The sequence below is a fragment of the Conger conger genome, chromosome 2 (genome assembly GCF_963514075.1).
Source record: "Conger conger chromosome 2, fConCon1.1, whole genome shotgun sequence".
Classification (NCBI taxonomy): Eukaryota; Metazoa; Chordata; class Actinopteri; order Anguilliformes; family Congridae; genus Conger; species Conger conger.
Window position 1 is genome coordinate 51,055,347 of NC_083761.1, and position 144,179 is coordinate 51,199,525.

Here is a 144,179-nt window from a genome sequence, read left to right on the forward strand (position 1 = left end):
TTCTGTTCTGTCATCATCTCTGCCGTAAAGCACTTCCAGTATACTTGTAGATGTTGGTAACCAGATAAGCTTGGTAGCTGTAACTCAGGAATTTGGCACTGTTTTTTAGAAAAAACATTTCATTCTTAGTACCCACATGTAGGGTTTTCCCATGAATGTAGATTTTTTTATTATGTTCATCGGCATTCTTAAGTCTTCTTTCACGCCATCCTTTTCTTCTACTCATTCCCTCTTCTTCTCATGCCATGCAATTCTGTACAGACGTCACACAAAGAAACACTGAACAGGGTAAAAGGGGAGAAAGAGAGCAGTGTGTCCTTCCACACTGTTTAGCCACTGCTTTCTATCCCTTGCAAAAACAGCATTGCGGAGGAGTACTCACAACCTGAATTTATTTGATATGACTTAAAGTGTCCTCATAAAGTGTCTATTTCTCCAGAGCCACCCTCAGTGCTTTTAGTGTGAGATAGTGGGCTTTGTCTCTTGGGCCCAATCTCTGTCTTTCTCTGTCAAGGTCAATACACTTCTTCTCAGTCAGATAGCAGAGCGGATCTTTCAGTTGGTGACCAGTATTTGTATACCAATGTAAGTCTGTCTAACTGTAAGTAGACATATTACAACAAGGTTGGTATATACTATGTTCCACCTAAATGCTGTAACTTTGTGAAAGAAATGTCTGTCCATTATTTATTCACCCTAAGTTCCTTCAGTTAATCGTGTGCTGATGGTACAAGCACATAGTTTGAGATTATGGGCAGTAAATGTGTTTTTTATATTTTGATCAATGCAAAAATTCTATTTAGCAGCAGGATAATTAGCTCCTGGATTATCCACTTTTATCACAGAAGAGGTGGAGGAATTTATCTTGGTTGATAATTGATTCTGTGGATTGATGCTTTTTTGGACTTGGATTGATTGGTTTAATGAGTTCAGATAAATTGTGAGCAAATATAACACAAGGGAAGATTGACTAAAAAGTACTTTTGATAATGATTGTGGACAAGTGAGATACATTGTCCTACTGGCTCAATTTACTGGCTTCAAAAGGAAACCACCAAAGAAGCTGGGGTTCTTTGATAGGTTTTTGTTTTGGTGAAGAGGAGGATTTCACTGGGTACTTTTAATGGCGTAGCTAGATGATTGGCCAAATCTGATTATCACATGATTCAAAGTACAAAGTTCAGTGCTACCTGCATGGACAGAGCATTGCTGGGTTATGTCAAAAAGTGAAGGTGGATGTGCTAATTTACTTTGTTCCATAGATGATATATGCTGGCTCCATGGGGAGTCTCTTGGTCCATTTTGTTTAGTTGGTTATGAGGTAAGGCTTTGGGATCAGGAAGTGTGACACTCTAGTGATCTTGTACAGGACCATATCTGATCCATTTATGGATATGTTGGCTCAGGTGAGTGTGTTGTTTCTTTTTCCATATTAGCTCTCAAAACCAATGTGGTTTGAATTAGGATACAGTTACATGCTGGGTGTTTTATTCCATTCCCAACACACTAGGCAGTATACTAGACTGAGTAAGTGTCTCTTAATGAACTTATTTTAAAACTCAGCATGAATTCACAGTGTAGGGGCTATATCAGACTAGGCTAGTATGTGTGTGTGTGTGTGTATATATCATATTGGATATATCTTCATTGTTTTTATAAAAATAATGGAATAGTAACCAATGGAAGACTGGTAATGGTATGGGAAATGTTACTATGATAATCTAATGTTTAAGAATGTACAATTGTTTATTTGGGGTAGAAAAATAAGTTTAAAAAAGACACAGCGCTCCACTCCCCATCAGCTTAGCCAAGGCCGTGCTCTGTCTTTTTAGAACTATTGTTACAGCTTTGGTACAACTGGGATATCCTTTAGTCATCGGGCTTTGCCTGAAGTCCCCCAATTACGTCATGGAATCTACCAAACCATTGCTTATAATAGATGCCAGTGTATTGCATTTTCATTGTTTTTTTTCTTGTTTCACTATCAACCATGCTCTGTCTGAATGGGATTGACCTTTTATACTGTAGCTGTGGCTGTCTAAAAGGTAAAATAGATATATGGCCATTTATAAGTACAAAACAGTGAATGAAGATTTTTCATTTATAGTCCTGATTATCTGAGGGGAAAAGTGTAAAGTGTATAAGGAGGGAAGAGATAAGAGTGAAAAGTAGGAGTAATGGAGAGAGTTATACTGTAGAAAGAAGAGCAATGCAGAGAGAGGAGCAATGCAGAGAGAGGTGTAATGGAGAGATAGGTGTAATGCAGAGATAGGTGTAATGGAGAGATAGGTGTAATGGAGAGAGTTGTACAGCAGAAAGAACAATAGAGATAGAGGAGTAATGGCGAGAGGAGTAATTCAGAGATAACTTATGCAGAGTATAGTAAGAAGTGAGTCTGGGTGCTATGATTGTGTATCTATGATGGGTACTGGCTTGCATAGAATCCAGTGGAAAAAGTGAAGTCAGTGTTGATGTAGATTCATTTTCCAATGGTTAAGAATACTTTTACCACTTTTTTCACTTTGATTCCTTTTATAAAACAATGCTGATGTTGCATCCCTGTCTTGGTACTCTGTCTAAAAGTGCTCTGTTGTATGAGAATCCATCAGGAGAGGTTCTTTGAAGAGTCCCAGGGGGTTCTTCAGCTTAGTGCTCAAATGAAGTGAGGTTTGGTTGATGCAATGCGATGAGTGAACATCTAGAGTGGGAGGGTCAAATCCCAACAGATTCATAACAGAATAAATGAGTGTTAGAGGAAAATCACCATTCTGTGTCCATTTTACATATCACCTTCTAACACGGCTTTATGTACCTTTTTCTTTGCATAATGCCCCAATCCATATTGCCTATTTTCAGAGTGTGTGGGGGGTGGGAGGGGTGCTGGTCTCTCTTTCAGCTGTTATGGCAAGGGCTGATTCTAAAGTCTCTTGTGCAAATAAGTTTTATGGGTAGGACGGAACAGAGATAAGACACGCATGCATCAGTGAGTTGTTTCATGTCAGTCTATTCATCCTGTCAATTAAAAGGGTGTCCGTCAGTCTGTTCTCGGCCAACAAATGCTACAGTGTGCTAGCAGAGATGCTACATGTTTGGTCAAGGGGCTCAAGTCATTTGAGTATCGTTACTTGCTGAGGAATCAATACAGCAGTCCGTTGGTGTGGTAGTGAGCATCAGCTTTCGCAGTGTTGTGCATTTGGATGCTTTTGAGCGTGTTCGTGGATCTCTCAGTTTGTTCGCAAGTTGCTCAGTAAGTCAACAAAAGCTGGAGTTGCATGTCCCATGAGGTTGCTTTGGTTACAGTTCTGCCTCTTTTCTTCAAGTCCCCTTCTCTGTCCATCCTATCATCGCTCTCCCTCCATCTGTGTCTCACATCTTGGAAATGAGGCTCCATCAGTGAACTCACGATCAACTGATCAATGTTATACTTTCTTCTTCAGAGAAAAGGAGGATTTTAGAAACTCAACACTGTGAAACAGAATAAATAAGAAAGAATTAGTGATTGGGTTCGAAAATAATGACGGATTCATTAAAACAAACAAAAACAATAAAAAATGGTATTAATGAAAGAAGTCATTCAAGATATAATAGTTTCAGACCTCAATCTTTATGTCCGATGACTTGTCTGAATATTACCATTGAGAGACAAAACATTTAAAAAACATATTTTATCAAACTCTCTCATTGCTCATGTGTTGAAGTACCCAGCTCCCTTAAACCAAGTTTATGGAATGTTATCTGGTTGTTCTCTATCCTGCTCCCCCTGTGATGACAGTTGTATTACTTTATGGCTTGGGAGGAAGACACACCATCTTGTATCTATACGCCCCCCCCCCCCCCCCCCCCCCAACTCCACTGCTCAACTTTCCATATGCTGAAAGGAACAAATACCTTTGTGGTTTTACGTGAAGACATCCAAAATCATGGACAAAAAAGTTGATACAGATGATACAGATAATGGTTGAGCACACTGGATGAGCACTTTATTTGGTATTTATTAGACGCATTCAGACTTATTGGTCTTCTGTTGTTGTACCCTATCCATTTAGAGGTTTGACACGGTTGTGTGTTCAGAGATGCTCTTCTGCATACCACTGTTGTAATGCGTGGTTATTTGCATTACTGTCACCTTCCAGTCAGCTTTGACCAGTCTGGCCATTCTCCTCTGATGTCTTTCATTAACAAGTCATTTTCTGCTGCTCACTGTTTTTTTTTTGTTTTTTTTGGGAGGGGGGGGGGGTGGTTGCACCATTTTTTGTAAACTCTAGAGACTAGTTGGTGTGAAAATCCCATGAGATCAGCAGTTTCTGAGATACTGAAACCACCCTGTCTGCCACCAACAATCATTCCACAGTCAGAAAGAAGGTCACTCACATTTTCCCCCATTCTGATGGTTGATGTGAACATTAACTGAAGCTCCTGACCTGTATCTACATGATTGTATGCATTGCACTACTGCCACACAATTGGTTGATTAGACAATCACGTTAATAAGTAGGTGTAATAAAGTAAAAATGTTCCTAATAAAGTGCTCGGTGAGTGTATGAATCAAATATATATTTTCAATATATATTATATTAGCAAATTCTGCTGGGATGTTTAGTGTATATAAATAAAAATAATAATACATTGGCAATGATAACACACAAAAAACATTTTAACCTAGTTCTATTTTTTTATTAGCTTCACTTTAAGCTCATATGGGAACTGGGTTTGATCCAATCTGGAGACTGAAAAACGATCTAGGCAACGCCATCTTGATGGCCAATCAGGGCAAAGATGCGCTTTAGCGACCAAATTTGCATACTGTGGCTACATAAACGGCATCGCAGGCCGTCAATCTTTCTTCTCAAAAGGTTAGCAACCTAGCTGGAGACTGCCGTTTCTACCATGGTGAAGTTCTTCGTCTACAAGCAGAAGCGCGCCGCGAAAGCCCTCGCTTGAAGACGACAAACTTAAAAGTTTTTCACCATGAAGCAGTGCCAAGAGTGCGATGCAGCCGTGGATGGTACAGATCCTCACACGACTTGCGTTATGTGCCTCAGTGAGAATCGTGCTCTCACAGCCTTAACCCTCTAAGGTCTGAGGGAAAAATTATGAAAACTGGTGACTGTGCCATGCTCTGACATTTGTGTCATTTTAATCAACTTTATAGACAGTGATTCCAAAGTGTTTCAGGTCTTTGTTTTCAGCACAAACTCATCTACAATAATATGGCAACAGTAAGTAGGTTAGAATCATATGCTGGCTGTAAATTGCTCTAGAATCACACAAATAGTAAATAGTAGTTTTGAAAATTTACATGAATGCTGTAAAAACACATACTAATCAATTGTAATTAAATTTTTGGATCACTGAAATTTGTTCATCTATGTCTTGGGAATCAAATGATGACAAAATATTGTAGCAAATCCAATTAGAAATATAAGATAAATTACAAAAATGTAGTGTTGTCGCTACTATTTTTTTAGCAGCAGTTGACAATGAGAGGACTAATGGCCTTTCTTCAATGAATATGTATGTGATATGCAGTCCTGCCAGGTAAGTAGGACTTTCACACCTGGCCTGACCTCTCCCTACCTCAAAGCAATACTCATTGAGCCATTTAGAAGACAGAAACAAATAAATTTTTTTGATTCAGGAATTTAAGCTTCACAGTCTTTTTCACTGAAAATTTGTCTCGAAGAAAGTTTGACGGCCTGTGATGTCACTTATATAGCCACCGTATGCAAATTCGGTCACAAAAGCACATCTTAGCACTGCTTGGCCATCAAGATGGCGTAGCGTAAATCGTTTTTCAGTCTTGAGATTTGATAAAATCCAATTCTCATATTAACTTAAAGCTCGCTAATAACTCATAGGACAATGGGTACCACTATACCCTGGGGTTTTATACAATTAATGTCAGTGAAAAATGTCAGTAACATCTGAATTAAGTTTTCTGTACATCTTTGCATCCATTATAGATAAAAGTCTTCTTTGAGTGCTTTTCAATTTTAATTGCTTTTTATATCTATAGGGAACTTGGCTACTCAACTGATATCCTTGGGTGTCTTGCTAACAACCAAGCCAAACTACTGCCAATGGCTGCCTTCTTCTCTAAATCATTTGTAGAAGCTATATTTAGCTTGACCAATTTACAAATATCCACAATGAAATATAGGCAATACGAACATAGTAGCGATTGCACAAGCGTTATGCTTCAGGTGGATATTTGTAAATTCGGGAAGCTAATTTGCTTGTTGTTACTGGTAGCGAACAGATGTTGTTTTCTAACTAGATAAGCAATAGTATACAGAGTTTCACTGATTGCTTGTCTGGAGTGCAATTTGGGCAGCTACACGTTCCTTTTATCACTTTTCGTGTTCAATCATCCGTGTTTAGCTAAATCTTTATTTCTCTCAAACTGTAAGTTACAATTGCATCGTTTGTGGTAGACTATCATATCTTAGTTATATAGCCAGCTAATTAATAACCAAATAACTTGCTTGCTCACAAAATAGTTGGTTAGCTAAACTGAAAACTTCAAAGAGACAAAAACTATAAATAGTGTTGTGTAACACACCAAAGTCAATATTTAATAAAGTCACCTGTTTGCCAAACATTTTCTTACTAGAACACTACGAAAAGACAGCAGGCTCTGTTGCGTTTGTCACTGTCAACTTTCCGAAACAGTGCACGAGAACACTGAACTGTATAATAACGCTTTATATTAAGCGTTATATTCATTGACTGCGGGTTGTGGTTTGAGGTTGTTTGTTGACCTCTCTCTTCCTCTCTTGACCGAGGAGTCTGAAATTATTACTATTGTACCTTTAAGTTAAATATTGCACATTACATGTGAGCAGAGCAACCAACTATGGACTGCATGACACTGCAAAGTGTGTTGGCAGTGAACACCAGTATACGTCATTACCTCATAAAAGAGCGTACAGTGATAAAGTACAGTACATGGATGCACATTACTCTAGACTACATTAAACATCACTTGCTCCATAAATAAAGACCTTTCTTTCATCCAATAGCAGAGGTGCCTTAGTGGAAAGATAATGAAATATTAATGATGCATTTCTGTGAGGGTACTCTGCAGCCACACTACACAAGTGTTTAAAGCACAACCAGGTGACTTGGACAGTCAGAAAGGCTATTTCTGTGTTTTTCGCTCTCTTTTTGGGTTATAATTGGCTCATAAATCCTTAAATAAATTATTTGAACCTTATGAACTTATAAATATTTGAACCTTATTAAAAAGAACAAATAAAATTATATTCACAATTCCTTTCCATCAGTTCCTAAAAATCTTATCACAATTGCAGAAAATGGTAAGCAGGTCCAACTTTTCTCGCTGCTGGTAGCTGATCTGTTGGTAGATAGGTTGGAGCTACGGATATTTTGTTCTAAAGAGGCTGTGGTAAGCTCTTTCTGAGGATTGTCGAGCAGCATTTATTTTGCTTTTTTGACAATAGCCCACAGCTCAGTATTGTAGCTTAGTATGAGGTGTCGATTTGAACAAAAGTCTGTTGATAACTGTGCAGGGCCTGTCAAGTGTTAACCCGTACTCTGTCAGAACTTTAAGAAGAAAAATCAAATTTTAGGGCCAACTTATAGTAATTCACTGTTGACCAAATACATGTGATGTTATATATTAACATAAAGCTTATGTAAAAAAGTAATGTATGCCTAATTTGCATAAATATGAATATATTATGCTACTTATAATACACCATATTAGGAAAAATCTAACAAAATATGGTTTCTAACCGGAATCAAAATCCTGAATTTATATCTACAAACTGATTTCAGGATATCTAGTAACTGTTCTTAGTTGTAAAATAAATTAGATTTTCCCTGTGATACACCATTTGACATAGAGCCTTTTCATGCAGGTCTTGCATCCAAACCCTGTTTCCTTTCTCTTTGCATTTTCAACACCAATGCAACAGTAATGCCAGGCATTACTGATCATGAAGGAACTGGACCAGACTGACACCGGCAAGTAAAATCATCAATCAACTCATGAATGACACTTGCCATAAATGCATGATGTGTCATTGCTTTGGGAGGTTTTCTGTAAAGCAAGCCAGCAAGGACTATTTTTTACGTTTTTATTAATGTTTGATTAGGACAGTATTATGAGTGCGTTATTGGCCGGCGCCGTCCCCATATGTCTCAGAGGGTTAAAACCCAGCTTTTGAGTGAAACTTTCAGAACCTTTATGCTGTGTAGTCAGTTATGAAAGTTACCAAACAAAGAATTGAATGAGTCTCTTGGAACGAGTGTGTCTTTGGGATTGAGTCTGTCTTTCAGAAGGAGATGTCATTTGGAGATTAAATTGTTGGCTTGGCGAAAAATGTAGTATCAGGCACTCCGATCAGGGGATCCAGATGCGAGACTAAGACGGGAATTTCTTTGAAATCAAAATTCTTTATTTTCTGGTAGCTGGTTAAACAAGCGACGGTCAAAAGCCAGCAAAGAGATGCAACAAGGATCAGGCAGTTTGTAATCGAAAGTTCAGGCAAAAGGTCGGAATTCCAGCAAACGGATGTATCGGGTAATCCAAAGAGTAGTCGAGGTCACAGGCGGAGGGTCAAAAACGAAGGGGCTAATCAGTCACAAACAAAATCCAGAAACAAAAGTCGAGGTACAGAAACGAGGTCTGTGTGCCTCACTATTTGGGTGGTTTCGGTAGTTTCAGGGGTTTTCAACATTCTTCCAGCCTCGCATTCCTTACTTCCGGCTTCTCTCGCTAGTTCATGTTGGAAAGCACTTGTAATACACTTACTGTCTGTCTAACTAACAAACAGACAGTCACTTAAATTGGGTAGTTTAGATTTAATCACGTAACTAACTCACTAACGTTATCTCCTAGTTTCCATGCTGATCTATAACTCCGCCTTCCTATGCTATCCCTGATTACTTGCTAGTTTGCCTTGCCCCTTTTGATTTGTTTGCACCTCTGTTTATTTGGTTTTGACTTTTGATTATGCCTTTTCAACTTTGATTTTTGCCTACTCCTCATGTACCTTCGCCTTCTGATTTTCAAGATTTTTGACCCCTGCTTGTTCTTTCGACTTTCCTTTTGCATCTCGTTTTCGCTTGGTTGTCTTGTGATCTCTTGGCTTTGAACTTGGACTGTAATAAACGTTTTGGAATATCCCTTGGTCTGTGTCTGGGTTCTCAGGGTCGTACATAACAAACTTAAGCCCAATAAGCTTCCAATGAGATAGCACTGGGCTGCGCTTTAAAAAAACTGCTAATCTGAAAAGATAACATTGGTCATATTACTGGTCTAATTGCCTAATTGATGAGAACATGCTATCTGATGCTATTAAGTAGCCTATTATGTGAATGTCCCTAAAATATTTTGGAGGGTCAAGTGTTTTGCTAGTTAGCTAACAAGTTAGCTAGCTAGCTAGTTTAACTTATAGAACATGCCATCTTCTTGGAAGCTTATTAAGAACAGAATAATTTGCATATTGAAAATAAGTAATTGTCGACGCTCGACAGGCCTTATGCGACTCAAGGTGCTCACACACCAAATCCAGGACGCAACGCTTTACATTTATTTTCTATGGAGAGCCTTGCGAGAGCTGTTTGCAGTCCAGCGAGAGCTGTGTACATTTGATAGTTCTGTATTTGCATATCTTGATCTGCCCATGCAAATGCAACTGCGTCCAGTGCAGCTCGCATTGGCTCACAAAACCTCTTAAACTTTATTGTTTATTTCTCACCTCAAATTAAAACATATTTTAATGGACTGAGGAATATATTATTATATTATTCTGTTTTGCCAAAACAAACAAACACAGTGCTATCCAGTCAGGTGCCGACAGCATTCTGCAGTAGATTACGTCCGTCATTGTATTGATCCCACCGAGCCAGATGCGAGACAGTACCCACCTTCAGTACCGCCCACAAAACAGACAATTTGGGGGAACAATGCGTCAACATGTGTGGTCGCTGGATTTGGTGTGGTAATGAGCAGTACTCTAGGTGGGTTCTGTCTGGTAGATGGCTCCATGGAATCAATAAGAAGAGGGATATAATCTACCTCAGAAGAACCGTTGAACGTACAGGGCACTCTCCATAGCAATGAATGGAATGCGTTGTATGCCGGATTTGGCGTGTGAGCGTCTTCATTCCTCAAAAGGCTGCGCAAGTTAACACTCAACCCTGCGCAGTTCTCGACAGACTTTTGGCCGAATCGGCACCTCATAGCCTAGAGCAGTGTGCACGCGACTCCAAACAAAGCCATTGCCATTGCTTCTAAAAGCGGCTGATCTAAGCAAGAAGACCATGGTCTTAAAAGTCCACATGAGTGTGATTCCAGCTTTATCAGGTGATGATTCACATTGATTCATTGTCAATTGAGTGGCCATACATTTCTAAATATTTTCACAGAAAATATGTGTCAAGAAATGTAAGATGTATTGTTATATCTATCTGTTCAGGAGATATTTGTGAGTGCAAAAATGTAGTATGTATGATTATTTATTAAATGTTTTATGAGATAATAATTACCCTATACTTTTTCAGTGCAGACATCTAGTGCTTAGTTGTCCCTGTCTCTGCTTTAATTAGCCACATACCTGTCACTTCCTCTTATTTTGCCTTTCCTATATCACTTGAGTTTGAATCAGCTGAGGAACATTTCTATTTCACAATAGAAAGCTGTCACTGTGGTAACATTCAGAGGGAACTTGGGACAGAATGAATAAGGATGGTCCATTTGTTTGACAAGCTAACATAACCATTTAAAGAGAAAGTATGAAAGACAGAGAAGGGCAGCCACATACAAAGGCATAAGTACAGATTTTGAAAAGAACAAAGGAGAAAAATGGCAATTAAATGATGGGACAGTCAGTTATTAGGCCTCAGTCACACCTGGAAGCTTGTCTCTTTCATAACAACTTTACACATTGTATAAATAGCTTAATTTAGGTGTAATACGAACCACCCAGGCACACAGCTATGTGCAGAGAAAATGCTGGGCAGTACACCAAGCAAATCTGTGTTCATGTCCATCAAATGTCAGTGCTTCAGTTTTCAATTATAAATCACATGCTCTGTGAGCTTATAGCTTAGAAAGGAATCAATATTACACGATACCCATTTCTTAGTACGGAGAGTTGGTGCATGCTTTACCTTATGCAATCTTTAGTATATGAGTCAGCAAAAATATTCTGTAAAAGGCATAGGACTTTCAATGCATGTGACAATCATGAGCGGCAAATGGATCAATGTTTTGAAAACACCCTTACTGTCCTGTCTATACTGCATGTAATGGAAGAATTCCGAGCAGCTTGTAAAATCTAAAATCATATCCTTTTTCCCAGTCAGTGGAAATCCACCTTTCCTTTGCAGTATGCAAAAGAGAGAAAGAGAGCCAAATAATAACAAAGTAAAGCATTAATAAAAATTCACAATCCATAAACAAAAAATGTAACTGAATAAAAATCAAATCATCAAATCATGTCATACCATCCAAACAAAACTCAATATCTCAGAATTCTTTATGGACGCTTTCCAATATAACATCTTAGCACAAATTCAATTCTGTAATCTAACAGAAAGATGTATTGTACTTTGAAGTTGTTTGTGATAAACAATACCTTTTTTACCTCTGAGACCCATAAGTTCTGCCTATGATGTTTGGTAGCCATTTATAAATTCTTGAAATGCCTTGAAAAGATAACTTCTCATGAACGGGCAAACAAAAATAAAAATAAGCAATCTAACAATGAATGCAATATTTAGGAAATAATTGTTCAAATGTTCATAAATTTCAACCTACTGTCAATGGAAGTCTGAAATGTATGATACAGTCCCAGCCAAAAGTTTTGTTGCATGAGTGGACAAAAGTGACAATTGCTCATAACCCAACTCTTAATTAGCTAATAAAGTTAGGAAACAACACAAATTAATCATAAGTGTCTAAAGTTTATTAGAAGCTAGCAAAATGACATTTCAAAATTGTTACCAAATGTTACAGCTTGATAATGATCAACAGGCCAGTTTTGGCCGGACAAAAGTCTTAACGCAATGGCCAATTCCAATTTCTAGGCCACAGTGAATAAGGAAGAAACAAACAAGGGGCTTGATTAGTCAGCTGTAGGTAACTTTGAGCTATAAGCAAGTTCATGCTCAACATTGCTTCTGTCAACATGCCAAAGATCAAACCAGAAACCAAAGTGCTGATCATCAAGAATCTCAAGTCCAAGTCTCCTGCTGAAGTTGCAGACATCTTCAATGTGTCTAAACGGCAGGTGGAGAGGATTCGCAAGCGCTACCAAGAGACTGGCGACGTCCATGAAAGACCCAGGTCGGGCAGACCGCGCAAGACAACTGCTCGAGATGACAGCTTGCTGGTCCGACTGTCAAAAGCCAGCCCCATGTCAACCGCCTCACAGCTCCAGGAGGAGTGGACGCCAGCAACACCTGTTTTGTCAAGAACTGTACATCGGATTCTTGCTCGCAATGGTCTCCACGGTCGTATTGCTGCCCACAAACCAGCGCTAAACAAGAGACAGTGTTGCGTACGCCAAGGCCCACAGCCTGACGGAAGGTTGGACAGCAGAAAAGTGGCGAAAAATGGATTTTTCAGATGAATCGTCAGTTGAGCTCCATCCCAAGCGCCGCCAATATTGTCAACGACCCTCTGGGCCCGTCTTCACCCAGAAGACAGTCAAATTTGGAGGTGGAAAGATTATGGTTTGGGGTTACATCCAATACAGAGGTGCCAGGGAGATCTGTAAGGTGGATGGTAACATTGACAGTGCCAAATATCAGATTATATCAGATCAGAAATAACAGATTCTTGCCTTCCAGTACATTCCCAACTACAAGAGGGGTCAGATTTTTCAACAGGATGGAGCTCCTTGCCATACCTCAGGTTCCAATATGAAGTTTCTCAGGGGGAAGAAGATCAAGGTCCTTCAGGGATGGCCAGCACAGTCTCCAGATATGAATATTATTGAGCATATCTGGGGAAGAATGAAGGAGGAAGCTTGGAGGACCAAGCCGAAGAACTTGGAGGAGCTTTGGGATGCCTGCAAGGTGGCCTTCCATGCCATCCCCGACAACTTCATCAACAAGCTCTACGACTCTCTGCCAAACCAGATGGGAACTGTTCTGCAGGCCAAAGGAACCCATACAAGATATTAATTTCTTAACTTATAGTCCATGATGAAATACTAGACTGATTTTTCATTTGGTATTTTATTTACTTTTTGAGAAAGATAAAATTTATTGATTATAATTTGATAATCAAGACTTTTGTCCAGGTAGAAACTGGCTTGTTCATCATTATCAATAAACCTGATAAGCATCTATGAAATTTTTGTTTTGCTAGTATCTAAATAAACTTTAGGCACTTATGATTAATTTGTGTTGTTTCCTAACTGTATTAGCTAATTAAGAGTTGGGTAATTAGCAATTGTCACTTTTGTCCACTCATGTGACAAAACTTTTGGCCGGGACTGTATGCCATCTGAAGGAAAAGCCTCCTACCTGCTGTACAAGAAACACTATAGGGAGGCCCTCCTAATTCTTACACATGTACTGTACAATGTACTGTAAATAATAATCCTTAAACACACCATATCGCTACTCATAGCTTGTACAGATTGTATACTCTAGTATTGTGTGTTTGGCTCAAATACTGGATGTGAAGATTTATATCTTAATTCTATATAGCATATAGGCTATGATAATAAAAGATCTGGCCAGATTAAGGCATAAACTGACAACCTGTACATTTAGATTTCCTCAGCAATGAAACAGAAAAACAAAACAGATTTTCTAAATTTCTATTTCATTCATTTTAGTTCTATTTAATTAATTCAGTTATCAAACACTCATATAATCCCTGTGAAAAAGTAATTGCCCCCACGTAAATATTAGTAACTAGTTGTACCACCTTTAGCAGCAATAACTGTGACCAAACACTTCCTGCAATTTGATAACACATAAGATCTTTCACATCCCTCTGGAGGAATTTTAGGCAACTTTTATTTGCAGAATTGCAAATTGCAAAATAGCACTTGGATGATCATTTGAATTTTGCAATAATGGACAGATGAGTCAAATGTGGAACTTTTTATATGATATTCCCATTATGTCTGGCATACAATAAATACAGCAGGGACAGTAGCAGCTGATGGTGATAATGGATGGGGCCAAAAACTAAAAGTCTCATACCAATCAATAGCTCACGCTCCAGCATTGTATTTGAAAATATGCCAATCGAATATATGCCATTTGATGAACACTTTTATTCCAAACACCTTACAGTACCATGAGCTATTACATCTTTCAGGATGGCTGGCACCAGTGGGAACTGAGTCCATAACCTTGGGAGTGTTAATGCCATGCCCTACCAGTTGAGCTATAGGACTACAATATAGGCCCCTACTCTGTTAGAGCAATAAAACTATGAAACCAGGCCTTGCTATAGTTGGTGCATTAAAGATAAATCTCCATAACTGAACCGTCAGTAATGTAGCCTACCGAAGCACAATTACACACTGGCTAACGCATGCCACAACTGTCATCTCAGTTTGTTGCCTTCAATATTTCATCAGCCGTTTTCCATAAACCGTAGAATCAGCTCTATCAGCTCATTTTCACTTGTCTCTGACGTGTTGAATTGTGTTCAACAGGTGACCGACTAACTGGCTACAAAAAGAGAACTGGTGAGAACTGGTCAACCAAGTCTAGAAACATGCCCCGGTGTAATGATGTGGTAGTTTCATCCTACCTATTGCAAAGCTAACTCATTCTAATATGAGTTTCCAAATCGTGCTTCCCAATTTTCTCCAATAAATGTTTAAAATCCTTAACACCTTGCTGAATCCATGCCATGTCTAACGTAAACTCACTGTATTCCGAACACCAAGTTAGCTCACTATGTTTCGAACAGTGCAAATTTCATGACAATTAAATAAAAAGAACTTCCAGATCAGCTTTGGTTTTTGTGTGTGAGTAAAGTATAATTCCTCCCGTTTTCATAAAAACTTGGTACGAGTCACATATGCGATCCATTTCAGCAAGCAGTGACAGTGTAATGGTGATTCACTGGAACATTGTGTTGGGGAAGTTGTTGATAATGAGAGCATAACAGAGTCAATAGGTGTTCAGACCATTCTGAACATAGGGACGTTCTGCAGTTATTTGTTGTTTTCTCTATAAATATTGGTCCAATTCACATCAGAATGTGATCTAAGTGACTTTGACTGTGGAATGATTGTTAGATAGATAGATTATTGTATTTATATAGCGTTCTGGCCAAAACGCTTTACAGTGTTGAGGGGGAAACTCGCCTCAACCACTACCAATGTGTAGCACCCACCTGGGTGATGCACGACTGCTCACCACACACCAGCTGAGGTGGAGAGGGAGAGAACAATGTTTTCGCCAACTGAATCAGGGGATGATTAGGTGGCAGGTTGAGAGAGACAGGGTTGGGAATTGTTGGTGGCAGACAGGGTGGTTTGAGTATCTCAAGTATCTCTATTTTGCAAAGAATTGTGCAAAAAACAAACAAAAACAAAAAAATCCAGTGAGCAGCAGTTGTGCAGACAGACGTCAGAGGAGATGCTAATGAGAGACGTCAGAGGAGAATGGCCAGACTGGTCAAAGCTGACAGGAAGGTGACAGTAACCACACACTACAACAGTGGTATGCAGGAGAGCATCTCCAAACACACAACGCATCATAATTTGAAGTGGATAAGCTACAGCAGTAGAAGTCTAAAAAAATAAGTCTAATAAATACCTAATAAGAGGTCACTGAGTGTATATCTGGCAAAGGTATTTTTGGGTTGACATCTGTGGAGGCTTTAAGAATTGAGAGATTCAAGAACTTTGTGAAGTATTACAATACAGATGAGTGTTAAACGAAACAGGACTTTTAGCCTACGCCAAGAGATTGGATATAGTTAGGCTGAATGTTTGGAATAAATAATTAAATTTAAATAAAGATGTGAAATAAATTACAGAGAACGGCGCCCCGTCCATTTGTTATAAATGCCCAAGTCACCAATGCAGCTCACTTCAATAAGGTGGCACAGCGGTTCTTATTCATGAGCAAACCTCTCGAAGACTTTACTGTTGACATTCATCCTTCCCTGGATGAATGGAATATCAATGGAAAGCATGGAAAGGGTGTTCAATCGCTGTTGTCCCATAGTGTTTCTTGTGAATGTCTTAATCCTCTTCAGTGTCGAAAACTTCCTCTCTAACTCGGCGGATGTTGTGGGAGTTGTGATTCTTAGCAGAGTGCAGGTTTCAGACAAGGCCTCTTGCTGGTTGTTTTTGTGAATGGTCTGGAGTAGAGACAGTGGTGATTTCCCTGTATGCAGCTCAGTGTCGGTAGAGAGTAGCCAGGTCTGTTTGCAACTTCCCCTTCTCACTGTGACGCTTGTTTCAGTTGAGATTATTTGGAATAAATGCTTAAATTCTGTGTAGTTGCCTACTGAGACGGAGAGCCTTTGCTGACCCGAATGGGATCGAGGGCAATGGCTGTTGGCAGAAATTGAACACAGAGTTTACATCACTGCCAATAATAACTTTGAAACTTCATTGTGAGTCAAGTTTATTATATTTATATGACTCTTTTTAATCTGCACCAGCTCCTGACTTTGCGTTTTCTGACTACTATTGCATCCAATAAAATTGTGCTTTTCTTTATATAGTACCATCTCAAAAAGCACAACATGACTTGGTAATGCCTCATTTGCCAAATTCTTTTCACAACATGCAGTCTGTTTATGGACAAATTCACATCAGAGAGCGCAATTAATCTCAGTGCACAGCAGAAATGCACCAACAAGTTGCTGTCCATAGAGCTTTACACAAGGCAGTACAACACCACTTTTGGAGGTGGGTCTCTCATGAACAATCTCTTCCAGTGGTTTTAACACACCGACATATTGTATACAATGTCATTGCAGGTCTACTACTTACTGCATGCTGTAGTTCAATAGGAAATTAGTGCTTATATGTTACCATTATGCATTGCAAAGGATTTGCATAAAATTCAGCCTGATAGAGATTGAAAAATGTACCTACCCCAACTTTTGTTATGCTATGAGGACTGTACAGGTGGTCTGAGAATGGGATGGAGATACCATAGGTACCATATATTAATCTGAGGTGGAAGTGATGGAGATACCAGAGGTACCATATATTAATCTGAGGGGGAAGTGATGGAGATACCAGAGGTACCATATATTAATCTGAGGGGGAAGTGATGGAAATACCAGAGGTACCATATATTAATCTGAGAGGGAAGTGATGGAGATACCAGAGGTACCATATATTAATCTGAGAGGGAAGTGATGGAGATACCAGAGGTACCATATATTAATCTGAGAGGGAAGTGATGGAGATACCAGAGGTACCATATATTAATCTGAGGGGGGAGTGAGGGAAGTACACAAGTGAAATAAGGATTTGAGTGATCCTGACTGATCTATCATTAGTTATATTGTAATCCAGTTTAATATTTTCAAGAGATTAACTATCCAATCAGGTCAAACTGCATGCATATGAAGGGAAGGGTGTTTTCACATAGTATGATCACAGTCATAGAGAAGAGATCTCTATACATACCTATATATTCATTGTACTACCAATTGAAACTTAAATTAAATTATCTAAATCCTCAAAAGACAGAGAAGCAGTAGTCTGCAGAGGCCTCAAGAATGTGGGGGCTCTCTATCTGGAATGGGGTATCTATCTCTCAGTCATACAAGGCCAACCGGGAGACAAAATACATAGCTTGCATCTATGTGAGGGTGTGTACGTGTCTTTATTTTGAATCCTGAGAACAAGACTACTTTGGGAGAGTAAATAGTATTTTTGCAGGGAATCATGTATGAGTAAATGTTTATATATATATATTTAAAAATAGAAACTCACACAGACTGGAAATAAGCAATGTATACAAGAATTCTGTTTGCTTTTAGGTATGGAAATTTTGAATTAACTTGATCTGCAGTTGTTACCATGACCATAAATTATTCTGAGCCATCGTAGATAATTGCTATTTTAGTATTTTAATAAATAGGAATTTCAGCAAATTAAATTCATTCATCTTGCAGATTCAGTCTCCCAAGAGACAGACAGAAACTCTCCATCTCTCACACACACAAACACACGCACACACATGCACACAGAAGAAGAGATACATGACGCACAATAGGTGGAGGTAATGATTCATAGAGAGGCCAAGAAAACTAGAAATTAACCCTCTACATTGAACAATATAATATTGCATTTTGCCAAGGGAGATCAAAGAAGTTATCCCTAATCACTCAGCCAGCACATTTATTGTAGAAAGAACCTCTTAAAGAAAAGCCAATACAAAACGTAAGGATAGAGAACAGAGTTCCTACTAAAATGACTCTAGCTGTCCATTGCTCTGAAATATAGTCAAATAAGTGCTTTGGTGAGGGAAATGATTTTTGCTGAGGTATGCCAGCCAGTATGCTACTGATACTGTAATTTTGTAATTCATTTTTGTAATTAAAATTTTCATTTTAAAGTAGGAAGAGACCCAGTTTCACATGGGATCAGTGAAAAGATGCTGAAGCAGCTCCTGTATTCTTTTAGCAGAGCCCTGCTGTGTAATGTTTGGTCACTTACCTTAGCTGTTCATAGTGGCAAGTCAGTTTGACTGTCAGCTGTCCTTCAGTCGGTATATCAGTGCCCCAGTCAGTATCAGTGAGTGATTCAGTCACCAAGGTTAATTTCCTATTCATTTTGATATTAAATGTAACTTCACATTACATGGTAGCCTTTGTCCCTTGTTTACACTAAGGACTGAAGCACGCTGATGGAGTCTAGTGAATATTATTTCATAAAAAATACTTACATGCTAGAGTTACACTTACATGTGACTCTTTTTTTTACCAGACATTATACGTAATTTAAACCCTGATGCACATTAAATGGGGAGTCCTGTGTCCATTTGGTCTGGGCAGCAGGGGACCAATTAGCTCAGCCTCCTAATAATTGCAGCATAGAGCACAGACAGGCACAAGCAAGGGAGCAGACCTCAGCCAGTCATTATAAAAGTCCACAGTGCAACACAACTAGTTGGCAAACCAACTGCACAGCATGTTGCGGTGCTGAAATACTATTCATTTGACCTCAGAATAATAAGCTGTTTATATTGTGAAAAAATTACAAGCTTCAATAAAACCACTAGAATTTTACCCTGGTAAGACTGACAACAAATCAGAAATGTTGGGCACAAGTAAGTTCAGTATTTATATGTGAAGTGATCAAATGTATATAATGCTGTAATTTTCCATGTAGCCTATGTTTTATAAAAATATCTTGTGAGGAATTTGTAAATTGCATCAGTGCTAAAGCACCAGAATGTAATTGTCATTTTACCAGGGTAACTGTCACTAGAGAATAGAGGGGTACAGCAACACAAAATACGCTGAGCAACACACAACACTTAAATGAAATTGGGAGGACTGAAACACAATGTTTACACAATGTTTACAATGACAACAATTGCAAACATACAAATGTGTGATATGACACAACCTGAAGAGGCAGAAAGTGGATCAGATAACACATGGTCTGATATGAAGTGTTTTAACAGTGTAAGAGGTGGCAAGGACAGCCTCAAACATAACTTGTCAGCACAGTTTCAGACAGTCTAAACCACCACACCCTACTCTTTTGACAGGGTCTAAGCAGTTTTCCACACACAGTCTAGTGATGAAGATTATGCAGAAGATGGGAGATAGAGATATAGGTAGATGTAGAAGATAAAGATCAGAATTAATACATTGGGTTTGGCATGGGTTAATACTTGAAGGAGGGTATGTAGGTTGATGACGGTAATAAAAACTATGCAATAATGTAATTGTGAATGATAAAAATTGTCAAATTTAACCCAACCATAACTCAATATGAAAGTTGTTGGTTGACTGACAGATGCGCACACGCTCCAGAAATGCCAACACACAAATATTTGCACACTAACACATGGGGCCAGATTTAGGTACATGAAAATCGCAGTGCAAAATGCGGTCACAGTCAGCCTGAAATGAAGATGTTATTTACGAATGCTACGAATGCAATCAGCGAATGGGGCTGCCACATTTTGCGAAAGAGGCAGATCTTAAACAGCACAGTTAAAACGTGTTTAGTGCTTGGAATAGCTTCACTGCGTGTGGCGTATTCCTTGTATCGGTTGCCACGTAAAAGTGTATCCAGTGCAGGACAAAATGTGTACATATTCCAGCTGTGGCAGTTAATGTTGCAGAGGTTCCATAATATTTTATTTCTCCCAGAAGCGCAATTATTTGTATGGCAGGTTGTTTGTCACAGAAGTCTTTCCCTGTTTATTTTCCATGCTTGTTTTGGAGGATAACTAATACAAACAAACACACAGCTCAGTTCTTATTATTTGAGCAATGCTAGTTGAGCATGCTCTGTTTCTAACAATGTTCTGTTAAAGGCAAAAAGCATGTCTTTCCAAGATGGACAAAAGTGAAGCAGCATAACAATGCATTCAGCCTACTCATATTTCTTTTCTAGCAGCAACGATTTTTTGACTGTCACTATGGTTGAACACGTTATTTCAGTCATTTCCCACAGCTTCGCATGAGATTATTTCATAAATTATTTTCTAAATATTTTCTGTGACAAACACCCAGCCTTAATTAATGCTTGGCTGCAATCAATAATTATTATTCAATATTAATAATCCATTTGATGATTTCTATGAGTAATAGTGTGATTTTTGGTTGCAAGGATTATTTAAAGTTATTTCAAGATTCGGAGCCTGTGTCAGTGTCTCGGTTACATTACATTACATTATTGGCATTAGGCAGACGCTCTCATCCAGAGCGACGTACAGTTGATTAGACTAAGCAGGAGACAATCCTCACCCGGAGCAATACAGGGTTAAGGGCCTTGCTCAAGGGCCCAACGGCTGTGCGGATCTTATTGTGGTTACACTGGGATTCGACCCACCGACCTTGTCTGTCCCAGATGGTTCCACCTAGGTTTACACCTGCTATTTAGAGGCGGATAAATTTCAACCCTCGTTAATTGCGTAACTTTGGGAAATTCAACAGAATACATAATCAGCCACAATCTCCATCCTTTATTTGTGCAATCCACCATTTAATGCATATGCATTAAAAAGAAAAGTGCAGCTTTGACCTGCCTGGATCACACGCATGCTACGGTTCCAGCCCCGTGCGACAGTTTTATACATACAACACATGTTTCCTGGGCATAAAGTATGTGCGCCTGAAAATCATCGCAAAAAGCTTAGTAAATCTGGCCCATGCTATATTAATTTTAGTTTCCATAAAGTTATCATTGTATTGTGGCACATCACAGTCATCAGTAATAAGAGTCATTAGATACAATATCCTGTATATGTGTGTGTGTGTGTGTGTGTGTGTATACATATGTATGAACAACAAAGTCATATTACATAAGTGCTAATGTGTAGTTAAATTATTTTGATAGATTGAGATGATATACTGTACTGGTCAGTTTATTCAAATTCTGTTAATAATACACACTTGTCTCATAGGTTTTTACTTTGGCCAGTTTCATCTTATGGTGTTACCTCTGTGTATTATGGTTTGATCCAGGAGGAGGCGGAGTTTGCATTGAGGTCTTGATGTAACAGATGCCCTTCCGGTTTATACCATTCCTCAGCCATAGGGCGGCCAGGGCTAGCTGCAGCAGCTTCTGCCATTTTATTAAGACAGGAGTTGGGGTTGGGGAAAGCAGTTGAAGGGGCAGGGTGGTGGTAGGGTTGTGTGGAAGGTAGAAGGGGTTTGATGTAGAAGTGGGTGAGACAGAATGTGTGTTGTAAGAAGAAGAAAAGATGTTCAGTTAGGATTGGGATTGGGTCCAGGGAAGGGAGGGGGAAAGCAATGCAAGGATGGAGTGAAGAAAATTGGAAAAGGCAAGCAGATTGAAGAATGAATAGAAAGAGAGGAGTGAGTGGTAGTCACCAAGCAAAGAAAATGGTGAGTGAAGGAAACAAAGGAAGGACACAAGGAAGAGAGACAAATCAATGAGCGATAAAAGCAGCAATAATGCATGAATGAGTTTCATATAAACAGAAACATACAAAAGACCAAGTGGGGTCGAGAGAGCAAAAGACAGAAACAGAGAAAGTAAAGGGGAGAAAGTATAGAATCAAGAGAGAGAAAGAAAGAGAAAACAATGCTGGAGATGATGAGAAAACACCAAAGCTGTTATAAGTGAAATTCTACACAGTAAAATATGTATGAGAGGAATGTGGAATATATTAATATTCTTTTGCGTTAAATCCAGCCCTAGATAATATAAATTTGGAAAATATTGATTGATATTACACTTATGCTATATTGAGAAACAAACAATGCATTTGTTCAAAACTGGAAGGTCACATAAATGTCTGTACCCTGGTAAAGACATTTTTAGAGAACCTATAGCTCTGCAGCCAGCATCTGAATTCAATTGAAGTCCTGAAAACATTATTCACACAACACTGTTGGCTTTAACAGCAATCTTTAATAAATAAATCCAAACAGCAGATGTCTGAATATACTGTATAACTTTTCTGTTGTGACAGCCTTGCGTTACACATTAACAAATACTTTAACAGCATATTACATGTCCGTATTAAAGGACACAGATCATATGACCCTGTCCAGTAGTGTAGAGGTGCTTCTGTCCAGGAGACTGTCATAATAGTACAGTATGTTACAATCAGCCTTTTCTAGCAATCTGACACAATCCAAAGTGAATGGAAAATTTGGTAACTGAGCTGTTCAAAGAGAACAAACAGTATATGATTCATCACAGCCATGGAGGATCAGTACTGTTTGTGCTGGCATCTCTCCCTTGTGGTGTGGACTCACTAATAAACTCCAGGTTCACTTGAGAATATCTGAAGTAATTGTATTATGTTTGAGAGAGGAGGGAGATAATACTGAAATGAAAAGGATGCAGTAAATAAATGTCTGGAATGTTTTATGATGATGGTGATGACCATGATGATGGTGATGAGAGATGTTTCACCATAGATCTCTCACCCTCAGCCTTTGCTTGTCTCAAACCGCTTTGCAAAACCAAACTAAGAACCACAATGTCTCATTGCTCTCTGACAGAGCATGAGGACAGATGTATAATTCATATCTAACCAACAATGCAGAGTTTCAAACTCTCCATAAAATACAAGGTCGAACACATGTTGGAAAACTCAATCTGCTGGCAGAGCAACTGATATGTGGGACCATGAGAGGGAGCTGGCATAATGGTCCGAATGGGGAGGGTGGTAGGGAGTCTTCGGTATGCATGCCTGTTGAAGACTGTTTAGCTTTCTGTGTGTTTGCATCAAGGGTAAATACACACCGATATACCTGTATCTATGAAGTGTAAGTACACATCTATTGTAACAGAAACCATAGTGCTAGTTGCCAATACCCATCTACACTGGCCTATGTACAGTGCACAGTAGGCCCTGTGAATACCTGCATGTACATAACCATGTGTGTGTGCGTGCATCTGTGCGTGTATGCACGTGCGAGAGCCAGAGCTGGTGTATGCCCCTTACGAAGACTCGTACCTTTCCTCACGTTTCCATCTGTGGCCCTGAATTCCCCGGTGGTGAGCAGGAAGCAGGCACGGTCGTGCTGGTACCGCTCCCGCCCCATTCCACCCCCTCCTCCCGCCGGGCTCTTCTCCTCCGGGCTCAGCACCTGGTCGATCGTCGGGCAGTCCTCATTGGCCAGGGCAGCATTGGCAGCGTCTCCGTTCTGCTTGGCGTCTGGGGCAGAGAGGATTCAGTTTTATTCACTAATGATTCATGATTCATTTTGGGTTTTATGGTAACATTCCTGTTTTTGCACTTATGTTATTTTGACGTTTTCAACTTTGTCTTTAGTATTTTAGGCTTTGCTATAATGAGCATCCATGTACTTCATTGGTCTCCAACCCTGGTCCTGGAGAGCTTCAGGGTCTGCTGGTTTTTGTCTTCACCTTAAAATTAGCACCCAGCTGAGACCCAAGTAACCAGATGAGGTGAGTTAACTGTGTATTCAACAACTTTAATTGATCATTTTTATTATTTTTCATATTGTAATTTACAAAAAAGCCGTTCACAAGCCGAGAAGGAAGGGTATAACAAAATAAATAAATAAATAAATAAATAAATAATTAAGCAAACAAATTGTGATAACTTTTTAATTTGTTTGAGATTCTTCCAATTTTCTACCCTATCTATTCCAACTGCCCATGTGTTAGCAAGGGATACACCGCTTACACCTCGTCCCTTGGCAGCCTGGATGGATCAGGTGATCCTGAGGATGGCCCGCCTTCCTCAAGCCGCCTCATCCCTCCCGCGACCGTGATTCTGAGGTGCCTGGGTACTGTTGTATGCCGCGATCTCACTAACCCCCCTCTGCCCTCGGAGCGGCGAGTCAATTATGCCACTCCATGTGAGCCAGCCAAACTCAACTCAGGAATTGAACCCCGGTCCTCGGTGTACAACTGTAACTAACTGATGCCTGCATTATCGGTAATGTCCATTACTTTAATCGTCTGGTATGTCGCTTTAGGGGGTGAATGGAGAACAGGTTTGTTCAACGTTTTCTGTGTGATTGCTAATGGCAGCTGGGTTTTTTTCTAATGATTGTGTTTTGTGAGGAGTGTGTCCCCTAGAGCAATATATTTTCCTTGTCTTCCAGTTCATTAGGGTGGTATTCTCGGCAGTGGAAATGTCTATGAGTATGGTTCTATAATAGTGGTTGGGAGCAATGAGTGTTCATACATCACCTAATAAGCATATGGATGGAGCGAGTGGAATTTGGCAGCCCAGAAGGAATGATATTTCATTGGTAATATTTTTCGGACCAGACTGGCTAGCCCTTGCTCCCCACATGAATGAATTAGCCTTGGGCACCCATTACCCTGTTGCCAGTTCACCAGTATTCCTGCCTTGGATCACTTTTGTTACTAATTTTTGGTACTAACCACTGCATACCAGGAACACCCACAAGACCTGCCATTTTTTGGAGATGCTCTGACCCAGTCATAAACCCACAATTTGGCCCTTGTCGTTCAGATCCTTTCGCTTGCCCATTTTTACTGCTTCGAACACATCAACTTCAAGAACTGACTGCCTAACATATCCCACCCTTGACAGGTGCCATTGTAATGAGATGATCAATGTTATTCACTTCACCTGTCAGTGGTTTTTATGTTGTGGCTGATCGGTGTATATAATCATCAGTAATATTTAGGGAACATTGAGAACAAGTCTGTGAAACCCATTTGGTGCTTTTTCTTCTGTGTAACATGTGTTCTGTGTAATGTTTTATATTGGATGAGCTGCAGGTTAGTATTGGTCCAAAAGTCAGAATTAGGAGTGAAATATACTGTAGGTCTTTTTCCCATTATTTAAATTGGGAGAGTTATTATTAGTTCATGGTTTGGTAGTTCGTAAAAATTCTTCAATGGTTTTTTAGAATTTCTTCTATTATGAATAGTGTAAGGGAGTGGGGTCAGAGGACCAAACGCGACCGAGTTGGGTTCTACAAGTTACCCACAAAACGTGAGATGACCACTAATATTTCTTAGGGGGCATCCCTAGAGACAAGGGATACACCCCAGAGGAGGAAGGGGAAAATAATAGATAACTCCCCGTCACTTAGCCAACCAATAGAATGACCAATCAAAACGGTAGAGTCTAATCTGAATCGAGCAAGGAAATAACAAATGGCAAGGAAACTCAGCCTCACATCCTTGGTGGCCGTAAGACGAGGCGAGTAGGAAGTAGACACACATGAAGTGCAAGGGAGAACACTATGCAGGCTCCCAAATGTGTTATAGCCTACCTAGGACTGGGATCAGCAAAGTTATAACGAAAGACAAATAAGACATCCCGTCTCTAATTCCACTGATTAGAGACGGGATGTCACGAAAAACATTAACATTCTACTTCAAATGATGAAGCAGGACATTTATACCAAGGCTAGAATATACAAAACAACATTATGCCTGTAATTCAACTGATGAAACAGGATTATTTACACATTGGCGAACAGTGTTCACAAACAGCGATGGGGGTCTTCAGACACAGAACCCCAGCTATCAGGAGTTTGAAGGCTCACCACTGAGAGGGGTAACTCCAACAACCATGTACACTACTTGACATTATAAAAGCCAGGAAATAACAGATTCACCAAGCACGCACCCTTCTCGGCTCCACTCACAGTACAGGAGACTTATGAGGGAGTTAGATAAATACACAAGACGCCATGAGGGTATCAGACACCGAACCCCAGGCTATCGGGAGTTTGCATGGCTCTCCGCCACGAGAAGCAATCACTCCATCACTCATGTATTTGGACTTGAGTCCAACATAAAACAGACCTGCACTAAGAAGGAAACGAAGCATCTCGGCCAAGAAACTTAGGTGGAAGTAACCTAAATAACCATTCCACCACGAAGACCTCCCACTTAGATCCCCGGGTCCCGGAGGAGGGCACACTCTCTCTGATAGGGATGTTACCTCCGACAATGATGTATAGCCTTAGTGCGATATAATAATGTACAATAACAGATACTAAACTCTGATGAGAGCTAAAACACTGTGTTTTGAATAAAGTGGCAAAAAAACACACCTTGCTATAAAGAAACAGACATAAAGCGGCTGTCAGCCTTGGAAACAGCACTCCACGGCAAAACGACACACAACAGCGGCAAGAGAAAGTCCATCCATCCATCCATCCATTATCTGAACCCGCTTATCCTGATCAGGGTCGCAGGGGTGCTGGAGCCTATCCCAGCATACATTGGGCGAAAGGCAGGAATACACCCTGGACAGGTCGCCAGTCTATCGCAGGGCACACACACCATTCACTCACACACTCATACCTACGGGCAATTTAGACTCTCCAATCAGCCTAACGTGCATGTCTTTGGACTGTGGGAGGAAACCGGAGTACCCGGAGGAAACCCACGCAGACACAGGTAGAACATGCAAACTCCACACAGAGAGGCCCCGGCCGACGGGGATTCGAACCCAGGACCTCCTTGCTGTGAGGCGGCAGTGCTACCCACTGCACCATCCGTGCCGCCGGCAAGAGAAAGTTTCACATACAAATAGGGTAGGGTGGGTACTGTCTCCCCCACTTGCCCAAAGCTATAGGAAGTCTGAGCCAGTCATCTTAATTACAAGCGGGCCTCAGTACTTCAGCCATCCAGCTTAAACTCAGCCCACCTCTCCTTACTTGACAAAGGTAGCCATTCGTAACAATGCAAAAAATAAACTAGGTGGACGAACAGCATATGGAAGGAAGCGTACAGCAAAGCTGCAATAAACTCAAACCCTAGACAGAAAGAAGATTCTGATGGGGTCTCAATTCCCAGAGGAATCCCAACTGTCGCATGTGTGACATTTGTGCACCAAAAATAAAATGTGAAGGTGAGGCGGACCATCCTCATTCCCCTAAGATGATGAAGGATTGCTGCATGTTCAGCTCCCATATCCATCGTCATCATCGTCATCAATGATTCTAGTCTGTCCACACCTCACAATAGTGCACAAACAAAAATAAAAGACTAAACAGTAGAAAATATTAATGGAGAAGTAACAAACAAGCGCCGAGTCTAGGAAAGACTGGGCTTATGTAGATCCGGGAAGACTAAGCAAGGCAAACCATGACAAATAGAGGCTGCAGGTTATTGTGTGTAAAGTGAATTTTTTATGTAACAATAGATTTGAGTTGTAGGAATTACAGAAAAGATTCACTCCCAATGCCATAACGCTGGACTAATTCCTCAAGTGTTAAAAGAATGAGTTTTAGATGATGTGCTACAGTTGTGTAATTCCTTCGTGTTTCCAAACAGAAAAATACAATTCTTTTATTGTGTGAAAAGTCTGAGTTGTTCCATAGTGGAGTGTATGAGTAGTGGAGTAGTGGAGTAGTAGAGAAGTGGCTTAGTTGATAAGGAATGACCAAGCACACAGTGCGAGAACGACCAAAAAGCACAGAGCATAAATGCTGACAAAGGGTCACCTGAACAATAACCTTGTGATGAGAGACAAAGAAGTACTGATACAAATGGCTTGACCGGACACTGCAGCACATTAAACCTGCATTGAGAGTGTGTGGGGGAGAGATGCTGCAGGCTAACTGGTGCTTATAGCTTCTGACACAGCTGTCAAATCTAATCTGATGTGAGTTACTGCTCCACAATTTACAGAAATATCCTAAAGCAAAGTGTTAAATTAGAGAGAGAGGTTCAGGTAGGTGGTTCTACGGAAGATATTGCTATCCTTCAGATCGTGTCTGAAGTACAGGCTATAGAACGGAAATGAATGCTATATACACTACCGTTGGGCTACTGACCTTTGGCCATTGAACCCCACATAGCTCCAGGGGCTTAGTCAAATCAATTGTAAGTCGCTTTGGATAAAAGTGTCAACTAAAAAAAATACAGCAACAGATTATAATATCCCCTTTCTTTTTGGATTTTCTTTTGGTATAGGTATAGCTGTGAATAGATCAGTAGACAAGATCGACTGTATTAGTTCTACCTATACTTAGTCTATCTGGATAGTAGGTTTTACTTTAGTTAACAATGCTATTTTTGGATTAGTCAGTTGACTTGAGAGTTATACACTCAGTGACCACTTTATTAGGTAGACCTGTACACCAGCGTGTTAATGCAAATATTTAATCAGCCAATTATGTGGCAGCAACTAAATGCATAAAAGCATGCAGATGTGGTCAAGAGGTTCAGCTGTTTTTTAGACCGAATGTCAGAATGGAGAAGAAATGTGGTCTAAGTGACTTTGACCGTGGAATGATTGTTGGTGTCAGGCTTCTGTGTCTTCATGGGGATATTGCACTTTTGTATTCCTGGTTCTATAGCCCTGCACCCCTGTCTCCCAAGGAATGCCCGTTATGGTCCCTCATCACTTCATTGCGATTCTTCAGGGTGAGTTTGGTTAGCAGAACAAGGAGACATAAATGGAAATTGGCAAAGGATAAATTCCGCACAGATATTAAGAAGTATTTTTGTATTTTGTCACTGTGTGGAACAGCTTGCCTGGGCATGTAATGGAGGCACAGAAACACTCTGGGTTTTCAAGACCAGGTTTAATACAGTGCTAGATACTATTTTGCTTTTAGGAAAACTAAAACAGCGGTAGGTACACATTAGTGGTAGGAAAAGGCGAGCATTGCTGAGCATTGCTGGGCTGAATGGCCTGTTCTCGTCATTATGTTATGTTCAATTGGAGTCTGTCAAGGGAGACTGTCAGTGAGGGGTACTGTGGTGACAGCAGATATGGCTGCCACACAAGCATAATGTGCCCAAGTCTGTGAAAACCACCCTATGCTTCATCATTTTTCCTCCCTGGAACTATGGCTGTGTCTTGGATCCTTCGGCCCGAAGGAGTGAGTGGCACAGCCAGCCAGCCTCCCCATCACCCTCACTAGTCTGGTGGGTTATTGCTAACATGACTGCCTCGTCATTCCTTACACTTGTCGCTGTATGGCTTTCTCCCTCAGTAAATGCTGAGGTCACCGTTGCTTCACCTCGCTCCACTATGGATAAACTGCGCCATGGGGCTTTGACATTTATGTGCAATTGACGCTGTGAATTCACAGAAAAGGCTGATATGCATTTGTAGCTGCTGTGATCTATGGTGAAGCCCTTATGCCAGAAGCACGCCAGTGGCCTTCATAGCCATATGACATAATACTAGAGGAGCAAAGCGACCAACATGATCTAACAGACCCCAGGGATCAAATTCAGCAAATTCATAACACCCATGAGCCCTAAAAAACAGGCACTGATCTTTACAAAATAGAAGTGCAGAAGATGTGATAGCATCATTCAGACCACCTCCAACAGATGAGTCTTTGTGTTTAGAGGGTCTTTGTGTACAAAGTGTAAATGGTGGCCAAAAGTAGCTGGACCCATAAGTAGAAGGTGTACTGATAACAGACACACAACAGTGAGTACAGTTTATTTGAGTAAAACTGCATTACATTTTCCAGGATTTAAGTGATAGACTGGTACTTGCTGGTCAGTCAGTATACATTTTTTAAATGTATTTGCATATTATGGTATGCTTTCAGAATATTGCTGTCCCTAACAGCTGGTGAAAATAAAAGTGGGTCTGGTGATAAGGGCATGCGCTCACATATTTATCTGATGTACAGTACTGTGCAAAAGATTTAGGCGGGTGTGAAAAAAATGCTGTAAAATAAGAATGCTTTCAAAAATAGAAATGTTAATAGTTCATTTTTATCAATTGACAAAATGCATGAACAGAAGAAGTGAATGAACAGAAGAAAAATCTAAATCAAATCAAAATTTGGTATAACCACCCTTTGCCTTCAAAACAGCATCAATTCTTTTAGGTATACTTGCACACAGTTTTTGAAGGAACTCGGCAGGTAGGTTGTTACAAACATCTTGGAGAACTAGCCAAAGTTATTCTGTGGATTTAGGCAGCCTCAAATGCGTCTGTCTCTTCATGTAATCCCAGACAAAGTCGATGATGTTGCTCTGTGGGGGCCATGCCATCAACAGGACTCCTTGTTCTTCTTTATGCTGAAGATAGTTCTTAATGCCTCCATGATGGTATTGCATGATGGATAAGTATCTGCCTGTACTTGCAGAAATGCAGCCAAGTCAGATGTATGGCTTTTTGGCCGCAATTCTTCCATGAAGACCACTTCTGACCCGACTTCTCCGCATAGTAGATGGGTGTCCCACTGGTTTCTGCCAATTCTGAGCTGATGGCACTGCTGTACATCTTCCGATTGCGAATTTCCTTGGCCGACCACTGCGTCTACGGTCCTCAACGTTTCTTTGTGCTTCTTCAACAGAGCTTGGACAGCACATCTGTCTGCCTTGAAATTTCTGCCTGGGAGAGACCTTGCTGATGCAGTATAACTACCGTGTGTCTTGTTGCTGTGCTCAGTCTTGCCATGGTGTATGATTTCTTACATTAAACTATCTTCAGCAACCTCACCTTGGAAGCAGAGTTTGGCTGTTCCGTTTTAACCCTCCTACACAGCTGTTTCTGTTTCAATTACTGATTGTGTTTCAACCTACATATTAAATTTATGATCATTAGCTCCTGTTTGGTATAATTGGTTAATCACACACCTATACTATATACTATATGCCTACAAAATCCCTGACTTTGTGCAAGTGTACCAAGAAGAACCAATGCTGGTTTGAAGGCAAAGGGTGGTCACAGCAAATATAGATTTGATTTACATTTTTCTTCTGTTCACTCACTTTGCATTTTGTTAATTGATAAAAAGAACTGCCTGGTATGCGAGCACCAAAGTTTTACATTTGATGCGAGCCATAACAGGCAGCCAGTGGAGGTCGCTGAGCAGGGGGGTGACATGTGAATGTCTGGGGACATTTAATACCAGACAAGCTGCGGCTTTCTGAATCAATTTTAGGGGTCTGATAATGAATACTGGAAGGCCATAGATAGAGGATGGATGCCGGATGCCTGGGCATATCAGCAGATGATTGCCAAGGATGGATCAGGCATGCACTGGTTCTTTCCCCAAAGTATAGTAAGAGAGGACACATCGTGTAGCATTATGAAAACCAGCATTACTGTCCTTGTGACTTCCAGTATTTCCACTGTAAACTTCATCCATATTTGCCAATAAAACCTTCTACTGTAGCATTTCTATTACTTGTCCCAGTTGCATATACTGTGGTACATTCCATACAGTAGATTCTCTTGCAGATGCCATATAATGGAACATTTGTAAAAAAAACAAAACAAAAAACAAAAAACAAACAGAAAACATTGCTACACTATGACTCAAACAACAAAGTAATACTTTAACTAATTATGAAAAAGAAATAAAAAACTAGAGAGCACAAAATTATATACTACTTCAAAGATTGACAAAAACAGTGCATCTACTGTAATGCCACCTGTTGTTAAGTGTTTTTTTTAGCTCATTGTACTTTGATTGACAATGTATTCTTGTTGGAAGAAAACTATTGCTGGTGTTTTGGAGAATTTATGTATTTAGATAAATATTTGCAGTGTTTTGGTGCTTTTGGTGCATTTTAAACTGTTGCGCCAAGCTGCATGTTGGTGCTGAGAGTTGTATGAAGAGTTTTGAAAAAGTCAACTCTTAAAAAGTGCTTGTTAGCAATTGTAAAAAAAACTGTAATATGCCATTTTTTTTTGAAGGTTTCTTTGCTGACGATGGCTACATTTAGCTAAACCATGTTACCAAAGCTTTTGGCAGGCCGAAAGCATGAAGTGCAAAACCAGGAGTACAGTTTTCTACGTTTCAAAAAGATATTGTTTTATATTTGTCTCGGGGGGCTCCGTAGATACGGACTCACACAGTAATGCAAAAATAATAAGATTCTTGACATTTTTTAATGATTATTTCAGAACAAAGTGTAGTTCTTGTGAGCTGGGATAGACGCAAATGCTCTTTCCAAGTGCTATAGATTCATGTTTTACAGTTTGTTTTCAATTGTTTACACACGTTTTCTTTATATTTTTGTGTAAAAATCACACACACATGTATCATATGAATAAATCTTACTGAGGACCATTTGGACACTCAATGAAAAACAGTATTATGAATATCTTTACTTCTCACTGCACCATTGGCATCGATTGTTCATGAATAGAGGAGAGTATACATATATGTGGCTCTTTTCTTAATGTGTGAGTTGTGCCTGCTAAATGAAAATGTATGTGACTAGTGGCTAAACTAGTGAGGAGGTAATGTGGCCAACTGGTAATTTGTGTTTAGCATTTTCAGTAGTAGTGCTTTCCATGTGAATACAATAACTTATATTCATGAGAAAGTAGAGAATTGTGTATAATGTTTTGCAAAAAGTGTCATTTAGATCTGAGTGGAAACAGAGAATGTGCTTATCATTTTGCAAAAAAGGTGGCCCCCTGGTGGTGGAATGAGCTTCCAACTGCAGTCAGTACAGCAGAAACCCTGCAATTCTTCCAATGCAGCCTGAAGACTCACCTCTTGAGATTGAACCATGGTGCCCCAGACTATATTTAGCTATCCTCTTTCTTCCTTTCGTTTTGGATTTTCTTTTGGGACAGTGTTATAGATGGGCAATTCCACAGTAATGTCAACCTGAGCATGGGGAAAATAAACTTACTTATTTCCCAATTTAAATTATTGGCCATTGTATTAATGAAATTGCATGTTATTGCAATTACAGTGCCGGGTGCATTGACACAAAAATAGGTATTTTGAGTCAGCTACATTTAATGGCTTTTTGAAAGAGCTCACTGAACTAGTTTTTTCACTTAAATCTGTCCCCAGTGTTTTTTTAGAGGTAAATAAGACAAAATGAATGAACTGAATTTAAGAGAGTTAAGTTTTCTGGAAATGTTTCTGTAAAACAGGTGTTTTAATTCCATATAGTTGAGTAAGCTTTATAAAATAAGAAGATATTAAAGAACATATTTTTATTGCAAAGGCACATCCCATTGTTTGAGTCCTTTTGGGTAGAATATGGCGACACTTTAGACCATTTAATTTTTTGACCGAGTTTAATTTGATCTTGCCTACATTTTGTCAATGCGTCGGCACATTGTACTGTAATAGTGTCCTGCAATAGTGAAGGTGACATTTGGACTGAAATAATGTGTTGTTCTTTAAGCTACTTATTTCTGTTTAGGAAACCGCATAAAGTTTCCTCTGTACACTGAACAAATCAACAAATCAAGTGAAAATCTAACATCTAACACTCAATATCGTTCTTTGCCAGGATAGTATGTTTCATCCACTTACCGACCTCCTGAGCTATGTCGCCCCCATGTACAATTGGATTCAGATCGGGTGAGTGACTCGTCCAGTGAAGTTTGGAGGCATTTAGCTGAATTTTAGCAGATAAGAGGCTTCAGAATTCATTCTGCTGAATTCATTATGCCTAAACCATAATACTCCCACCACAATGTTTCAGAGATGAGGGGTGGGGGGTGTTTTGGTTTTTGGGCAGTTCCTTTTAGTCTACACAGTTTACCCTTGACATCTCTCTGATACAAGTCTTGGTCTCATCTGTCCACAAGACCTTTTTATAGAACTCTGCATGCCCTTTTATGTACAAATTGTGACCTTGCCATCCTGTTTCTGTGGCTAACAAGAGGTTTGGATTTTGCAGTATAGCCTCTGTAGTTCTGTTTGTCATCTGTGCACCATAGTCACTGACCCATTCATGCCTGCCTCCTGAGGAGTGTTTCTGATCTATCAGACGGGTGTTTGGGGACTTCATTATGATGAGAGTTTATCAGTTGTCAACTGTAGAGGTCTTTGTTTACCTACTACGTAGCGCCTTTGTGATTACTTCATAATGTCCCAAACAGTCAATGTGACCACAATGAAATGTGATAAAATGTAGGCTAACAACCAAAAATGGAAACATAGGAAATGTATTTGTCTCGTTACCATTGAAATCAATGCTATTTGGCAGCCATCTTGAAAACATTCAAAACCATTTCAGATTATAACAAATGGTTTATAACATAATTGGATTGGGATGTCACATCCATAACACAATGGCGTCACATCCATACCACTGATATTTCCTCATAAAAATAAAAAAATCTAGATGAAAATACAAATATTTTCCAAATAGCTATTTTTATGTTCAGCCAAGCCTCCTACATTACATGGACATCAAACTTTCAGCATTAGACTTTCAGAAATATTTTTTAGAAAGCGTAGTCTACCCAAAACACATCCATAATGTATTTTGTCAAATTTTTCCTGGAAATATTTTTTGGCCTTTTCCCTCTGCTATGATAATATGCATTAACATTATTTATTATATCCATCCATCCATCCATTATCTGAACCCGCTTATCCTGAACAGGGTCGCAGGGGGGCTGGAGCCTATCCCAGCATACATTGGGCGAAAGGCAGGAATACACCCTGGACGAGTCGCCAGTCCATCACAGGGCACACACACCATTCACTCACACACTCATACCTACGGGCAATTTAGACTCTCCAATCAGCCTAACATGCATGTCTTTGGACTGTGGGAGGAAACCGGAGAACCTGGAGGAAACCCACGCAGACACGGGGAGAACATGCAAACTCCGCACAGAGAGGCCCCGGCCGACGGGGATTCGAACCCAGGACCTCCTTGCTGTGAGGCGGCAGTGCTACCCACTGCACCATCCGTGCCGCCTATTTATTATATAAGAAGAGTAATGTTTCTTGAGTTGAGTTTATTTTATTTTGGTCTTTAAATGTCATATTCATAAAGCTGGGTATCCCCAGGTATAGCTGTGAAAAGATCAGTATATTATATATAAGATCTATATTAGTTACTTGCATAGTGGTATTTGTTTTTTTCGCAATATTAATTCCATGGGAATTTGTAAAATTCTTTGAGCAAGATGCTCTTACAGCATTTTTTCTGTGAAGACAGTACAAGCTATGTTATTGTACTTTATATGGTTTGTATGAATACACAAACCCATTTTGTATTATTTTAATGAAATCTTATTTATGCTGACTAAATCTTTAGTCTCAAGAATACGGATCAAAGGGAGCCGTGGTGACGCAACAGACTTGTGGTTGCAGTTTGCTGCAGTTGCACACCGGGGGCCGGGGCTTGATTCTCGGTCCTGCCAAAAGCCAAGTTTGGCCGGCTCACGTGGAGCAGCATAATTGGCTCGCTGCTCCAGAGGGAGGGACTTGGCAGGGTTAGTAGATCGCCGCACCTTGGGCACCTCGGGCGCCTTGGAATCACGGCAACGGGCATGAGACGAGACGGCTTGAAGAAGGCGCGTTATTCTCCTTCGGGCCGCCGAGGGACGGGGTATAGGCGGTGTCTAATACTATCTAGTATGGTCTAATACTAGCTCTAATTGAATCAGACGGGGTACAATTGGCTACCAAATTGGGAGAAAAAATGGAAAAATCTTTAAAAAAAAAAAAGAATATGGATCAGGGCTGAGGGGTGGCTCTTCCTGTTCTTGTTCATGGATGGACCTCACAGCCCTGTACTGATTCCAGGCCATGCACGACAACATGCGACAGGCTCTAGCATTGTTGCCTCTCATTGCTCACCAGTGACACCTGAGGTCTGTGCAAGCCCGACTTGTGAACTGCAGTGTGATAAGTGGTGGCTGACAAGCTCTGGAGGAGAGCACATGCATTTTACATTTATATTTTAGGCAACAAGCAGTCTGTCCCAAGCAACGTAAACTCTTTTTACACACAATCTATTCACACAGCTGGATATTTATTAAAGCAATTCGGGTTAAGTAACTTGCTCAACTTGAGTTGAAAATCAAACATACAACCTTGAAGTTGCAAGCCAACTCCCTAAGCATTATGCTACACTGCTGCTTGCCTATGTCTTCCTAAATCAATAACAGACATTGCAGCAAGGAGTGCTGAGTGCTGATAAGAGAAATTGACTGGACATTCCAAAATTGGCAGAAAAATGTGGCTAAATAGTAAAGCATATGGATCGGTCACATGAGTCATGTTGCAAATCTACTATAGGTTCTAACCTTCAACCTAATCATCAAGCTTCCATTCAACACTCACAGCACAAACACTCACCTCTGTTGATTTCAATAACTTCCTCTTGTGCCAGGGGGCAGTCTCCTCCTACACCTCCTGACCCAACAAGCCCACCCAGAACATTTCCCAGGATTCTCTGGGGTGAGGCAGTGGCCATTGCAAGGGCATCAGGTTTGCAGTAGTTGGGCGATCCAGGCTGGGGTGCCCTCGGGATATGCTTGTTCTTCTTTTTGGGCAGCTTCTGTTTGGCCATAGCCAGGGAGTAGTACATCCCGAAGTTGTTGACAATGACAGGGACAGGCATAGCAATGGTCAACACACCAGCTAAAGCGCACAATGCTCCCACCAACATCCCTGACCATGTGACTGGATACATGTCCCCATAGCCAAGTGTGGTCATTGTCACCACTGCCCACCAGAACCCAATGGGAATGTTCTTGAAGTCTGTGTGGCGGCTGGCAGTGGGGTCGTCTGGGTCAGCACCGATCCTCTCAGCATAGTAGATCATCGTAGCAAAGATCAGGACCCCTAAGGCCAAGAAAATAATGAGGAGGAGGAACTCATTGGTACTGGCCCTTAGTGTGTGGCCCAAGACCCGCAGACCCACAAAATGTCGGGTCAGCTTAAAGATTCTCAGGATTCGAACAAAGCGCACCACTCGCAGGAAGCCCAGCACATCCTTGGCCGCCTTGGAGGACAGGCCGCTCAGCCCCACCTCCAGGTAGAAAGGCAGAATGGCCACAAAGTCGATAATGTTGAGGGTGCTCTTGAAGAACTCAGCCTTGTCCGGGCAGAAAATGACGCGGAGCAGGACCTCGATTGTGAACCAGATGACACATACTCCCTCCACATAGGTCAGCCAGCTGTCAGTGACCACCTCAAAGACAAACTCAGTCTTTGTAGAATTGCCCACTGTCATATTCTCTGTCTTGTTGTAGATGGTGTTGAAGGCCTCATGAGTCTCCAGGCAGAAGGTGGAGATGGAGATGAGGATAAACAGGAGGGAGCCAAATGCCACATACTGGAGGATAAAAAAGAGAGAGAAAATGTGTTTACATAAACACATTGAACTTGGGGGAGCTGTTTGAATTTGTGCAGGTTGGACTCAAGGGAGTACTAAAATTGACCATCAAAGTTGAGATTAAAAAAGTAGATATCATCATTGATTGATTTAAAAATACTACACAGCATTAACCCTTTCCACTTTGCCCCCCTAGAGAGCAATTTCAATCTATTTTGTAAGTTTCTATATCTCAAAAACAATTTACTGCACACATATGGTTGGAGGCTTGTACCATTCAAATTTGTCAGAGCATGTACAGTGTACACAAAAGATACATTAAAATACAAAACAATTTAAAATTGGCTTATGTTTTTATAGTTATATACTGAATATCTAAATTTCTACTACTTTATACTTGTGCACAACCTAAACTTAAATGTAAAGCTATCAACAGGCATTCAAATTCCACATGAGTTGAAGCTGCACCCAGATGTCCTCAAGTTTCCCCAAATACAAAACATTTGCATATCTGTTTTTTGTTCAGACACATGAATGATCAGAAAAGCATTTTTTTAAATACAAAATGTAAAGAAAATTACCCGTTCATGTGTGTTTTATTCACACATTGAGTATGCCCAACGTGTCCAAAAAGCTCTCCAAAAAAGATGCTTTGCAAAGATGCTCTTCAAACCAACCTGAGTCACATTTAAAGTGTAACTTTATTTAAAAAATTGGTTAACCAGAGCCCCATTAGCCAGGGCAATTACAGCTTATCTATACAAGTCCAAATCCTGTAATTGTCTGTTACCACCTCATATGACATGGATGTGGGTTTAGATTTTAGGAGGCAAACAAACATAAAACTATTTACAAAAGTATAATATCGGAATATACGCAAACGGAAAGCACCATGATGTCTGCTGTACTACCAAACTTCGACCCAGGCACGCTTACGTAAGAACTGCAATAAACAGCATACATAGCAATAATATCATTCTATATGATAAGTCTAGTAATAATGACACAAACTATTGTGAGAACTGACATATAACAGCTACAAATCAATTAGAGAATACAGGGAGGTAGGGAGGGGTGGGGAGAGGTGCAACTTGAAGAGATGTGTCTTCAGTTTGTGCTTGAAGGTATTCAGAGTCTCTGCGGAGAGGTGCAGGCGACAGGCATCCTTGTGTGGTTGAACGAAAGAGGTCTGGCAGGCATGAAGGGTTTGATGATCTCTTGGAGGTAAGCTGGGGCTGACCCCTTAACTGCTTGTTGGAAAGGGTAGGAAGCCTCGTACAAGAAGCTTACCATGTTTTACATTAGTTCAGTACTGAAATAGCAATGCATTTAGCAACAAGATTCAGGTTAAGATGACATTCGCTTTGGTATAGTCTCGGAAAATATGTAGTTTTCATACAGCTGAATAGATTACGACATAAACTTCAACATTAGTCATAAAACAGTCATAGTCTGGGATAATTTACAGGTAAAATTACAAACAAACAAACATACATGGAAAATGTGTGGCACATCTCCATGGCTGTCTGAGAGCATATCTAATTAGCTATAGTCCAATACATTTTCACATGATTGATGATAGCCAGCTGAGTTAAGGTTTGAAAGGCCCCCTAGAGATTACTAGTCCCATCAAACTAACTCCTGGGAAATATTATGAACCTGAACTAATTCAACAAATCGAACTCATTATGCCCTAAAAATTTATAGAAAACTTTGTTCTACCCATTTAGTCACGCAGTGTATTTTCTGCTTGTTAACTGCAATATTCACATAACCACCTTCTAAATATATATGGCATCTACTAATTCAATTAAAATGTCATGTATGAAAAATAACATTCAAAATACATGTCTTTGTTAAATAATGACAAGTAGTGCTGGGCTATTAGAACAACAGTACCATTGTAATGGATCCAGCACATTGTGATCTTGGCAAGCATTCTCCAAGACAGGTAATAATCCTTTTGAAATTATTCAGAACATTTGAATGAGAAACACTGGCAGTAAGAACAAAGTTTACTTCTAACGACTACAGTGGTTTATTTGGTACAATCATTCCACGGCCAAAGTCACTTAGACCACATTTTCCCCATTCTGATGGTTGATGTGTATATAAAGGTTAGGTGTAATAAAGTAAAGTGTTCCTAATAAAGTGCTCTGTGAACAGTCAGAGATATAGGCCAAACAATAGGCTTACCAAAAAACATCATTAACCCCTTAAGTATCACCCCTTTTCTTAATACAAGCTTGAAATTGACATACCCAAAATAAAATGGTTACTACTCTTGGCACGGGCAACATTAGCTCAAGAGGTAAGAGCAATCGTCTAGCAGTCAGAGGGTTGCCGATTTGATCCCGCCCTGCGTGTGTCAAAGTGTCACTGAGCAAGAAGCCTAACCCCCAATTGCTCCTGATGAGCTGGTTGGTGCCTTGCATGGCAGCCAATCGCCGTTTATGTGTGTGAATGGGTGAATGGGAAAAAAAACGCATCAATTGTACAGCGCTTTGGATAAAGGTGCTATATAAAGGCAGACCATGTCCCATTTCTCACCAAAAATACTTTTTTTGTATTTGTGATACAGATGCTCATGGCTATCACCAAAAATAGCATTCTGCATTGTTTTTTCTAAACTAGGTCTAGTCAGGTTTCCAAAAAGAACATTTGGAGACTCCAATAGAACACATATAGAGTGGTTTCGTGTTTCATTCGGCACTTCTGCCTCTGGAGATATGCTGGGCGGTAGCAGATTTTTTTGTTCCATCCATCCATTTTCACCCGCTTATCCAGAGTCGGGTCGCAGTGGCAGTAGGCAAAGCCGGGTATTCCAGGCGTCCCTCTCCCCAGCAATGCATTCCAGCTCCTCATGAGGGATCCCGAGGCGTTCCCAGGCCAGGAGAGATATATAATCTCTCCAGCAGGTTCTGGGTCTACCTTGGGGACCTCCAAAGGGAGGCACCCTGATCAGATGCCCAAACCACCTCAATTGGCTCCTTTCGTCGCAAAGGAGCAGCGGCTCTACTCTGAGCTCCCTCCAGATGTCCGAGCGCCTCACCCTATCTCTAAGGCTGAGCCCAGCCACCCTACGGAGGAAGCTCATTTTGGCCGCTTGTATCTGTGATATTGTTCTTTCGGTCACTACCCAAAGCTTGTGACCATAGGTGAGGGTTGGGACATAGATCGACCGGTAAATCGAGACCATCTTCACCATGACAGTCCGGTGCAACGCCCGCATTACTGCTGACACTGTACTGAACCGCCTGTTGATCTCACGCTCCCTTCTACCCTCACTCGTGAACAAGACCCCGAGATACTTGAACTCCTTCACTTGGGGCAATGGTTTGTTCCCAACCCGGAGGGAGCAATCCACCGTTTTCTGGCAGAGAATCATGTCTTCAGATTTGGAGGTGCTGACTCTCATCCCGGCCGCTTCACACTCGGCTGCAAACCGCTCCAGTGCGTGCTGAAGGTCATGGTCCGATGAAGCCAGCAGAACCACGACGTCCGCGAAAAGCAGAGACGCAATTCTGAGGTCACCAAACTGGACACTCTCCTCACCTCAGCTGTGCCTTGACATCCTGTCCATGAATATCACTAACAGGACCGGTGACAAGGGGCAACCTTGGCGGAGTCCCACACCCACTGGAAACATGCTTGACTTTGTGCCGAGGATGCGGATACAGCTCTCATTTTGGTTATACAGGGACCGGATGGCTTGTAAGAACGGCCCCGGTACCCCATACTCCCACAGTACCCCCCACAGGGTTCCCCGGGGGACACAGTCGAAAGCCTTCTCCAAGTCCACAAAGCACAAGTGGACTGGATGGGCCAACTCCCATGACCCCGCCAGCAACCCTGCCAAGCTAAAGAGCTGGTCCACTGTTCCACGACCAGGACAGAAGCCACATTGCTCCTCCTGAATCTGAGGTTCGACCGTCAGTCGGAGCCTCCTTTCCAGCACCCTAGAGTAAATTTTCCCGGGGAGGCTGAGGAGTGTGATACCCTGATAATTGGAGCACACCCTCCGGTCCCTGTTCTTGAAAATGGGGACCATCATCCCGGTCTGCCACTCTGAAGGTACTGTCCCCGACCTCCGACACTGAAGAGGCGTGTCAGCCAAGACAGCCCAACAATATCCAGAGCCTTCAGCATCTCAGGGCGAGTCTTATCCACACCCGGCGACTTGCTGCTGAGGAGCTTTTTGACTACCTCAGCAACTACCACCAGGGAAATAGGTGCAGATTTCCCCGAGTCTTCGGGCTCTGCCTCTTCCACGGAGGATGTGTTGTTCGGGTTCAGAAGCTCCTCAAAGTTCTCTTTCCACCGCCCGACAACATCCCCAGTCCGGGTCAGCAGTTCTCCTCCCCTGCTGAAAACAGCCTGAGACAAGCCCTGCTTTCCCTTTCTGAGTCATCAGATAGTTTGCCAGAACTTCCTTGAGGCCAACCGAAAGTCCTTCTCCATAGGCTCCCCGAACTCCTCCCATACCTGGGTTTTTGCTTCAGTGACTGCCGAAGCCGCAGCCCTTCTGGCCACCCGGTACCTGTCTGCTGCTTCTGGGGGCCCCCAGGCCAGTCAAGCCTGAAAGGCCTCCTTCTTCAGTTTGACGGCCTCCCTCACCGCTGGTGTCCACCAGCGGGTTCTTGGGTTGCCACCCCGACAAGCACCGATGACCTTCTGGCCACAGCTCCTGCTTGCCGCCCCGCAATGGAGGCTTTGAACATGGCCCACTCGGACTCCATGTCCCCAGCTTCCCCCGGGATGCGCGAGAAGTTACTCCAGAGGTGGGAGTTGAAGACCTCGCGGACGGGGACCTCCGCCAGTTCACCCTCACTACACGTTTGGGTTTACCGGGTCTGTCCGGCAGCCTCCCCGGCCAGGTGGTGATCAGTTGACAGCTCTGCTCCTGTCTTCACCTGAGTCTCCAAGACATACGGCCACAGGTCTGATGATACGACCGCAAAGTCGATCATCAATCTTTGACCTAAGGTGCTCTGGTACCAAGTACACTTACGAGCTACCCTATGCTCGAACATGGTGTTCGTTATGGACAATCCATGACCAGCACAGAAGTCCAATAACACCACTCGGGTTAAGATCAGGCAGGCCTCTCCAAGGAATCGCCACCTTAATGTGGTGGAGGAGTTTGCGTGTCCCGGTGATCCTGGGAGCTATGTTGTTGGGGGCATTAGCATTAGTAGACCAGTAGGGTCTCCCAATGCAAATTGGTCCCGGGGGAGGGGCCAGACTAAGACCGATTCAAAGACTCCATGACACGGCCACACAAATACCAAGCAACCTCGCCCAGAAAAGGGAAACCGGGGCCCCCTTCTGGAGCCAGACCCGGGAGGGGAGCTCGTTGGCGAGCGTCTGGTGGCCGGGCCTTATCCCATGGGATTCCCTCCATGTCTGTGTCTGTCTTTTCAGTTCACCAGTCCATTGTAAAATGAATCAATACACAAACAAACACAAAAGGCTATGGTGGTATATTCTTTACCACTGCGGTGGTACCTTTGAACAAAAGTATTTTTAGCGGCCGTTAAAAAAAGATTAGCTGCACGTAATTGACGGAGTGCAGTAGAATTTGTAGCCTACAGTAGGCAACTTGTATTTCAATTCAGGGAGGGAATAAATAGCTAAACGGTGCAACTCAAATCCAGGAGATTCTCACTCCTTTCTGCGAATCTGAGAGAGAGTACTTATTTCCCGGAGACTCCTGGAAGTTCCGGGAGACTTGGGAAGTCTGGTCTACTCCCGCTCTCTGCGCAGACATTTTCTCTGTGAAGCCAATGCAATGTAGTCACCTAATCACAATCAGCAGAGAGTTTGTCATATTTTCTGTAGGCTATTTCACATATTAGCTAGCTAGTTAACACACTAAGTTCTATCAGCGTTTACCCGGTTAGCAAACTACCCTCAACAGTAAAATAGTTGCAATGTTAGAAGAATACAGTAAATCATAGGCTATACATCCCTAAGGTTAGCTAATAGCTACTATCCTATATCGTGATCCATTCCATGGCTGACTAGCCTAATGGCTAGCTAACTTTTTAATTTGCTATTCTAACACATTCTCAAACAGTTTACTGACTTTGGGTATAATTAACATTGATATTATTAAGACAGGCGGCACGGATGGTGCAGTGGGTAGCACTGCCGCCTCACAGCAAGGAGGTCCTGGGTTCGAATCCCCGTCGGCCGGGGCTTCTCTGTGCGGAGTTTGCATGTTCTCCCCGTGTCTGCGTGGGTTTCCTCCGGGTACTCGGGTTTCCCCCCACAGTCCAAAGACATGCAGGTTAGGCCGATTGGAGAGTCTAAATTGCCCGTAGGCATGAGTGTGTGAGTGAATGGTGCGTGTGCCCTGTGATGGACTGGCGACCTGTCCAGGGTCTGGGATATGCTGGGATAGGCTCCAGCCCCCCTGTGACCCTGATCAGGATAAGCGGGTTCAGATAATGGATGGATGGATGGATTATTAAGACCAGGCACCATTTGCAACAAAACATAAATTTCCCTGAGGCATGTCTCTTACAAGTGGACAGTGACATGCCTCATAACACTTTTAGTAAAAGGAAGACAGATCCTGAACACGGACAGCAGACAATAACAGGCGTTGCAAAAGAAAACAGTTATAAGATATAGATATCGTAGATCAATTAATTAATTATTACGATCCGATTTTGTGAAAAAATATCTGTCTAATGTATGAGACTTCAGGGGCTGAACATCAGTTATAAAGTTATTGCTATAACATTATCTAGCAATAGAAATGTTAAGCTAGGCATTTGTAAAATGGAGGAGTTAACATTAATATAAACCTTATCTAAAGTTACCAATTTATTTAATTGAAATTCGGATAAATTCATTAGCTGTCAGAAACTGAACAGCTTGACGAAAGTAAAAGCAAAGGTGACGTTGTGAAGGCACTTTGCTTTTTAGGCTATAAGCGAACAGGGGAAACCACTGTATCCACTATTTGTCTCCATTGGATTTGGCGTTGAACAACGTAACGTTATTGCATCCATATCCATTGCAGTTATGGTCATTTAGCGAACCCATGCATCATTTGGTGTTGCAGCAGAAAATGTTGTAAATACAGTTTATGTAGCCTATAGAATATGTTTCACATTATGTAATGTGAAGCGTGCATATTATTTAGGCTACTTAGCAAACGTGAATAAAGAGTGAAATTAATTAATCAATGACTATGAATTAGCAAACATGCCCTAAATTTGATTGATACTTAATTGTGATTTTACCAATAGGGTATTTTATTATTAAGAAAGACCTGAGTGATTCTAATTGTGTCCTAAATTAACGTGGAGAATATGAATGATGAAATATCATATTGGAATGGTTTTGGTTTTTTTAGAGGGAGAATCAGTCAGCCTCCACACCAGAGTTAGTCAGGCACCAGTCAGCATCACATGCAGTGCAGAGATAGAGGAAGAACATTGTAACAGATGGAAGAATATACCCTTAGATACCCTTACCCTACAATATCCAACAGCCAAGAATTAGTCCTTTTTTTGTCCTGCTTTTTTCTTCACTGCTACTCTTCCCTGTGTCAATCTTTCTCTGTCCCTTCTTCTTCTTCCTCATCCTCTCTCTCTCTCTGCTATGTTTCTCACTAGTCTCACCGTGACCTAGTTTCCAGATTACTGCGGGGTTTTTCCCAGGTTACTCAATCATTGCCTAGGTTCTTTCTCCCTTAATCCCCCTGTTGTTGGTGTCAATGTATATTTACCATAGCTCAATCAGTAAAAGTCAGTGTGCCAGTTGTATCTGTCTGGGAGTCAGACACATAGTGTAATACACTGTAGACACATTCCTTGTTCAGGAAAACCATACCGGTAGAAGTAGACATGCAGCAGCCCTGTTTACCAATGTGCAAATAATACCAATACTAAGGCTAACCTAACATATATGTTACAGAAAAATGTCTGTTTGATACATTACAGACTTTTAGCAGCATTTCAAGAACTATCTTTCTAGATTATATACTTAACATAACACAGTTAACTGTTTAATCTAAGCAGTCATCAACTGTTACTGTAACACTAGTCACACACAAAAGCAACCAAATACATAAATAACAAGCATACAGTATTTGAATCTAATCCCACCCCCCAATTCCCATAGAGATCCATTTGAATGCAAAGAGTTTTAGTATCGCTTGTAGGAAAACCTGAAAATAAGATATCCAGACTCTGATGATGTTGATGGGTCACAGACATCAGGAAGTCATGGCATGCAAAGGATATGCAACCAAACAGGCTAATAATATAAGAATAAAAAAAAAAGTTTTTAACTTTTCATTAAAATTAAGTGCTTTCTTAATTTGAATGAAAAGTTTAGTTTTTTGCCTCGCATTTAATGTCAGATTTTGACGTAAACTGTTTTTCTCAGTCGGAAGGTCGTTATTCGGTCATTCCAAATTGAAGTGAATGCAGCATTAGGCTTTGTTGCCACGGCTGACCTCTCTTTACATGACATTTAGCCTACTGCTTTACTAGAGGATTTGAAGCAGAATCAGAATCCTTCCCTCAGTGAAGCATGGAAGGCAGCAGCTTGTCGAAATAGTAAACTAATTGCGACGGGATTAACAAACTAGCTAGCTCAGTAACATCGATACAGATACATTTCATACAAATACCTTAAAGAAAAGCTGCCTGTGCAGTAGTAATATGTAGCAGCACATGATCTGTAGGTGGCAGAGCAGAAACTGCTGCCTTCCAGGCTTCACTGTGGGAAGGAAAGTGCCAAATGTCAAACCATTTTACCTGTTGCATAGTGAGTGTTACTTGAGAAAGAGTTGACAGCAGCTAGGCTATATATTGCCAGGCTTTAGTCTTCTCCAGCTCCCTTTAATTCACTGCTTACACTAAGGGATAACATCTGTTTTGGGCTTGTACTTCCATTAACAGATCTTCAATCTGTTTTTTCTTTTTTCTTTTTTTGACTTAGAGAAATGGTATCAAGGATTGTTAGAATATGCATTTTATTGTCTTTGTGACTTGCTTTGCAAATAAGAGGCAGTGCTGTTATCACTGTTATCATTGTTGTCTTTTTAACAATTGGCCATTTTGTGGTTTTATTGCTTCACGGTTTTTATTATCTCATAAATATGAACGCAACGATAATTTGGGATGTCGATGACTCAACCGAAAGGGAACAGCATGGATGGGGTTAAAATGGGTTTAATGCAAGAGCAGGGGCAGACAGAGCGGAATCAAAAAAAACAAGCCAAGGTCAAAATCCAGGGGGTCAGTCCAAAAAGGCAGAGGTACAAAATATCCAAAAAGCAAAGAAGAGTCCAGGGAAGCAGGCAGGGGTCAAAACCAGAAAACCAGATAAACAAGGGCAAGGACTCAGGAACAAGGGCAAGGGCAAGGAAACAAGGAGGCTAGAACTGGGGGAAGGAATCAAGGGCTCAGGACAAGAAAACAGGACAAGACGAACTAGCAGCATGCAACTGAAAAGGACAGGTATAAATACACAGGGGAATGAGACAAACTAGGCAGGGCATGGGAGTGAGGGCGGTCTAACAAACAAACATCAGGTCAGACACATGAAAGGGTGATAGGACAATAACGAGGGGGAAACGAAAACGTGGACTGGATTCACAATGACACACATGTAATACAAACGGCTCCGGACTAGAGAGTAGACAATTGCAGAGAATCAGGAGATGCAGAGATAGAGAGAGACAGGTGCGAATACTTCGTTGAAACTAAGCAAGTAATCAGTGGTAGAATAGGGAGGCGGAGTTACAGAACAGAATTGAAACTGGAGATGCGTTAGTAAGTTAGTTAAGTGATTTAAATTACAAATACCCAAAACTAGTGAATGCTAGTTTGTTAGTTTGACAAACATATTAGTGTGTTAGTATAATTAGTACGGTACAAATTCTGTGTTAGTTGGGATTAGTATATTAGTGCTATGTACAAACATGAAATGGAGAGAAAGCAGGAAGTAAGGAATGCAAGATTGGAAGGAAGATTGAACCCCGGAACTACCGTAAACACCCGAATAGTGGGGCACGTAGACAAGGGAGTGACTGGACTAGTAAACATTCAGACTCAGACATCACAGGGGAAGACGAGTGTAAAGACTAATGAATGTAAACAGAACACCAGACATGAATATGAAAAATAATAAATTACAAGACTAAAGATAATAAACAATGTTAAACTAACACACAGAACACAGGACAGTAGGATGCCGCAACGCATTTTACACCGATTCTGTTCATTTTTCTTCCAGTCCCATGTTGTGCATACGTAGTTTATGCTGCCTATATAAACAAAAGTAGGCTAATTAGCAAAAATGTTAGATGTTTGGCGCATTAAATTTGGCACATCGCTTTATGTTTTTCCACCTGGACAATCAAAAAGAATAAACAAACAATAATGGCAAGTTCAAGTCCAAGTTTATTTTAAGGAAACATCATGGCATAGAAGATGTAAAAAAGGTGTGTCTACTCCTGTTTGATAAATCCAGCAGAATTTATTAGTTCAATTCGGATCACACATAAATTTGGCAAAATATTGTTAATGAGGCACACTGTCTTTGTTTGAGCATGTTATTTATGTTACAAAATAAATGCCGCAGTCCTCTTCAGAGTTAGGGTGAATGAGGGAGGAGAAAAAGGTGAGAGATATGGAATGTAATAAAACCTAAATAATGGAAAACACTGCCAATTTTGCTCATTTTCTTCTATTGCATCTATAGATTTCTCTTCATCCACCTGAATGATGGACAAGGCAACCCACAATGAATTATGCTGTATTTGACATAAATACTTGGTTATTTAGGAGCTCCTAATCTAATGCGGTGAGTGGACTCCACTGCCTTTACCTGTGTTATCATTCTTTCCTGCACCTGCATCACCAGTTTGAGTTAAAGAAATGAATTGAATAAACACAGGTAATTAGCTTTTTGTTATGCTAAAAATACTGAAAAACGACATGCTTTTATTGTAATAATATTGCTCAGAGATTACAAACAAGAAAAAAACAAGTCATAGTTTTATTGGGCAAAACAATATGTGTGAAAATGATTGTCTTTCACTGGCTTGTGGAAAGATGACAAATCAATGGAAGGAGCTGCAGCAGTCTTCGCCCTCCACAGGAAGAAGACAGTTTTGTCATCAGCTAGCCTGGAGTTGACGGACAGAGCTGGTCGTAGACAGATGATAATGTAGCCCAGGCTTGATTCTCTGTAGTATTCCAGGCACACTGCCTCCATTTTGCCACCAGTTAGTTGTTATAGTTTTAGCATTTCTACTGCAGCTTTAGAAGCATCCAAAAATAGAAACTGCTTAATGCTGCTGTTGAAAACTTCTCCCCTTCTTAAAAACTGCTAACATTAGCGCTGTCATTTAAATTCCATTACATTTACAACAGGGAATACTCGTATTGTAATTAATACTGCAAACTTGTTTACTGAAATTACTGTACTGTATCCTTGCCACATATTGCTAATCATAATTATTATATCTCAAAGGTTTTTATTCGCAAAATGTAATTATTTCTTACTATTATTACCCTTTATTCATGTATTTATTACAATTCATACTTACAATGTATTGTTTCATTTATTTTTACAATTTATTTATCTATAGCAATTGATAATTGTCATTTTATATTTACTTATATAGGTATTTAATGGGTTATGTAGCTGCTAGTAACAAATAATGCATTTGCAAAATAGACAAAGGAACTACGAACTGGAAGCCTTTACCAAAAAATCAATAGAATTAATCTATAAATGCAATCCATCCAATCTAATATCTGTAAGAAGATGGTGCTTTGAACATGGGCCCCCTGGATGTCATGTGGTTTCGAAGTGAGAGCGTTGGTTAGGTTTCATTTCATTTGGAAGTAAACTGTGAGAATGTCTCCAGGAAAATCTGACATGATTTGACCGCTAATTTAATCTACTTAGTGAGTATGTGTGACTGTGTGCGCATGTGTGAAAGAGAGAGACCGAGCAGGGCCGCGGGAGGGGGGAGCACTCTACCGCTTGATGCTAATGTATCTTCTGAAGCTTTTTTCTGTCCCTCTCTCTCTTTACTGCACCATAATGATACGGACAAATGGATACCCAAGGTGGACAAGAAAGGGGGGAGTAAAGGAGAGGAGAAAAGGGGGAGGGGAGGAGAGAAGAAAGGGGGGAGTATATGTAGGAGAGAAAGAAGGGGGAGTGGAGGAGAGAAGGAAAACACACAGGTGGGACGTGAGGCAGATGCTGCCCTGCAAATACAGAGCAGAATCACCAAGTGTTCTCCTCTTATACAGTACAGCATAGTGCAGTAGCACAAAAAGCCCGCAGCCATGTGGCAATATAAAGTATCTGTACGCAAACACAATGACCCTTTCTGAAGGAAGATAAAGGTGGAAATGTGCAGGAAGGGTAGCAGGAATGTACGTGTGTTGCATAGTGTAGCTGTGACCCAATGGAGCAAAAGATTCTGGACATTGAGTGTGTTCATGTGTGTGTATGCATTAATGTGGTTTTCTGCTTTTTCTGAAGCAGACTAGCCACAGCAGATTTCTTTTCAGCACCAAGGACAGAGTCCAGCCAAATACTGCTCCCTCCTGTTATACACAATTTACGGCTGAGCTAGCCACTGCTAAATAGTCTTCAATTGAGCAATTCTGCCATTGTGCTCTGGAGCTGGAATCGTAATGCAATGGACTGGTCGCCTCGTGTCAATACAATCTTTCCATACAATCTTTAATTGATTCCTACACACCTCTCTGGTCTGTCAGCTCTGGTCGCCTTGTAGTTCCCTCACTACGAGCTGCACGTTCACACCTGTTTTCCGTTCTGGTTCCTCAGAGGTGGAATGACTTGTCAGGACAGCAGAATCCTCCCTCCCCATATTTCGACGCAGACTAAAAACACATCTTTTCAGACTATACCTTAGTCCTCCCTCCTGATTTCCTCCCCCCCATCCAATATCCCTCTTGTCTAACCCGAACCCTTAATTTAACCTGTGGAAGAACCTATGCACTTGTAAATCGCTTTGGATTAAAAGCATCTGCCAAATGACAAAAAAGTAAAATGTAATGTAAACAGTCTTACACTGGTTCAGTTAGCACTAATATGACTAGTATTATCAATACTGTTATTACATAATAAAACAATACTCTGGTTTCTAAGATGTCTTTAACTAGCTTATGTTTTTACATTGTAAAATTACATTACATTCATTATCTGTGTATATAACTAGACAGGCCCTGAATCTGTTTTTTACTTGCTCAAGGAAAACATTGCAAACCCAAAACTCTGAATGTGACCCTGAAGTCCGTAAAGAAGTTGACTTCCCAAAACATATCATACATCTGCCTGTCATTTACTTTTTAGAAATCATGGGATATGAATATCTTACAATCATATCAGCAATGGTAGTAGAAATGCATGTATTGATAATCATTTGAAATTACACATACACAAAACAAAACTATTAGGGGTCAAAGGATATGACATGGCCACTACTCACAATAACAACAATATCCAACAAAAATTCAGATGAGGGGTCAAAGAAGGGGTCATTGATGGAGGGACAGTGTATTACGGCTGAGATGAATTACAGTCTGGCCACACCTGCGCCTCATCCATTTCACAGTCCAAAGCACTTGAGATGGCCCCCTTGTGACTGATTCTGGAGGGTATCTATCACGTCACCAGTGCATTCATTGTGCTTTCTGGAAGTTGGGCTTTGCATACCACACTCCAGAAAAACTTACCCGAACTATTGTTCCCTTGAGCAAGAAAGGTAGGACAAACTGGTTCAGTGACTGTTGAGCTGTGCACACAGATAAGTTCAATAGAGTCTAACATTGAGAGAGACTGGTTCTCTGTGTCGTTACTAATAACCGCTGTGGTCATACTAGTGCCCACTCATGACAAAATGTGCAGGAGACTCATGCAAGGAGATGTGCAGAGGAAACAACAGAGAGAACGTGAACGGAGGTTATGACCAGGCACTCCTCTCAGAGAGCGAGACGGTGTGGGAAATGTGAGGTGGTGGAATGGGAAGGGAGAGGGGACATGCCGAACCCATTCAGAGAGGACGTGGGGAAGAGGTGAAGCGGCATCAATATGTATCAAATACAAAAATTATTAATCATTCATAACCCATTCATTTGGAACATTCAGAGCGCAGCACAATGGGCATTGCTGGGGAATGCAAGGGGTGCAAATGTTTTAGCCTCGTATCGACTTCCACGTGCACTTAGCCGTCAGCAAAGAAAGCGCATCGATCCCCTTTATTGATCGATTGATTTATAGGGAAACCGAATGGAATTATGGCAAGCCCGGCAAGTCTGTGCATGCCACCTGTGCGATGTAATTGTAGGACAAATCAATTCAGTGCAAGAAGAACACGGACACACGGGCCCAGGAGATGTGCTGGGGGAGGGGAGCTGGAGGAATTCCCAAGTGCGGGACCGGAGAGAGCTGACTGCAGCTGCCTGGAGGGAGAGAGTCAAAGAGCAGTGCAGGAAGCCACACACCCACACACACTGTCAGCACACAGTGCCAAGCCTAGCACCGGCCGCCCGGGCCCAGTCACAGGGGCGACGGAGGAAAGGCTTACTTAGCAGAGACCAGGGGGACACTAAGAGTTGGGGGAGGGGGGGGGGGGGTATGGAACATCCTGGCCTGCTAACAATTCTGTAGCATTAGCACAGTCCATGCACACCCCCCCCTCTGTTCAATAGAAACTACTCTGCAGTGAATATGCTTTCAATAATATATGTTGTTGCTAATCCAGGGCATATACATTCAGTTTGCAGCGGGGGGTTGGCCTCTGCCACAACCTATATGCACAGGGCACCCAAATAAGTGTCAGCCATTTTCAGATATAACTGCATACAGTGCTTCCTTGAATATCAGTTAATAAATATGCAAATGGAACCTTCTAAATGAATGTAACAGTGGTAGAGTATGTAGTAAATGACGGATTTTAGTCATATATTTTATGTTTTAGGCAGTCAGTAGGCACTTTCGGTTGGCTCCCTGCAGTGACCTTGCAGTGTTTAATGTTTTTTTATAATGAATGTGAGTGAGATATTAAAACCCAAAGTGCAACATGGAATATTTTGACATTAACATTTTGCAATTAACATTCCTATCTACCTTTTCCAAACTAACACCATGGAGTTTTCTGTAACTATTGAATAATTAATTCCAGCATATGGTCTAAGCAGTTGAGTAACTCTAAGTGCTACTAATCAGGAGCCACTCACTAAAAGCACAATTTAAACCATTTTTGTTCTGCTCCACCTAAAAACAAACAGTCCATACCTGCACCTATGTAAATGAATATTGATCCATTAAGGTCAGATCAGGTGATTGACAAGCAGAAACTAACCAATCAGATCTCTTTGAAATTGGCAAAGGATTATACATCAGAGAGAGTCAATATTTTAGACAAATACCCCATACTTGTCCATTAAAAAGCAACAAACAAACTATGAAAAGAAACTAATTAACCCTTGTAGTAAATGTAAGGGATAATACCCTGTGAAGGAATCAGTTATGAGGAGATAACTGCCCAACAGGGTGGTGCTGTCGTGGAAGGCTGTTTACTACATTGAAGTGCAGTTATTTCCTCATAACTGACTCCTTCTTAGGGTATTATCCAACTTATACCATGGCTAACTTGGCAATATAATGTAGCTATGGTCAATTTATTTTAAGTTTAGAAACACATTTATGAATTGAAACACAATGCTATCAAGAAAAAAAAGAGTCCCAATTGCTGAGAAAAAATTGCTATATTATTTTACTAAAAGCTAACTGCATCATTGCTGAAGAAGAGTTCACAAGCTCATCATCGGCGAAAGGAAATATAGCATTAGGCTATTAACTAATGTTAGCTAGCAAAATAATGGCAAGCAATTTATAGAGATTTCACACTGTATTCCAGACTTCAATTCCAGTCTGGCCCTTCCCATTTTGAACTTAAGCAGAGAAAAACCTCAGTATAGAGTTTTACTGTACTGTAACTGTCAAAATCAGCGGGCATGTCTTGTTTTTGCAGCCAGTCCCGCAAAACAGCAATGGGCAATTTCATATATTTTTTACATCCGTATTTGGTCGACCTGTTCCTTGTTCAGGTGTTTGCGTCTCTTTCTCCCTTGTTTTCTTTTTGTCTTCAGACTGTCTAGCCATTCTGCTGTGGCTCATGCATCACAAATGGCATAATTTCCAAAAATATGAAATTATTTCACGCTACATGTAGTTTACAGAGAATATCAGTGTACTGAATATATTTTAGCCTCTCGGGTCATTCTGTGTTCAAGTATAGGTTATTCAGCACTCTGCGCTTGTGGCACAACTACTTGCATGAAATGCATTGTATAGTGAATGTTTACCAGCATCCTTTTTGGTTTTTCTATCAAACTTTTGCATTTGTGCACAGCGTTAGCGCTCCTCAGCAAAGTAGTCCTCAGCCATGAGTGTCAGAGCCAATATTTCACAAGGTATCCAAAGGCTGGAAGAATTAATCTTGCAGTCAGATTGAAAGATTATCTACATTGTAAAATAAAAGTGTTATTTTAATGGTTTGTTTTATTTTAATGATTACATCTACCTGATACACCTCATATCATATAGCCTACACTTTAAAGTAATGTTAGGTGTTTTGTTATTTATAATATCCAAATTAAATACTGTCACCTAGAAGACATCCATCAGTAACATCACTTCTGATGAAGCAGTGACCCAAATCACAGTTGCTTGAAATGTAACTGTTGCGTGTTCTTCCAGTTTAGTTAACCACAGTGTGTTCTCAGTCAGTGATGGGTATTTGTAAACTAATAATTGTACAAAGGACTTTTGGGAGACCAAGTAGTGTGTAGAAATTTCACTTGACGTGTTGGTCTTGGGAAACAGTTTTTACAATACGTACAAATAGGTAGAGCCTAACACTTTAGGATGCAGATGTTCTGGAGCCAATCTGCACTAGAAGAGGAATATCTCATATTTGAGGGAGAAAATTGCGAGAGGTATGTCGTCATCACAGCTTTATTTGCGATTCTCAACTAATTTTGCATTTGCGATCTGTGAGTGAAAATTCTTGCAAATCGCTTTCACAAAACGAGCCCCTGTTCGATATGTTCTTGTTAGCAAGCTAATACAAAATGAATGCACACCCATGTGGCACGTCTTGTCCAATCTGAATGCCGTATTTGCCCTAGGTGGGTGGTTATTTTTCCATGCCGTGGTAATGATCATTTGTGCGACAATGCATCACATATTTCAGTGATTTGTCCTCAGTTGCTTCTCAATCAAAAATGATCACAGAAAATGGCTGTGAATGTGCATCTATTACATTTTGAATGACAATATTATTTTCAAAGAGGAACAGAGATATTGCATTTACAACTAAGCCTCAGAATTGAAAACTTAAATGATGAGTCACTGTCATTTCTGAATTTTAAAAATAATCAGTAATTTGGTGTGTTTACAAAACTGTTGCCATTGCATTACTTTCTGCCATCCATTTCATATAGCAAATCAGAATCAATAATATATCTAGATATAAATACTCAGTGTGCAATAAGTCAGATGCAGATTCCTGAAGACCAAACACAGAGATGGTGGGAGGACCTCCCCCATTACAGAGATAAATCATGCAATACCTCACCAGATGGTGACATGTCAGCCCCTCTTTTCCACCACAGTAGCTTACCTTGGATACCAAACCAGATATCAAATCTTGGCATTCAGTGACAATGGCAGCAGGGTAAATGATCCGTAGCCCTAGCCTAATTTTAAAAATGGTAAAACACTATGACAACCAAACCAGGTCATGCTCAACATGACCTGACAGTACAGTTGTGAGCTTGTGGCAAACACAAGTTCTGTACAACAGAACCACTCTCCCACTGTATACATACAGTATATGCAAGTACACTCCAGGGACATTGAGACATCAGTGAATATACAGGAGCAGCATTAAGAAGTGAATGCTGGATCAAGAGAACAGATGAACAGTCACGCTAATGAAACTGAGGAAATTAATGAGGGAATGAAAATGTCAGATAGACGCCCTGGGACTTAAACTCTTGTGTAGCTCACTGATACAGCAGTGATACTGGGGAAGACAAGATAGATAGATCCTGCATTTAATTCCCAGCCATAATTTCGTGTATTTATTCCCAGCTTCCCGACTTTCTCTCATTTCTGTTCCGTACACTGTGGGTCTTGTACCTTTCCCTACAAGATGGCCTCTGACACTGTCATTCTTTATCCACCCATCTAATTTTCCCACATTGCTATAAATCTAGAGACCCTTTCTAGCCTATCTGGCAATCATCATTGTCGCTCTCACGTTACTCTTTGCTCCCAGTTTACCTTTAATCAGAAGATACCCTCCTTGTCTCCATACAGCTTTACCATCATTATCAACCCATGGGCATGCAGCCATCACAAATGTACCTAACATACTGACAGGTCTTGGTATTTGATTGGTTTACTTGTTTACAGTTTTTCTGTAGCATGTGGAATGTGTGTAATGCCTTGTTGGCTTCTCAGCTGTTTTGGATTTGTCCGGCATAAGAAATCATTCAGTAGCTAGTCTTGATTCTAGGCATTTGTTTGCCTTTGGAGCCTGTTATTAGTGTTTGTCAACATGAGAAGATTGAGTGCCAATGAAAGTCAAGGAAACCATTATGAGGCTGAAAAATAAGAAGAAAAAAACTACAGTCAGAGACATAAGCAAAACAGTAGGCTTACCAAAATAAAGTGTTTAGAACATAATTAAGAAGAAAGAGAGCACTGGTGCACTCAGTAATTGCAAAGGGGCTGGTATGCCAAGGAAGACCGAAGGAAGGCAAAAGACCGAACTTGATGACCAAAGGATTTCCGCCATAAAAAAAAATATATATATATATATTTTTTTTCAACAGATTAGAAACACTCTTTAGCAAGCAAATATAGATGTGTCCATGCCTATTCTCTGCAGACGTCCTCACAAATATATCTATAGATGCTACAATACAAGATGCAAACCAGCTGGAATGACAGGATGGTCAAGTTACAGTTTACTAATAGTACCTAAAAGAGCCTGCAGGGTTCTGGTAAAAGGTCCTGTGGATAGATAAGTCCAAGATGAGTGATGGCAAAAGCAAAGTATGGAGGTTAAATGGAACTACCCAAGAACCAAAGCACCACCCTCATCTGTGAAACATCGTAGTGTTTATACATTATAGTGTGGCAATGTATGGCTGCCACAAATGCTGACTCACTTGAGTTGCACTTGAGTCGCACATACACGGATTCCATCCAACACGGACTCATCCAAAAATGACTTGAGATTCGACTCGGACTCTTCAATAAGGACTCATGAACAATAAGAGTCTGCCAATAATGAAGTGAATAATGTCACAGCCAATTTCAATTATTTATATGAAAGATATTCCTTAGTTACACCCAACATCGTTTTACATGCCACACTGTGCCCTTTTAGTTGCAACCATAGCAATACCCTATACTGTATTTCAGCAGCATAGCTTGTTGAGATTAGCTACAGTTCCGCATGTTGTGGCCTTTGAGTTTAAATAATTCAGCAAAATGTGGAGAATTAAAATAAAAGATGCGGGAGCAACCACATCAAATTGTGATGACCAAATTACGTGTTTCAGACAAATGGTTGATTTTGAAAAGCTATTAGTGTTCCATGAACATAAGGTACAGTAACGTTTTCAAGCCAACCTTCTACAGGTTGGCTTGAAAAGCCCCATGTATTTTCATTGTCAATGTACTTCACACAAGCAGCTGCATGTTTAGTAAAAATGGCCATGTAATGGAATTTGGAACCTGATCAAGGGTTGTACTATTTTAAAAACCTTTCAGTATGATCTTTAAGATCGATATGCAAGCAGGACAGCAAGTGATTTTGAATGTCTTGTTAGTTGACGTTATGTACTAATTGGGTGGACATTGTTTGCTATTCCAATGTCATACAAATATGAACTGTATTTTCAAGAGAGCTTGTTTGTAATTGACGTTAACATTAAAAGCTACCGTAGAACCCGAGTTTGGCATGTACTGTAGTTGCATGCGGTTTTGAAAATATTTATCATGTTACTATGCAATAGTGCAATGCCATTTCTTAGGATTTGAGGTTTTCCTATGGCATAATGTAGATGTAGTTCCAAAATCATAGCTCCTAATTTTTTGCATAAACAATATCTAGCCTCATTAGATTTTTAAAAAAATGATTAAAGTAAATGCTTAGCAGTTACCTTTCATTTATTAATATAAGAGTATATTAATAAACCAATCCTGCAACGTGATTCAAATTTCAACACTTTGTAACTTCATCTACAGATAAGGTTAGAATTATAATTACTGAGTTGCAGATGCAGATTAAGCCTAGTCCTAGACTAAATTTAATTGGAGATTATCCATACAAAGATGAATTTAGTCCAGGACTAAGATTAAACTGTGTTCATGTAACCAACCAGTTCATTTTGTTATTGACCATCATCTTATATTACAGCCCATAGTAATGCTTACATTATGTCACATGAGTCACACAGACTTCTTTAAAATAGAATGGTTATTTATTTTATCTTATTTATTGATGTATCAATTACCTAAAACACCAGACCTGAGGTTTTGGCAAACCTTTCTCCAGGCTTTGCGAAAATGTTGGTTCAGGTATGGTAGTTCATTGATAAATGAATAAATAAATGAAATAACCATCTTTTTGTGTGCCCCTGATAATACTGCTTCTTCAGTTGCCACACACATGGTGTCATATACAAAATATGTCTTCTACACTTCTGGTTTCTATATCTTCAATTAGCATAGGAATTGTGATGAATTTCTAAAGCCATACTGTTGTTTAGGCTGCACCATACTGGAGACTAGAGACTTGACTTGGACACTAGCTCAGAGACTTGAGACTTGACTCGGACTTGCAATTCCTACATGGATCACCTAATATGGATGTAAAATTAAAGGTGGACCTTCAAATTAAAGGTCTGTCTGCACTTCAACTTGATATTCATTGTTTCATTTCAAAGGGTGCTGGGTTCAAAAGAACATAAATGGTACCACTGTCCAAATACTGCCCATATTACAGACTGCACTGTTATTCTAAGACTTGTAAAAACTCAATGAATTAGATATAAACTCTTTATTCAGATACCAATCTTTTGGGATTTGGCACAGCATCCACAGAGCTACTGTATATAATTAAACATCAATGTGTAAAGGTTGTACCAATATATTGTTATATTCATAAACTAAGGGGGTTGTGTAAAAAACATATCACTTGTTCCAACACTGAATAGTTCTGCTGATTTGGTAATGGAGTGGGTTACACTTTCCTGGCATGGTTTTGATGTACTCGTAACCTTGGAAGGCAAGTCAAATCATCCATCCATCCATCCATTATCTTAACCCACTTGAACAGGGTCGCAGGGGGGCTGGAGCCTATCCCAGCGTACATTGGGCGAAAGGCAGGAATACACCCTGGACAGGTCGCCAGTCCATCGCAGGGCACACACACCATTCACTCACACACACATACCTACGGGCAATTTAGACTCTCCAATCAGCCTAACCTGCATGTCTTTGGAGGAAACCGGAGTTCCCGGAGGAAACCCACGCAGACACGGGGAGAACATGCAAACTCCGCACAGAGAGGCCCCGGCCGATGGGGATTCGAACTAAGTACTAAGTGATCATTTTCACCATGTTAAAACATTTCCTTTCAAAATTATATGCTTCCATCCACAGATCAGTAGATGAGTAGCCGCCCAGTGGTTTGAGGATCAGGACATTAACCTTATCCATGTGTAATGGCATTCTCAGCAAACAGATTCAAATCTAAGCAAGCATTTTTGGACTATTCTGTTTGGAATGATGCCTGAGCATTTTTCAGTTCCATCGAGTAAGTGTGAGTTGATTCACTTTCTTGTGGTTTGGTGGTGTATTCCTCCTGCAGAAGAACTCCCACACCAAGTTGTGTGTTTTATCTTGGTCATGTATCTTTTGCATTGGAAGCTAATTATGTATTGTACTGTTTTAGCATCTTTGGCAATGCTTGAGTTCTCTTGCTATGCCAGTGTCGACGACACCTAATTTAATTCCAAAGTGAGAGACTGGAGAGTACAAGGTTTACTACTATACAGACTAATTCATACATTACACATGGAAAGATTTTGAGGAGGAGGACAGACCAAAACACAATATAGTACAAAGGAGATGGGCAAGAGAGGGGTAAAAAAGCAGGGGGGGGGTCAAGGCAGTAGAATCAAGTTATACAGACTCCAAGGAACTGTTAATCAGCTGAGAGGGGAAAAAGCGATACAACATCATCCATCACTGCCTAAGACCAAGGAAATGAACAAGCAGAAAATCATTCTAATGCTCTGTACATATTGTGTTAACCCCTCTGCAAGTCAGGTCACAGTATTCAAGTTCAAGAGTGAGTTTATACTGTTCTGTACAGTTCCTGACACAACAGAAGATATCCATGCTGTATACTTTCTTTCTTCCCAGAACCCTAGGTTGAACTATAGGCCACTGCTAGGAATACACACATCATTATAACTGACTAGAGCACAGACCTTTGTTTCCATTTCAAGTATAAGAGTTCCTACAGGCTGAGAGAAGGACTTGAAAATCCCAGTCATTTGTCAGTGCTCTCACACAGGCAGGTCAAGGCAAATACAAAGTACGGTGTTGCACACTGACTACCTACACATTTAAACAGCAAATTCTTTATGAACACTGTCATTAATTGAACTGAAGTACATTTAATATCTCCTCTTCAGGAAGTGAAATGCATACTCAGTCGGGCTCATCTCTGTACTTATAGGCAAATTGTAATATCACCTTCCGATTCTTACTTCTGATGTGAGGTTTGCATCTTGTCGTATAGCCTCTATATTGCTGCTCTTTGAATAGTTGAGATACCTTCACCCCTACCCTATGGAGATTGTTTTGGATGTCACTGGCTGTTACTCTCACAATGTTTCTGTCATCAACTGCTGTTTTCCTTGGTTGACCTGTTTGATGTCTGTTGCTCAGTATGCCAGTGGTTTCTTTATTTTTCAGGACAATCCAAGTTGTCGTACAAGCAACCCCCTATGCTTGTGCCATGGCTCTGATTTCCCCTCTTTTCTAAGCTTCAAAATGGCTTGCTTTTTTCTTGCTTTTCTCTGGTCTTCATGTTGGTTTATCTTTTCAAACACAAATGCAGACTTCACAGGCAAAACCCAAGGCAAAACCCAAGAATAGACATTCAGAACTTATCAGGCTGCAGAACAACAGAACCAGTAGCGAACTCTAAGTATTTCCAATAAAGTTATTTAATGGTAATCGGGCAGGTTAAACAGTTAAAGATCAGAAACTGGCAAACAGGAATGTAGAGGGTACCACAGTTCATAGTTAGTAGTCCAGGCAGAGGTTCCTTCACAGGCTAACAGACACAGCAAACAAAATCCGAAACATAGTCTTGAGTTTGATAGGCAAAAGTTTGTTAACGAGAAGGCAGTCCAAACAGGCAGATAAACAAAAAAGAAATCCAAAATCACAAACCGGTAATCCAAACAAAGGAGAATCCAAAAGGCGGTAGTAGAGGTACACAAAACAGATCACAATAGAACACAGGTAACTGAGACAAAATAAACGCTGGAGAGAATGGCAGGCGAATCTAGAAACAACTAGACAGAACAGACAGGTTTAAGTAGAACAGATAACAAAGGAACGAGAATCAGGTGTGCATGGCAATCAGGAAGTGAGACACAGGTGAAACGAATGAATGAAATGAATGAACAGAAAACAGGACTACAGTGAGCACAGAGGGAAACAAAAGGTGAAAAGCTGGAGACTCATAGAAAACACAGATCATGACAGAACTATTTATTGTTTAACCAATCAATCTAACAGGACACATCTGGGCAACACCTGTCAGTCACATGTTCCAATACTTTTGCTCACCTAAAAATGGGGTGGTCTGATACAAAAGGTGATATGTTTTAAGTTGTTTAACCAATCTAGATACAAATACCAGGAAATAAAAGCTGAAATTCAGATCTGTCATCTTATGTACATCTTTACATCTCAAACTGATTCAGGGTATAGCAAAGGAATAAACCTTGCTGTTACAATAATTTTGGACGGGACTATACCTATATTTGTAAAAGTAGCTATAGCATTTGATTTGAATGACAAGACATTCAATCCGACAACCACAAGAGGTATGGTTGCACAACACAGCACCAGACCCATAGCATCTGATAGGAGAAGGAACACAGAATGTCATAGCCTATGTAAATACAGAACATGCTATTGCAGTACAGTAAATACACTTCAGGCAATTGTGGTCAGATATATCCACCACTGAAAGGTTGTGGCCTGGTAACAAAGCAGGCTGTTGTGTCTAGGGTTGCATTTTCCCTTTCAATACTCTGATCTCTTTTATACCCTGCAGAGCTAAACTGAACAACAAATTGTACTAAAGATCATGTTCGCATATTAAAATATGTCTGCTGTGCTTACAGTGGCATTCTGTAAACCTCTAACATGCAAGCAGTAATTATTCAGCAGTGTCATGTTTTTGAAACTCAGTGAACTCCTTGGGGACTATGGGTAAACAAGTTAAAGAGTACTGTAGGTAATAGCTCAGTCAGGGGGTGTTAATACTCCAGGCCCCTACTACGGACCGATATGGAGTCATTTGGTGACTCTGCATGACATCAGAGAGAAATCACAGCAGGATAGCATTCAACACAAGTCTTCACCTGTGCACACAGCCGTTTGCTAACACTCATGTATTTGTGCAGTCTCTGCAGGGGCTGCTTCATGGTGTCACACGACTCCACCTGCATGCACAGCACAGATTCACTGTCCACGGCTTCTTGGAGCACGCTAATTTCATCACTCTCACGGAGAGATGTGCACCAATCACTGAGCTGAGCATAGAGATTGACATTTCTTGCTGTCAGTAGAATATACAACAAAAACACTGACAAGTGCCATGAGGTTGACAAAGATTCTGTGGCCAGATGAAGCAGTTTGTAGTGGTAGACCAATACCATGTGGAGGCAAAATACTCAAAAAGGTCATGCAAGATATCTAAATTCATCCAATAAAGAGGTACCTTGATTAGCTCTCTTGAGAATAGGGGGCTGTCAGAACTTGTTGTACCCACTCCAGGGACTGTGATAAAGTGATGAACCCACAACACTTTATAAATCTAATGAACACGTTTTGGTTGATAAACCCTATCCCTGCATACAGTTATCGAAGGTTGTAATATATTGCTGTCATTGGCTTCTCCAATAATCTCCAATATTCATCACATCCATGTCCAAAGATAATACTACATATCAAGTCAAATCAATTTCATTTGCAGATGAAACACAGGAACCCAGCTACAGAGGGGGACCTGTCCTCCACTGGTCAGCCCAGTGTATCACACAAGTTTCCCAGTCCAAAGTTTCCTACTTAATTCCATTAATTCCATGGTGGTGTAGTATAGCCTACTATATTTGTGTTTATGGAAGCGTTGCTGAAAACACCATTCCACGCAATATAGAGCAAAAACTGGAACACTAAACACCAATCTTTTTTGGTTTTGAAAATTATGCTAGTTTAATGAATTGGTGCATAAGACAGCAATTAGAAGTATAAAGATAATTTGATATATAACTGCAGTATAGAAACAGATACCAGTTACAGTTGATTGTTGATTGCTTCGCATGTGCATATGTAAGGATTGTGTGCGTTTGTGTGTATGTATGTGTGCATAACATATCAATAGAAAGATTATCAGATATGAAAAGGCTACAATTAGTAATTAGAGGGAGGGTTACAGAAATATGTAGTATAATTAATCAATAAACGCACAACCAATCACAAGACTCAGCAACAGAGGAAGAGACACGAAAAGGAGGATCCGTCCATTTTCCTGAGTTTTGATTCTCGATCGAATGCATGAGAAGGCTAGCGCAAACACGTGATCGCGCAAGCACGCACATACACACTAACAGAGATACACACGCACACACCTTCCCTCCCCCTCCTCTTCCCCTTTCTGCCGGTTTCCTTCTGTGTTATTAGGGTTGTTTTGTGGTCTACTGCAGTAGAAATGAACGCGTAGTCATCTCGTACGACACCGCAGTATTACGCTATAGCACAGAGATGTGATATAAGACACTTAGCGGTCCAACGTGAACCTGCCGAAATCGCATGAATTTGCTATCCTAATAATGGCATGTATTGTAATATTGACCACTAAATATATTCACAGTGCAGCAAATCATAACAACGTCGTTCTCCTACAAATCCTACAAAATGCCTTAGCCTAGTAGCTGGTACCACATCAAAATAAAAATGATGATAAAGCATCTCTTGTCTTATATGCTATCAACAGCACGCAGGCAACTGACGCTGAACACACTAAGGGCTATACCCTCGAGCATTTATCAAGAATTCGGGCACGGATCACAAGTGATTCGTATTGTAAATAATCTGATTTATCGACGTTGACAATTATATCGATCGAAGATATAGCTTCCACTCCAATTCTCTCCCTTTTCGGAAGGCGAAATACGGAACTACACGCAATTCTGTCAATGTAGCATACTGTGTTGATATAGTACCAGAATCAACGGAAATGCCATTTAATATGCTATGATCTGGGTCACTGATCTGGACAGACATACTGTAAATGGCTGACGTAGAAGTCAGTGTGTAGTGGAGGCGAATATGCAGACAGAAATGGATTGATAGCCTACATTGAGTTGAGGACATTCGATGCAATATACCTCAATGCCCAGTGCATCTGTTTCACTACGGAGTCATTCTAATTTAGGGCACAATAGCTCACTAGTACATGATAACTAACACATAGTAAAGATACTACAGGTCAGTACAGCTCTGTGAATCTCAATGTACAATAAGTGCATGCGTAATACAATGTAATACAGGCAGGACATCCAACCACGCATAGAAACACCATTGTGAACCCCTGTCATTACTAATATGTTACACCATATTAAGTATGAGAGCAGCAGAAAAATGTGGCAGAGGAAAAAAAAAGCACAAAATGCAAAAAAATTGTGATGACTGCAGAGTGTGGGGTACTGCAGGTAATAGTCTCCATACAGCCATACAGTCACTCTCACACAGGAGAATATGACTCTGAAAGGCACCTCCTGCTATCCTGTTTCACATCCAAAGCTTTATAGGGAAATGCTGGCCCCAAAGGGGGAGCTCTCCTTCCACACCAGCTAAGGCCACACAAGTGAAGGATGGCCAGTACCAAGCATGCAAAACAGAGAAATAAATGGAAAGGGACAAAATGTTGAATCCATCCCATACACCCTAATTACTAATTACCAGGCAATTCTTTATGCACCATGTTGCTTGCACAGTTCTGCTCTGAAATATGTCCCCAATGTTCTTGAAAACCAGATGTATAACATTAATCTTTCATATGAAAACCTTAATTTAGTAATCAGTTTTAGTATACAAAAGGGCACATACCATGACCTGTAGATATACAGTTTGTGTACAACATAACATCTCATATGATGTACATTAGATACCCGTTTAATATCTAAAACAGTCATACTCATAACTGGAAATCTAATTCCCAAAGTGGAGCCAACCATAAACATACACTTAATAATCACTGACATATATAGAGAGTGTAAGGCAGTAGCTTCACTATGAAACTACCCAGTGTACAGAAACATTTCTTTACTACCACTCAAATGAGCGGATTGTAAATGTTGTTGTGTATTTGAACACATTTTTGGCTTGGAGTGACTAGTGGTGGGGGCAACACAAACATGTGGTGGGGGCAACATAGTATGTTTAATCCAATGGCTGGAATTGCAATAACATAGGTTAGAGAAAACGCTGCACTTAAACAGTGAGAGAAGAGTGAGAGATAAGGAAACACTGCGACTAAGAGAACCCGATGCACCGAGACCAGCAGGAGGAAACTGCGGTACAATAGTGCCATGAACGAGTGCGCTATAATCAAGCGTAAGGTGAACCTACATCGAGAGAACAGGTAAACTATTGGCAATGGGCTTTGTTTGAAGCAAAACACCGAGGTTACCGAAGATTAATAAACTGAGGGTCAATAAGAATAATAGTGCAAATATTCAGATAAAAATGTCCCAGTGAGAGAACAAACAAGTCACAAGTCCGATTTAATAATGAAATCAGTACAACGTTGAGCAAATATCTGATTATTTTGATTTGATCGCGGCAGTGCTTGTAAGCGTCATAATGAATAGCTATAGCTGAAATAATTGTACGAATGAACACCATGGATCCCAACACCATGAATATCAACTTTGGAAAACAATTATTATTTGTGGACACGCGTTGCTATTGCACAGATTTAAACTGCGATCGGTAAGTAACCCAATAAAAGTCAGACATGCAGACACACTCACCCGGGCATATTTAGATGAATATGGATCCTCAAAAAGCGCCCAAATTTTGGGCTGCCAAAAGCGCCACCAACCGACTTTCCTCCCATCCTCCTGCAGACACAATCTCTTCAGGTCCCCGTCCGCTCCTCCTAGTGCGGGGTCATCTTCGGGAGGGTCAGGCTCGGGAGTCTCGAAACTGTCCAGCGCTTCCTCCGCGTCCCTGTGTTGTCGGTAATTCATCCAGCAGCAAGCCTCAACGTCCGTCTCATCGATGCCCCAGAACGCCAACTCCTCTTCGAACAGTGGACCGCATACATCGTTCGGACAGTGCAACTTTCCGGTCCGGTAGTAGTTGAGGATGAAAGAGAAGACGGACGGGTGTCGATCGAAGAAGAACTCGTCGTTTTTGGAATCATAATCGAAGTTAGTAAATGCATCCGGCTCTGTGAGCCACGACAAGCGGGTACCGGGCAAAGTCTTTAGGGTACTGCGGTAGGTTTCGTGTCTCACCCCCCCGCAGTTTATCACTATTTTCTCGCTTTCTGGCGGACAAGTCATGTCTGCACTGTAACATGCTTTGTTGGACGACTTGTTCCCACCCTTGCGCCCTTTGAAAGAGGAGACACACACCGAACTGAGCATAAGGGACCGGGGGGAGGGAGAGGAGGAGAGAGAGAACGGAGGGAGGAGGGGGAAAGGAGGAGTCTGTGGAGAGAGAAAGGGAGACATTTAGCAAAAAGAAGATGGAGAGAATTATTCCTATTTAAAAAAATAAAGGTGGAACTGAGTATAATAATTAACAATAAAAAATGTACAATATTCCTTAAAACATATTGAAACATGCTTGGAACTGGATATTCCTTTTGTAAGTATACATTGAATACAGAAATATAATTTAACACAGCACACCAGCAGTACAACATACCATGAAAGCTAGTATTACTTGTGTATGCAAACTGGGCCATACATCATAGTGATATACAGAGGTGGTAAATTGTGTATTAATAGGTCTACACATACTGAATAACTAAAATATTTGAAGCTAAAGATTAGGCTTTAATGGTTTTGGACACCTGACAAATAAGGATTAACATATGTTACATAACAGGTGATAATAATAATGATTTTTGTTTACAGATTTTACACATCAGGTGTTTTTTTTTTTTTTTTTTTCAATGTGTTTCTACCACATTCTCAATCACTCAGTGTTCACTACAACACTCATGAATTTGGCCACTGAGAAAAGAAAATGACCCAAGTCTTCTAATCTACCCTTTCCCCTCCCTCTCCTTGCTTATCCTATGGAGAAAGGAGAGGAAAACAAGCCAGAGGCAGATTATTTACCCAGGTCCACAAAATGGAGGGAAAGATTGCAGGCATGTTACAGTACCTTCTTCCTCTTCTGCAGAGTGGATTGTTAACAGAAAGTGGAGCCCAGTTTGTACAGTCAATGTGTATATGCAATGCATTAACCCCTGCATTAACTGCATTAAGTCATTACAGAGCCATTACAGAGCCAAAATATGGTAGGCAGTATGCACATTAGTTTTCTCTGCATCTGACCATGCTGCATCTGACCATGATTAGTGAACATAATAATTGTTTTATTTCCTGGCACAGTTTAAATACAGTAAATGGGAAATGTAGAGGGTAGGAGATCATTTTTAAAAAATCCCATTCATAGAAAATGGGCAGAGAAAGATTGTAGCTACGGCAAAAAATGAAGATGCATGGCGCAAAATAAGAAGAAATAAGAATGATCTGAAATGCAGAAACAGCTTTAATGCAGAGGGTTAATGCAGAATGTAGACATAGGCTAACTCACCACTCTACATTAGCACAGATACTGCATTGAGAAATGGAGGGGGAGGGGTGTGCTACAAAAGTCAATGATTTTTACTGCGGTACAGCAAGATCTTCTCCCTCAAACCCTGCTCTTTCTCCTTGCGGACCTATGTTTTTATTATTCATTTTTCAAAGGTTGCCTCTCTTCTGCCACCATGAAAATACTATGTTAACCCGTCCTTACATTCAAAGAAATAAACTCCCTCATCCCCTCTCTCTTTCTCTCTCTCCCTCTCTTGCTCTTTCACTCTAATGCTCTCGTGTTCCACATAAAGGAATCAAATTTCATTGAACAAATCAGCGCTCCCTCACTCTTTCCCTCACTCTGCTATACTCAGGTAGTTACTTTGCCTTTTTCTATGTTAAGATCTCTCTGTCTTTTTTCTTTACTCTGCACCTCTCAACCGTTTATTAATTCCTTTATTTTTCTTTGCAGCACTCTCCATCTGCCTGTTTTCCTCATTTGTCATTCTGCCTGTCCTTCCCTTACTCAGGCTAATATGTACGACATTCTTTTTGCGCAACATATTTTGCCTTTACGTCTGTCCTTCTCCCAGCTTACGGCATCTGCTTGCTTTTTTATTATTCATCCCTCTCCTGTTAGCCTTTTTCTTCACTTCCTGCACTTTAAATTGACTGTTTAAACCCTCCTACTTTCCAATCCCATCACCCCCCCAACCTTCTCTCTCGCTCCCTCTCTCTCTCTCTCTCTCTCTCTCTCTCTCTCTCTCTGTGTCCCTGAGGGCATACTGCCCTACTGTCATCCACAAAGATGGTTCTAATTTATTCTCTGTCTCTGCTATCTCTCCTCAACTCCCCTCCTGCTTTCTATCTTCCAGACCGCAGTCAGTGCTTTACGTGAACATTCTTTCAAATACTGCAAATATAGACAAAGTTAATACTATTAGGGATACCTCAGAAGAAAGATGCCGAAAGGACACCAATCAGGTAAGATAACTGCTAGAAAACTAGGTTGACAAACTGTGTGGACTAACCAGACTGTACAGTGCACCACACTGTTACTGACCGGAGCATGGGGCTAGGAAGTGGGGGGTGGGCAGAACTGAGGTGCTTGGAAACATTATGTAATCTGTATACAAGCCAATACAAATGTTGAAAGACAAAATAAATAGCATGTTCTAAAAAGCAATAATGGATGCGGGTTACCTGCGATGTCTTTTAAGCAGAAGAAAAACGTGAGTTGAAACACAAGGAGACCGAGAGGACACCACATATTTAAGAGATTAAACCACGGAGTAAAACTGGCGTTTAAGAAAGCAAAAACGAATAACGAACAAGAAGATGAGCATCTACACATCTAGAAGAAGAAAGTTCAATGGACATCCGAATAAATGAAAACCAGTATCAACGGAGGATCGGGACAATGATATGGATAATCGTTTTGAGCTGTTCTGAAGCGCAGAGTGCGTTTCAGATTTCAGGACGTCGGACAGCGTGTGCACATTGTTCGCTTGTTTCCGCGAAAGAGGGAAATTGAGATGAGATATTCCGCTGTTTTCCGGCACTTAATATTATTTTATTGCAAGACATTTACAATTTTCCGTTTTTTTTTAAATTAGCATGTTTTATTTCGTGCATGTGGCGATTTTCACATTGATATATGACCGTAAGACCGTAAGCTATTCCCTCTATATCGTCCTATGGCTCAGTTGGATTTTGTGTTTGCGACGATATTGTTGGAAAAATATTTCAAAGACCGAACATGTTGTTCATTAAAAAAAACTTTTTATCGGATGTCATGGCCTGGACAAGAAAGGGATTTAGGAAGAGCAGCTGGGAAACATAGAACATGCAGTACAAAGGGGAGCATGTGAGTAGGTCATAGTATTAGCTTACTGATGGAAAAGTGACTGGACTTTTAAGTACAATTGAGTCAAGGTAAAGGGGGATAAAAAGCTTTATTTTAAAGTATATTACACATTTTAGGGTTAATTGGTGTATGACAACATTTCTGTAGTATATGAAAGAAAACATGTTCCCGAAGAACTGCCTTTGAAGTGCTCTGAACATTGCAGGTTCCATTGATCATACTGCTAGAAGAGTATAGACTGAGAGAGAGGGGGTAGGGTACACACAGGGCTTGAGAAAGGAGAATGGAATGGGTGAAGTGGGGGTAAGGTTGAAGATGGAAAAGAGGAGGACAGAAAAGGGGAGCCAGTAGGATAATACTGAGAGCAGAAGAGAAATGTGAAGCGAGTCAAAGAAGGTGAAATTCAGCCATATACAGTAGCTGCAGTTTGTGTGAGAGCCACTATGCGCCTCTATTAGCTGCAGTGTTTGAGAGCCACTGTGCTCCACTATGTTCATGTGCACTGAAAAGGAACAGGGGGAATACAAATACTTAAGTATCTTTGCAGTAAATCTGGAGATGGCTGCAAACAGGCCTAGGTGCCACAAACATTTGATAACACAGGATAATTTCACTGGCAGGACACTGACAAACAAGACCACTTACAGTGAACTGAGAGAGAGAGAAGGGAAAAAGGGGATGGAGAAGGATTAGTAGACTCAACGACAGAGAGGTAGGGGCAGAAAGGGGGAGGGGAGAATAAATATATTTGGAGGAGTGCTGACTGTGCAAGACTAGCTCCCACAGTTGGCAGTAAAAATGGATAACCTACTGATTCAGAAATAGAAGGAGAGAGAGAGAAGGAAAATGAGGGAGCTGGAAGGAGGGATTCAGGGTTGAAGAAAAAAGGATAAAAACGAGACAGGTGAGGGAGAGATGCTGTGAGGAAGAGAGGAGAGAGGAATACCGAGAGCAGTAGAAATTGCAGGAAGAAACAGAACAGTAGGTCATGTAAGGAGAACATGGCTGACAAAGCAAGTATGAGAGGCATGCAAGAGGGAAGAGGGGAGCAATAGTGTTTGGTGAAACAAGGCAGACAGGGGTAGAGAAAATCAGAGCAAAGGAGGAAAAAGGAATGAGCAGGGGAGAGATGAATCGGAAGCGATGGAATTATGAATGAGGGCAAAGCAGTGCAGAATGAGAGGACAGAAGAAGAAAGATTAGAAGGATCAAAAGTGAAATAAGGGAACAGTTTTAAAAATTAGAATACATTAAAAAACAAAAGAAAGAACTAAATACTAAAAAAAAACTAAGGCAGGACAATACAGAGGAATACAAGGGGATCTATATGCTTGGCATATGTCTGTCTCCCTATACGCACATCTCCTGATTTGGTCCCTCTCTCTCTCTGTCTCTCTAGCTCTCTGAATGTAGTAATACTGAGGAGACACCCGCAGGACAAAAGGATGTACTGCAAGCCACAAAAATGCTGCAGTCTCCTCCTCCCTTTCAGTGCAGTGTAGATGAATTACAATATTCCTTCTGTCAGTATGTATGTTTATCAGAAAATATGTTGCCAAGTGCTGTCAATATACAACAGAAAACATAACCAGTCAGTCCGTTATTTTAACACATGGTTATTTTGAAAGTGTCACAGTGACTAGTGAGTTACAGTAAATACATTGATTGTATATGTGAATCCCTATTCTATATATGCTGGGTGCAGATACTGTATTAACCCTTTTGCCATCTCTCTCTCTCTCTCGTTTGTTTTCTCTTCCTATTCTTACTATGTTACCAAGTATCATAGGGTAAAATATGTCTGATGCTGGACATGTGGAGGAAGGCAATTCAAAGACATAAAAAGAGATGTGCATACTGATACAGAGTTACCAAAACGGGGATAACAGAAGCAAATAACGTGACGATGCTTTGGCCTTTTGCATGCTTTAGGGAGAATTTGAAAGACTGGATGCGTGATATGACAGGGGAGTGAGCAGCGCAGAAAAATATTGAGAACGAGTGATGGGGTCGGCAGACAATGTGGGTGAAAGGGCTTCAGGGCTCAGGCCTTTTCAACACATAATCCACAGTCCTGAGTCTCTGCGCTACCTGTGCCACCCTTGGGTGCCTTTCCTGGGCTATGCTGTGATTTTCTGGGTTGGTTTAACACAGCGACCCATTAATAAACCAGCAGACTGCAGAGGTGACCGGGCCTGGTACCCCACCCTTTCTCACTGTGTAAATGTCCAGGTCTGCTCCATCATAATAGCTCTTACTGTCAGGAAAGGGAGAAGCAATTACGCTGATTCATTCAGAGCCATCATTGGCCAGGCCATGTGACTCTATGTGAAGTACGGGGCTCCTGGGCAGTAGCCCTCCAGGCCCGGGATTTGCCACTGCTGCAGTCCTGCGTACCGAGCGTGAGAAAACAGGAAGGCTGCTGGGGCAGCCCAAGCAATAGTGGAGAACGAAAATAGCGCAAGGGAACATGGGAGAGTGAGTCTGAGTGGGAGAGCTGGAAGCAGTATTCTCTCAAAGGCAAACCACCAGGACTTGCACAGTAGTTTCCAGCTCATAGTATTGTTTTAATTAATCCTTCCAGCGTTAACCTCATTCTCCGTCTTCCTCTTCCTTGTCTCTACCTCACTAAAATACTAATTAAGAAAACGGCCCTTTCCAGTTAATTACCAGCTCCTCGCAGTACTCTATTAAATGCACAGGGATTAAGGAGTGACAGAGAGATGGAGAGAAGGGGGGATATCAATGTGTTGAGCCAAGTCACATTATGTGAACTTGTTTCTGACTATTCATAGCAGAGGGAGAAATGGAGAGAAGGGGTCGAGATAATGTTGAGAGTGTACGTGTGTGCGTGTGTGTGTGAGATAGAGAGATAGAGAGAGAGAGAGAGAGAGAGAGGGAGGGAGACAGATGAAGATATTTAGAAGAAAGGAGAGAGAAAGAGACAAAGTAGGGTTAGATACGATAAAAAGAAGACAGACACAATGGGATATGGGTGGACAAAACAGAGAAAGTATGAAATAGGAAAAGAGTGAACTGGTTGAAGGTTGACAGAGAGAACAAGGATAAGAGTGCTAACTTGTAACTAGTACTGTGTGTGGCAAAATGTACCAGTAGGTACCTGTAGGTTGAAGCCAGAATGGTATGTGGCAATGGAAAGTGTATTTAGGAGCTGTAGATTGTAGCCAGGACACAGGTGAAGTATTGGCATGGTACTTGCTTGATTGATTGATTGATTGATACAGGGCGGCCTGTAGCGTAGTGGTTAAGGTAAATGACTGGGACACGCAAGGTCGGTGGTTCTAATCCCGGTGTAGCCACAATAAGATCCGCACAGCCGTTGGGCCCTTGAGCAAGGCCCTTAACCCTGCATTGCTCCAGGGGAGGATTGTCTCCTACTTAGTCTAATCAACTGTATGTCGCTCTGGATACGAGCGTCTGCCAAATGCCAATGATGTACTGATTGTTTCACTATCACGCTGTGTACATGAATATACTGAATGTGGAGCATCTGCTGAGTAACTAAATAAGCAATAGCAATAGCAGTAAAAATGTGACAGCACCTAGTTGTTTAGAGGGGCATGAGAAGAGAAGACTGGATGAAGAGAAAATAAGTGGGTTATGGAGGAACTGGAGAAAGAGCATGTACTAACATCACTAATATCTCAGAGTGCTGGCTACAGAAATGCACAAGTTGAGTTGAGACTGGAACTTGGAACTCATACCAAGTACAGAGCTTGCATTATTAGGCGACTTGTGTTATTGGTTGTTACGTTTATAAAACATCTATGTATAAGCAAGATTTTCACTTACACACTAACTCTGACACAGTTTTCTATGAAAGCAAAAATAAGGGCAGTGTGTTCTTTTAAGAGCAGAGGGATCATTTCACAAAGATGATATTGGAAGAGGAATATGAGAGAGAGAAAGCAACAGAGAGAGAGAGAGAGAGAGAGATAGAGAGAGAGAGAGAGAGAGAGAGAAGAGAGAGATTTTACAGTCTGGAAGGTACTGAAGAGAGCAATATGCTGATGTGTTAAAAGCAGACAGACACAGACTGATGAACATGAAGAAGTAAGTGCACAGAAAGAGAAGATGGACAGAAACACAGATGGCTGGCCAAGAAGCACACGCAGGTGAAATACTGATGATGCGATCGGAGACAAAAGTTGGGAAAGGAAGATTCCATCAATCTAACTTCTGAATTATTAATACTTTTTTATTGACCTTAATAACTAAAGCCACATAATGCCCCCACTATATCCCTGACTCCTCTCTTTCAGCTCTTCCACTACCTTCCACTATCCATCCAATCGTGTTTTGTCCACTATTTTCTCCTTATTTCTTGGTTGTCTGTCAGATCATGCCTTTCCTCTACACCCCCCCCCCCCCCCCCACCATCTAACCATCTGCACCTTCTTAGTCCCTGCCAGTCCACCCCACCTTTCTAAACCGTCCTTTTCCCCATCCCTCATTTAGCTTACTCATCCTTTTCAAGACATCCCTCTCAGCAGCTATAGCTAATGTACAGACTACTTACAGGCCATACACATAAAACAACTTAACAGAGGATAGAATTATAACAGTATTCCATTGTATCATAATACATGTGATTCAAAACTATTAGAAAATGTGTTTGTGCATAACTCGGTTTAGACATGTAGCCTAAATATGAATTTAATAGCCTACTGATATGCATATGTATGATCACACATTAACACTTATACTGTGATTGTTGACTTTATTAGGGAAAGGGACAAAAGGAACGAAAAAAGCCATGCATACACGCCGACACACACATGGGGCACGTAATAAAAAAGGACGCATACGCAGGAATTTGGATGCTATAGTGTGATAGTTGTTGAGTTGTCCTCGATATACGTGTAGATGCTACATATCTACAGATGTTATACATATGCATACATAAATACATTCAGTATCACAAGCACATACTGTTCTTAGGTTTGTTTGACCACCTGTACATAGACGGACCACTGCACAAAACACACACAAAAACCTATTCGAGTACTTACTTGGTTTTGGTCGGGATCGGTTCGTGTCTGTGTACAGTATGCGTGTATAACAACACACGCACATCGACACACAAACGCAAACAAAACGTTGCTTTTTTGTTTTTATATCGAAAGGATAATATTTTCCAATTTCTCTTCGGTTCTTTGTAGGACGCGTCTTTTAGAGATAATTTAAATACTTAACAGGCTTGATAAAGCAGGCTACTTGGATGTTTATCATTATTGTAGTAATTGTTATTGCAACGTATTAATAACAGTACTGGGCTTGTCTACTAGCTGTGTGCCTAATTATGTCTCTCTCACCCAGTGGCGGCTGTCTCGCCTTAAAATACTAGCACATTTTTCTTCTCAATTTGCAATACACCACTTTCCTCACTCCCTTAATGTCGTCAATCTTTGTCAATCAATCACCGCTGTTTCTTTCTTCTACCTATCTTCCTGACTGTGTGTACTGTCCTTTTTAATATTCGTCTATTTTTTTTTTCTTCCCCAAAGCGTTAGGTTACCGTCAAGACGTAGTGATACTAGAAACACCTATATTGTACTATTTCCATTGGCTAACACGTTTATGCCAATATTCTCTTCTTTTGTGTATCGTTTCTTCTTTTTCTTCTTTTTCTGAAGTCCACGGGAACGACAGCCTATATGTCAGTGACCCAATATGGTTACAATTCACACAGTCGCATAGCCTACACCCCAACCTTGGTCATATTACCTAGAAAAACTGAAAGGCGCCTGGTGTTTATCTGTTGTATACAAATTGCACGTTCTTTCTTCCTATCCCTCCGTCTCTATAAGTGTCGATGTGTGTATATTGGTTTAAGAGGGATTCCCATACAATCGGTTATTCAATGTTGTGCTGCGGTCGGATTCTCTCTTTCTATCTTTTTTTCTTTAAAGGGAAAGGTGCGACTTGGCGTCTCCCCTCCTCCCTACCCCACCCCTCTCTCTCTGTCTCTGTGTCATTTTCAGTCGTCTGAACACTGGCACAAATGTAATTTAATTTCACCTACTGATATTTCTTTAAACACATATCAAATAAGTATTAATTTAATTAGGTATCCACATGCCCGTGCTTAAACAGCTTAATTTCTATAAATTAGTGACCAGAACAAAATGGTGTAAATTGTAGTATCTTATAAAACAATTTAGGATAGATATCTTTGGTGTTCATTCATTCACATTTAAATCATACCCCCCTCCTTTAAATTCACATTCAGAACCAGTGCTCTCCATGTCCAATGTGTATAGTTTCCCCCTTTTAACATCATGCTCTCTTCACATTATTATTAAGTATTAATATTCTCATCGTTGACTTTAAGATTCCAATACAAAAAAATAATTTTGTTAGCAAGGGTTTTGTCAAATTGACAGATGTCTGCTTATGTAATGAGAAGAGCCTTTGCATCTGTTTCCCCTTTTGAATTTACCCTGATCATACAAGCATTCACACAATTATGTGTGTCACACTGCATGTTTCACTACCATCAAAAAGTATTCCTTTCTCATTTATATCATTCATTATATTTCAGTTTTACTATCTGTATTTATAACCCCCCCTCTCTCTTTCTCTCTCCCTCGCTTTCTCAGTCTAGCCACTGGGAATGCCGCCAGGGGGTGGGGGTGAGGGTGAGAGAGCAGGTGGGTGGGAAAAGAGAGATAGGAAAGAGAGACTCAAGTGAATTCAGAGGCTAATTTGTGATGTGATGTCAAATGACTCCAGAAATACAGGGCATATCAGTCTTTTTGTGCAGTTCATGTGTTAGTGAATTACATATCTCAGCTTAAGCTGCACTGAACATTTATTTCTGTGCCACTATAATGCTATGTCTATGACATTATATTTTGTAATGTCTTTGGATATTGTCATTATCATGTTATTTTTGTTCATGACATTATTATGTAATTTCCCTTCCGAGATGGTGTAAAACTGAGCATTATGCTCTACTTTATTAATTTGTGCTCTGAAATCCATTTGTGAATTTTAAACCTATTTTGATAAATGATGGAATATGCTTGCTCACAGCACTATTTTCAGCATCCATCTCAGTGCAAGCATGGTAAGCATAGTGACATGGCATATTATATAACAGAGACGCATAATAAGACTGTTATGTTCCTAAATTTGTCTACCTTTCCTCATGATTGGTTTATTGGAAATTAAGTGTAAACCTCTAAAAGAGCAACAATGCCCTAGTGTCCGATACATCCACTGCGTCTGGTTTGAGAGGGGATTGTTGGTTTCTGTCTCTATGGAGTCAGGGTAGTTGTGCATGGGTAGGTTGGGCAAGCATAAATGACAGGGCATAGTAGGAGGGGATTTGTAGGAATGTAGGCATGTGGCTATAAGCTCCGCCCCTTGAGCCATGAGTGGCTGCAAAATGGAGGTGTGGCATTACACTGCAGAGAGAGGAGAATTCAGAGCCACACAAGAGTGGAAGGGGAGGCTAACACAGTGTCCATAAAACCATGAAAACGTCAGAAAATGAATAGATAATTCACAATCTAGCATACTAATGAAAACAAATACCGCCAATTTCATGATTATACAACTTCAGTTCCCTTCATTTCTACTTACGGTAACAAAAAGACACCAGACACCTCTATTGTTTGTTATGGCCAATGTCCTGCAGCTCTGTTATTATAGGATACACATTAATTTACCAGTTAGTCAAAGCCATTTCCCACTCTATTTCTCTGAATACCGGCGCTGTTCTGAAACTGCTCATCACTTGTCCTTATGGTCTTAATGCAAACACAGAGTGTGCGTGACTGTATTTTACTGCTCCAGGGGCACAGGAGCACAGGGCTTTGAGACTCTGAATCTGATAAAGATGAAACAATGTTGAGGCAATGAACCAGAGAAAAACATTCAATCATGACGTTTAAAAAACCATCAGTGTTTTATGTGATCTGGATTCCGAGTGACATTTATTTTATTAATATAAATGATAACACTTTATTAATGTCATTGATCTTGAGATTGTGACCTTGATTATAAGACAACATTTGTATGTGATCATTGATTTTTTTGGTACTGTTAACAATGTTTTTTTTATTTATTTTATCTTTGTCTAATTTTACTTTTTCATTTACCTTGTTCTTTGTCCAATTTGTTTACAAATTAGGCATTTTGTCTTGTTTGTGATGTTTCTGAATACAATGAAAAGCATGATCTGTAATAGTTATCTGTAATTCTTCCATTGTTATTTTCAGGGTGATTAATCTGGGGATGTTGTCTAAACTGGGCCTTCAAAGTAATGAGCACGCATGTCTCAGCTCCATTGGCGCCCACATCATTTCATAACTCTTATAATTACAACACTTGTTTTTAATTCCAATATATAGATATAATAGGACCCAAAAACATTTTCCTCCTGAGAGTTGATACCTTTGAGGGTCAGTATATAATCTCTGATAATATTGCAGGGCGTTGAACCTGCACCTGTGCATTGTTTTCTGTTGCTCGGTCACAAATGTTCTGGCAATACTTTTACAATACATTGATTCTGAGACCCTGTCGTGTGCTTCTTTCTCCACAAGATGACCTTTAGTAGGAATGCTGAGCAATGTGATGGGTGATGGATTACTTTCTCTACTCTGCCTGGATGGTCCTTGCACCAGACGCGTCTGTATAATACTCCCATCTAGTGGTAGGAGGACGAGGCCGTCGAACAACAGGGGCCTTCTTACCTCAAGCAGCCCGCACAACGCCTGACTAAAAATCGAATCGAATTCATATAGGCCCTGACTTTTAATTCTACAAGAAGATGTTTTAACAAGGGGTTCTGAAACAACATGTTATGAAATCAACACATTTCTTCAAAATTACTCGTGGGGAGACAATCTTTTCCAATGTGGATACAAGCATGTGTTATAGCCCAGCATTATGCACCAAATTTAACCAATAAACTAATTATAATCTAAGAACCTATTCAGCTGCATTAGTTGCTTTACAACCAATTCAACTAATCTAGTACAAAAATCTACTTTTTCTGTAAACCACCCCTTTGTGGGTAAGACTGGACGCAGTTTAGAATTGTACCCTTGCACCAACAAATTCTAAGTTGTTTGATTGTACAATTGGCTGTGATCCTCTTGACTGTTTGCCACTGATTACAGTAATAACTACAGTGACCCGTTGAAGATAATGACTGAAATATAGGATAAATGTTTCCCAAGCCTAGTCACATGTTCAGGATGAAAGCCATGGCTGTACGTGTACACAGAATAGATGACATTACCCATATGCTTGGTAATGTATGGGGACAGTTCAACATTGTGCTGTGTCCCCTGTTTGTTCTGCAGTTTGTTCATACTTTCTTGTAACATGCTTGCCTTGAGAGCTCAAAATAGATTGCTCTCCTCCCCTTTCCTCCCCTTTCCATCCAATTTTCAGCCCTCAAGGTGCTCTCTCACTGGCCTCTCAGGAATATTCTTTGCACCTGGAGAGCCTTGCACCTCACTGGTCTGCCTGTTGACCTCCGTTACGCTGTCACTCCCTCGGCTTAAGAAAAGAGCAAACGGAACTACAAAGTGTAATGCAATTTCAACTTTGCCAAGAATGAAAGCACAGATGGGAATCTCTTTTACAGCAGCCTTAGAATTCAAACCTATTTTTATACAGTCTATGATTCAAACACTTCTATGGATAGTCACTGTAACCGCTGCACTTCTTGTACATATGAGGCTGTAAAATTGTGAAATGTGTTATTTCTGTAAAAATGATCTGAAATGAACTGTCAAAACCTGATAGCTATACTATTTCCATCATCACTTGCAGACAGGAGACAATCTATTAAACAATTTCTACTGGAAAAACTATTTCTGAAATGATTATGTAAAAATGCTATGATGATCCACGGACGTTTGGCCGGGTGTAATGTAAAATGCAGTAATCAAGTGATATTGTTGAATGAATATCACTTCTAGTTTTGGAACTTGGACTAATGAGGCTCATTTAGCCTGCTCATTGATGGTCTTGACACAGCCATTTAAATTGTAGACATGATTATAATTTCCATGACACTTGGATACAATTTCACATTTTATTGAGTCTTTAGTACAGAACAGATGACATTATATTACATATTATTTAGCTGACGCTTTTATCCAAAGATCATTACCAATCTCCTGAATTTGCAAGGAGCATCTTCACAGGCATGGTAGAAAAACAAATGTTGCTAAACACTTGAGATTATCTAAAGAGAAATCAGGTATGAAGGTGATTTGTAATTAGATCATCTCTTTGGGTCACAGTTCACTGTCACCTATACCAGAAGGATATCAGGATCCTCACATACAGGACCACAGCTTCCTCACATACAGGTCTGCACACTTGAAATAATAAGCAGATCAGATGATGTCCACTATGGGGTGCTGTTTGTAAAAGGTGGCACACAGTGTTGTCATGCTCAGAGTTTCCACATTTAACATTGGCTAGTGTAAAAAAAGAAATAAAATGCAGTACAATTTTCATGTCATTTTTAAAAACATTTGGATATAAATTGGTTTAAAACATTGCGCGCTATTCCAAGAATGTTTTTCATCAATTATTTAAAAATTCTATATTATAAATAGGCGGCCTGAAGCATAGTGGTTAAGGCACATGATTGGGTGGTTCAATCCCTGGTGTAGCCACAATAAGATCCGCTCAGCTGTTGGGCCCTTGAGCAAGGCCCTTAACCCTGCATTGCTCCAGGGGAGGATTGTCTCCTGCTTAGTCTAATCAACTGTATGTATATGTATGGATAAGAGCATCTACCAAAATGCCATTAAGGTAATGTAATAAATAAATGTTAACAATAAGTGTACATTTTAAACATAAATGTAAATATTAAATATAAATGTAAATAACAAATGTATACAATATATACAAGGCTCTTCATTGCCGGTTTCATCTGATTCCCCCAAAAAAGTTAACTGATTAAGGACAGTTTGGATTCAACCGATTTTCACCAGGATTTTTTCTTTCCTTATTGATGTTTCTCCGCCTTTTAAATGTTTTTCAAATTAAAATCTATTATGGATTTGGATCTCTAGACCATTGCCGTTGTTGGCAAATGAGGGTATGCAGCATTAAAGAGTGGGAATCTGGTGATTGGTGCATGCGTGTATGTGAGACCGCTGGGAATGGTGAGAGAGTCAGTGGAGTTTTGCGCCAGTTGCGTGTGTGTTTTTTGGTGCGATAAAGGAAGCAAATGCCTGAGGACTCCTCATTTCTGCAGCAGAAACCAAGTCATTAAGTTGAGTGTTACTCCGAGGTTGCTGGCGAGTGAATGGTTCAGCTACAGCTAACTAAGTTAGCTAAAATTAGCAGCTTTGGATCTGGAATTGAAAAGGAATAGTGCTTTGGTTTCCTGGTGTCTCACAATTACGGTTTTGAGACAGTTTATGCTTCTGTCTCCAAACCGTAATGCATAGAAGTTGAGGTCCCCCCCCCCCATTCTTGTTTTGTCACCGCACATAAAATAAGTAACCATTCTTGCTAAAACAGTGGTATCGTAAAATAATTTATAGAAATAGAAGTTAATTTTATCACTTTCACTGTTAAAAAAATGGAAATAAATACACTCTGGCCGTGCGGTTTAAGGGATTACACAGGATTCCTTAGTATTTCAGATTGGAATGAATAGAATAATACATTTCTTGATTTAAAAAACTAAAATAAAAAACTCCTTAAATATATGCAACTGTAAATGTTAAATGTAAGTGAAAATATGAAATGTGGAAACTAAATGTTTGGAATATGCTAATTGGCCATGCCCCCAGATGTATAATGTCAGTTTTTTTGCATGCAGGAGAGCAGTCTCAAACCACACCCAAGCAAACGCTATAAGCAGCAGCTGAATTGGCTGCCGCAAAATGGCTGCTAGTCTAGACAAATTAGCTGAAGTCATTGAATGTGTGTTTGCAGCTGGGGTAAATTAATGAAAAGTAATAACAGGGACACAGACAAAAATGATTTTAAAGTTTTATACCTGCAGCAAACACTGCTTCAGTAACTACAGCTAAATTGACTAGACTAGCAGCCCTTCATTACATTACAGTCATTTAGCAGACGCTTTTATCCAAAGTGACTTACAGCTGATTTGACTAACCAATCCTCCCAGAAGCAATGTGGAGTTAAGGGCCTTTATCAACGGCCCACAGCAGCACAGATTTTATTGTAGTTACACTGGGGTTTGAACCACCAACCTTCTGGGTTCCAGTCAAGCAACCTGGCCACTAGGATTCAGCTGCTGTTGAGCTCAACGACAAGGGGGCAGAGTGGATGGGGTTACATGACTGAATAATAAAACATTATGCACATCTGTTTTATTTTTGATTAAAGACAACGGGCAAGTGTCACATTCAACCACCATGTTACGCCTTTAACATCCAATGAAAATACATACTTTTCCACATGATCTGTGGTACATTTTCTTAATGATAAAAGCACAATTTAGAGGGAAGATTACTGCACGTAATATAACAGTGTCATAATCACCTACCGGATTCGGGGAGAGTATACGGCTTAGAGGAAAAGTGTATTCTTGCCATAGTTATTTATACCAGTAAATACGATTTACGCTATGTCCGACAACTCAGCGCATCGTCGGATTGACGGACACCGGAAGCCATTCATTCCAATGGAGATTGATTACGGTTACAGTTACGGAACTGCGCCCCTTGTGGCTGACGGACAACTTCTTCTTTGGATTTCAGAAAAGCCGGAAGTAGCTAGACAAAATGTATTAATAAAATTAATTTCACTGCTTGTTTCGGGGATAGCAACTTGTAAGCTACACAAACTTTATTCCAACGAACCAATGAGTTCATTTTTACGGGAAATATTAACTCAGTCCTGTTTTCATTCTAAAAAAATTAGCTGATAGGCTATATAAATTAAAGAAATGTAATTTGTAATTCACTGATTCGCCACCCATCTTCTTACAGAGGGTAGGCTTCTCGCTCACCGTGAGGCACCGCGGTCCTTCACCCGCGCATCGTGCGCCGTGTAATGGAGTGGATTATTTTGTTTATACCATGGTCTTTTATCCAAGATAAGAATATAAGCAGGTGTCGTAAATTACGGTCAAGCAAGGAATTGTACCTTTAAGTTGCAGCAAATTGCAGGCAGTGTATGAATTTAGAACTGTGATTAGGCTTGACTGTTACCATCTGCCAAACGTGCATTATGCAAAAATAACCATCACCTAGCATCCAATCAGAAACGAGTATTCACCCAGAGCGTGATATCAACTGTCATACCAAGAGTGCACACCACCGGTAGAACGATTGGAAATAAGGGGGTCGTCTTCCAACAGAGGTGAGTCACCTGTGGAAATGGAGGATGTTGTCCTGTGCAATTTCTTCCCTTTTATTTCGATTCCCTTTTTCCCTTAGGCCCACAGCACACAGGAAACTCATTGAGTCCAGTCAGGTGCATCACTGTTAGGCCAAATAATATAGGCTTGATCAATATATTTCCCAGCACAAAGGGAATTCCTAACTGCAGTAGAGAGGGTACCTTTAAACAGATAATTAATAAAAATGAAGCTAGTGAATTCGATACTGTCCATACTCATAATATATCTGTCAGTAAAAAAATATGGCTTCAAAAATAACTCCAATGGCTTCAATGGCTATTTCGATCATCTTTCATTATATAAAGTGATTTTTTTGTATAAACAAATACCATATTTGACACATATTCCCACTGGAATTTCTCTCACAATGATCATTGAGACCATTTGCGATGTTTAATTTCACTTCTATATACTCTAATTTTAAGGGCCCATCACTCCTGCCCTGTATGGAAATGTGTGCACGGAAGCCTATGGAAGTTTGCGTGACACATACTTTAGCGGCATTACACAGGAGAGTTAGAGTGGCGTGCGAGCACAGTTGTCTTTGTTTGCAGTACCTTTACCACAATGGATGAAAGTAAAAGCAGTAAAGTTACAGAAAAAAGGAAACCACAGCGAGAATAAGAATAAGGAAAAGGTGTGAGAAAGCTGGATGTTGTGGGGAACTATGGTAAGTGTAGAATCATGGATTGCCACTTTAAGGTTGCTGAAAGATAATGAGAAGAACCAACATCTATAGGGCATGGGCTATGCTGTGATATAAGGAGTAATGAATAATGTTTGACCAGAAGGTTTTGGTTTTCATTTCCAGGTGGGGTACTGCCATTGTATGTAAACACACCAGCTATATAAATGGATTACAAAAATTAAGTTATATAATATCCCCTGGAAAAAGCAATCTGCTCAGCCAATATGATAAAAGTGAATAACGAAAAAGCAAAGTGCTTATAGTGAAGTGCTTTGGGTTGAGGTTTGACTAAAAGCTATGTGGTCTACAATTTAATCAGGCCCATCATAACATCGGACAAGAGGCTGCATCAAGTTCCACTTGTCCAGCCCAAACATACTCGCTGCTGGCATTATATACTGATGACAAATGCACCACAGCCTTAACAGATGCACTCACATTTATTTAAATGTACTGCATTGTATTTATATTCTCTGAATAGAATCACACTAGGCTTATTGTTATAATTATAATTACCAATTACTTACTACCATTCTACATATACCTGACGTGTTAAGGAAGAAGTAAAATATAACAGTCCATTTGGTATATGAAAAACCATGACTGGGTGGTATGATATAATGGAAAGGCACAACAGAGGCTCAGACAGTTGTGGTTTCTTTTGTCAGAACACGGCTACTTAGAATATTTAAAATGTATCACTCAAATAGATTTAAGCTAGATTGTTGGAGTACTCAGCCATTACTTTCTTGCCATTATTTCCTACAGCAAATCGATCAATTGAAACTATGATGAACAGACATGGCATATTCATTTGAAATGGCTATTAGGCCACTTTCCAACATGAAATAAAAACAATATTACAATATAATTATAATTTGAGTTTACATTGTATACCCTTCACAGCTTCAGGATGAAGACACAATTGCCAGGTGCCGTTCTCTTAAGTGGAGCACAAATAGGACATAAAACAGGCCAAAAATTATAAATGCCTGCACAAGGCTGCATTCCTCAAGACACTGTATTCCAGTCCTTTATCAGGCCGTGGGATTCTTCCTAGAGCTGTAGTAATTTTGGTTTTGGTTAATGAATGAGACAAACTTTGTTAGATTATCCCATTTATTACTCTCTTCATCTTTCCTTGAGCCATTATCAGGCCCAGATGGGACAGCCACTGACATCAGTACAGGGAGGACAGCAAAGAAGGGGTCATCTAAGAGAAGGAAATCCTACATTGCCCTGGCCAGTTTTCTAACCCAGATAAAAACAGCCAATTTGTTGGAATTGGAAGAGAGGGGTGGATGGGGGGCGGCACGGATGGTGCAGTGGGTAGCACTGCCGCCCCACAGCAAGGAGGTCCTGGGTTTGAAATCCCAGTCGGCCGGGGCCACTCTATGTGGAGTTTATATGTTCTCCCTGTGTTTGCATGGGTTTCCCCCGGGTACCCCTGGTTTCCTCCCACAGTCCAAAGACATGCAGGTTAGGCTGATTGGAGAGTCTAAATTGCCCATAGGTAAGAGTGTGTGAGTGAATGGTGTGTGTGCCCTGCAATGGACTGGCAACCTGTCCAGGGTGTATTCTTTACAGGGTGTATACTAAACATACTACTTTCATTTATATAACATTGCTGTCCCCTTTATTAAAATCTGCATGTGCAATTTAACCACATGTGATTATTTTATTACAAATCTCAGATTGTGGAGTAAAATAAAGGCAAATAAAGGGGTCTTTGTTGCAAGCATTATGGAGGGCACTGCATTTACATGCTCTTGCTAGCCAGAGCAAGCTAGGGCGTAAGCCCAGTTCCGCTTAGCTGTATTGGAACAGCTAGCAGCGGGAGATTGGAGAGCTTTGGAGGGTGCAAGCAATGGCAGCTCCCAACATCTAGTTAACTTCAGATGAAAATCCTGCCTTTAAAAGGATAAATGTTTTTCAGTACAAAGGAATGAAGACCTGTGGTGTGTTTAATATTAGTACTGTATAGAATTACTAATAATAATAATAACAGCAGCAGCTTTAACCATATTTGACAGCTAAGGAATAATACACGATGAGGTGGTCATTACATGGTTTGTTACATACAATGCGAGGCAAAGAACCAGAGGCACCGCTGAGTGCGTTAAAACTGTGCAATGACCACCTCGGAGTGGATTATTGCACTTATACCATGGTCTTTTACTAAAAATAAAAATATAAGCAGTGTTCACCCTCAAAATAAACCTTTATTTGCTGGCACTAACTATTTCAGGCCGTTAAGGTCGGTACCGTTTCAGCATGTAGCTTTGGTTACAAAGCTAGGCAGTTTTGATTATTGATTATATTTTTGTCTTGGCTAAATTGAAGGTTTTAAATTAAGCTTAAATTAGTTTGTTATTCGCCACTTCATATTCGTAATTCCCAGTCCACCTTAAATCTTTAGCTATATAGGCAGTTACGGTGCTGTAACTGCCTATATGCAATTTCCACTGAAAAGTTTTTTAATGCCGAAATAGTCTTCAGCTACACATGACACAACTATAATCACACAATTTAGCCAACATAACCAGCTTCTCTGCTTTGCGCTGATGATAACTAGCCACTACCATTGCAGCATGTCACATAGTAGCTAGTAACATTCACAATGTAACAAAACATGAGAGCTTATGGCTATTAGCTATCTCGATGTTACGTTCTGGTACTTCAGAAAACCATTCAGTTATATCAGATACCATTTACTTATATACAGTGCATCCAGAAAGTATTCACAGCGCTTCACTTTTCCCACATTTTGAAATGTTACAGCCTTACTCCAAAATGGGATAAATTCATTTTTTTCCTCAAAATTCTACACACAACACCCCATAATGACAACATTTTTTTTTTTTTTTGCAAATGTATTAAAAATAAAAAACTAAGAAATCACATGTACATAAGTATTCACAGCCTTTGCCATGAAGCTCAAAATTGAGCTCAGGTGCATCCTGTTTCCACTGATCAACGTTGAGATGTTTCTACAGCTTAATTGGAGTCCATCTGTGGTAAATTCAGTTGATTGGACATGATTTGGAAAGGCACACACCTGTCTATATAAGGTCCCACAGTTGACAGTGCATGTCGGAGCACAAAGCAAGCATGAAGTCAAAGGAATTGTCTGTAGACCTCTGAGACAGGATTGTCTCGAGGCACAAATCTGGGGAAGGGTACAGAAAAATTTCTGCTGCTTTGAAATGGAAGAAGTTTGGAACCACCAGGACTCTTCCTAGAGCTGGCCGCCCGTCTAAACTGAGCAATCGGGGGAGAAGGGCCTTAGTCAGGGAGGTGACCAAGAACCCGATGGTCACTCTGTCAGAGCTCCAGCGTTCCTCTGTGGAGAGAGGAGAACCTTCCAGAAGGACACCCATCTCTGCAGCAATCCACCAATCAGGCCTGTATGGTAGAGTGGCCAGACGGAAGCCACTCCTTAGTAAAAGGCACATGGCAGCCCGCCTGGAGTTTGCCAAAAGGCACCTGAAGGACTCTCAGACCATGAGAAACAAAATTCTCTGGTCTGATGAGACAAAGATTGAACTCTTTGGCGTGAATGCCAGGCGTCATGTTTGGAGGAAACCAAGCACCGCTCATCACCTGGCCAATACCATCCCTACAGTGAAGCATGGTGGTGGCAGCATCATGCTGTGGGGATGTTTTTCAGCGGCAGGAACTGGGAGACTAGTCAGGATTGAGGGAAAGATGAATGCAGCAATGTACAGAGACATCCTGGATGAAAACCTGCTCCAGAGCGCTCTTGACCTCAGACTGGGGCGAGGGTTCATCTTTCAGCAGAACAATGACCCTAAGCACACAGCCAAGATATCAAAGGAGTGTCTTCAGGACAACTCTGTGAATGTCCTTGAGTGGCCCAGCCAGAGCCCAGACTTGAATCCGATTGAACATCTCTGGAGAGATCTGAAAATGGCTGTGCACCAACGCTCCCCATCCAACCTGATGGAGCTCGAGAGGTGCTGCAAAGAGGAATGGGTGAAACTGCCCAAAGATAGGTGTGCCAAGCTTGTGGCATCATATTCAAAAAGACTTGAGGCTGTAATTGCTGCCAAAGGTGCATCAACAATGTATTGAGCAAAGGCTGTGAATACTTATGTACATGTGATTTCTTAGTTTTTTATTTTTAATAAATTTGCAACAAAAAAAAAACAAAAAAAGAATTCTTTCATGTTGTCATTATGGGGTGTTGTGTGTAGAATTTTGAGGGAAAAAATGTATTTATTCCATTTTGGAATAAGGCTGTAACATAACAAAATGTGGGAAAAGTGAAGCGCTGTGAATACTTTCCGGTTGCACTGTATACACATACATACAGTGCTGTGCAAATGTTTTAGGCAGGTGTGAAAAAAAGTTTTCAAAAATAACAATAAATTATTAACATTTCTATCAATTAACAAAATGCATGAACAGAAGAAGTGAATGAACTGAAGAAAAATCTAAATCAAATCAAATCCAAATTTGGTGTGACCACCCTTTACCTTCAAAACAGCAATTGTTCTAGGTATACTTGCAGTTTTTGAAGGAACTCGGCAGGTAGGTTGTTCCAAACATCTTGGAGAACTAGCCACAGTTCTTCTGGAATTTAGGCAGCCTCAAATGCTTCCGTCTCTTCATGTAATCCCATGTTGAGATCAGGGGTCTGTGGGGGCCATACCATCACTTCCAGGACTCCTTGTTCTTTCTTTACGCTGAAGATAGCTCTTAATGACATTGGCTGTATGTTTGGGGTCGTTATCCTGCTGCAGAATAAATTGGGGGCCAATCAGATGCCTCCCTTGTGGTATTGCATGATGGATAAGTATCTGCCTGTATTTCTCAGCATTGAGGAAACCATTAATTCTGACCAAATCCCCAACTCAATTTGCAGAAATGCAGCCCCAAACTTGCAAGGAACCTCCACCATGCTTCACTGTTGCCTGCAGTCACTCATTCTTGTACTGCTCTCCAGCCCTTCGGTGAACAAACTGGCTTCTGCTACAGCCAAATATTTCACATTTTCGACTCATCAGTCCAGAGAACCTGCTGCCATTTTTCTGTACCCCAGTTCCTGTGTTTTCGTGTATAGTTGAGTCGCTTGGCCTTGTTTCCATTGCATGGCTTTTTGGCCTTCCGTGAAGGCCACTTCTGACCAGCCTTCTCTGCACAGTAGATGGGTGTACCTGGGTCCCACTGGTTTCTGCCAATTCTGAGCTGATGGCACTGCTGGACATATTCCGATTGCGAAGGGGAGTAAGCATGATGTGTCTTTCATCTGCTGCACTAAGTTTCCTTGGCCAACCACTGCGTCTACAGTCCCCAACGTTGCCCGTTTCGTTGTGCTTCTTCAACAGAGCTTGGACAGCACATCTGGAAACCCCTGTTTGCCTTGCAATTTCTGCCTGGGAGAGACCTTGCTGATGCAGTATAACTACCTTGTGTCAATTTTCATAATTTTGGCCCTGTACGCTACCACAATGGATTTGATATTAAATAGGAGGAAGGGTTTAGGAATTGCAACAATTTTCATACATAGTCCCCTCATTTCAAGGGACCTAAAGTAATTGGACAAATGAATATAATCATAAATAAAATGTTCATTCTTAATACTTTGTTGAGAATCCTTTGCAGGCGATGACTGCCTGAAGTCTGGAACCCATGGACATCACCAAACGTTGGGTTTCCTCCTTTGTGATGCTTTGCCAGGCCTTGACTGCAGCTGTCTTCAGTTGTTGTTTGTTTGCAGGTCTTTCTGCCTTAAGTTTTGTCTTAAGCAAGTGGAATGCATGCTCAATCGGATTGAGGTCAGGTGATTGACTCGGCCATTGTAGAATATTCCACTTCTTTAGCTTGAAAAACTCCTGGGTTGCTTTCGCAGTATGTTTTGGGTCATTGTCCATCTGTACTGTGAAGCGCCGTCCAATCAACTTTGCTGAATTTGGCTGAATGTGAGCAGACAGAATGTTCCTATAGACTTCAGAATTCATGCGGCTGCTTCCGTCTTCCGTCATATCATCAATAAACACTAGTGACCCAGTGCCATTGGAAGCCATGCATGCCCATGCCATCACACTGCCTCCACCATGTTTTACAGATGATGTGGTGTGCTTCGGATCATGAGCCGTTCCAAGCCTTCTCCATACTTTTCTCTTCCCATCATTCTGGTCCAGGTTGATCTTAGTTTCATCTGTCCAAAGAATGCTGTTCCAGAACTGGGCTGGCTTTTTTAGATGTGTTCTGGCAAACTCTAATCTGGCCTTTCTATTCTTGTGGCTTATGAATGGTTTGCACCTTGTGGTGAACCCTCTGTATTTGCTCTCTTGAAGTCTTCTCTTTATGGTAGACTTGGATAATGATACGCCTACTTCCTGGAGAGTCTTCTTCACTTCACTAGATGTTGTGAAAGGGTTCTTCTTTACCATGGAAAGGATCACCAGTGCGTTCCTTTTTTCTCAGAATGTACCAAACTGTTGATTTGGCCACTCCTGATGTTTCTGCTATCTCTCTGATGGATTTTTTCTTTTTTCGCAGCCTAAGGATGGCCTGTTTCACTTGCATTGTGGCATTTTGTCCTTTGTAGAGCATAATGGCTGCCACTGTAATTTTGAGCTAACACCATCTGCTAAATTACGGAAAGTTTAAGTTGCTTAGCACCAAAAAGTACAGCACAACTGTTGATAATACCAGGTAGCTTGATGAAGACAATAGAGGACTATTGCTCCTATGATTGTGCTGCCTCACAATTCACAAGTGGAATGCTCCCAGAACTGTTAAATTGAAATAGTACTGTGAAATAAATGACATAAACCCCAGGTAATGCAAGTTACCTGTGAGTCAGCATCTAGCTGTGCTACAAAGGTTAACTAGGCTTGTTGGACATACCAAGATAACATCAGCAGGACCATTGTTTTACCGCCATCTTGTGACATTTGATGATTTGTCGTTTTTCCTGTAAACCCTGGGTATATAGATGGAAACGTGGAATGGTTTGAGGAGACTTGCTAATACAACCTCCTGCACGCCATTTGTGTATAAGCATTCATATTACATCTTTAGACATTTTCATTCTATTTCTGCATTGCATTGTTTAATTGTATTAAATTTAACCAGCATCCTCTTGACTCAAACCACTTCACATGCAGTCTAGAGTACTAACATAGACAACATAGAATACCTGCACTGGCCTACACGCCAGTGCGACACAACATAAATGTATCATTGCAGGCTATAAAGGCCACAGGCTCAGCTGCGTCTACATATAGATAGCGATCGATTAGAGCCACACCATTGCTGAATATTTGCAGTTCCTTTTGTTGAACTGTTAGAACAGAGGAACAGTTATATATACTTATATTATGGAGTCAGATAAGTTTAGAGAAATCTAAGTAACCCTGTTCCAGTAGCATCAGGTAAGACTACACCTCTCAAATACTGTATTTGGGGGGTTCCTACAAATATAAACCTGACAGAAAAGAATAGCCCTCTGTCTTCAGTCACATTACTTAGAACTAGAATTAGTTATAAAAAGCAGCATTAAACCCAGCTGCAATTGACATGTTTATGTTAATGGTCCTATTCTCTAAACCAGTTTTATTATCATTGTAGAGTGGAATCTTTGCTAAGAAGTGGTCATTTTACTTTGTACCTCTGAGTCAGTAGGGCTGAAAGTGTGAATATTATCCCTTGTGCAGGTTGGGTAATTAGACCCACAAAGTCATGTCAGTGTCATGACACCGTAGATTGACATGCTCCTGCAGTATAAGACCGTTCATCAGCTTACGATCAGAATCTTATCTTCTCACAATTTATGCTCCATAGCATCTTTTGTTTGGATTGCTAGCTTGCAGGTCCAGGTAGGGAAAGTATCAATGTGCGTTGAACTGTCTCCGACAACCTGCAACCACTGCATGCCGCCAGCTCTGCTAATTGGAGCCCCGCCACAAACAGGGAAATCCAAATGAAGTGGCATGTGCGGCTCTAACCAAAAAGAGAGAAAAACTCACATGCCTAACAGCTCAAGGCATACTTGCATTGCTCTGCAGCTGTGCTGGTCTGATCCGTGTGCTTTTGCCCAGCAGAGAGTATACCATCGATGATGTGCAATGAAGAGGAGCATGCTAGTAGTGGATCACTGTCAGATGGGAGCTTTGAGAATGAAGCTCATTGCCCTAGCCCTCAGTGGTGTGCCACTGATGTGTTAACAAGAGCATACTTAATACCAAACAGATCGATTCCTACAGACATAGGCAACTAAATGTGTTCTACCTGGCAGAATATGTATGGGATATTTCTCGGGAATAGACCAACTCTCAATGTTAATGCAATGAATAGAACATATACATGAATATTACTTAGACAAGAGGGAACGAATGTATGAATAAAAAATGCATTTATTAGGCTATAAAGAAAAAGTGGACGTGACATACAGTAGGCCTATAACCAAATATTGCAACTCTGAGACATAGCATGCTCTCCTCATGTCCACATCCTAAACTGGGCTGAAGGCTATAGAAAAAAATAAAATAAAAAATGAAGTAATTTCCAGCAGGAAATGTTAGCAGAAGCAATATTGCCCCTTCGCAAAAATGAACAAACCCAGTTATCCTTAACAGGCATGAGCTGAGAGTTTGCTTCTGAACCCTGCTCTTAGTTTTGTACCTACAGAATGAAATAATAGTAATAGCAATAAACAACACACATACTTACATGTTATAGTATCCCATCCACTTCTTGGTGTTTGATACTTTATCTACATTGGTATGCAGTCAATTCCTCTGTAAAATTAACTTCAAATTAACAAAAATGGTACTCTAGGGTAAAGAAACAAAATTCTGTTCAACTCAATTCTGTTCAATTTGGTCACATATAAACCATACACATCCAGACATTAAACTGAAAAGGTTTGTGTTGTATTCAATGACATATGTCACCAACAAAAACAGACAAAGATAACATAATGTGGACATACAGTGCCCTCGTATGTTCCAAGGAACAAGTTGAAAACGAACCTAAATTCACACTGCGGCTATTAAGTTACCATTGCTCCAGTGACATTTACCACACCAAGGTGATTGTAGAAAATGACATAAGAACAGATCCGCATACACATCATGCGAAGCACATTCAACAGTAAATACATGTAATGTAAACAGCCTTTTCAGGCTATACATTAGGCAATACCTTAAAATAAATCATACATATCAAGTCATAATGTAGAAGTTTGAATTCTGAACATTGGCAAAATGTTAGATCACAGAGCACTACTACACACCTTTACCATATGCTTTCTCCAGGAGACCTACTCAGGTGACAAAAAAAAAAAAAAAAAAAAAGGATTTAGGTTGAAGAGCTATTCTTGTTTCTTGATTGGCCATACGAGTCAACTAAATAACACCCTTGAGCTGTGAATAACTGTACTATTCCCAATTTGAAAACCACCTGGCTATACATTGATAAATATTTCAACACTAACTCACCATTGAAAGAAAAACAATACATTTTAAGCAACTGGGAACTTGGAAATAACGACGTGTCAATTATATCTGGGTGTCCACCCAAGGGTGGGCCAGGAATCAAGGCGATTATACAAGAATCTAAATAAGACTGCTTTTCTTGAGTTTCACTATTTGAATGAAGACTAGAGTTTTGAGTAAGCCAGCCATTGTACAGTACAGAATGAACATCAATACCCTTAGTACTCTTCGACCTGTGGCTCCATCTTGTAACCGTTCTCATTTGAGATGTAACCCTCTCCAGACTGCACTGACTCCTGGTCCATCATCCCATCCTGACTGCCCTCCTCTGGCATTGGCATGTCCTCACTGTTACTGCCTCCATCCTGGACCAGAGAAGGAGGGAGCAGAGAGGAGGGCGGGGCCAGCTGTCGATCATCCCTCCTTTCTCCGCCTCTCTCTCGGTCGCCCCTGTCTCTCTTGTGCTCTCTGTCCCTGTCCCGGTCTCTGTCCCCCCTCCGCCTCTCTCTGTCCCGGTCCCTGTCTTTGTCCCTGTGACTGCGCCTCCTGTCCCTGTCTCTGTCTCGGTCTCTGTCCCTATCCCTCTCCCCACGCTCCCTTCCTCTGTCATCTCCTTCCACGTTTCCCTCATCACGCCCAGGGTTGCCCAATTCAGCAGAGTTGGAATCTTCCAACATCCTCTCTCCTCCGTCACCCATGACGTCGCCTAACCCCATACCGCCTTCCCCTCCTTCCTCTCCTCCTCCCTTCCCTCGTTCCCTGTCCCGCTTCCTGTCCCTGCTCCTACTCCTCCTCTTTCTTTCCCTATCCCTGCTTCTCTCCCTGCTCCTGCTGTCCCCTCCTAACCCCCTTTCTCTGTCCCTGTCTCGCCGCCTGCTGCCTCCGGTGTTTTCATCCCCGATGGCCCCCACCCCGGGGCCTGCCACCACGGCTCCGCGGTCGGCCCGCTCCCTTGAGCGTGTGCTGCGCCTGCGTCTCTCTCTGGATCTCGACCGCCGCCTCTCCCCTCGGTCCTTCTCTCGCTCCCTTTCCCGGCTCCGGTCAGCACGACGTTCGCCACCCCTGTCTCGATCCCGGTCCCTGGAAGGCAAACAAGTGGACTTCTCAATCTTCTACATCGATATGCTCCAAAGCATAGGGAATCACTCACTGAATAAAACAACGCATAAAACAATGTTGTACTTACCCGCCGATAGGTCTCTCATCATAGCGAGATGTGTCATCCCTACCAGAGTGCTTGATGTTGACATCAGCACCTCCTCTCCTTGTACCACCCAATCCCCCTCCTGGCGCAGGGAGAGAAATGAATGCAGGTTTCAGAACATAGGCCTTACATAACTATTGCACCGCCGAATAAGAAATAAATAAATAAATACAATTTCAATGACACTGCTGACCAACTCATTTCTTTAAAGGGAGAGATCACCCTAAAACTTAATTCATTTATATACTGTGCATGCATATGAGCACCCCGTAGATATAGATATAGATATAGATATATATATATATATATATATCTACGGGGTGCTCATATGCATGCACAGTATATAAATGAATTAAGTTTTAGGGTATATATATATTTTAAATTCACAAGGCCAAATGAACAGACGCCTTAAGGACGAGGAAGATCTAGATAAGGTTCTGCTTTAAAATCTCTTTGAAGGATAAAATAATACTCATTTTCTTATCTGCTTGAGTCCAAAGTCAGAAAGTATGCGAATGACTGGGTTAGACTTCTGCAATGTTCTGTTCTCGGGTCTTCCAAAGAAATAAACACAATAGCTGAACTTAGTACATAACACAGCTCCAGGAATCCTTACACTAAGAAATGACCATGCCTTTTTCTCCATTGTGCATGTTATAGGACAAAATAGCTTTAGAATGTATTCTAAAGTTATTTCCCTTGCATTTAAAACATTAAATCAATAGTTTGTTTCCTGATCTTTTAATCATGAGTGAATTACAACAGATCATCTGAAATAAAGCAAATGGCAAACGGGCAAAGTAAAGTTATTGAGTGTTTCAAAGATTAGTGTACTTCTATGTATGCACAAAAAATACCACAAAAATAAGCTTAATCCATTGCTCATTTTAGGTTACATATAAAAATTCACACTCAAGATTGCATTTATGTATTCGTTTACAGAGCCTCTTCCGTTTTAATTCATCCATGCATTGTATATTATCCTTATTTTAATGTATCATTTGTAAGACTTTATAACACTTTGAGCTGCTTGCGTTCTCATAGGTTCTCTATTAAATGTTTAGGGGCAGCATGTAGCCTAGTGGTTACTTGACTGGGACCCAGAAGGTTGGTGGTTCAAGCCCCAGTGTAGCCACAATAAGATCCGTGCATCTGTTGGGCCCTTGAGCAAGGTCCTTATCCCCACATTGCTCCGGGGGGATTGTCTCCTGCTTAGTCTAATCAAGTGTAAGTCACTTTGGATAAGAGTCAGCTAAATAACACATTATTATTAAGCCCCTTGATGAATCTTTGGATTCTTACCCAGCCTGCGGGGCTGCCAGCCTTTGACTGTGCGCCCCCTCTCAACATCCACCAAAACCCGCCGCCCATCAATCTTCTTTCCGTCAGCGTGCTTGTAGGCCGCTGGAGAGGAAGGTAGCGAATGGGGAAAGGGAGCGACGTAAGAGTAGTGGGTGAAGAGAAAGGTTGAAAAAGAAAAGATTTGGTGAGGATTAAGTCGGAAAGGAGTATCAGGTATCAAAATTACCTACATTAGAATTTATTTTAGCCTCAACAGCCCGACAAAATTGCAATTGAACTGCATAAGATGCAACATCTGGTTTCCTTCATAGACAAGTGTGTACTATTACTCGTATACTGCATGATTTCAGCAGTATACATAACCTGTTGAATCATGCATATTTTCCCATTGTTACTATCAAATTAAATTCGGAGCATATAAATACATTCATACACAGCAGAAGGAATAACAACCAACGGTACTAGTATAGGGATGCGGTTAATACACTGAAAATTCAGTTCTTTTCCTCAAATTATGTGTTGGAAATCTTGCATAAGAGTTCTCTCTGCATGGTCTCAAGTTTAAATCCCAAAATGTGTGGATATTCCTGTATTTGTATACAAGCACAACAGACCAAAATATAATCAGAAATACCCCTACCCTATGGGGCCTAAGCACCTGATAAGATACTTTTCAGAATTTTATTAGCTACATGCTACTCACCTTTGATGTGACTAGTTTTAAAGATTCTTATTTTAACTGCTAGTAAAGTCTTAAATAAGAATTTGAAGAGGCAGGAAAAGTCAAATTGGCAAGCCAAGCAATGATCTGAAGGGAGGTAGTTTCAACTTTTAGGTTCTTACCTTTAAAATATTGTATCCATGCTGACATTTTCCTGAAGCAGTCCGGCTGGTCCAGAACTGATACATACCAAATTGCTGCAAATACTTCTGTCCTCAACTTTCAGAGATTTATCTGTATGCCGCCAAATGAAGTCCCTTCCTTCATATATAAATGAGCTATAGTAATCTGCATTTAGGATTTGAGGTTTTGACTCATTTACTGTGCATATTTAAATATTATGAATGGCCATTACTTCGAAGACCACACTACCAAAGATTAAAAAGGCAAAAAGCTTTGTTGTTGCTCTAGTTTCTAGAAATCATAAAGACATGTTAATTTAGTATTATATTTAAGAAATTTGGCATGGTGGTTGAGAAATAGTTACAGCTAGTCCTCAATTCATATTTAGGAATAAGGTAAGCTCCAGATCTGCATATGTTCAGACACCATTCTTTGCATGTAGTTCTGCAAACAATGCTTGGATCATTATAAAACAAATGAACCATTTACCTTCTTAAAAGCATCTGCTTTAAAAGCATTTGCTCAGAAAGGGAAAATATGTTGCAACTCCCATCTTCAGAACAAACATTTGCATATGATTTGAAGTAACAAGATTGCATATTGCTACCACCACCCCCATTGCTAAAGAGTGCAAGAAAATTGGGAGAGAGCAGGTCAGAGCCCAGAGAATAAGCAGGGTTTTAATGAAATTTCATCTACTAATGGGGGTGGGGTAATTTAAATTCACACTATTGCAACAGCAATGTGCAGGAGTGTTTTTTTACACACCAGTGATTTAGAAAATGTAATTTCAATCTTTTGTGGAAATGGCAAGTCATTTCCACAAAAGAGAAAGAAAATTAACCTGTACATTAACCTGTTTTAATGTACTGTACCTGTGTATAAATGATACACTTGTTTCAGAATTTGGACAATTCTTTTTTTGGTTTGGATTGGTTTGTGTTGCATTCCATCAACCATATCAACAATGAACTCTGAAAAGGATCCCTTACATTCGCCAAACTTTGGACTGATCCAAGTTGATCACATTCACAACATCATCCTGCTGAAGGATCATTCTCACTACTTTCCCATTATCTTCATTGTAATCCCTATAGCAACAGAACAGATCTGACCACCTGAAACAATGTTTTTACTATATACATCTCAGCACTTATATTTTGCTCAAATCTAACCTTTGATAGGAGCACATGATCTATAATGCATTTCTCCCACTCCTACAGGTACACATGTAAATAAATGCGCGTACCCACACATGTATATACACATACTCCAACACCAAATCATTGCACCCTTGATAAAGATACTCCAAAAGAAATAGGGGGGGGTGGGGGTGATCTTGCATGCTATTTGGCCGCTTTGGGTCTACAGGTCCTAGGGCTCACGTTAAGATCAATTGAAACAAACTATTATCGACACTTTAGCCAAAAACCTGGTATCTTTAAGACAATAACAAAAAGCATTTTTCAAAATCAATCAAGAAATGATTAACTGATGAAAATATTACTATATATTTAACAGCCATCTCACTAGAACTTACTTTAACCTCAGATGATTGACTATTTGTGGTTTTAACTTGAGGGCAACCAAACCCACAAGAGCAGTATAAAGAATCTCAAAAGAATATATATGGATTTCACATTTTATTCCGCAACAATATTTTTCCAATTTTAGTGAGCATAACACAGCTAATTTACGGTCATCTTATACCGCTTCTCAACTTATCTTTATCAAGGCAGTCAATCATATTGGAGGTATATGTAGTTCACTATATACTAAATGGCACTAAATTGGACTTCAGTTTAATAAATATTTTAGTTCTGCATTACATTGGTGAGAATATATCAGGTCCCATTTATTGAATTAGAAATGCACATTAAAACCAGAAAAAGCATTTTAATCGCTTAGTGTTCAACTGACTCTGAAGTACCCATGTAAATGCACTTGCCTATGGTGGTTTTTACTGCTCAGAACACCAAAGCATTTCTGAAATAATCGAACAAAAGTTCTACTTTGCACCTACTAAATGGCTAAACTGTAAATTATGCTTCAGTTCACCCACATTGCAATAATCAAACCAGGTTAGATTTAGTAAGCAAAGATCGAAAACTATTTATACTTTCAAAAATGAAATGCTGCTGCATTCCATCATTACTTAATCCAGTCATTCATACGACTCATTCCATCTTTTACACATTTGATCACTGTAAAACGGTGAAAGGCCATTTATAACAGCTGATTTTTTTAGGAACTAGATCAATTAACTGTTCATGAAGTTATATATTCCTGTCGGATTTCCTCTGAATTACTGATCTTCCCACTTATCGAAGCAATACAGTAATAGGATTATGTTCTGCATTGTCACTTATTTTTCTTTTATTAAAAGATTGACTCACCATAAACACACCATACTACAAACTCAAGTGAAGTCAAACTAAAAAAAAAAAAATTAAAAAAAAATCTCTTAAATTTTAAAAAGCACAAACACTGTACCAAGCCTCACTGCTGCGCATTGTCCGGAATCCGTTTTGGGAGAAAGCAAACTCTGCAAGTTCCATGTCATTGTACCAGACCCATTTCCATAAATGGACCACAATCACCTGACTTACCAACGTGGATGTCGAAATATCCCTCAATGCCTTCATTCCTGTGACTACATAAACAGCCTTCTTCCCAGTGAAGATGTTGGGAGGATATAAAGACCTCAAAGCCACAGGATGACTTATTCAACTAATTTGCCCAACAGTCCATATCAATTAACCACATAAACCGGGTTCTATATGTCCATGTTTGCTGGTATGCAAGATGTACGTGTCAATCTTCTGTGAAGAAAGCGCAATTTACCACAAGACACTTGAAGATATCCAATTAAAACCCCTCAGTACCTCCAAAGGTACAAAAGAATACATACGTTACTCCTTTCCTTTAGTCGCTCCCAACGGCCATACTTACACAACACCGTATAACCGCCCATCCATTTAATACCACTACTTACACCTCTGTCACATCTTCTCTTAAGTCTCCTCTCCCCATGGTGCCGACTGAGGAAATGGCGATCGATGGGATATGCATATCCAGGATAAGAACGAGAAAGGCTGTCCTCAAAGAATGTACCAAGGTAAGCAGACAGCCAAAATTCCAGGCCACACAATTGTAACTACACAAACCACCACAAACAGGGCTGTCTTACCACCACCCATCAATTGCACAAGGTTGACGAGACAAAATCTGCAAAACAGATTAGCCACTTTTATTGCCAATTCCACATGCAAAATGTTTAAAGGGGCATTACATTGAAAGTAACAGTATCTACATGGATCAAAATAGTTTTGAGGGTTGTCTTGCACAATGCTACTGAAAACCTTTTTAAAACTTCACATACTAACCCAAATGTCGGCATAGCACATGCATGTCCATAATTCAAACCTTGATAAATTTTCATTGCTAGCTAACCGAACAGTCTAGGTTTTTTAATACATTTGAAATCAATATACCCCAACATCGACCAATACCTTACCAATACCTGGAGAAAGAACACCACCACACATTGTCACTCCAACAGAGTAATCTGCCATTTCAATGGGCAGTTCCAATCAATGTGGGCTGCCTTACCACAGTCCCATAGACAAATCACTGTGATAGGAAAACCATGACGACAGGCACTGATAAGCAGCTGTAGGATCCCTTGTTAGCGCTGGGACTCCAGGTGAAATCAGGAGCTTCACTCCAACAGCAATGGGCAATCCATCAAGGAAGGGGATTTTTCAGGATTTCATCATTGTGCTAGGGGATGCCTTACCACAACCCCATTACCATACCTGATGACTATGACCGAGTAACCATTAATGGGATTGCCTTACCACAATCCCCATTACTCAAAACCAGATATCACCGATATTCTAGCAGTACGTTGAGACTAAATCAATTAATCTATATACATTAGTATCACCATAAACAGAATGTTGTTTTGGTACACTACATAAATGAGTATCAATTTTAACTTTAAGGTGCCTGGTGACCAGGTCAGTGAAACGGACTTTCACAAATAAAAGCTTCCAATAAAAATGGTTAAATATTGGGGATTGCCTTACCACAAACCCATACCTTGAAAGTTATCAGACTCCAATTGCTCCCCCCTTCCCCATTTAATGTGACAATGTAGTTGTTCTGGTAACTAGAGTTTAAATAGTGTTTCAGAAGGTGCATGCAGTAGAGTCCCATTACAACAGTTTTGTATTAAACAGGCTACCTAAACAGACAACATATTCTGATGCAGAATACTGCGTCCTGGTAATTCTCAGCCTACATGTTCGGGTAGTCACGAGTGACCCAGGTACAAACTGCATCTTGGTTGTAATATTAATCCCTACTGACCTGGGCAGCATTGTAACAGCTACTCATTCACAGGCTAAAATGTGGATACTCATTTGTTTAAGAACAGCAGGAAAGTCACTGTTGGATTCTCCACAGCGAGGAAATAATAGTAAGTGCTGCCAAGGCTCAGAATGCAAATAGCTCCGAGTGTTCAAAACGTGCAAAAGGGGCAGGTGATTGCTTGGGGAAAAAACGTTTGGGAATGGTAAAAACCCTGACCATAGATTGCATTAAAAAATTGCGCTTTACTACGTCAGGCTGTTCAGTTTCAAGTGTATCGGGACTTTACTGTATACTTGGGATATACTTTAGTAATTGTTTGACATTAAGTGACTGGGTCTGTTAAGTGCTGGATTTCAGGTGTTGGCAAGCTGTAAATTGAGAGGACTCAAGACACTTCCTTTCAAATCATATAGATTTTTTATTTCATTGAATTGCTGAAAAATTTTCAAGACTAAAAATGAAAACTTAGGGTGACAAATTCAATATTTCTAAGGGGAATTAAGCTACCTGACCCTCACTGTTAAGTGAGAATACATTTCTCACACATCCGAATTTTCATGTGCGGTGTCAACTTACTGTTAGCCTAATGTATCCTAGGTATAGAACTACTTTATTTTATTAGAAATTAATATTATCATAATTAAATCTTGAAATGCCAGGAGAAATCTATGCCAAACTATTTTATAGGCCTTACAAAAAAAAAAAAAACCCAAAAAAACATGGCATTCTGATCCGAGACTTCCAGTCAAATGGCGGTGGTGGTGGGTAAGTTTTAATGCCAACTATTAGGGTTCTGCACAGACGTCACAAACGAGGTACCCACTCAATGAGGAACAATTCTACAATGACTTCTGGTGTTAAGTACAGAATATATGTAGAGGTAAAACCAAATCTACTTGGTTTTGAACCAAACAGTACTGCCAGGAAGGTAGGCAAGTTTAGATCAACATTGGACCAAAACCAAACTAGTAGCTTTACAGAAAAACAAAGCAAATGTCTTGTTAAATAGGTTGTATCTTTATATTCAAGCCATTTACCTAAAACTTTCATCAGGAAATGGACACTAAATGACAAATATAAAATAGTAGCCTCTGTGATACACAATCAGTTGTATAACATGCTTGGAAGGAAAGGCAGTACACTTAATCACAGTAGTCATATGTAAGTCCAGTTTACAGCAACCTGCTGACCTGAAACTCATTTTCGTGACAAGGATCTCAAAGTCATTCACACAAAGGCAAAACACTCAATTGCCATTGGTTTTTCTATTTCAAAAACATTGAAATTGACGCTATGACATCGTATGCAGAACCCTAAAAGTTTCACTTGACTGGCTCTCACAACAATGGATCAGAGGGACAGCCATGTGCGACTTTCACCCAATGGGCAATCAGGCAGTGCTCACCTGGAAATATTTACTTGGGAATATTAGCAATTTTTTTGCGTTTTTGCCTGCCTGCCTTTCTTACACGCAGCTTATAAAAATAGCCTAAAGAATGTTACCTAATCTCTCCCTACAACTGTGTAACCAAGTCTCCCTGTCTGTATAGAGCTGTACTAATGTACGGTGCACTTAATGCTAGTTGGCCTATTCTATTAAAACCACTGCAAATAACTGCACACTGAAGCAAAATTTAAAACAGGATCAGGACCAAATGTAAGTGTACACTACACTGGCAGACTTAATTTGGAAACATTTATATAGGTTCATGAATGCATGGCTGAAATGGTCAACCGTGACACCATGCCATCGATGTCTGCAGCATAGCGATTGCCTCAAATTGTTTTAATACAATAGGCAAACTTATTGCACCTCCTGGTTGTCTATATCCTGCTCCTTTCGCTGTGTAGGGGTGGGGTGGAAAGATAAATCTTACCCATCATATACAAACCCATTATACCAACCATACACTGAGCTGTGGTAGTAGGGTGTACAGGGTGTACCAAAACCATCATCTGCAAGCCAGCTCTGGCCAATAGCCATCAGAAATAGGCGGCTGCAGTGGCAACGAGAACAACACACAGTTAATACACTGCATAGCCTGACATTCACATAATTCAGCTGACTAAAGCTAACATTGTTCACATAGGTATTTATTCACATACACCATGGTCTTGTGATGCATCAGGTCTACATTTCATAGTGAACCGCTTCACCTTGGTGTGATTATTTCTCACAAACACCCTTTCCCTTTGAATTTGCGCCGTTTTAATCTAGATTCCGTCCATGACTTGGTTGACTATCTTAAACATCTTCATTGCTGTGGCAGGCAACCAAATTCAATCAACCAGATTCTTGCCTCCAACAACTTTGTTGCCCTTATTCAAGCCATCTTACCTGAAATTCCCATTTAAATAACATCACCTGCAGTCTTGGACCATGACCCCCCTTTGCGTGAACAAATTTCACAAATGACCGAACAAATCATTCAGGCCTGCATGACACTGGCGGCATGTCACACCATTCAAATCTGATGTAACATTTACACACGTACAATGACAACATCTACACCCCATTAGTTCACACAAACAACCAAGGGCAGCCTATGCTTCGTTCATCTTCACTCACACACTGAGTAGTGTTGCTCAACAGACAATCAGAGCACATTCACTCATGCTACAGCAAAAGACCGACACTCTAAGGGGACCTGTGCCTACAGTACAGGTTAACATTGTGCATCACCCCCCACCCCTTATTGTCTTGATCTCAGTGCATGATCAACAGATCTATTCATAAATAATATAAATATGCTATCTGCGTGAGTGTTTTCTGAATGTCCTCACTGTGGTGCAGCTACACACTCTGCCACACAAGTCTGTTATCGCAGTTCACATCTTACAAGTACTCCCAAAGTAGTGACTGAACAGTGACTTTAGAAAATGGGAGCACTGACAGTTTACAACACTCCATATGTAATCACGGACCAAACGTATCAACAGGAGCTGCAGTATGATGCACTACCCAGAAAATCTTGATAGGCTTGGCTTTTAAAGTCCCTGGTAGAATCATGCTCCACCTAATAACGTACTGTGTATTTGAAATATTCCATAAGCAAATATTTATCTTGCTAAAAATGAATTAATTCCAAGTTTTGATATTGCGTGATATTTTAAGTGCATCATGTAAAAAAAAATTGTCTTTTTTATTTTATTTATTTTTTTACGACGACTTAAATGCTTACCTGTGTTATAACAGCACTCAAACTGGTATACATGTAATTTGGCCACCCGTATCATAGTTTTGATCCTAATTTCGAAAGAATGTATGAACAGTATGAAAGCTGGTATATGGTTCCTACTTATGTTGTCTACACAAATGCACTTTTTCCTCAGCAAAAACAAAACTGAGATTAACTGAGAATGTATTTCCAAAAAGAGAATGTCCGGAAGCTGTGTATAACCAAATGTGATTGGCTTGCCTGTGTACAATAAATAGATCTACCAACTTAAGCACTTGTGTTCTTAACCTTCTATACAAGTTCAGTGTGTAGGATCCAGACGTCCGAAAGCCCTTACCAAAGCATGGTGTAGTAACAGCAATAATGCTATATGTACATGCATGTGGTGGTAGTCAAATTAAATGTTTAAAGGTGTATGCAGTTGGTAGATCAGAGTTTGCAATGGTACTCACAATGCATGTCCCTCTCATGCTCGTACTCTATGAACGCATAGCCCCTGGGTTTGCCCGTCCTCTTATTGTAAACAATGTAGATCTGGTGGAAGAAACAAAAACGTTAACAATTCAAACGGGCAAACGTACTGACAAACTACATGAGAAATTCCGGCCAAGACAAGTCAATCTCACCCTTTTGATTGGTCCATAGACCTCAAACTCACGGCGAAGCTTGGACTCAGTGGTATCATAGTTCTGTATTACGGGGGGAAAAGAAAATATAGACAAATAAATATCAATTATAAATGTCTGTGACCACAGTGAAAATGGTTTCATGTAATCCTGGAAATAAACAGAAAGTTTTAGGATTCTGAAAAAAATTAAAACAAATGAAAGTTACTTCAAAGCTTCGCAAGAACTACTCGAAGACCAAAGAGCAAGGAGTGCTGGACAATTCACAATCACCTGACCCCATTATGGGGACACTTGAAGACTGACAAAAGCCAAGCATTCAGTCACATCACAAAACGCTCTTAGGAACATTGTCAAACAATGGTGGGATAACATCAATCATCAGGGCATAACAAATACGATGAAATTCTGAAATTAATGTAATTATTCAATTTAACTTTTCACGCAAATTGTTATGCTGATAAAATAATCTGTAATTTAAAAGTTGTTATTAAAATGAGAAGAGAGAGAGAGAGAGAGAGAGAGAGAGAGAGAGAGAGAGAGAGAGAGAGAGAGAGAGAGAGATAAAATCAGAGGACTTACCACTCGTGCCACAAACAAAGTCTTGAAGGCATCTCCCTGAGCATTTGGGTCATTGTGGGGATCCCCTGCAGGGAGGAAGGAAATGCTAATGAATTGCACAGACATGCACTAGACATTACAGCAATACAAAACTGTGAAAGCACACCAGGAACTTCAGAATTTATTAATTGAAAGATCGCTTGTAATACAACCAACAATGCGATCAGTCTAAATTGGATTACAGTTTACATTTTATTTGCACTTGTTTATGCAAACAAACTCTGAGCAAACTCTGAACAGCAGCCCACAGCCTCATTAAAAAAGCCTCGGGTCCCAGCTTATTGTACAGCAAGAATTAGCTTTGCTTTTTCACAAGTCAAAACTTAGATACTTCCAAAAAAAACAATGTAAAAGTTTTTAAATGAATTGTTCCATTAAGTGCCATGCTTTCCATGGTATTTTGATGGTACATACTTTCTGGATACGCCAGTCCATTAGGTCACTAGTCATAAGTACCATGCCACCTCTTACCTGCCGACTTCTGATAAGATGTCAAAACAATCAAGAGAATAATCATGTAATCAACTTTCCCATGTCAGTCATTTCAATTACTATGCTACATGCCTAACTTAAATACAGTGCCCTGCTGTATATCAGACTTACACAGCTTGAGTTCAGTCTCCACGACGGCTTGTCTCCTTTCGATCTTCTCTCGTCTCTGTGACACAGACATACATTAGCCCCACCGTACTCAATCTGTAACCACTACAAATAAAATCAAGCACATGTACTCGCCTTTCGTTCCAGTCTCTCTTCCCTGGTCTCAGCTCTTGTGGGTGGAGGTGCATCTCTGGGATCCTGTACGAACCCAGTTAATTTCATGAAGTCAAACGAGGTACATTACAGAATTATATTTACTCAGTCCATGCACGTTTATTGCCCTATCCAGTAATGGAAACGGAGACTATTGCGCTTCTAGTCCGAAAAACCGTATACCTCAAATTGTCTGATGAAAGGGGCAATGCCGCAATATGGTTGATTGTGATGTTTCTCATGGGGCAGTTTCTCCAGCTGAGGCAAATACGGTATGGGGTCCCGGGGGGCAAACAGTGCCAAAAGGTTTGGCGGTAGAAACTGAGTCATCTTTCACCTGGTGAAAAAGAGGTAACCGTTAATGTCAACTTTAGATGGCTGCTGCAAGCGTCCTGGCGTTAAAATAGTTGGTTGGCAGCCAGCTAGCAAGTAAGCCCGTCCCATGGTCTTGTAACTGAAGTCCACAATTAGATAATGCAACTAAAAACGTAAGAACTAAACTTAACTACGTAATGCAAGTCAGTTTTGTTCAACGTTTTAACTAGAACGTTCGATTTAACTAAACTGGTGTGATTTGGCGGCCTATGTAGCTAGCTAGCTAGATACGAATGCTAACGATAGCAAGCTCTTCGTAAAATACGCTGCATATATAGCCAATTAAAAATACACATACGCAGCGTTTGGTACAAAGCGCAAATTTAAACAGTGTGTGGGGGGACTAAAATAGCGAGTTATGATGAACTACTCAGCAGCAACTCTGAACTGTTGTTAGCTAATGCTAGCATTAGCACGCAAGACATGGATAGAAATAATTCTAGCTGGATATAAATAAATTGCGAACAAACACTAACTTAATGCAGTGTGACATTACTGATAAATAGCAACAGACGGCGTCAGACGGATTTAAATAAATCTAACTAACCATAGCAGCTAAGAAAATATGAACCAATTTAGATTAACTGTTAGATAACTATAAGTCAGTTCACATGTGTTATGCTATGTAGCTGGCCATTTGTATCGCTAGCTAACGTTACATGATTAAGTTAGTCTAAGATAACGTACTACTAGGCTAACTAGGCCTCGTGTTCCACTTACCTCAGGTCTGAATTCAATCTCGCGTAGGATCAGCCTAATATAACGTTAATAATACATTTAAAAAAACGCCACGAGTAAAGACACAGATCGACCCTCAATGTGTCGATATGATGCAATTCTTTAGAATGAATGTTTTAGTAACTGTATAACTTCGTAATTTCTCACAACATGTATCCGCTGACAAACAACTGTTCTATCTTAAAATGGCGCCAGGCAGTAAATTGGTAATCTTGCAGTCTAGGGAGGGATTGACGTTTGACAATCCCCATGAAGCTCGCATACTACACTGGTTACTGAAGGTATTGCAGTTTAGTAAGCCTCAAGTCCATTCAAACTATGAATTTACTCTGGCGAAATTAAACGTTTAAATTCTAAAATGTCTTCACATTGAAGTAATTACTCTACTGGGGCAGCATTTTTTCTGAGCCTCTATAAAGAAGATATAAGATTGTATTTCATTACATTCGTCACTTCACGTTTAGGCACTCAGTGCGCATGCTCTGGTGCCAAAAATGACTCATAGTCGAACATGGCAGCCTACATTAACTAGCTTCATGCGCCGTCGGCGCATCAAATCTGGAAAAAATAAGCAGACCTCGGCCCGCAGAAATGAATGGAGACAGGTTTATTTGTTTAAGCAGCATATTCGGACGGATCACTGTAAAAGTAACATTTTGACATATTTAACTCAGAATGTCATTCGGCAAAAATGGTTTAAAAACGGTCCTATGGGCTCCCTTTGATGACGTAGATTATTTTGTGATTGGCTGGTGGATGCGCTCCTTTTCATACAGCCGGGGCACCTACCGGCGAGAAGCGATCACGAGCGGCGAGGTAGGTGCATATCTATAAGTGGAGTGGAAAACATTTGCCGGCAGCTGGAGACAGCAACATAAACAAAAAGTATTATATAATATAATTATTATAATACATAATATTACAATATATAATAACTATGCTTGTTATATGTTACATTTGTATACAGTCTATAGGCGAAACTGTCAGAGCACAGAAAATACATCATTTTCGCCGATTAAACTGAGAGGGCTGAAAGTCAGATTTTAAATGATGTGCAGACTCCGCCCACCCGGCGCAGGTGTACGCAACTATGCCCGCATCGAGGAAGCGCCGGATGACGCAACGAGGAAGCGCCGGGTAAACAATACAAATTAAAAATGGCTTCGCCGCCGGGAGGAGACGTCTCAGGTAGATTTAAGTTCGTTTTGGCCAGCAAGTAAACTCTTTAACGTAGCTAGCTATTGTCCGTGTTTTAAAAGTTGACAATATCTGAAAAAACTGAATGTAAACGCTTTGTTTGGGTGTACTTTTTATTGCGGTTACTGTTTACTTGTGCTTCCAGAAACTAACTTACAAGTTGCTAACGTTACACGTATAGCTAGTTACTGTACTAACGTTATAACTTAACCAACGTTTGTTAATTTGCGTTAAATGGAGGATCTACGCTGTACAACATGTACTGACTATTAGTAGGCATAGTAAAAATAACTAAATCCTCAAATTGTGTCCGGGGTCTTTTATTTACTTAGGCTGCACAAAGCACAGGCCTTTATTTGGGGCAGGCTTGTATTCGAGGCAGGCCTTTATTTCTTATCAGGCTTCTGTTGTAGAATTTTATTCTTAAGGATCTTTTTTTCCTATAGTGCGTTTTATTGTGAGACATACGGAGCAGCATACCGGTAGGCTATCAAAATATTTTCGGTTTCGGATACTTTGCTTTGGGATTTAATTTACTTTTGGACTGTTGCTGTGATTCTATTGCTAAATGTTGGGACTGATGGGCACTGGAATCTAGGGGGTATTTCATGGTTCAGTGTTAAGTTATGTAGTTGAAAGAGTGTCGGGATTTCCACCCGTCTGTTTATTGCGAGCCAAGGCAGCCGCTTTCATTCATTCATTGAACGTGCGCTGTGCTGTAAATTCATGGAACCCTTATTGCGTAGCCAAGTAGCCTAAATTGAGTTAATTTTTAATTTTGCCTGATTTACTTTTTATTAAATTCGTAGGCTGGAATGCCTCGCGGCAACAACTGTGTTTAAATGTATACTGCTTCTGCCTTTGGCAAGGTACTTAGAAGGGGGCGGCAAGCGACTGGTAGCTTGAGATCAACGTGTTGGAGACCCATGGTGTAGGACAACGACTTTTCATTGGCAACAGTGTTAAACCAACCAACAATATAAAATATAAAGAAGAGCTCTTCTTTCATTGAGTTAAATCGAAACAATGTCTTCTACTGGTAGGCAATATTACCCCGGCTTGTATTTGGGGCCTTTATTTGTCCGAATCGGCCACGCCCCCGGCTATTATCCGAGGCCTGGCTTCAAATAGAATCCCGGACACAATTTGAGGATTTACTGTATACCATATAGCTATATGGCGGTTAGTTTACCGCTTACCTACCTAAAGAAAAACAGTAGACAAAAGCATCAGGGAGGGAGAATAAGTTGAATTCATGTTTTAAGTTCTATGCATGCATCGGCTAACTTAGCCGACCAAATTGATGTTGCCCAACTAATTCATTAGCCATATGGCTAACTGTCGTATTCACGTAGCTAGGCTGTATCATGTCATTACAGTTGCATTTAGACTATTGCCACGCTTCACTGAACATCACTGTGCCAGAATGACTGGAGTCAAGATGCTTCTGCGAGTCTTGGTCAAGCTGTCCACGGACATTTTTTTGTGCGCTACATTGCGGTACAAAATTAAACTTTGGTCGAAGAAACGTCGGAGACGTTGACTCTGGCTCAAATTTAAAGGAGTAAAATGGTGGTTGGTCAGACTTTATAGGTTTTTATATGGAATTTTCACAAAAAGGGTATTGAAGAAACACGATGATGAAAGTATTAAAAATGTCCGTTCTTTAGTTTTGGAGAAGTAAGTGTTTTAAATGTATCGTTCTATTTTCAACCGTTCAACCGAGAATGTTCTTGTATGCGTCACACGAGGATATCCCTTATCCTTCCTATTAATGGTATTACGATGACGTCACTTGAATAGCTGGGCACATTGTACGGATAGACTAACCGCTCACTAACACGAAACCGCCAGCCAATTCCACAGTAATGTCAACCTGCGCATGAAAAAATAAACGAACTTACTTCCCAGTTAAACGTATTATGTCCAAAACAGTCGATTGTGAAAATTTGATCAATTTTAAAATTTTATAAATCTGATTTAATGACCATTGAAATCAATGCTGTTTGGCGGCCATCTTGAAAACAATTCAAAACCATTGAATTTTTCTCAATGTCAAAACTAATATTCAGAACCACTTCAGATGGTTTTCCCCAATGTCAAAACTGATACATTTTATGATAAAATTTGATCGGGAAGTTGATCGTCAAACAATGTGCATTTCAGACGTGTCACATCCATAACTTTGGTATCTCCATAATGTTGGAATCTTAAATTTCATTGAGAGTTTATAAAACTTTGACTGACAGTTTTATATTATATTTTGTTGTCACTTTTGGTGTCACTTTGGACAGACATTTGACAAAGTTTCATGAACTGTCGATCAAAATTCACAACCAAAATAGGCATTTACATGTTCACAAAGGGTTAACTCAAAAACTACACAGTAAAAATGTCTCCTGCCTCCCCCATATCGTAGCTAAGACAGGTTCTAATATAATTTGGTGTCACTTTGAACAGACCCTAGAAACTGTCTTATAAATTCAACATAACCAAAATAGGTTTTTAGACAAATGACAGTGTTAATTGAAATACTGCACATTAAATGAGGTCACTAAGAATGTGTTCCATGTTAATGTCATCTCACTTTTGACAGACCTTTGATCACTTTTAGTAAAAATGCAAATTAAATTTGGATTAGACATTTATGCATTATACTTTCACAAAGGGCTAATTCAAAAACTGTACAGCAATCTGTCTCTAGAATTCCCCATGCTGTTGCTAGGGACATGACAGTTTTCAACATTATTTCTTCCTCCCTGACTCATTGCTACCGCAATGTCGCGTATGAATCTGCACAAAAAAATGTAGCTGTGGATAGCTTGACCAAGAATTGCAGAGGGGCGAATAGCTTGACCCCAGTACAGAATGGGGTTATCAATTTGTTTACCATATTCTAAATGTGCACACATAGCTATGCTCACAATGATATAACATGATATTTTATGCCAGGTACTGACACTGATCAAATATTAGATACTGGAGCGGCGTTACTAAAAGAGTGAGTATATTACCCATGATTGTTTGTGAATATTATGTTCATGTGGTTTTCAGTATCAGTAACGTGTATTCCCTGTTCACTCTTCTGCTTTGTCATTATATGCACCTGAAATAGTTTTATTGTGGATCGAGTGAGTCGCCATTCCACCGAAGATGTGACTGTCTCTTACACCCAACTGGGTGGAACTGAGCTGAGTGACCCAGCCCATAAGCAGCTTGCCCAGTGTCTCCAGCGAATAGGGGATGAACTGGATAGTAATGTAGAACTACAGAGGTGAGGAACCTCAAGCGTACACCTACATTTTTATGCCCATTTCTGTCTGCATATTATTTGCTCGTCTCTGAATTTTGATGATTGAATTAATCAATGTCTGGTCCAACTGACGATGGTGAATATGGATATGTCTACTTTTTTTTTTTGTTTTGTTTCATTCGCCTTTCTATCCAGCCCAATCTTAGGGCAGAAAACATTCATTTGAAGGGAAACCCATAAGTGAATCCAGAAAAGCCCTAGTTTGCAGTAAAATGTGAAACAAAGGTGACTATTTCACATTATGCAAATTTGCTTTATTTCTGACTCCACTGTAAAATGATTACAATTTAAGTAGAGGTTTTTGAAACCAAACATCCTTAGTCTTGGTCCTGCTGCTAAATTGAATGAATTTATTCAGGGTCTGGGTCAAATAAAACGGGGTTTGAATAAAACCATTTTAGAACTAAGTCACGAGAAGGAGGTGATATTAGTTTGTTGACTTTATTTAAAATAGTTTAATACAATTTTTTAAAATTTTTAAATCAGTTAGTGATTCAAGACCAAATAAGCTTAACCAATTTACTATGTTTTCATGAAACTGTGGATAAGCAAAATGTACTGAAATTAATATTTAAGATAAAAGGATGTATAGTTCCAGCTCATGGCTCTATTAATCATATATATAATCTGTAACAATACAATATGCTACTTGTCTGTTATATGTTTCTGTTAGCTTGATCAACAGCTCAGCCCTACAGCCCACCAAGGAGGTGTTCATCGAGGTTGCCTGCCAGATCTTCTCTGATGGCAAGTTTAACTGGGGCAGGGTGGTGGCTCTCTTCTATTTTGCCTGCCGACTGGTCATCAAAGTGAGTTTCCTGTTTCCAATCTTTACACTCTGCATGGCCAATCAGTAGGCAACTCTGTTTAACCTACATCTACATAATTTAGGTTATTCCATCTGTTGTAATTCACAGTTCTACCTCCATTTTGGACAAGATAAAGATTCTAATTTTAATAAGCCTTATTTCATCGTAACCTTATTTGCTAGAGGCAGCTGATTGACCATTGATCTGCCCGAACACAAGAGATAACTAATAAAAAGGATAGTGGGGACTTCAGGGTTGAGAGGAGAGATACTGTACTACTGTGCTTTACATAGTTTTTTCTTTTTTAACCTGATAAAGGTGTTTTTACCATAGCTAGCTAGTAAATAATGTAAGACAAGAGAGAATAAGCATAAAGAACCACACAACTAATTCAAGCTCTGACATTTTTATGTTACATTAAGCTTCATGAAAGAATGTGCTTCTGTTTCTTACAGGCACTTGTGACAAAGGTCCATGAAATCATTCGTACCATCATATGCTGGACAATGGACTACATCCGGGATCATGTGATCAACTGGATCCGGGAGCAAGGGGGCTGGGTAAGCCTGAACTCTGCGCATCTTTCTATGAGAGAAGGTTTTAAGGCATAACATTTATTTTCAGTGCAGTTGGATGCATGTGGCCAGAATAAAATGTTGACAGTTCTGATTGGTATTTAGAAATAATAACACTATGTATGTCTCTGTATTTCTCACAGGAGGGTATCAAGTCCTACTTTGGGACGCCAAAGTGGCAAACGGCCGGGGTGATTCTAGCCAGTGTCCTTGCCACTGTTTTGGTCCTCGGCAAAATGTGAAGAGAAAGGGTGGGAAGGAAGGGGATTGGGGGCACACTATTGTTACTATTATTGACTGTTGCAAGAGAAAGAAGAGAGGGAGAAAGGGAGGGTCAAATTTGGGGACATTTGTTCCTGTCTTCTGAGTAAAGCACTCCTCTTCATCTCTCCATCACAGGGGAGAGGCCGATTGGCTGCCTTTGCACTGAACAAGAGTGTGTAATCAACTTGACAGATGATCAGCTCTCACACCTGACTTTCCCAACAAGAGAGTCTTTTAATCTTAATGTTGATTGAAAGAGGGTAATAGGAGTGTATGGGAGAATATGAGTTAACTATATTTTAATGTGTGGGAGCTCTGACGAAAGATATGAATGTCCTTTCTTGCCTATACTTTCCGCAAACCTGCAACCCTGTCCATGTCATCAACCAGTTATCTCTGTCATACTCTCTAGCTACCTCTCTCTTCCAAACTGTCTCTGTGTTTTGTCAGTGCACTTTGAGCTTGCGACATGTAAAATGTAATATACAGCATAGTCTGTAAGTATTTGGACAGTGATATAATGTTAGCTCAATTGGCTCTATCTAATCCAGCACATTGGATTTGAAATGAAACATTGAATATGGGGTTAAAGTACAGACTGTCACCTTTAATTTGAGGGCATTTACATCCATATCGGGTGATCCCTATCCATCTATCCCTTTTTATACATTTTATGGGACCAATAGTAATTGGACAGTTGGGTCTCAGCTGTTTCTGATTAGTCAAATGTATTCACTTTTTAGTGCAGGTGTAAGAAAGCTTTCAGTATCTCGCCTTGGTTCTAGGCTTTTGATTGCCTTTGGAGTGTTAATGGTGTTTGTCAGCAGAGTTGTTTCAATGAGTCAAGGAAGCCATTATGAGCCAGAGAAATAAAGGCCAAACAATAGGCGTACCAAAATAAACTGTTGTAACATCATTAAGAAGAAAGAGAGCACTGGTGGGCTCAGTATTTGCAATGGGACCAGTTGGACAAGGAAGACCTATACAGTTGATGAGCAAATAATTCTTGCCATAATTAAGAAAAACCCCCAAACACCTGTCTGACAGATCAGAAACAATCTTCAGGAGGCAGGCGTGGATGTCTCAGTGACCACTGTCGTCACAAGACTTCACAAACAGATTTACAGAAGCTACACTGCAAGATGCAAGCCACTAGATGGCAGCAAAAACAGGATGGCCTAAAGACCCTGCAGAGTTTCTGAAAAAGGTCTTGAGGACAGATGACAGAGATCGACTTCAAAGTGATGCAAGAGCAAGGTGTGGAGGCTAAAAGGAATTTCCCCAAGAAATGCCACCCCCCTCATCTGTAAAACACGATGGTGTATAGTTTGGCCACAGGTGCTGGCTCGCTTACGTACCTTCATTAATAATTCATCTGCATTAGAAATTCACCAGAATGCAGGAAATTAAATGTCTGAAACTCTAATTTTCTTAGGGGAAAAAAGTTATGCTTCTGAACCTCAGTTACAAATTTGCCCTGGCTACAGCCCTGATCTTATCTGCTTAAGTTAAATCAAATGCCTCCAAACACATTGAACAGTACTTCATCCCACAGCAAAGCAATGACCTTAAACATGCACCTGTGCTCTCTTTCTTATTAATGATGTTCTAAACAGTTTGTTTCAGTTGGCTTATTGTTTGGCCTATGTCTCTTGTCTTCCTTATTTCTCAGCCTCACAATGGCTTACTTGGCTTTTATTTTTGGCACAGCTCTGGTCCTCATGTTGACAAAAGATAATGACAGACACTGAAGGTAATCAAAAGCAAATAATCAAGTTTTCTATGCAATATGGAAGCAATTGAATACACCTGGCTAATCAGAAACTAAGCTAAGAAGCCAACTGTCCAATTACTTTTGGTCCCCTAAAACTGGGGGACTGAATATACAAAAGTCTATAATGCCTAAACAGATCACCCAATATGGATGTGCATACAGTCATATTTCACCTCATATTCATTGTTTCATTACAAATATCAATGTGCTGGAGCCAAAACAACAAAAACATGAGTCACTGTCCACATACATACGGATTGCACTGTATTTACCGTGTGTTGGTGTTATAGGGTGTTTCACGTTTTACAGTGAAATTACTTCATACTTTTCAGATTTACGGTTGTACATTCATTATTTGGTGCAGTACTGCACGGTTATTCAGTACTGTGCAGATTCAACGCAGTATCAGTTTGTGTTGACTGAAGGATAGTTAGTACAACATTTAGATTATTTTGAAACATACATTCTCTCCATATTTGTAACGTTTCTTACTTTTATAGAATGCCTGATGCTTGTTTTTAAGTAGTGACATTTCATGATTTCTCACCCCATTTTCACAGAAAAAATATTACTGGCATGGGAAAGCAAATGCATTTCAAAATTTTAGGTCATCTTCTGCAGACTACTCCTCAAATGTGGATCATTTTTACTATTTCATGTTTGTAATTTTTTACATCCACAAATAAAAAAATAGCTGCAAGCAGCCATTATAGTGCCTAGATGTGGATTTGTTTTTTAGAAAAGTGGGCGCTGTGCATACAAATATAACAAATATAATTTCTTCTCAATTTAGGAGATTTTTATTGTGGCATCTGGTTGTTTTTTAAAATTGTTGTTTTACTAGTATAAGATAAACAATAGTTTTTTCACATTCATTCAAGTCTGCTAATATTCCTGTGTGTCTTTAGAATTCTTTGAGAATTTTATTTTTGTTTTGTTTAACCAATGTATTGTGGATCAAATAAATGCACTCTTAGATTCACAAATGTTTTCTTCAATATATTTTTCATATTACGGCACAAACCAAGCCAAGACTCAACTGAGAATCCTAGTGTGTTCAGTTGAGCGCTACTCTGCACTGCCTGCGGTACATCTCCCTCCTTGAAATGAACAGAGAAGATCTGACAGGCAGCTATATTGGTACAGTTCTGAGAGAAAGAAAAGCTGACCCACCAGTCCTTCACCCAACAAAGAGAAAGTGTGCATAGGTAACTGGAGCTTAAGTTCTGGGAGACTCATCTTGACATGGTCTTGATTGACAGCCCTGAAACTAAATGACCACTTGTGTCCAGTTGCTCTTCTTCCTTCCATACTTGGAATGAGAGGAGGGGGTAGGTTGTGAAGGGTATTGGATGGAGATTGAAAAAATAAAATAAACAATGTTAGTCAAAAAACTAGGAAATATTTTATTTACAAAGCCACATAAACAAGTACAATGCTGTGGCATCATTTATGAGCACAATGAGTCATGACCTTGGTGTAATATCTCATCTGTAGGATTGCACCTTCTATAGCAGTGTCCCATAACTGCTGGGCCATAGTTCAGAGAGAAAAGGTCCCTGTTAGGACGGGTGTACATTACACGACTTGCAGGCTCCCTATTGTTCATTTCAGGTCTGGACCAAATCCGAAGAAAAACGTTATGTCATAACGTCACTGCTTGCAATGTGTAAGATAGCATTCTGACCTGATCCGACAGGCTGATGGGCTCCTGATAATTCTTTTGACATGCAAAAATAATTTGAATTTATCAGGTGTGAGAGGTCTTGCAAACAGATTCCGTGTTTCAATTCCCATTGACCAATCAGGAGGTAGTTCCATTTATGATGTTTTTTCAGATCTGGTCAGGAGCCCATATAGTCAGCAATCATCTGATCGGTTATCACAAATCTGGCCTCATGTAGTGTGAGAGGCCATTTGAGCTGCTGACTTGTAACATGAGAGAAAATCAGATAATGTACAACTGCCTTTAGGCCAACACCCCTTCCTGCAGCAACGTTTCCCAGCAGCTCAAAACAATTACGGGTTGTATGCGATTGTACTGGGTCCTAACAACCTAGGTATGCATAATCTGGGAGGAAACAAATTTTTCCGTCTTTCTTTTCCGAAATTACCCATTTAGAAAACTGTTTTGGAAAAAAATAATTGACCTCCATTCTGGGAGCGCCTGTTGTCTTTCTAATAAAGTTCCAGCTGTGGATGTTTCAGGCCTGAAGAGCGACCTCTCACTCCACCTCTTCTCTGCTACAGTTGCCACTAGTTTTTACGGTGCATTGTGGGACATTTCTAGTACCTTATAATGTCTGTAAAATTCAATTTATTCAGACACTAGAACATTTTGACTTACGGACAAAATAGTATACTACTTAGTAAATAGGGAGCCATTTTTGACACAGCCAGGGTAATTATCGGAAACCTCATTTGCATTTTTGGGCGAACTGCCCCTTGAACGATCCACAATTAAACTTGCAAAAGGTACCACACCCTAAATGGACTTGTATGATGCACTTAAGACAATGAGCTTTGGTACATACACTCAGTGACCACTTTATTAGGTAGACCTGTGCACCAGCTTGTTAGTGCAAATATTTAATCGGCCAATCATGTGGCAGCTGACCAAATGTCAGCATGGGGAAGAAATGTGATCTAAGTGACTCTGGCCCAGGAATGATTATTGGTGCCAGACATGGTGGTTTGAGTATGTCACAAATGCCATTAATGTAATGTAATGGTGAGAAACACAAAAAACATCCAATGAGCATCAGGCAAAAACACATTGTTAATGAGAGGTCAGTGAAGGGCAAGTGGTATGCTGAAGAGAATCTCTGAACACACAGCTTGGAAACCTCTTCGTGGATAGGCCAGCAGCAGAAGACCAATACGTCTAAAAAATATGTCCAATAAATACCTAATAAAGTGAGTGTATATTCAGAGTCAAAGTGCAGTTTCAAGCGCAGCATGGCAGTCCACATTTACTGCTCAGGCGGTAAGAGCAGTCGTCTGGCATTGGAGGGTTGCTGGTTCGATTCCCGCCCTGGATGTGTATGTCTATGTGTCGGAAGTGTCCCTGAGCAAGACACCTAATCTCTAAATGCTCCTGACAAGCTGGTTGATACTCAAACCACCTTGCATGGCAGTCAATCGCCGTTGGTGTGTGAATGCGTGTATGAATGGGTGAATCAGAAGCATCAATTGTACAGCGCTTTGGATAAAGGCACTATATTTATAAGAGCATCTGTCATTTACATTTACATTGATATTGATAAGGTCATTTATTTCTGTGAAAATTGTCTGATACCTTTGTTTTTATGGATTTGCAATATAGGGTAATTTTCTTTTTTGCCTATTTGTTTCTATCTTTAAACCCTGGAGTGTATCTTTCAAGAATGTTGCCAGACCTGCCAGCCTTGTTATGCACTGCTCTGACACTCCCATTTACAAGACAAGACCATCATTGATTTCCACCTGAGCTGAATCATGCTGGTTTCAAAAATGGTTTCAATATAAAAGGACTACTTGATGAAAAAATCTAACTGACGTGTTAGATAATTATATTGATATGCTAAATAAAGAAATACATCAGTTTTAATATCTATCAAAATTAAGAGGACTCCTTTGTTATTTTCATTTGGTCAAATTAAACAAAATGTAATATGCTTGATCAAATGCAAGATATAAGGGTTGTGTGTGGTTCATGCAAATAATATCATCATGTGATAGACCCAGTTCATATCAACGGTACATATAAATTACATACCTGTATATCAGTAAGCTCTTTGTGAAATCTCATTGCTGGCCCATTCTTTGTGGTAGGAATTTTATAAGTCTGATGGTGAGATACAGAAAGGCTGGTTAAATGACCCAAGTAATGAAAGAAACAAGCAAATAAACCAAACAGTAGCTTCAGAATGTATTCAGACCCCTTCACATTTTGCACACTTTATTATGTTGTAGATTTCAATTTAAATTGCTGTTTTGCAGATTATCACATTCTTCCTGGCAGATCCACTCAAACTCCATCAGATTGGATGGGAACCATCTGTGAACTGTTGTCTTTAGGTCTGTCCACAGATGTTCTATGGGGGTTAAGTCTGGCCTTTGGCTGGGCTACTCAAGAACAGTCAGAAGCCACTCCAGTATCGTCTTGGCAGTATGCTTCAAGTCATTGCCGTCTCGAAAGATGACCTGTTGCCCCAGTCTGAGGTTGTGTGCACCCTGGAGCAGGTTTTCTTCAAGGACCCCTCTGTATTTGGCTACACTCATCCTTCCCTCCATTCTGACCAGTCTCCCTGTCCCCGCTGCTGAGAAGCACCCCCATAGCATGATGCTGCCTCTACCATGATTCACCGTAGGAATGGTATTAGCCAGGTGATGAGCAGTGCCTGGTGTTCACCAGACAAAGTGCTTGCTCTGCCAAAAATTCAGTTTTTGTCTCACCATGCTCTCAAAGTTTTAAATGCTGTTTAGAAAACTCCAAACGGGCTGTCATATGCCTTTTTACTGAAGATTGGCTTCTATCTAGTCACTTTAGCATAAAGGCCTGATTGTTGCTGAGATGGTTGTCCTTTCCGGCAGGTTCTGACGAAGGCCCTTGCCTGGTTACTCAGTTTCGCTGGATGGCCAACTCTAGGAAGAGTCCTGGTGGCTCCACATTTCTTAAGTTTAACTCCTGGGAATGCTCAAAGCTTTAGTAATTGTTTTATACCCTTGCCCTGAGCAATGACTCGTCACAATTTTATCACAGTGTCCTGACATGCAGTGTGAAATGTGGGACCTTATCTAGACAGGTGTTTGCCTTTCTAAACTATGTCGTATCAATTTGATTTGCCACAGGTGGATGCCGATCAAATTTTAAAGACATCTCAAGGATAATTAATGCAAACAGGATGTACCTGGGCACAATTTGGGAGTGCCACAGCAAACATTATATTATTGGCGTTTGGCAGATATCTTATCCAGGGCAACGTACAACTAAGTGCAAAGTGCATACCCATCACCAGGAACAAGTGCGCTGAAAGACCCTGGAGGGAAGTACAATTTCAAGTGCTAAGAGTACACCAAAGATAAAGACTAGGGCCAATTTACTTAACGTATATAAATGAGAGATTTCAGTTTTTACTTTGTAATACATTTCCAAAAACTTATAAAAACATATTTTTACCTCGTGTAGATTGACGGGGAAATTTTTTTTTAATCCATTTTAAATTTAATCTACAATACAATAAAATGTGCAGATATCAAGGGGTCTGAATACTTTCTGAAGCCAGTGTATATTGCTGAGAGAGATACAATGAGGTTAAAAAGAGTTACAAATGGCAGGATAGAATTTCATACATAAACAAAGCTAGAGATACACAAATCAGAAACAGATAAAGAAAAGACACTGACCTTTCCTCTATACAGCACACTGCCAACTGGGCACACAACACAGGCAGTCCCAGCACCAAACACTTCTAGAATTTGACCAGATTCCAGTGCCTCCAGCAGCTCTCTCATTCTTACTGTACGCTCTGACACCTTAAACTCTCCCTGTGGGAAACATTTGTTGTTGTGTATTGTTCCGTGGCCTATTGTTCCCTTAGTTACAGTGCCCTCCATAATGTTTGGGACAAAGACCCATTATGTCTTGATTTGCCACAATTTTAGATTTGGAAAATCAATTAACATGTGGTTAAAGTCTTTTATACATCAATCTATACAAATAATCAATCTACTTGCCCTTCTCTGAACCTTTACCTTTTGCGAGGTACTTCTGACAAATGTAATAAATAAAAAGAAGAACAATCAGCCTCTCGCTCCTGAAATAAAAAAAGCGCTAACAGGAGAGGTCATTCATTCATTCATTATCCAAACCCGCTTATCCTGAATAGGGGGGCTGGAGCCTATCCCAGCATACAATTGGCGAAAGGCAGGCATACATGCTGGACAGGTCGCCAGTCCATCGCAGGGCACACACACCATTCACTCACACACTCATACCTATGGGCAATTGAGACTCTCCAATCAGCATAACCTGCATGTCTTTGGGCTGTGGGAGGAAACTAGAGTACCCGGAGGAAACCCACACAAACACGGGGAGAACATGCAAACTCCACACAGAGAGGCCCCGGCCGACAGGGATTCGAACCCAGGACCTCCTTGCTGCCCACTGCACCATCCGTGCTGCCCTAACAGGAGAGGTAAAAGAGGAAAAAGAAAGGAAATGGAGCGGCAGTCAAGTGGAGGTGAAAACAAAGAAATACTCAACCTCTACCTCTAGCTAAAGGCGAAAGAGAACAGAAAGGATGAAGGGAATGATTGAGCCCTAACTCTAGTCCTAAGCTCAAAGAAGTTGCGTTGCTTTTAAAAGGAAGGCAGTTCTCTGACTACAACTAATCGGCTTTGTGGTAGCCGGAAGGTTGCTGAGCAGGCTGAAACCTATGACAGTTGGCCCTTTTTACTGCTCTCGCAATAAATGAGGAGACTATGCATAAACACTCATTTTGATTTCACCATGTAGAAATGATGGCACTTTTATTGCAAATCTCAAATTGTGGAGTACAGAGGCAAATAAATAAATGATGGGTCTTTGTCCCAAACATTATAGAGTGCACTGGTACATATTTCATATTTCAACCACTTGTATCGATTGGAGTTCTTGGAAAGTACCTTGTGTTTTGGAATTTGTGTTTTTGTGGAAAGTACCTTGGTCAAGGGTATAATATACATATACTGTAAAATGTTTATCTCAACCAACAACACCCTAGTTCGAGTCCAAGTTAATTAATTTAAAATCACATTAATTCCATTTCGTAGTCATTTGGACAATGGCCAAGTAAGTGTCCTAGATGTTCTGCTCTCTAATTCCATCAGTTTCATACTTTGAATATATCTTATTCATAATTAATATTTTCTTGCTTACATTCATTTTAAGTGAATCTGTAACTTCATGCAACCCAACCCTCCTCTTACCCATTCTTGTGCCAAATCTAGTAGTGACTGCCTGGTAACTCCTGGGAGGATGAGTCCATCGAGGGGAGGTGTCACCAGTTCTTTCTCTACATGGATGCAGAGGTCCCACTTATACTTGTCTTTTCCTGCTACTTTTAACCAATTTTATGTCAAATCCATTCTATATTGCATTATATGATTATGGTCTGAACACTCTCAAACTAAAGCTCATAAGTGGGATTTGTCAAATAATGTAAATAATTCAACATGTCTTCTCCAGCTACCAGCATTCCACTCTAAACGAGACAATGGGACAGATTCAGTTCCTCTTCCCGGTAGGAATCAGAAGGTACCCTGTTGTTGAGCTTGTTATAAAGTTGAATAACTTCATGCTTGACACACATACATGTATGCATGCATACAGGCATGCTTTCACACACAGTCACATGTATTGGGCTGATCTTTGTACAGCTATACAGATACTGACTAGCAGCAAACAAAAATACAAAGGATACACAATGAACAAAGCTATGAGAATGATACCCACAGTTCCCCAGAGAGAGAGAGACAGAGAATGAGAGATAAAAGGAGAGAGAGTGAGAGAGTACCCACCGCCTCTTTTGTTGGTCCAGTAGATGAAGAGGTTCATGGTGCCCGCCTCAGTGATCTCCTCCTCATCCCCATATAGCCACAGCACTTGTTGGCAGTCCTGATTCTGTGCCTCATCCTGCAGTGCAATTGTAGGACCGTAATTCCTGACAGAGATACAGGCATATAGGAGTCACAAACCAAATTACAAAAAAGTAAACAAATTTGCGTACTGACAGTAATGACCTTGACTTTGGTGTCTCCTATTTCTTGATCTCTGAAGATTCACATTACCTGTTCTGTCAGTGTTGATAGACAGCACAGGTAGTATAATCAATGTTCTGAGAGTAATTTATATCAGTACGACAGCGATGCTACTCTGGATGAGCACAAAGCTGTTAATTGTGTCAAAGGCAAATGTGGGACCTCTTTTGTGTAGCTGTAATGGATAAACCAACTGGTGCAGTTCAGAAAACTAGCTTATTACTGTTCATATTTAGTCTGGTTACTGGTAACATTTCCTAAACAATTTGATTAGACTGCAGGTCGGAGACTTGACATGTGAGCAATGTTATGGATGTGACATTTGGACACAAAATGACAAACAAAATTCCTCAGAAATCCCTTACATGATCAAAAATGTTAATGCTTATTATCATAGCACCCACTTTGCTGAGGGGAAGGGCCAAAAACATAAAAATAAATATTGTTAAGCCAAAAATAAGTGACAAATATCTTGCGTTATGGATGTGATGCAAAAAGACAGGTATTTTGGGGAGACTACACTTTCTAAAAACTCTGAGAATTTTAAAGTCTAATGCAGAAAGTTTGTTATCCATGCAATGCAGGAGGCTTGGCTGAACGTAAAACCAGAAATTTAAAAAATATTTTTTCTTCGTCTTGATTTTTATGAGGAGATATCATTATGGATGTGACGCCATTACGTGTGACACGTCTGAAATACACATTGTTTTACGATCTATTTCCCGATCAATTTTTACCATAACACAATTGTTGTCATCTGAAATGGTTCTGCATGTCAGTTTTGACATTGAGAAAACCATTTGTGCCTCACAGCAAGGAGGTCCTGGGTTCGAATCCCCGTCGGCCGGGGCCTCTCTGTGCGGAGTTTGCATGTTCTCCCCGTGTCTGCGTGGGTTTCCGCCGGGTACTCCGGTTTCCTCCCACAGTCCAAAGACATGCAGGTTAGGCTGATTGGAGAGTCTAAATTGCCCATAGGTATGAGTGTGTGAGTGAATGTTGTGTGTGCCCTGCAATGGACTGGCGACCTGTCCAGGGTGTATTCCTGCCTTTCGCCCAATGTATGCTGGGATAGGCTCCAGCCCCTCTGATAATGGATGGATGGATGGATGGAAAACCATTTGTTTGTTTTTAATGTTTTCAAGATGGCCACCAAATAGCATTGATTTCAATGGTAATGGGACTAATAAATACATTTTTAAGCATTTTCCTGTTGTTAGTCTACATTTTATCAGATTTTAAGAACATAATACGTTTAATTTTTGGTGCTCAGGTTGACATTACTGTGGAATTTCGCTTATATTTAAACAGAATATCTAGTGCACACTCCCATTATCCTGCCATTGGATGTGGAGAACTGGGGTGAAGCGAATGGAATAGCGTAGCAATACGAACTCTTAATAGTATAGGTTCTATTGAATTGTAGCACATAATATGTAAATGTATTTATCCCATTTGACACTCACCCCCCCACTTTGAATGCTCCCACTCCACCCTTCCAGGCCCTGATGAAGTTGGGGTCTGCCAGCAGAGATACCGGAGTGAAGCCACCAGTGGAGAAATATGGCCCCACAGGGCTTAGGATAACAAACAGCATTGCGTGCTGAGCCTTTGACAGCCCCAGGGAGGGCTGATAGAGAGAGAGTGAGAGAGCGACATTATGTAATACAGACATATGTGATAGAATGCATTACAGTTAGTCAAGAAGCCAAATTTGCCATCCATTGTGTTTGGAGTTCAGACCTGGGTGCCAATGAATGTGGGACGAATATACAGACTGGCATCAGTGGTGTAAGGGATCCACTCCTGATCCACCTCCACCAGCTTTGTAATGCACTCCAGTAACTCAGATTGGTCAAATAACTGCAAAGAAAGACAGTGCTCTGGTAAATATAACTGATCCCTGTTGCATATGGGCCTCCCCTGAGATGGCAAGATAGCAGGGCTATATACAGGGAAATATACACTGAAAACGAAATGTATGTAGGCAAAATGGAGACCTACCATCTTGCACTGCTATTGACTGGCTTCTGCTGCCATACACTTAGCTGATTCATTAGTAGCTGTTTAAAGCAGCTGATAATGGTGCGTGGTTTTGTGCTGGACTCACAGGAAGACAGCTCCTCTCTGCACTCCTGAGCATCCTGTGCATGTTGAGCATGGGCCTAAAGAGGCGAATGCGGTTGTCCACACCTCTGAATGCCTTCATCCCTTCAAACAACTAAGAAGGACCGGGTAGAAAGAGTTTTTTTGAAGATTACATTCCTCATTCAAAGTGTTAATAGCTATTCAATGCTATAATGATCCACTTAGCATTTTGCATGCATATTTTACTGAACACGTCAGATTAAGTACCTTGCTGAAGAGTACAATGACCACCTGGGAATCAAGCCTACCATTCTGTCTTTATAAGCCCAGTACCCTAATCATCATGGTACTAAGCACACATCTGAGAACAAATATTTGTTAGACTGGACATATGCTCTGCCATCTAATATTACAATAGCTATCCGAAGCAGCTGAAAGAGCAAGTCAGTGGTTGTGGATAAAGAGAGAGCAGGCTAGTTGGGGGAATCTTAAACTAGCTGATGGCTATTAGATAAGACTACTGGTTATATGGAAATCCATAAGGACCGGTGGCACTGAGCATGCATTAACGGTGCCAGCGGGGTTATGACAACCTAAGTCACGAGGGAGGTCCATGTGGTACTGTTATTGTTCTGTGCATGGGGTGCACTAGTGGCAAGTGAAGGGTGCCTGATGGGGGTATGGAGGGGGGTGGGTCTGGGATGCCAGGCTTCACTGTTGAGCCTTCTGGAGGTGTCGTAGGCCTAACTCGCTGAAGGAAGGTGCCCACTTGACAACCCCTGTGAAATGCTCGCATTAGCACCCTTTTCGCTGGTGTATACTGTTGTCCGTTGTCTGGTTTTTTGGTTGGTAGGAACCATGCTAGTTTAGGAACATCTGAGCTGGGTCTTTATGCACAGCCCCCTAATTATAAGCACAAGGAAATTAACATCATATCCTGTGCAATGTACACAAAAAGCTAGTTAAAAAATCATGTTACAAACAGTGAGAATAACTTCCTGGTGGAAAAAAAAACTCAATCTTTAAACAAATGTACTTCCTCTTGACTCATTGTACACATTTACGAAACCTACTGTACACCACATGTAGAGATCAGCTACCTCTAAGACAAGCAGTGAATGCTTGTTCCTTGTTGGGAAATACCATTCCCACCGAGTAAGACCAACTCACCTCTGTGGCATAGTGCAGTACAGAAGAGGCAGGATGCAGTGAGAGGTTTTCGAAAGGCTTGATATAGGGCACATCCCACCCCCTGCTCTCTGACCAGTGGATGGTCAGCATGTGGTCAGAGAAGTGCTTGCCAAACACCAGAGAAGAAGAATCAGGTTTGGGTTTGGTTGACTTGCTGTGCTTAATGGTGAGATCCGAAGCCTGAGAGAGAGAAGATGGGAATTCACTCAGTGTGCAGATGTGATCTGACACTACAATTTACAGTAAAAACCCACTCATATGCCAACACATACCAAGAGATTATGTCCTTCACTAACAATAATTGGTAGAAACAAGGACATTCTTCTCTTAAACACCCTGGGGAAAAAGGTTCAAGGGTGTGTCACCTGTTGCAAAGATTGAGTAATCAAGGAAAGAGGAGACAGCATGTTCAGACTGAAAAGAAAATGCATCAAGGAGGAAAAGTTTTTTTTTTTTCAGTTCCGTATATCAAAAAACATGAATCATTGCACAACAAGACAAACAGGTTCAGATCCAGAAACTTAGATCCAAACAGATAATTACATTTAGAAAAATATAGTATTTATTATTTGGAATAATAGGCAACACAACAAAACCACTGCTACTTATTAAGTTTAATATGATATTATTTATGGGATCATTATTTAGATAAAGCAGATTATTGACAATGCACATTTTGAAAGCCCATTAATTGACCCATTCCTTCTATAATTTTTATATCGTTTTATAATATTTTATAGTTCTTCATGGAACTATAATATGGGTGTACTTGCATTTTCTAATATTTTCATTATTTCACAAAAAATGTTATAAAACACTTTAACAAGGACTGTTGTGATGGAGTTTATGGTGCTATAAAGTAACCCAAACTAGCTCAAATGTTTAAGATGCACAAAATGTCAAAATAGGACCAATAAAATTGACCCACTGGGTATGTTCGTTAAAATCACTGTAATACGTTCTAGACTTGAGCTATTGGCTGGAATCATGAAACCTGAATTGTATGGAACAGTATCCTCAACAACACACAACTTGAATTGGGTGGATATCGTTATTTTTATAACTGCTATATTATTCATTCATTCACTTCTTTGATGAAGTGTATCCTTTGTTTAAAAAGTCATGTACTTTCCCGGCATTACCGGTTGTGCACATTTTTTGTGGACAGGGAGATAGCATATAATACCAGCCCGCAAGGTGTAGGAAGAAAACCTTATGGGACTTTTTGTCTTCATTACCCTGAAAGATGAGCTGGCAAATCGCAAGGATCCCAGACTAAGGTGGGGTGCTTTTCCCAGATGCTGGAGTGCCTGATGAAAGAAAAGGCAGTAATATGAATCCATTGAATCTACATGAAAAACAACTATACTATATTAAAATAAGCCAATTATATTAAATAAAATACGACAGCTTATGTTTTATAAAACTGCATGTTATAGAAATTATATCTCCACTCATAGAACCAAATGCAGATTGTTGTAGCCAAAAGTGTTGCTGACTGTAAAAAAAAGTCCCCCGCAGCTTTTGAGTTAACATCCCATCTGAGCAAAGAGTTTTCTGCTGTATAATAGCTATTTATAGTTACAATTATATTATGTTAATAAAGTCCCATGTGTGTGCATGGGTTGTTTATAAGATTCATGAGACATACGATAAGACATGTATAACTTGAAGGTATGTTTTCTCTTTATGGTTGGTGCAGCAAAAATATTTAATAATAATAATAAAAACAGTACTTTCACAGCATTAGCGGCTGTGTACATTTTTTGCATATAATACTGGGAAGGAAATCTATTGAAAATGATATTTATTGGGTTTTTCAGAATGAACAGGGCAGATACACTTACAAAGATGTACACATAGAAGAGAGAGAAAAGAGAAAAGAAATGTACAAAACCGAGAGAATAAACGGAACCCTGGCATTCTTATGTAGCTGTTATGCTGAATATGTTTCTTCATATACTACAACATTCTCATTTTTCACATACTCAGCAAACATCTTGATAGGTGACTTTCAAGATATTTAATAAACTTTCCCCATATTTTAAAAAAGCTCTGTCCTTGGTGGCATAAGTCAGTTTTTCCATGGGTAAACAATTACAAATACTTTTAAACCAATATCCAACTGTAGGTGCCTCAACGCTCTTCCAGGCAGTTGCAATACAGTGCTTAGCCTGAAGTGAGCATAAAATTACTATCTTTTTATTTGCACCTGACCGGGGGAAGAGGTCCAAAGATAAATACCCGAGAGCAGACAGGTGACGCAATGGAGATAATATCAGATATAGTTTGTATGACCTCTTCCCAGAATTTTATTTTTATTTTTGGGCAGCTCCAAAGGCAGTGGAATAGTGTGCCTTCTTCAAGGCCACATTTAATACATAAATCAGGATTATTATTTTTAAAGCAATGTAACAGGGAGGGAGTTATGCATGTACGCATGGTCCATTTAAATTTTATCAGTTTAAATCTGGCGTTGATAGTCTGGCTTACAGTCATTGTCAGAGATTTCTACATCTAAGTCGCTAGACCTAGCCAATCTATTGTTGTTCGAGGATTCTTTAGAAAGGGAAACCTGGCTATGACCTTGAAGATGATCTAGTATGGCATTTTCAAGCCTAGAGGAGGTCCACAAGGGGACTGTTTAGTCGTGTTAAAAAGCGTTTTGAAGCGATATCGTAAGTTCTTTGCAAATCATCAAAACTATAACGTATATCATTGTCATTATACAAATCCATATACTTTACTCATCCCTCTCTCTGCCCAGAGTCTAAAGCCAGGGTCACTTCTGCCGGGAGAAAATCTAATGTTTCCCCATATTGGTGTAAAACCTGATATATCTGGCACAATATTACTGTACTTTGTATCTGATCATATTGTATTCCTGACAAATGGGCTACAGGTATCTTTTAGAAGGCTTTTCAATGTATCAGAATACAGATATAGCTTTAGGGGCAATGGAGATTTTTATTATGAACCAGGGTATTGTAGAATTGTCTGAGAACGAACACATGGCTGCTGTAATCTTATGTAAGTTAAGTCTTGGGTGTTTATTATTCCAGATAAAGTTAGTTATTATTTATTTATATATATATATATATATATATATATATATATATATATATATATATATATATATTCTTCTTTATTAGATGGTAGGTGTAAAGGAATGGATTGGAATAGATATAAAGATTTTGGTAAGACATTCATATTCACAATATTGACACGGCTAATTAAGGAAATTTGAAGATCTGTCTATCTTTTAAGGGATTCTGATACGGTTGTTAAAATTGAATTATACTTCCCTGGAACTAGGTCATTTATGTATGAAGTGATTTTTATTCCCAGATCCATAAAGCCACAAGGTGAATTGTGGAATGCATTCCCTACTGGTGGGCTGTCTCTTTCAGACTTTCTAAGATATAGAATTTTAGACTTTGTGTTATTCACCTTCTAACCAGAGAAACCCTGAAAGATTAGTATTGGTAGGGACTGTGCCAGATGTTTTAAGAAAAGTATAATATAATCTGTATAGAAGCAGTGTTTGTTGGCACATTTATTGGCTAAATGGCTTTAAGTTGTAAAGGGTCCAAGGTATCAAATGAGCCTCAAACCATCATGTTGTGCGTGCTTGTCTGATATGCAGCAGATATGGATGGATCACTTCAAGGGTTGTTTCAAGGGTAATTTTTCCATTGGGTTCTGCACAACAATTATATGAAATATCCAGACTCTGATGATGTTGATAGGTCGTGGACACCAGAAAGTCATGGAATGCAAAGGATATGCAACCAAGTTGCAGACGCTCTTATCCAGAGCGACGGACAAGTGCAAAGTGCATAACCAGGAATAAGTGTGCTGAAAGACCCTAGAGGGAAGTACAATTTCAACTGCTACCTGCACAACAAAGATAAGGACCAGGGCCCATTTGATTTATATATATATATATTTTTTATAATACCGCAACATGCAAATGTATGAACAAACCCCTCAACTAGCCAAACACTGCTTACCTAGCCAAACTAAAACATCCTGATACACAAGTAAATCACAGAAAGACAACAATTAAGGTTTAGGATTAAGGAGAGGTGCTGCTTGAAGAGGTGCGTCTTCAGTTTGCGCTTCTGTTCATTTGTTCAGGCACATCTGTTCATTTGTCAAATTATTTTTGGGCCCCTAAAATTGGGGGGCCTATGTATAATGAGGGCTGTAATTCCTACACCGTTCATCTGATTTAGATGTAAGTACCCTCAAATATTTATGGACCTGACTGTATATTAAAAACAGCAATACGGTATTAAAATAAGACAGAAACAAAGATTATAGCTCCACTCATAGAACCAAATTCAGGTTGTTATATATACATTTAGTGAGCACTTTATTAGGTATTTATTTGAGTTATTGGGCTTCTGCTGCTGTAGCCTATCTACTTAGAGGTTTGACGCATTCAGAGATGCTCTTCTGCATACCACTGTAATGTGTGACCAGTCTGGCTCTTCTTCTCTGACCGCTCTCATTAACAACGCAGGATGCTCACAGGATGTTTTTTTTGTTGTTGTTGTCTTTCCATGGTTAAAGTCACTTAGATCGCATTTCTCCCCATTGTGACATTTGGTCTGAAAAACAGATGAACCTCTTGACCATGCCTGCATGCTTTTATGTATTTAGGTGCTGCCACACGATTGGCTGATTAAATATTTGCATTGACAAGCTGGTATACAGATCTACCTAATAAAGTGCTCGCTGAGCGTATATACAGTGCATCCGGAAAGTATTCACAGCGCTTCCCTTTTCCAACATTTTGTTGTTACAGCCTTATTCCAAAATGGAATAAATTCATTTTTTCCTCAAAATTCTACACACAACACCCCATAATGACAACATGAAAGAAGTTTTTTTTTGCTTATTTATAAATAAATAAAAAACGAAGAAATCACATGTACATAAGTATTCACAGCCTTTGCTCAATACTTTGTTGATGCACCTTTGGCAGCAATTACAGCCTCAAGTCTTTTTGAATATGATGCCACAAGCTTGGCGCACCTATCTTTGGGCAGTTTTGCCCATTCCTCTTTGCAGCACCTCTCAAGCTCCATCAGGTTGGATGGGGAGTGTCGGTGCACAGCCATTTTCAGATCTCTCCAGAGATGTTCAATCGGATTCAAGTCTGGGCTCTGGCTGGGCCACTCAAGGACATTCACAGAGTTGTCCTGAAGCCACTCCTTTGATATCTTGGCTGTGTGCTTAGGGTTGTTGTCCTGCTGAAAGATGAACCGTCGCCCCAGTCTGAGGTCAAGAGGACTCTGGTGCAGGTTTTCATCCAGGATGTTTCTGTACATTGCTGCATTCAACTTTCCCTCAATCCTGACTAGTCTCCCAGTTCCTGCCGCTGAAAAACATCCCCACAGCATGATGCTGCCACCACCATGCTTCACTGTAGGGATGGTATTGGCCAGGTGATGAGTGAATACTTATGTACATGTGATTTCTTAGTTAATACATTTGCAAACATTTCAAAAAAACGTATTTCATGTTGTCATTATGGGGTGTTGTGTGTAGAATTTTGAGGAAAAAATTAATTTATTTCATTTTGGAATAAGGCTGTAACATAACAAAATGTGGGAAAAGTGAAGCGCTGTGAATACTTTCCGGATGCACTGTATATCTCATAGTGAACAGTCCGACAGGGATAGTGGGATGGGGCACGTTTGAATAGGTAGCCTATTGTTTAATTGGCAATATGACAGATTTGGCATCCCATAATTGCAAATGACCACATAGCCTATTAATTTCGTAGTGCATTTCTGACGTGTGGATAGCCTGAACACAGTAGCTATTTAAAACACATTAATTCATTCATGCATTCATTCGAGGGATAAACATCAGTGGTTTAGCAGGAAATGAACCTATACTTTTTTACAGAGCTCTAATGTGTCCGTTTTTTTGTTGTTGATGTGTGATCTATGTGTCTGCTTTGTTAACTAAAAGATAATTATTCATGCGTGCTATCGATGTAATTAAATGGCATTAAGAAAGTGAATTGATTCATATAAACATTTTTGTCAGTCAGTTATTTCACAAATGATTGCAATAAGCAGCATAAATAGGATACAGACAGAACAAAATAATGAGGCACAAAACAAGACAGTAATAAATGAGTGAACCGCTTAGCTACTCACCGTCCTAAATGCCATTGTCACAACAAGTGCCGAAGTAGAAGCGGGTGTGAAGAGATCCCAACTATGCTTTTATCCGTTTGTTTTTTTTTGGTTGGGCTGCGTACATGCGTTCCCGCCCTCAAGTATCTTAGGCTGCACTTCTTAGCCTGCCAAACTTCAGGGAACTTCTGGCTAAGTAGAATATTAGAGAACTTAATTCGTTTTAACTATTTACTGCATTTAACTATTTAACTATTATTGGAGAGCATCTTTAGGTTTTCGCTTAAGTATGTAGTATGTATGTAGACATATCAGAGTAACTATTTTGACAGAAAATGTAGAAAACAGGCTGGAAATGGCATTGTTTTAATACAAGGTAGAACAAAACCAAATGGTCATTATTACATGTGTATGTCATTTGGAGCAAAATAAAATGGTTACTACTCTTGAAGCCTTTTGACTGCAGGCACAATCTCGCTTCTGAAAGGATACACTTGGGGGATTAGAGTAAAATTACTCTAAATATTACTAAAACGAAGTTATAGATAATAAAACACAGTGGAAGTGGAAGCTTCTTTTCTCGCAGAAAATATTTTTTATATTTGAGTGGACACAGATGCTCATGGCTGCGTCATATGTAGGCTAAGTATATATAAGTATATGCTTTCTGCATATACTGTACATATCCCACCATGTACTTTGCATATCACATTGGAGTTAAAACGACATTACCATTTGTAACAGAATGACACCATCTTTTAATACAGGTAGGAATAGGCAGAAACAGGTTAGATAAGCATCCCAGGAACTTTATTTTAACAAAATACATACCAGAAGCTCTAAAGGTACTGGCGACAGCAAACCAAATAGCATCTTTTTTAGATCATAGAGCTCTGTGTTTCTCCTCCTTGACAATCAGTTTTTCCTCGTCCAACGAACGGGATGAGCTTTCTACTAGAGCCTCTGGTCTATTTTTGCTGCGTACTGGAAGACTGCTGCAGGCTGCTGCAGCAGGCAACGTGTGGCATCCGCATCTGGTATAAATACACACAATCCGCTACCATTCTGTAGCAGCTGTGTAAAATGGCCTTCAGCCGTGCAGCATAAATTGCCCCAGAGATGTACCTAGATTTAAAGTAGCGAGAAACCCAGGGTTAGAGTTTGTTAATCTAGCTAACCCCGTAATCTATCTTTGTAGTATATCCCCTTGCTCTGCTCATTTTGTGTGGCGTGATCGTGCTGTGAGAATTTAAAAAATCACAAGTGTAGACAATCCCCCCACCCCCAATGGGCCCAGGTATCACTTCTGAGCAAATAGCTTCAATATCAAGCACTAGAGCGAAGGAAACAAAGAGCTTTTTTTTTTTCCCCTGATCGTTGTCTCCCTCTGCTGTCCAAGTGGGATGTGACATGTACTATCTATCCATCTAGATATTTGAATAGGGTGTGTCTGCAGACCGGAGACTTTGCATGGGCGGAGTTCCTGTCACTCACTTTTCGGTCTGATCAATTAGAAGGCTTGAATTATTATTAACCCGACCAGCCACTGTCTATAATCAGTTGTCAATCACTCTCTAATCCGGCCAATAGACTACGTATTTCACTTTTTTGAATTTTATTTTCCCTCCGTCTGTTATATTCCATAGTGCCTGGCTGGCTGCAAACATCGGACAGGCGGTGATCGATTGAGGACGAGGATCGGGATTAAGTTAGCTGTGAACATTATTAACTTGGTAAGCAACAGAGCAGTATGGCGTGCCTCCACTTCTAGCAAAATACACAGTAAAAAATATAGATTGTTTTATTTTTCTTCTTTGTAGTTCCTTTTGTAGTTTTATGCAGTAAGACCAGGTGTCAGTGTGTAAATTCTAAAACTACTATTCAACCCTCGCCCAAGCCACCTAGTGCCATACTGCCCAGAGTATCAAACGGACTGGAACCTGGAACTGCAACCCAGGAGCGATAAATGAGAAATAAACCTGAAGAGTACAAGCCAGTTTTCATATTCCTTTAAGTACCTTTCTGATATTTGATACTCATCACGCACCTTAGCATAGTTGTTTTTCTTTATTGCCAGTGGTTACAGTAGTAAAACACATCTCAGTCTTTACTCTTGAGATTTAACCACAAATATGACCTGCAGAATTAGCTAAGATTGAGAAGGTAGAGGGCAGTTTGGAAAGTTTCTATAATACGTTTTTGCTTTAAAAATGTGTTTGTTTATCTGTTTTTATTATAATTATCATTATATGTGAATGTAAAGGGTCCACAGTTTACACCAACACGTTGTATTGAATACAATGAATGCTGTGTTCTCATAATTAAGTGTGATAAGGATTATAGCAATTCTTGAAAGAAATTGCTACATACAATGGAAGTACTCACATTCTAAACTTCAGAAAAACCTAAATGGAATATTACAGCAGTATGCACCCAACTTATGTAAAAGTGTATTTAAATATTTTAGTATTCCTAAAATAAAGCTAATTCATGTTTACATGCATAGCCTGATTCTGCAGAGTAGACTGTTTGGTAACTTAAAAGCACAGTATTTCTCTTATTAATGCATATAATATTGTAGGCTACTTTATTTATTGCTATTGTCATATATTTATTTTCTTTTTTTTCGTATCATACATCCTATCCTATCGTAGAGACACATAATTTGAGCCTTCTAATTGGTTGAACCGGAAATTCAAGCCTCCTGAAAAGTCAGTGACAGGAACTCCACCCGTGCAAAATCTTCGGTCTGCAGATATGAATACTTGGATAATTTGCCACATCTTGTGAAGCTATCTACATTTTTAGATGTGGTTCCCCTTGATATAGGCCTAATGGACCTTTTTATTTCTTGTAGGCCAAATTAATTCGCTAAAAGTTTACTTTAGAAAAACTCAATAGCAACTTCTCTTTCCAAATATAATGCCACAGTTACTCGTGGACTTCAACAGAGCTCAAGAATGCACATTTTAATCCAGAACTATTTATTGTATTGACTAACTCACAAGTAGAAGTTCATCCTCTGAATCACGGATCAGTCAGGGGACTAGGGATTGACATTTCCCCAGAAGCTCCCTAACTCCAGTGGTTATCAGAGGTATAGCAGCTTATTGAGCCTGGTGCCAAAAAGCACATTTCCCCATTGTAGTCCACTCAAAACTCTGACCTTTTCCTGGTTAAATTATGGTATTAAAAAAAACAACATAATTTTTTGCCATCCCCTAGTTTCTTTTTCTGAAATGAAGCCCTGCAACCAGTTATTAAGTTTAAGGGGGCAGTTACTGTTTCACAGGGGTGATCATTAAATAGCCATTTTAAAACGTGTTTTGTGTTCACTCGGGTTCCCATATGACATTTTGTCTAAAGATCTGAAACCATTCAGTGCGACAAATATGCAATAATAGAGGAAATCAGGGGGAAAGCATACTTTGTCATGCTATACTTTTTCCTCTGTTTATGGTCAAGTTGCAGCAACATCCCAGCTTGCTCATGATGATGATTTGCTCCATGATCAGGCCATTCGAGACAAGACCTTTGTATTCACACTGAAGTTTCTTTTGGCCATTTTACTTCAGGTTTCTAAACTGTCATGAATCCAGCATTTCCCTGGCTGGCCTATAGATCAGTGTATTAAAAGAAAATCTTGCATTTTGCAAGCAGCAAGTCTGTGCTGATGACAGTAATACCAGGACCTTGTTTGTGTGTGAAAGTGACTGTCAATCTGAATGGCTATTTGACATTCTTCTTCTTCTTCTTCTTCTTCTTCTTCTTCTTCTTCTTCTTCTTCTTCTCTATCATTTTCTGTAATTCATCAGCCTACATCAAAGTTCACTTTCTCTGTATGTCTTTGTTTTTTATTTGGTTAAAGGGCTCTGGTTTGATAGGATCTGTCAATTCAATGCAAAAAAATAAAAAAGGGGCACAGCAATTTGTTATAATATGATTGCTGCACTTACTGTTATCATGGTAAAGAAAGAATTGATATGGTCATGTGTCCAGGACTAATTTCCTGTCTGACAGTAGCACTTGTCAGACTCTGTTCATTTGTAAATATCTGTCTACCTGCTTGTCCATGTGTATGTCTGTCTAGACGGGGAGTAGTGGGGGCGAGGCCGTGTAAGCTGTGTACAAGCCAGGGGCAGAGGGGTGACATTTGAGAAGGGAGGTGAAGGTTGTTCTGAACCAGTGGGAGGGGGCGTAAAAGCGGGGTGGTAGATTGAATTTCGACACGACAGCATTCCCAAAAATTTCAAGACGGTGTGAGGGTGGGAGGGGAGACATTGAAGTAATTGACCAACAGACAACTGTAAGTTGCTAACTGGTCAGAAGGGGGGTGGGAGAAAAGGACGAGGGGGTAGTTAACTTTTCCCAGGCACAGAACTCCAAAGTGAGCTGTGTGGACCGTGAGATAGAGCGAGCGAACGAGTGGAAATGACAGAAAGAAGAAGACCGGGAGAGGGACAGACAGACATGGTGACAGCAAAAGGAAGGGAGAGAGAGACAGTATGAGGAGACAGGAAAGACAACAGTGTGACTCTGTGTACTGATTAGGCTATCCACAACAGCTGCCTCAGTGAGTGATCCTGTGTCTCACTAACTACACTAATAACACGACTGCTCCACTTACAATAGTTTTTTAGACCTAGGACTTAATGGATTTATTTTTTATTTCCTAAGAGCTTTGCTAAGCTTGTTTTATGACCATGCAGATTCTTATTCGGATCTTCTTGGCTGATTATTGTGTGATTAGTATTCCCTATCAGAAATAAAGCGACAGTGGAAGTACATTTTTGTTCTTCAAGGATCAAATTTCCCAAATGTACCCTGAAAGAACAGTAATATTCTCATTGGGTACAAATGAGTATGTTTTTAAAATAAAAAGATTTATGTATGATTATTAGTCTTGCTGGCTAGGGGTATAATATTATGTACCTATAGAGCACGGTCCCAGCGACAAGCCTTTGTAAATTTTTAAGCACTTTTCATACCTTTATTTCTGAGAGTGTTCTTACATACAAATACCGCTGATACATTCCAGTTCCAGTTTAGATGTTTTTAGTGGGAACAATGTGCTGGCCATAAGTAGTACTTTTTACTCTTAGTCTTACATATATGGTATAACAACTGCACTATTATATGCCTTGTATGTACAATAGGATTATTCAGCATTTAAAATGATATTACACACAAAATAATACCTACAAATAACATACAACCCGCATAATGTAAACAATATTTACTCTGCACATGATTCTGGTAGGAAATCTTTAACAAAAAGAATGCTTACTGTAACAATAAAAAATGATACAATTAGTAACACCAACACAACATTATGAATGTAATATCATTAATAATTCTAATCTAGTTTATTCTTTCTTTTTCAGAAACACCATACCACACCATTTTCTCTTTATACCATACAGTATACCGAAAGCAGAGGAGAATAGAACGAGGGAAGGATGGACAGTGGAGGAAATGTAGGGGGAGAAGACAATGAGAAATTGAAAGTGGAATTCTGTGACAATGTCAAACAGATGAAAGAGGAATGTAACACAACAGAGAAGGGGGAGAAGGAGAATGAGGGAGGGGAGAAGGAGAGGAAAGACCGGAAGGGGGATAGCCGACGTTCCGGCTCTTTGTGGAAAGGTGGTTGGGCACTGACCGAAAGATTGGCCATCAACGTGTCAGGCATGAGGTACGAGACGCAGCTCCGCACTCTAGCTCAATTCCCAGATTCCATGCTGGGAGACCCACACCGGCGGCTGCGTTACTTTGACCCGCTGCGGAACGAACTGTTCATTGACCGGAACCGTGCCTGCTTCGATGCCATCCTCTATTTCTACCAATCAGGAGGCCGCCTGCGCCGGCCTGCAAATGTGCCTCTTGACGTCTTCATGGATGAGCTGGAGTTTTATGAGCTGGGCGAGGACATCATGGCGCGCTTCAAGGACGACGAAGGATTCCCCAAGGAGGAGGTGCGCCCCTTGCCTGAGAACGAGGTGCAGAGGCGCCTGTGGATGCTGTTTGAGCACCCAGAATCCTCCTCTGGTGCCCGCATCATCGCCATCGTCAGCGTCATGGTCATTGTAGTATCCATTCTCATCTTCTGCCTGGAAACACTGCCTGACTTCAGGGATGACAAAGAGGTGAGATCTGGAGAGGGAGGGATGGTATGGTTGGAGAAGGCCTGAACCGAGGGAGAAGGAAAGAAAAATTAGGGAGATGGGTGAGAAAGAGGGATGAGAGGTTTAAAGGACAAAAGCAGAGATACAGTTTATTAAAGAGGGAAAAGTAGTAAATAACTAGACAATAGACGAGAAATGAAAAAGTGGAAAAGACAGGAAAGTGGGAAAAACTAATTATTTAACTATTATTTAACTACAGAATTATTGAATGCATAGATATGTACCCTCAAACCCCTATGTGCATTTTATTTGAAGTATATTGAATATATATATATATATATATATATATATATATATATATATATATATACATCATTAAAAAGTGTAGTGGTTAACCTCAAGGTCAAGATCCAAATTCGTAGTCCTCCAGTGAGGCAGGGAGAACTGCATGGAGATTCACAAATGACAGAACATCACTCAGGTATCACCATTATGGTTATCATCTTCCTCATTGCTTAATAGTGTAATAATACTATACGTTTGCACCTCTGGTTGGATGCCTGTGGTTTTTCTGCAGTTTGTCAGCACAAGCTAAGCAACACATGCAGATTTATTGTGTAATGGTTGTGGACTCAGTGGCAAAATAAGCATTGGCTGACTGAATGCATTTTGGATATAGTTATAGTTAACCTTGGTAGAGGGGAGATTCTAGTTTGAAGATTCTAGATATAAATTATGGGAAAGGGAGGGAAATGGAAAAAATAAAAGAAGTGACCACTTTATCAGGTATTTATTAGACTGTTTGGTTTTGACGTACTGGTCTTCTGCTGATATAGCCCATCCACGTCTGCATACCATTGTTGTAACGCATGATTATTTACTGTCACCTTCCTGTCAGCTTGATCCTGTCTGGTCATTCTCCTCTGACCTCTCTCATTAAAAGGGGTTTTCACCGATAGGACTGCCGCTCACTGAATAATTTTTGTTTTTCCCACCATTCTCTGTAAAATCTAGAGACTGTTCTGTGTGAAAATCCCAGGAGTTCAGCAGTTTCTGAGATTCTGAACATCCCATTTGGCACGAATAATTATTCCATGGTCAAAGTCACATCGATCACATTTCTTCCTTTTCTTATGATTGGTCTGAACAACAACTCAACCTCTTGACCATGTCTGCATGCATTTATGCATTGGGTTACTGTCACATGATAGGTGGATTAGATATTTGCATTTAGGAGCTGGTGTAAAGGTCTACCAAGTAATGTCATCATTGAGTGTATATTTTGAAGCTATTTTACATACTTCCTGGTGAAATATTTTTTGGGTCCTATTTTAAGTTCACATGGTCATAATCAGCATTTATCCCTGATATAGACAGTGTTCATTCGTAGGTATTGTACATATATATTGAAATACTGTTACTGTTGTATATTTTAAATGGATAGATTGATGAGGTGTAACATGGCATGTTCATGATATATAGTATATAGTATGACTGCCTCTTACCTCAGGTAAACCTTAGTGTGGCTGGAAGTGCCGCAGTAGTTTCCGAATTCAGTCTCCTTTTGGCTGAACTGCTCAAGGAGAATGTAACCTGGGCCTGTAAATGTAACCCTTTACACTCCCCCCAAAGGGCAATTTTCACCTATTTTGTACTAGTCCTATAAAAGACTATTTACTGCACACACATGTTTGGAGACTTAAATTAAAGAAGAGTACTATTCAGAAATTTGTGACAGAACAAATTAATGTCAGAGAATGTATGTACAGTGTATAAAAAAGGTACACTAAAATACAAACAAAATACAAAATGCCTTATGTTTTTATAGTTTAGCACTGAATATCTCAATTTGGTCAAGGACCAACCCAGAACTACTTTACATTTGATGTCAACGTATTATAAAATATGGTAAAATATTGACAAGCATTCAAGTTCCACATGAGTTTTCCCAAAACTGCACCCAGATGTCCTCAATAAAAAACATCTGCATATATTTTTGTCCAGGCACATGAATGACCAGAAAAGCTCATTGTCCTACTAAAACAGATTTTATGATACAAAATGTAAAGAAAATTAACCTTTACACATGTTTTATTCACATATATGAGAGTATGTTTTTATAAAGCATGCCCCAAGTGTCCAAAAAGCTATCCAAAAGGATTACTCACCCTAATGCTTTCTAACAAAACTGCATCACCTTTTAAATGCAACTTTATTTCAAAATTAGGTTAACCAAAGCTCTGTCAGCCCTGTGAACCAGTACAATTAGAGGTTTATCTATAGCAAGTCCAAATCCTGTAATTACACATGTCTATATATTAATTTTGCTATGCAAACTCAGCGATATTCCTAAACTATCGGCCACCTGACTATGGCACACTGTGCCTTAAGGCCCGGACACACCAAACCGACGGTCGGCCGCGGAGCGTCGACAAAGATCTCGCGTCGATACGCGTCGTTAATGTTGGCTGTGCCGAACACACCGCAACGACGGTCCGCCGACGGCCGAGTTGCACGTACGTTCTGCGCCTGCGTGAGAGGTAATAACTCTCCACACCAGCAGGTGGCGGTAGTCTGTATTTGTCTTTCAAAAAATGGAAACCGGAAGACTGGGGAATGCGTTTGCATTGCGTTGGACCTAGAAGCAGCCATTGTCTCGCTCACAACAAACAGTTTGCAGCAATTTCCTTGTTCTCTCGCTATTTAGTAATACTAATCGAAAATTATGTCTGGTAGTGATAGTAACTTTGGAATGGCACTGGCTTTTTGTCTGCGTCCTGTTGACTTCCTCGTTTGCTTGTTTTCGTCGCTTCCGTTTCTCTTCTCGTGCACTGATTCGCTAGCTGGACAGCCAATCAGAGAGCTCTCTCTCATCGACGGCTCCGGGGGCTCCGTCGGAGCCCTCCAAAACACGCCGACGGAGTGTCGGCGTGCGGGACACACCGGAAAGACTCAGCCGACAGGGCGCCACCGGCGTCCGACGGCCGACCGTCGGTTTGGTGTGTCCGGGCCTTTATGGCAAGGGTAGGAGACTCCGTACAAGAAGCTTACCATGTTTCACCTTAGTTTAGTACTGAAATGACCTAGCAATGGCAACAATATGATGTAGTTCAAGGAGACTTTTTCTAGGTATAGTCCCGGAAAAAATATAATTTTCTCAGAAATGACTGAACGCATTATGAAATAAACTCCAATGCTAGAAAACAGTCATAGCTTCATAACCAGGTGGGGGTTCCAGAAATATGTCTATCAAATAATTAGCAAAAGAAACTTATATTTCTACCAAACTGGAAATATGTCAGGCAGATGTGCAATGAGAAAGAAATCGGTTTTATTCATGCAACTGAATTGTATATTTTTGTTCTCATATTGGAACAAGTTTTTTTACGTGGATAAATTGTACCATGAGTTGTTTAGTATAGGCCCTTATTGTCGAGGTGAGAGCTGTAAACTGTGAGCGAGGCTGGAGTTTTATTGCCCTGCTTTGCACAAAGGCTGATAAGCATCTAAAGTGCTGTTCTCGCTAGCAGAGTGTCTTTTTAATCATCTTGCATCACCGTTTTGTGGTTTTATTTCATCACAGTTTTTGTATGATATGAATATGAATGTGACAATAATTTGAATGGGCAACCAAAAGGGGGCAAAGTAGATAGGGTAAATAGAAAGGGGGGTTTTCAGATGATAAAACATGTTTTTTACATTGTTTTGTAACAGCACGGAATCCTTTATGAGTGTTATATGTTGTATGTTCTATTGATTTGAAACACGTTTGATTATCAGCTGATTTAATTGTTTATTTTTGTAAGCTATGAATTCTAATAACAAACATTATTTCAGAGGCATACAGCAGATTATATTTTAGGAATCTTAAATTGGCCATTAAACCCCTGAAGTATCGCCCTTTTCTTAGCACAAGCTTAAAAGTGACATACTCAAAATAAAATAGTGACTATTTTTGAACCCTTTTGAACACAGGCATAATCCTGGTCTCTTCTGAAAGGTAACCATTCGGGGTTTGTTTTCCAAGAGTCAGAATTACTCAAAATTTTACTGAAGCAAAGCTACAGAAGCTAAAACATGAAAGTGAAAGTGGGAGTTTTTTCCTCACTGAAAATATTTTCGGTTTTTGACTGGATACAGATTATTGTAGCTGTGGCTGGTGCCCTTAGAAACACAATGGAGCCAAGTCAATTTTTTTTGACGGCAATATCACAAAAAAAAAAAAATCTAATCTATGTCTCATCTAGGTACTTTTGTAGAAGTATACAACAGCGAAACGGACAACAATGATATTTCCTCCAGATAAATTTTAAGTAAACAGTTCTATCAACATTTCTCTGAGTTAGTCCTAGACTTAAGGGGTTAAAGATACCTGGTCAAACTAGTGCCAATAAATCAGATTACAGTGAATGTTCCGATAATGAAAACAAGTACACATTCGATGTGTGAACACTGACCATGCACATCCGGATTCTACATTTGTTTTTTGAGTGCCAACTGCCCTCAGAAGAAGAAAAACTAATGGAAAATCAGCAAGTAAGAAGAGAAGGATACAAGGAGAGAGAGGTTAATGCCCAGATTATTTTAGTCATGCTGTTAAATATGATACACTTAGATTGAGTGTGAGTGTGCAAGGAACGGGAGAGGAATGAAGGGCAGAGGTGATGGTGAAAAGCCTGTAAGTCAGATATAAAATGTGCTACGCTCAACAGAAAAAGTAAGCTTTCTGGGAAATAGAGGAGAGAGGGAGGGGTAAAAAAAGAATGTGAGGGGGGAGGCCGTATCTTATTTTTGTGGTTTTCCCAACCACTGTGTTGAACTGTACTTACACTGGCCGGGTCAACCCTGCCAAGAACCTGCTGTAACCTTGTCCCACTGGCACTTGGATGTGAGTGAGATCCAGAGCAAGAGATAGATGGGTACTGACGAAGATGGAGAAAGAAAGTGGAGGGGGGGGCCTCTCATGTTTCTCCTAGGAGATTTAAGGCACTATTTATAGAGCGAGGACAACCCAGAGAACACATCAACACATAACACATAAAGCGAGCACCCTTATTACGACACCCAGTGACTCACCTTCTGAAAATTACGGAGAAAAGTATATTTTATATTTACGTAGAAAAGTCTTATTATAGGTACTTTGACAAACAGCAGCATACACGTACACACATAAACAGGTATCACCAGGTACTGTGTGTTCAGACAGGCTGACAAAAATGGAATGAAAGATGAGCACAAACAAATAATTGTCCTAATAGCAATTATAAATTTAAACTAGCAAAATGTCAGAATCCATTTGAAAGTAATAGATCTTCAGACATTTTTACACCAATTTTACTCGCAATTATGAACAAGCTTTTTATACAGAAAACACAAAAAGTCATTCATTTTCAGTTCAATTTCAAACAAACCTATTGAATCTATGAATTTTAGAGCTTTCACCAGTCAATGCACTAGATCCAGAAGCTAGTGAAAAAGTTGTGCCTGTAACCGGAAAACCCCCATTTTGGAGATAATTAGCAGCTGATTTTCTAGAGAACCTGCAACTGAAAAAGAATTCCCTTTAGAGGACATCACATATGTAATGTCAATGCTGTTTAATATATTTAATGCATTCCCAACAGCACACATTTTCAGT

General features: G+C 40.2%; 5 protein-coding genes across 9 annotated transcripts in view; 2 read left to right on the plus strand and 3 right to left on the minus strand.

Moving 5' to 3' along the window:
* Positions 1 to 2,988: 2,988 nt before the first annotated feature.
* Positions 2,989 to 66,673, minus strand: LOC133122083 (potassium voltage-gated channel subfamily C member 1-like). Of its 3 annotated transcripts, XM_061231774.1 has the most exons (5): positions 66,053 to 66,673; positions 36,617 to 37,598; positions 34,891 to 34,893; positions 23,605 to 23,805; positions 21,619 to 21,734 (listed from the first exon to the last, which is right to left on the minus strand). In XM_061231774.1, exons 1-5 carry the CDS (start codon positions 66,671 to 66,673, stop codon positions 21,619 to 21,621), a joined length of 1,923 nt encoding a protein of 640 aa, XP_061087758.1. The 3 variants fall into 3 exon arrangements, with proteins under 3 accessions (XP_061087759.1, XP_061087758.1, XP_061087757.1); XM_061231775.1 differs by lacking the exons at positions 21,619 to 21,734; positions 34,891 to 34,893 and adding an exon at positions 2,989 to 3,465; XM_061231773.1 differs by lacking the exon at positions 34,891 to 34,893.
* A 25,475-nt stretch (positions 66,674 to 92,148) lies between these two features.
* On the minus strand, positions 92,149 to 107,504 carry snrnp70 (small nuclear ribonucleoprotein 70 (U1)). The gene is made up of 10 exons (XM_061227866.1): positions 107,251 to 107,504; positions 106,339 to 106,492; positions 106,138 to 106,200; positions 106,006 to 106,060; positions 105,364 to 105,428; positions 104,782 to 104,844; positions 104,608 to 104,689; positions 95,756 to 95,857; positions 94,436 to 94,535; positions 92,149 to 94,329 (listed from the first exon to the last, which is right to left on the minus strand). The coding sequence occupies exons 2-10, from the start codon at positions 106,483 to 106,485 to the stop codon at positions 93,468 to 93,470; spliced, it is 1,539 nt and encodes a 512-aa protein (XP_061083850.1). The 5' UTR covers positions 106,486 to 106,492; positions 107,251 to 107,504; the 3' UTR covers positions 92,149 to 93,467.
* A 762-nt stretch (positions 107,505 to 108,266) lies between these two features.
* Positions 108,267 to 116,186, plus strand: LOC133115553 (apoptosis regulator BAX-like). The gene is made up of 6 exons (XM_061225374.1): positions 108,267 to 108,456; positions 111,418 to 111,466; positions 111,581 to 111,739; positions 112,452 to 112,587; positions 113,043 to 113,147; positions 113,306 to 116,186. Exons 1-6 carry the CDS (start codon positions 108,426 to 108,428, stop codon positions 113,402 to 113,404), a joined length of 579 nt encoding a protein of 192 aa, XP_061081358.1. The 5' UTR covers positions 108,267 to 108,425; the 3' UTR covers positions 113,405 to 116,186.
* On the minus strand, positions 116,187 to 132,506 carry bcat2 (branched chain amino-acid transaminase 2, mitochondrial). 2 transcript variants are annotated; one of them, XM_061225372.1, is made up of 12 exons: positions 132,438 to 132,483; positions 130,728 to 130,874; positions 127,497 to 127,568; positions 126,238 to 126,438; positions 125,090 to 125,200; positions 124,723 to 124,842; positions 124,446 to 124,609; positions 122,743 to 122,885; positions 122,152 to 122,237; positions 120,589 to 120,729; positions 118,958 to 119,026; positions 116,187 to 116,512 (listed from the first exon to the last, which is right to left on the minus strand). In XM_061225372.1, the coding sequence occupies exons 1-12, from the start codon at positions 132,450 to 132,452 to the stop codon at positions 116,471 to 116,473; spliced, it is 1,311 nt and encodes a 436-aa protein (XP_061081356.1). In that variant the 5' UTR covers positions 132,453 to 132,483; the 3' UTR covers positions 116,187 to 116,470. The 2 variants fall into 2 exon arrangements, with proteins under 2 accessions (XP_061081356.1, XP_061081357.1); XM_061225373.1 differs by lacking the exon at positions 130,728 to 130,874 and having other exon boundaries at positions 132,438 to 132,506.
* A 4,213-nt stretch (positions 132,507 to 136,719) lies between these two features.
* LOC133122017 (potassium voltage-gated channel subfamily A member 1-like) overlaps positions 136,720 to 144,179 on the plus strand; it is a 10,836-nt gene continuing 3,376 nt past the window's right edge. For both annotated transcript variants that reach the window (XM_061231667.1, XM_061231669.1), the window contains exons 1-2: positions 136,720 to 136,989; positions 137,801 to 138,562. In XM_061231667.1, coding sequence (XP_061087651.1) covers positions 137,876 to 138,562 — 687 coding nt within the window. In that variant the 5' untranslated portion in view covers positions 136,720 to 136,989; positions 137,801 to 137,875. The remainder of the gene's footprint in view (positions 136,990 to 137,800; positions 138,563 to 144,179) is intronic.

Coding starts and splice junctions, on each gene's coding strand:
- bcat2 (XM_061225372.1), bottom strand. Junction 122,238..122,742: donor CTGGACCAACAAAAGAGGCG/GTGGGTACTCTC, acceptor GCATCCATGTAG/AGAAAGAACTGGTGACACCT. Junction 116,513..118,957: donor AAGAGCTTACTGATATACAG/GTATGTAATTTA, acceptor TCTCATTCCAAG/TATGGAAGGAAGAAGAGCAA.
- snrnp70 (XM_061227866.1), bottom strand. CDS start 106,485: ATGACTCAGTTTCTACCGCCAAACCTTTTGGCACTGTTTGCCCCCCGG. Junction 106,061..106,137: donor AAGAGAGACTGGAACGAAAG/GCGAGTACATGT, acceptor TCTGTGTCACAG/AGACGAGAGAAGATCGAAAG. Junction 105,429..106,005: donor GGAGACTGAACTCAAGCTGT/GTAAGTCTGATA, acceptor TCCTCCCTGCAG/GGGATCCCCACAATGACCCA.
- LOC133115553 (XM_061225374.1), top strand. CDS start 108,426: ATGGCTTCGCCGCCGGGAGGAGACGTCTCAG. Junction 112,588..113,042: donor CCTGCCGACTGGTCATCAAA/GTGAGTTTCCTG, acceptor TGTTTCTTACAG/GCACTTGTGACAAAGGTCCA. Junction 113,148..113,305: donor TCCGGGAGCAAGGGGGCTGG/GTAAGCCTGAAC, acceptor TATTTCTCACAG/GAGGGTATCAAGTCCTACTT.
- LOC133122083 (XM_061231774.1), bottom strand. CDS start 66,673: ATGCTCAGTTCGGTGTGTGTCTCCTCTTTCAAAGGGCGCAAGGGTGGG. Junction 37,599..66,052: donor ATTCATCTAAATATGCCCGG/GTGAGTGTGTCT, acceptor TTTATCCTCCAG/TATGTGGCATTTGGCTCCCT. Junction 21,735..23,604: donor AGATGGAAACGTGAGGAAAG/GTACGAGTCTTC, acceptor ATAAAATGGCAG/AAGCTGCTGCAGCTAGCCCT.